Raw genomic sequence first — 119,227 nt, 5'->3', positions numbered from 1 at the left:
AATGTGTTAATGTATTATCAGGAGGTTCAGTCTGTCTTTGTAAACTCAGGTTTTGGTCTCTTCTGTCACTTCTCCCAGGTGATTTCGTTCCATCTTTATTGGTTGGCCTGTTAAAGTATTTGCACCCCAAACTGTCACATTCCTATCTGCATTCCTCTAACTCGCTGACCTTTGGTGACCTTCCAGGGCGCCTCCCTTCCCAGTGTCCGTCCAGCTGCCGCTTGTCAGTAACCACTGTCACTCCTGATAAATATAGACGTCTAAGGAAAGATCTCTGCCACGAGGTCAGTGACATTTCTTAGAGTCAGATGTATCGTTCTTAAGAAACCTTCACAAGCCTCAAGTTCCTGGGTAGTTGATCAAATATTATAGCTGAGATACACAGAAAGAAGTTCTAAGTATGCTAATGGAAAACTTTAACTAAGCGCTTTATTTTATTAAAACAACGCTGAAGTTAATATTTTTCGAAAGTGACTAAAAGAGGATATCTATGATGAAAGATCAGGGATGATACTGAGGATTATAAAGATGAAGATGATAAAGGTGAACAAACTGAAAAATACAAAAATGAGGACGAGGAGGAAGATGATAATGTGACAGTATTTAGGAACATCATAATGCTGCTTTTACTACTAATAATAAAAATGAAGAAAAAGAAGAAGATGATGGTGTTTGTTCATAACTTTTCTTCTCATTGATACGTAACTGAAGGACTTTAAAATAAACCTTAGGAAAATATAAATGTGATTAAAGTTTAAGTTGGTTAATACGACAGCATGTTGTAGATTATAGAAAAGAGGAACAACTTTCTGCCTAAAAGATTTGATTAATGTCAGCAATTTCAGAAAAGGACATTTCTGAGTTTGAAATGTTGAACATTTGCTTGTAAAAATAAGAAAATGTTCAGATTAATCTCAGAAATCTTTGGAGAATTTTAAATTCTCCATACTCAAAAATATCCAAGTTTTTCTTCTGCCTCAACAATTTCTGAGTTTTTAAAATACAATTTCTGAGATTAATCTCGAAATTTCGGAACATTTTTTCCTGGCAACTTTTCAAACTCAGAAATTTCCTTTGGTGAGTTTTTTCAGCAATTTTCTAGAAAACCTTTTGAACAATTGCCAGTTAATCTAAAAATTTCTGAGATTAAACTCAAATTTCCGGAAATTTTCCAGCAAATTTTCAAACTCAGCAGCTCGGAATTTTCTCACTTTTTTTCTAGAAAGTTTTTAAGGTTAACCTCAAAAATTCTGTTTTTTTAAAAACTTTTTTCTACTTTTAAAACTCCAAATTTCCACGTTTTTACGAAGATTTTTTGCCCGAAATTTACATTACTTGGAGAATTACTCCAAATAGTGATAGTATCGCAAATGAGAAGACATTTTTTAAGCGTGTAGTTCTCTGCATTATCGAGATTCAACAGCAGAGGGCGCAATTGTTCCATTTAATTGTCATGTTTTGAATCTCAGCGGCTCGAATAAAGCAGCGGAAACGTCTCAAGTACTTCATACTGCGCAGTTAGAGACAGAAACCCACAGCTTGGTGGAAGGTAAAAGTTCAGATAATGGGCATCCCCGGTCGGTTCGGTGGAGCCTTGTTCCTTTAAGATCCAGCATCTTCACGAGAAGCAGGAAAGATGACAGGAAGCCGTTAAGTTGCACAAAGAAACAGGAAACACAATTAATTAACTAATAAAATAAAGTTTTTAATCTGCTTACTATTCAAAATTATTGTTTATTACGATAGATAGATAGATAGATAGATAGATAGATAGATAGATAGATAGATAAAGAACCAAACCTTCTCATTTTTCCATTTAAAAACATTTTATTTATTTATATTTTATTCATTTATATTTATTTTTTTTCTCTATGTTGCCATTTAAAACAAGCAGACAAGACAGTAAACAAAACAAATAAACTTTATTTATTGTTTTTAAAAAATAAATGTTTTTTTAAAAAAGACATTTCTTCATGCGAGAGTCTATTTAATGATTTGTAAACCTTAACATTTTAAGGATTTTCTTTGCTGGCTATCAGAGGTTGGGTAACTAGTTATATTTACTTGAATAACTTTTGAAAAAATGTACTTTTAGGAGTATTTTTACTACCCCATACTTTTTATTTGAGTAACAATATGTTGAAGTAGTGCTAATCTTACTTGAGTACTCACCTCTGAAATTCACCACAGTTTAAATTTCTATCTGGTGTTTATTATTAGCATTTCTTTAATTTTGAATTTGTCCATTTGCCCTATTTAATCAACTTTCAGTTTACATTTTAAAACTTAATTTGCCATTTCTACGTGCATGTCTTGGGTTGCTAGGTAACGGCGCAGTTGAACGTGACCAGAGGGGGGCAGAGTAATCAAAAATACTCAAGAGTAGCAATACTTCAACATATTTTCACTAAAGTAAAAGTAAAATGTAGCCATCCAAGAAATCACTCAAGTAAGAGTAAAAAAAATATTTAGTATAAAAATCTGCTCAAGTACTGAGTAACTGATAAAATTATCAATCATTAATTAATATTTAAAAATTACATAATCAGACAGACCAAAATATAAAGTTAAGTGGAAATTTTGGAATTTTAATACACAAAATGACTCTAATTCATATAACTAACAAAAATAACAAATTCAAGCATAATAATTTTTTCCAAATCCGTTTATTTCAATGAAAAACTTATGAAACTTTTATAGAAGCTCTCTGAGTCTGGTTAATGTTTGGTTAAAACACTAACAGAACTTTTACTAAAGTAAGAATGGATATACTTCATATATATATATATATATATATATATATATATATATATATATATATATATATATATATTGGAGGGGGGGGGAGGGAAACAATATATAATCCCCCCCAAAAAAAGTTACTCAAGTAAATGTAACTGAGTAAATGTAAGTAGTTTCCACCCAACTCTGCCATTGACTGATAAACGTGAAAACCTGCCTGTAAAATAATGGAAATGCTCCGTACCGGAAGTGGCTGTGGCGCCGCCCGCGTGCGGCTTGACGCAGCGTCGGTTCGGAGCCGTCGTCGCTCCAGCAGCTCAGGCAGGGAGGGGATGGGTCCAGGCTGGTAACCGGGCTGGAACAGGGATAACCTGCATCCTCCCGTCTCTCCTCGGATGCTCTGATGGAGTGAACCGGCCGGATATGCGCTTTTATTTCCCGTCTCCGTCGATCATGGAAACGGTAAGCCGCGCAAACAGCTGTTCGGATTTGTAGCGGCGCGTTTCCAGCTGTTTTTATGGGTGGGGGGGTGAAGAGGAGAGGATGAGGAGAAGGAGGGGGAAGCAGCAGCAGCACTGGGGTGTTGATGGGAAATATCCACCTTAATACTGGATTAAACGCAACCGTTTTGCGCCACTTGTGTTAATCGCAGCCACAGATTTTAATCCAGAGGTGTGACATCTTTTGGTGTAATCTCGTTAATTAGGCCTGCATCATTTACTGGATGATTGGCACCTCCCACCATGATGTGATAGCGGCGTTAGGCTACCTTGCACGGAAATGTACGATCTCTGTTCCCCAAGACAGCGTTTCATTCTCCCTCCCAGCAACACAAACATCACAGGCCTGCTGAATGTTTCCACAAATGGGTGCCGGAAACGTTAACAAAAGAATAAAAATATAAATAAAAATCCCCCGGTGACACAATTTATGATGACACCCCATTTTCATTCCCTCCACATGAATGTTAACAGCTGCGCCGCATATTTCTACCGTAACCTACACAGGCCTGACAGTTATTATTCTGTCTTTTCATCATACGCATTTATCATTACCATTATGAGATATAGACGGCTCTGATATGCACTATGGTTGAATCAGTAGTGTGAGGGGGAAAAGGAGGCAATGTGTGCTTTTATTTTTTAGTATGAGAGTAATGGATGGATCAGAGGAAAGATTAAATAAAAGTTAGTCTATTGGTTATACCCACTTATCCAATGCAGTATGTTACTTTTAAGCATAAAAAATGTTTACATATTTGTTGAAACTGCCACTATGTGGTGACAGTATAGTAGATAAACTGTGACAAAACCCAACTCCTGTGCCTTCTCCCAGTACTCCCAGTACTAACTGAAAACAACCAGTCAGAGCCAGAAGGAGGGTCTTAGCGCTTTCTGTCAAAATCTATAGTACAGTGCAGATAGCATATGCTAAAGCTAGGTATGACCATATATGAAGGTGGATAAAGATAAGTTATTGACTGACAGCGCTAAGACCCGCCTCCTGGCTCTGATTGGTTGTTTCTGGTTGGTGCGGTGAGTTACTTCAGACAGAGGAGATCGATCTTTTCACAGATTATCTGTCTCAAACAAACTGTCACGACATGGTGACAGTTTTAACAAATAAAAAACAAATATTTTATAAAAATTTCCTATGGCATCTTTAAGGAAAACGGTGCATAACCTCTGGGGTCATTGGGTCAAAGTTGGGGTGCATCACGGACAGGTCACCAGTTTATCACACAGCGTCACAAAGACACAAACATAACAAACAACTATTGGTCTTAAATGAATGTATAAACTGCTACTTTGCTAACTTTGGTACTATGCTAAAGCTAGCTCGAACCAGCTCTTTTTTTGTCTTTTCTATAACAACAAATCTGTTACTTGCTACAATATGTTCTTTATTGCAACCTGCAGAGGTTGCAATAAGTTATTATGGCTGAGTAATTGTTGGATTAATGTTTTATAATTTAAGTTAAGAGTTTTTACAAATTAACTGGATTGGCCACTCTAGTCAAACTTCCACGTTATTTAAATTGTACTTTGGGGGGAAGTTAGCGTACCGGGAAAATAAATATTTCTTCATTGATAGTCACTACACTGCAAAACACACAAATATTACCAAGTATTCTTGGTCTAGTTTATTTTTAGACTTTTCTAACCTTCTGTGGTGGCTGGCTGTGCTGCAGTGCTAGCTGTAAGCTTAAAAAAAAATCACGATTAAGTGTTTCTATCAGCCTCTATGCCAGTTCAACATTTTTTTGTTAGCATCTTCTTTTTATGTAAAAATCAAAGTTAAGTCGTTTTTTAAACTAACTTTTGAAGCAATTACAATTATAAACATCTGCTTTTCTATCCTGTTGCACTAGCCAGCTGTGCTAACAGCTAACAATGCTAATGCTATCTTAGGGATTTAGTGGTGGCAGTTTTTTCCTTCTCTACAAGAACTAATGACAGTTCTGATTGTCTTTTCACGTAAAAACCAATGAAACTATTGAACCAATCCTTGATAATTTCCCGCAGCATCTATCCATATCCTCTGCTGCTAATGTTAGCGTCAACGTAAACAGGAAGAGGTAGCAACTCAGTTTAAGCTGTTTTATTTTTTATCTTTCTGTCATCATCTATATGCATCAAAGAAAACTGTAGTTCCATTGGCAGATTATTATAACAAGACATTTTTCCCATATTATAAGTAAATTAATTTGCCAGTGGAAAAAGTACATTTTCATCACCATTAATGAATTATTTATTTAGTACAAGCTTCTATATGTTACTGAAGAGATACTTGTAAGTTGGTTTTGTCTTATTTAAAGTGTACAAAGATATTTGCACTAGAAACTAGACAAAGTATACTTGCTAAGATTTTGTGTTTTTGCAGTGATATTGATTAGACAATCAGACGTTTTATTTATTTATATTGATCTAGTGATCATTACGATATGTTATCAATTCATTGTCCACCCCCTTTTTTGTATTGTTTAAAAAATAGCCTTGTGATTTCTTCTTCTTTCAGGTTCATCTGGCAACCCACTAAACCTTGGAGCCAAGAGGTCAGAGGTCGCTCACTAAAAACCCACATCTGTCCCTTTCATTCCTGCACCCCACTCTACCCTGTTCCCCAGTACCTAATCCACCTCGTCTTCCTCACAACTTCCCCTGACAGAATCCCTCCTTACAAGAACCAGCAGCCGTACTTTTCATGACGAGGAAGAAGCTCCTCAGCAGACCGTCCTAGTCCCCCCCTGTGATAACTCCTCAGGCCTCACCATGATGTGCGAGGTGATGCCCACCATCTCAGAGGACGGCCGTGGAGGCGGCGGTGGCGGCGGCTCGTCCTCGCCAGCGGGGAGCGCAGGTGGGATGGGAGGCTATGGAAGCCGAGATCCTCGCAGTGGCAGCGGCGGTGGAGGAGGAGGTGGAGGAGGAGGAAGTGATGAAGGGGGAAGCTCTGGTAACTTGGAGTCGCTGATGGTGAACATGCTGACGGAGCGGGAGAGGCTGCTGGAGAGCCTGAGGGAGACGCAGGACAGCCTGGGGACGGCACACCTTCGCCTGCGAGAGCTGGGCCACGAGAAGGAGTCCCTGCAGAGGCAGCTGTCCATCGCCCTACCGCAGGTAGAAATACAACTTTAACTGGTGGGACGCCCCGGCTGGCAGCATGCATACATCCCAGACAATACAGTACAGTGTTGAGGGAAAGTATTTACCAACTTACAGAGCTCTTAAAGTGGAAAAATTAACATTTTGCCCGTTTTTGTACTTCCTTTTTGGTCTCTATTGCTTTTAAAAACAACCCAAGGGAAAAAAAAAAAACAGCCATTTTTTTGGGAATAAGTTCATGTTTTGAAATGCAGCCATTTTCACAGGTGAATGTAAATGTTCACCTGGAAGGCGTGGCCTGCAGCAGATTATTTGAATTTAAAGTGACAAGACATCATAAACCAACTCATTCTGGGCTCATTAGGCTAAAATCTCCTTATCTAAGAATGATTTTGTGTAAAAATAGTACCTGATAGACCTATCATAACCTGTTCAAGGACAAACTGCCTGTGCCACTCTTGATGTCCACAGCTGCTCTTTGGAGACATTTTGGCCCACTCTTTGCAGAATCTTTTGAATTTAGTCACATTTGATCATGAACTGTCTCTTCAACGCAAAAACACAAATCTCACCAAGTATTTTCAGTCTAGCTTCTAGTGCAAAAGCTCATTTAAAATAAAGTATTAATATTACTGTGATAGAAGAGATGAAAAGTTTATATCTTATCCAGTTGAGACGATGCTCACAGTTTGAATTTGCAGTTTTAGCTAACAGAATAATGCCTGCATGCAAAATCAAAACAAAGTCTCAGCTCTAATTGAAGGTAGACAGTTAGTGGCCTGGTGCTGAATTATTGATGCATCAACCTGTAATCAGGATGTTATTGTTGCAGCTGGTCCAGGTGGCGCTGGGTCGGTCCGGTACAAACAGTTAAACTGCAACAGCATGGTCACAGAATTCATCAGTTTTATTTCTTTTAGACCAGATAATAGAAAATTGTCAAAAATAATCGTTTAGTAATGTTTTGTTTTTGTTTGTACAGAAAATGGCAAAGGATAAAAGTGGAAACTATTATTTTAAGCTAAAAAGGTTTTAGTTTTATATTCCTCCTCTGATTTTCAGTATTTTCCCTTTAAATTTGTTACAAATCAGAATTTTATCTTATATCCAAAATATTAGTTAATCAAACAAATGTGAGTAGTTTAAAAGCGATTGCTGTGTTGAAGTCAAAATAAGACAGCACAGTTCTTAAGAGAAGCTGTGGACCCATCTAGAATTTTGGGCTTTGCACAGAATATTTTACTTTGTATAATATTTGTAACTCATAAATCTATTTGAATCTTTTGTTTCACAACAAACAGAAATCTAGAAAGGTAGTAATAACAAAATAAAAAATATAATTACATTTTTTTAGTATAAAAATACCTTTTAAGATACTTAAAATAAGTACATATAGTCACTTGAAAACTGTATACAGCATTGTGATTTTAGTAAGCTGTTAAATGTTACAGCATTTGATAAACTTTCAAATAAATAATATAAACTGAAAATATTTTTTAAATAAAAAAAATTCTTGGATTATTCAAAGCAATAAAATAATGTTAAAATAAAAAAATAAAATAAAAGAAGAATGAATAGAATCATTAAATATTATTAGTTTTGAAAAATTTATAACTTAATGTCGGACTTTCAAAATAAAAGATAAATGCATATATTTAGGCTGTTTTTAAATAAAAATAAACCGAAATAAAATATATTTAAACTTTACTAACTTTATGAAGATCTTCTACATGATTCTCAATAATAAACTGAGATTCAGTTGAATTATTTGTTTTAGAATCTTAATTCCTATGGATGAGATAAAATGTAATTAAAATAAAAAATAAGTATTCTGCTCATCCTGAAATCACTTCCTTCCTTTTATATAATAATCTAACAGCACATCAAATTTTTCAGATGTTTCAATAACAAACTGGGACCACCCAGAACCTTAAGATGGAGAGAAAATGCTGCCAATATTATGCTACATTCCAGAACTAATCAGGTTGTAGCTGCAGTGGATCCAGAAGGACTCTGTCTCTATTTTCAGGCAGGAGTCTGGTGCCTCAGGCTGCGATGATTCCTCCTTGTTGTTTGCACCTTTTTCAGGGTCTTTTTTCCTCCTTTGTCGCTCCGACTGAATGATCAAAATAACTGCTGGTGCCGAGGTGCTGCAACGCAGAGTGACCGGACATGAAAGGGCCATATTACCTCAGAACGAGCAGATCAATATGCACAAACACACACACACACATGCAGATGGAAGAAAACATGGATTAGTGTAATACACAGATGAGTTCACAGAGTTTGTCTGCCAAGACTGGAAAACAAAACCAAAAAGAGAATATATCTTAAAGATAAGAAGCAAAATGAAATTCACACGGCAAAGTTGTTAAATCATACCAAATAATTTTGATCTATTTTCTACTGTAAATACCTTAGTACACTTGAAATAAGATAAAACTAACTTACAAGAAGCCTTTTAGCAAGTTATAGGGGCGTACTAGCTGCACTGGCAGATTGTTTCATTTATAACATGGAAAAATGTTTTGTTATACATATTTGGTCAGAAGTTTACTCAAGTTCTGAGTAAGCAATCAAATGTATTTGATATTTTAAAATTACATCATCAGATGAACCAAAATATAAAGTTAAGTGGAAATTTTGGGATTTTAAAGACAAAAATTACAATAGCAACAAAAAAAGAACAAAATCAGGCAAAATAAATATTTTCCAAATCAGTTTCTTTCAATATAAAACTTACTACCCAACTCCTTACCTCCCAGACTATACAGTGCAGTTCTGAGGAAAAATATTTTCCCTCATACAGAGCTCTTACAGTGGAAAAAAATGCACATTTTTATACTTCCAGTCACTGCTGCTTCTAAAAACAACCCAAGCACTTAAAAAACCCCACCCAGCTGTTTTTGCCAATAAGTTCATGTTATTTGGTGTCTGGAAAATGAGCTGTTTCAAACATGTACAAAATGTAACGTCACAAATCAGCAAACCTGTTACCTAGCAACCACAGCAGAGTTCCGTCCATCACCTAGCAACCCCAGTGGAACTCCGTTTCTGAACAGTTTTTTCAATTAAAAACTTGTGAGACTTTAACAAAAGCTGCAGGTGTGTATCTGTGTGGTGAATGTTTGGTTAAAACATGTTTGGTTTTCATTAAGTATATAGAAAATCCAGAAATTTTACTCATAATAAAACTACTCAAGTAAAACTTGTAAAAATACTCCTAAAAGTAAATATTTTCAAGAAAGTTACTCAAGTAAATGTCACTACATTAGTTACTACCCAATTCTGGTTTTAGTTAACTATAATAACCTTGGTGGGATTAAAATGTATGGAAGTTGTTTGTGAAGAAAAAGAAAGCGACAGGAGAAGGGAGGAAAGTGTCTCACTCCTTCTTTCCCATGGATTAATCCCAGTGTTATGACATCCTCTGGGCCCAGAACATGCTATCTGCACACAGTGATTTCCTCCCTTCTTTTCAAATGCTTGCCTTCCTCTCATTCCTCTCGTGTCTCTCAGCCCAGCCACGTCGCCTGTACATGCTGTACTTTTTTAATGCATTTTGGCTGAAATGCAGGCGCCTCAGAAAGAAGAGTCTGAGGCGCCGGTTTGCTGTGTGTGGGGTAAAGTGATCACTGCTAACACGTGGAGCGAAGACATCAGCAGCAGCAGCAGCAGTGGCGACATGCATGCATCAGTGCCCTTTAATGGCTCGTTTGCATAAGTGAAAACACGCATGAGTTGATGATGCACACGTGTTCGAGGATGTCCTGTGTGTGTCATGAGTGTGTCACGCCATGGTCGCGTGCGAGTCAGAAAAAACCCTCAAAAACATAAATTTAATGACAGGAAAAATCTAAGAGAGGCAGAGATGAACGTGGTAAACACTGATAAGCAACACCACAAATAGGATTTCAATTATGGCTATTGTAAGCAATAGTTTTGATTATTCTGACAATTAATTAATTGCATAAAAAAATTCCCCTTTCTCTAGTAGCTACTTGAACTACAAAAGGAAATATATGAACGAGTTCCTTTTTTAATGAGAAAACATTTTAGCGCTTAAAAAAACAATACAATTCAAACATTTTATGAAGCAAACTGACCTATTCCTTAGAATCTTCCTTAAATTTTATAGTATTCTCATTCTTTAAGCATTAATGGGAATCTCCTTGATGGCTTCGAGACTCTAAACAGCAACTTGTTTTGCTTATATTTCACTCCTCCAACTCTCTTTATGATTAAATTAAATAATCATTTTATATTTTAGCTCTTCAAGATATGAATATGATGTAAATCCATATAATATCTCTTAAATGGAATCACCTTTTCTCTTCTAGTTGAACTAAGTATATTTTGAATAATGACTCAATGAGTACTGGGTCGAACTTTCAATTAGCAGTTAGCAGATGGTTTTAAAAAATAATTTTCTCTCCTCTTCATACTAAACAATAAGGTTGTATTTATATTTTGCTTGTTTTTTTGCATAAGAAACATTTTTGAAAAGGTAATTTGACTGTAATCTGATAAAGTCACACTCCACCAACAGCTGAGCTGAGACAGACATACCAAGCTAATGCTAATGCGCTAACTTTAATTCAAAGTTAGCACAAAACACTAAAACCGTGGAGCACCATTTTAAGTATGACGCGATTTAAATACCTTTAGATATTGTATTTATGTCTGTATCGTGTTCTCTACTGTCCTGTTTTATTTTGTTCCTGTTTGAAATAACGTTATTGGGAGAAAAATACAGAGACCTTGAGGAGAGGAAACAGGAACTGCTGCGTAGTCGGTTTTCACCCCCTTCAAAATAAGAGCACGATTATGAACGTCTGACGTCTTGAAGGATTCCTAACAGACAAAAACCAAAACTTCAACACAGATCTATTACAAAACGGGCAAGTAAATTAGCGTTTTAAAATTAATCTGGAATAATTAATTTAGGCACTTGATGTTTTTAAAGTTACCTAAAGTGCTATGAAAAATTAGCTCTACTAAAAGCGGATAAGCAGAAGTGTTCCCAAATAAATAAATAAAACACTACCGTTGCTGGAGCTGTTTTTACATTCAGGGTTTCAAACATCTAAAAATTCACATTCAGAGTTGAACACTTCAAGGAATATTCACAGCAAAATGATAATTTTATTTTAAGTTTTTTTCTGAAGTTGTAGAGGTGCTGATGTCTGTTGATCTAATAAGATTACAGTTATGAGAAATATTGGAAGAAAAGTATAAAGTAGTAAAAAATACTATACCCAGTACGCTAATTGGGAGTAAATAACATAACGACATAACATAATTCGCTGTGGTGGGGACCAGTTGGAAACTTCACAGTGAACTGGTCTGATTTCCATTATTTTTACGGATTGTTTTAAACTCCATGTTTGTAATGATAAGTAAAAGAGGCAGCTGAGCTTACGGTGCAATTAAACCAATTTGAGGATCAAAACGTGCAATAAACCCGGTGGTAATATTTAATATGAAGGGCCGGTTTAACGCGCCTGGACTCGTTGAACCTCAGCGCATCTCACACTGTACTCTGCCAGCCTCAGGAAGCTGGTTTCCACAGAATGGCTTCATAGATATTTAAAGCTCAAGCTGCTGGTCTGATAATGAAATCAAGATTTATCAAACTATCAAACATTTACTGAGAAAACATTGAGCTGATTCCAAGGCAAAAACGCCAGACATCTGGGACATCAGTAAGGGAAGCTGATGGATGGATGGATGGATGGATGGTTTGTTTGTTTGTTTGTTTGTTTGTTTGTTTGTTTGTTTGTTTGTTTGTTTGTTTGTTTGTTTGTTTGTTGGTTGGTTGGTTGGATACATCGATGTATGGATGGATGGCTCAATGGATGTATGGATGGATGGCTCAATGGATGGATGGATGGATGGATCAATGGATGGATGGACCAATGGATGGATGCATCTCTAAGTTGTCATCATGCCACATCAGTAATTTTTATGGTTTTCCATAGAGAATCGTGCAGTGGTTCACTGGAGCATGCTAGTTGCAGTGACCATTGCAGTGTGCTGAGTGTGTTATCTTTAGCGTGTGTGGGTGTGTGCATGTGTGTGTGTGATCAGCATGCAGCAGTCGGTCAATACTAACAACCTCTTCCAACCTTTCAGGAGTTTGCGGTTCTGACCAAAGAGCTGAACCTTTGCCGGGAACAGCTGCTAGAGAGGGAAGAGGAGATAGCCGAGCTGAAGGCGGAGCGAAACAACACACGGGTCAGCGCTCCTCTGTGCCTCCTCACGCTCACATCACTGACTCTGCATGCTGTAATCACTCCAGACAGCTTTACAGTGTGCAAACCTTAAACTTCCAGCTGCTCCTCGAACATCTGGAGTGCCTGGTGGCCCGCCACGAGCGCAGCCTGAGGATGACTGTGGTGAAGAGGCTGACCCAGTCTCAGACCGGCGTCTCCAGCGAGGTGGAAGTCCTCAAAGCCCTCAAGTCGTTGTTCGAGCACCACAAAGCGCTGGATGAGAAGGTGCGGGAACGGCTACGGGTGGCGCTGGAGCGCGTGTCGGTCCTAGAAGAAGAGCTGCAGTCTTCTTCCCAAGAGGTGATCACACCGTTCATCCAGCCTGACGGATGTTTGGAGTTCCACCTTTAATCAGTGCTTGTAATTGTTTCAGGTCGTGTCTTTGAGGGAACAAGTGAAGCGAAGGCAGCAAGGACTAGACAACGGCAAAGAGGTGAAGTGATGGTTTCTTTAGATTTGGACCTGCAGAATAAGCATTCACACCAGATCCTTTGGTTCACTTTAATCAAACTCCAGTCCAATTAGCTAAAAAGTCCAGTTTGTTTGGGGAACTGTGAACATGCAACACGCAAAGTGACCTCTGGTCCACATATAAACCTTGGTTTGGATGAACTCTGGTGTGGTTTGAATGCATATGTGAACGCCAAGCAGACCGGAGACCGCTCCAAAAACAGGAAGTGGACTACAGCGCAGGGCATTCTGGGTAAATACAACCAAAACAAAGGTGCGAGTCTAGCGCTAGCAGAAGGAATGGCTCGGAGTCTTTTACCAAAGACAAATCGCTAAAATCTGATGCTACTCCATTTTTGTTTACATTTTGTGAAGAAGGAAGTTGCGCTCAGTGTCTTTTTCAAAGGTTTTTGTGTCATTTTCTCGAGTAGTTTGTGGTATAGCGCCACCACAGGCGATTAGAGGAACAGCTTTTTCTAAGGATTTGGATAATTTGAAACAGTGTAGTGTGAAATCATTCCACAGCAGCTGAAAAAGTAACAAATGTTGCAATTTTGTTCCCCAATCGAACCAAATCGCTGGACTAACAGGTGTTAATTTCTATTATTACACTATTGCTGTGTTCCAGTAATCCCAACTTCCCAATCAGTAAAATCAACTGGAACACCTCCTAAGTCAAATTTTCCTCTTGGAAACCTGGAGCAACTCTGACAGTTACGAATTGGGAGATGGACTTCGCGTTTCAACATGGCCGCCCCTCGCCATCACCAGTACTAAGATGTGGTGAAAAACATGTTTATTTTAAGACACTCTTTCAAAAGTCCATATAAAATAAATGTTACATGAAGCACCTGCAAGTCTAAACTACGTTTATGGAAAGTAAAGATTAAAATGATGTTTGTAAGAGCTACCGATGGCGCCATGTTGAAATCCAGCTCTTGTAACTGGAATGTAGCATAAAATCCCATAAATACGAGAACTGACATAACAAATATTTTGGTTCTTGTTGGGACTGAAACTGACACATATCAACCAGAAGCAAAGCTGCTTTTCCACTCGTCAGTAAAACATATAAATTGTCTAAAATGCTGCATAATTCTTTCTTCACTATGCAGCTGGAGCGCCGATCAGGAGGCTCCTGATTGCCAGAAGCTGTTGCAGCTTTTGTAACAGTCTGCTGCGTATTCCTGAATGTTTTTTCAGTGCCATATGGCTTCCAGCCATCAGTGTCATTCAGTGAGGAGGAAGTTATGCACCATCTTCTATTTTTATGAGCTTAGTCGGAGAGTTCAAGCTTCAATCAGTGAGAGTGTGTTGTGTGTTTTTTATTTATTTTTCTCTATATCCACCTGAACTAGTCTTTTCTAAGGAAGACTGAATGAGACAAAAATGCATTGAAGTAAGCTAAAGTAGCACCACAAGGCAAAATATCAACATTTGACAGATGAAGACGGTTTTCAAACACCAAAAAAAGTATTCTTGGCTAATAAGTTTTTCAAACACGCTTTGTTTCCATCAATTGTCACGTAAGTTTTGATTGAACTGTTAAAATTTTGCAAAAAAGCCCCTGGATTGTAGCAAATCAAAGTATAATTTGATGCTACGTAAGACTGTAATAAACAAGATGCAGAAGTTGCAAACTACAACAGACCACAAATCTCAGATAAAGGTTTTGTGCCTCTGGTAAGGCACTGATGGGGCACCATCGTTTCTTTACTACGTCAGAAATGTTTCCAACTTCCCATTGTCTATTTTTTGGAAAATCCAAAAACCACCTCAAGCGAGCATCAAAATATTTTTTCTAATTTGAGGAGATTATTTAGAAGTTTGCTGTTTCCATCAACCTTTTCTGGTGCAATACTTCAAAATGCGTTAAATAAACATTGATGAAAACATGGATACAAACGAGTAAAACCAGAGATAAGCTGAGTTTTCATTGACCATACAGCTGCACAATTTGATACTTAGAAAATAAATTTGCTTGATGGAAACACGGCAGTTTTGGAAAAATTTGTTTTTCAATTTAAAAAAACTATTTCTCAAAAATGTCCTTACCTTCTCGCTGATTGACTGGAACCTACATGTGAAACCAATTGTATCCCATGACAAAAAATCAAATGCAGTTGTTTTTTGGCAGTAATTTAATGTTTTTTAGTGTCTGGAAAATGAGCCGTTTTAGTCACACAAGTTGGGTACTGCGGGGTTACCTAGCAACCCCAGCCAAGGCCTGTGTGTTACCTAGCAACCAAGACGGAACTCCAGCATAGTTGGGCAGCTACTGTAGGCTCTGTACAATGGCTGCTGGAAAACACAAATGCTTTGGTTTCAGAAACCACTTGTTGCATTCTTGCTGTTTGTGCCAGAGGCTCCACTTATGCTTTTCAAAGATGTTTGGTTGTATAATTGCGTATCTGTTTGCAGCCTTTTTCAGGAATGAATGTAAACGTTGAGTTGGGGGGCGTGGCCAGCAGCAGCTTATTTGCATTTAAAGTGACAAGACATTATAAACCAACTCACTCTGAACTGATTAGACTAAAATCGTATCATCTAAGAGTGATTTTGTGTTACAAATGTAAAAAACATGTTACATATAGAACATGGACCAATTCTAACCTGTTCAAGGAAGCATAATAATTTCAGTAAAAAAAAAAAATCTGGATTTTTTAAGCTTAAAACTCTCATATTTGTTCCATTATCTTATTTTGCATTAATTACAACATTTTTCCAATTTATATTATTTACAAACATTGATTCTTTAATGTTTGTAACTTCCACTCAAAACTCAAAACTTCCATCCATCCGTTGTCTTCTGCTTAGCTTATTATCTGTCCGTTCCATCCCATCATCCCTAACGAACAACCAAAACCTTTTAATCAGAAATGTAACAACAGCACAGAAAATGTTATGTATTTATCTGTAATTAAAATAAAATAAACAAAATGGTCTCACGCCGATTGCCAGACTAAACGCATGCTGGCCCCACAGTGTCTGCTCGGAAAAGTGGAGGCTGTTAAGGAAATCTGGCCGATGATCAGTGAGATCCAAACACATAAAACACTTTCTAAAGCACAAGCTGACGTTAGCAGCAGCTCACAAACTCACTGAAAGATTAAAACTACAAGCTTCAAGTAAAAAGTTAACAGAAAAGATCAGACTCTGGATTAGGACTAAAACGATTAATTTAAAAAATAATTATCTTCCACTAATTTAGTAATCAATTAATCGTTAAGTGGATTGTACTCAGAAAAGGCAATTTGCTTAAACATCAAAGTCAGAGCAGTAACTAAGTAAAAAAATATATACATTTTGTATTTAAAATAAAAAAACTCTAAATATGTTTACAGAAAACTCCTCAGGTCAGACAGTTTTAGTTTCACTTGGTTCAAAGAATAAATAAGTAAATAAAATATTCTGTAAGTGATTTTTTTTATCTGATTATTTATCAGTTAATACAAAAAATTATGAACAAATCAGCATTACATTGTGTTAAGTCAAGAATAAAGGGCTGAACTTTTCACATCTTGATGATGTCATTTTTTAAAGCTGCAGATTAGTTGAAAAATGTATTTAATTATTTGTTTATTCGCATCATTTAATGTATTTCTAATGGTGCATATTTTTTTAATGCATTTTATGAATGTATAAAATAGGCTCAAGTGGTTAAATGAAAAAAATCCCAAATGTGCCAATTTTTAAAATGATTACTTGATTAATTAATCATCAGAACAATACAAAAATAATTGTTAGTGTGGATTCATTAAAGTAAATGTTAAATTTTTTTGTGGAAAAATACCACAGAGTTTAACATTTTTAATAAATGAGATAACTAGCTATGTTTTTTGCCTAAATTTTCTCTGAGCATTTATAAATGCTTCATTTATTTAAAAACATAATTTTATTTTTTATCTACCATCCAATAAGAAATATTAAACTTAACTGTTTTCTTTTAAATCATTAGCTAAAAGTTCCTTTCAATATTTGAATTTCTTTTGTGTTTTTATTATTTAATTTTACAGTGTTAGATATTTTTAATGGATTTGGTATACTTTTTGTGTCTATTTTTCTATTGTAATTTATTTTATTAATGTGAAGCACTTTGTAAGATTTGTTTTAAAAAGTGCTGTAAAAATAAAGTGTTATTTTTATTATATACGCCAAATATTAACTTCTTATTACATCAGAGATTAATTTCATCTCAGACGAATCATCCCAATCCTTGTGGAGTTGAAATTGATCCCTAATCAGAGTTTATTTGTGCTGATCAAAACGTCGTGATCGCTCTGTCAGCTGATGTGGATGTTTCCCCCCCAGCGCCTTCCCAACGGACCGGCGTCCATCTTGGATGACGCCGACATCGACCGGCAGAGAGAGGGCGAGATCGAGCGGCAGAGATCGGAGCTGGGGCAGCTGAAGGAGAGGCTGGCTCTCATGTGCAGACAGGTACCAAAAACAAAAACAGTCAAGATCCACTGACTTAGAATTGATAGGATCAAATCTACAAGGATATTTAGCTGTTTAGGAGACGATGTGAACGGTTGTTGTTCACATCTCACACTGTAAAAACACAAAATCGTGTTTTTTTTCCCTATTGCCAGTATCTTAGTTCGCTTGAAATAATACAAGACTTACAAGTAACTTTTCAGTTTTAAGCTTGTTTTAAGTGAATAATTCATTAATATTGATGGAAATATACTAGCTATAAGTGAAATAATCTGCCAGTGAAACATTTTATCATCGTTATTAAAGATTTACTGACTTAAAACAAACTCCTGCAGATTCCTGAAAACTTTTTTATTATTCGTTGGTTTTTTGTCTGTCTTTTCTCTTTTTTAATTATTTTACTTTCTTTTTGGGTTATTTGGTTGTTGTTTTTTTCCTTTTTTGAGTTTTTCGCTCCCCCCTCAATTTTATATTTGTGTTATTATTTTAAAAATGGAAACTTATTTTCTCTTTTGTCATTTATTTGTTGTAAATGTGCTGCATAAATAAACTTTAACTTGGCTTCTAATCTTTTTAGCTTTGTTTCTTTTATTGGTTGTTTATTCTGATGTTTTTCATTGTTTATCTCTATTTTAATTTTTGTTATTTTTTTTACTGTCACTGTTCTTTAATTGGATGTCTCTTTTCTCTTTTCTTTTTCCTATATTTTTAGATTTAATTCTTGCATTGGTTTTTTTTTTCCATCTTTTTTCTACTTTTTTATTGGTAAAGTTTTAGCTTATTTTAAATCAATAACTTTTTTTTTTTAAATCAATAACTCGATCCATAGGCAGATTGTTACATTTTTCCATGTTTTAAGTGAAATAATCTGCTGATGGAACTATTACTTTTTGAAGAATTTTAGAATTAAACAAGCTTCTATATCTTGCTAAAGATATGTTATTAACTAACTTTAAGTTAGTTTTGTCTTATTTCAAGAGTATCAAGAAATTAGACAAAAATTACTAACATTTAGTGTTTTTTGCAGTGTAGGACAATAAAAGAGATTTGAGAGCCTCTGTATCTGGATTAAGTTGCGTCAGTTTCTATTTAAGTCAAATTGTAAATAATAATGTGAGCTTTTCATGTCAGGTTGGTGAGATCGAGGAGCAGCTGACGTCGGCCAGGAGGGAGCTGGCCCGATCCGAGGAGGCCAACCAGAAGCTGCAGCGGGACCTGAAGGAGGTGAGGAGAGTTTTAACATCTTGCTACGCTAACGAAGCCTCTGGCAGCAGACCGGGTCCAGACTGGAACCCGAAGAACCTCCCCCCCTTAAACAGAATAAGCTGTGAAAAGTGAACCAAGTGTTATGGGATGAGAGGCAGGCGAGTCAAGTTTCACAACCGCTTCCCTCCACTTCCTGCTCTTTAATCTAATGACATCAGAGCCGCAAGATGCTGGAATCTGTCAGCAGCAACTTTCATTTGTCAACTAGCTGCAGATCAACAACTTTTAAACATTCTTATCTTCCCAGATGCTTTTTCAAAGGAAAGAAACACGAGGATTATATACTTCAAATGCATAAATCCAAGCACAAATGGAAATTCAATCTGGAGAGACTCACACAGAGAAGAAAATAGCAGTTAAAAAGATTTAATGGTACAATTCTTTGGCGCTCGGACCCGGCAGAAGACCGTGAGCCGAGGATCGCCGTGAGCAGGCGGTCTGCTCGGCGAGCTCGGGATAGTCTTCCCCCCGGGACCGAAACTGGTGGTGGAGCGGAGCTTGGAGAGGAAGAGCACAAGGGATCCTGGACGACGACCCTCATGGTGAAGGTGGAGAAGGGGAGGAGGTGGGTCGAAGCACGGCTGACGAGCAGGAAGACCCCAGGGTAGCTCGGACTTTTGAAGGTGTCTTTGGACGATGATTGGCTGGAGCGGCGTGAAGCTCCGGTCCGGATTGGCTGCGGTCGGGCGTAGTGATTAGATGATGTGGTGAAGCTGGTCGAGTCTCCCAGTTTGAATTTTCGCCAAGGCTCCATTTCAATCTGGAGAGACTCACACAGAGAAGAAAATAGCAGTTAAAAAGATTTAATGGTACAATTCTTTGGCGCTCGGACCCGGCAGAAGACCGTGAGCCGAGGATCGCCGTGAGCAGGCGGTCTGCTCGGCGAGCTCGGGATAGTCTTCCCCCCAAAAGAGGGAGCCGGGCCGAGGCCTGGCTGGCCTGCAGTCGGATGACTGATAGGCGCACCACGTTGGTTGGGGCCTGCAGTCTGACGAGACTGATAGGCGTCGGTTGGGCCTGCAGTCTGACGAGACTGATAGGCGTCGGTTGGGCCTGCAGTCTGACGAGACTGATAGGCGTCGGTTGGGCCTGCAGTCTGGCGAGACTGATAGGCGTCGGTTGGGCCTGCAGTCTGGCGAGACTGATAGGCGTCGGTTGGGCCTGCAGTCTGGCGAGACTGATAGGCGTCGGTTGGGCCTGCAGTCTGGCGAGACTGATAGGCGTCGGTTGGGCCTGCAGTCTGGCGAGACTGATAGGCGTCGGTTGGGCCTGCAGTCTGGCGAGACTGATAGGCGTCGGTTGGGCCTGCAGTCTGGCGAGACTGATAGGCGTCGGTTGGGCCTGCAGTCTGGCGAGACTGATAGGCGTCGGTTGGGCCTGCAGTCTGGCGAGACTGATAGGCGTCGGTTGGGCCTGCAGTCTGGCGAGACTGATAGGCGTCGGTTGGGCCTGCAGTCTGGCGAGACTGATAGGCGTCAGTCGGGGCCTGCAGTCGGCGAGACTGATAGGCGACGGTAGGGCCTGCAGCTTGGCGAGACTGATAGGTGTCGGTCGGGCCTGCAATCTGACAGGACTGATAGGCGTCGGTAGGGTCTGCAGTCTGACAAGATTGATAGGCGTCGGTAGGGCCTGCAGTCTGCCGAAACTGATAGGCGTCAGTCGGGCCTGCAGCCTGACGAGACTGATAGGCGTGGGTCGGGGCCTGCAGTCTGCCGAACTGATAGGCGTCAGTCAGGGCCTGCAGTCTGACGAGACTGATAGGCGATAGGGCCCGCACGCTGGCGGGACTGATGGCGAAGCAGCGTGATGGACTGCGAGGCCAAGCCGGCAGGGCTGAGGGCCTGTTGGGCCCTGCTAGCTTCCCTAGGTGTGAAATAAATGTTAGAGGTGACTGTAGCGGCCTCTCAGAATGGACAGCCAGATGCAGGGAGTTCCGAACGGGTGCAGTTTAATCTTGACCTTTCTTGTCAGACACCGTGAAAACTGTAGCATAAATAAAGGATACATAACGTATAAATAAACATGAATGTTCACAAAACACAATTGCGCACATTCCTACCTCATTCTGCTTTCCAAGAGTGCTATTTTACAATTTTTCTTTTTCTTCAGGCTCTAACGCTGACTCTGCGTGGTTAGCGAAACAGGAAGTGCCTAACACAAAATATGCAAAGAAGAAATCTACCGTTCTTCAAAATAAAGCACAAATCAACCACTAAGTGTCGCTGTGGGACCAATGAACAAAAGAAGAATTTCACCATTTAGTAGCCATTTACGGTGACTAGGGCTCCACCACCAGTAATTTGGAGAGATGCTCACCTGCAGACATTGCATGTGGAGCTTTGAGCACAGCTGAAAGATTTGGTAGGATATAGGATGAGAAGGCCGGGGATGACCAGCGGCCGAGCTGAAGGAGAGAAGCTGAAGGGACGCCTGACGATGGCAATGTGGCAACGCCTACTCTACAAGAATGGCCCGAGAAGTGGCGAGGGGGAGGATCTCAGCTGAGATCAGTCTGAGGTGGCAGATGAAACGGCAGCGGTTGTAGTGGTCAGGGAAGAATTTAGTATCGAGTTAGATAGTCTCTAACTGATTGAATACTTTAGATGCAGTGTGAATTCACTCCGTACCTGAAATCCATAGAAGGCTAGGAGGAAAGCGCATGAGTGGAGCTCTGATGTAGGGGACGAAGGCGCCGGATTGGTGTGCAGTGATAAGATTCCCAAGTGATGGGAATGAGATGGGTTTCCAGCTATCAGGATTAGAGGAGCTATGCTTAGAAATCCCTTGAGAAGAAATTCACAGCGGGGTTCGACTAGACTAGATGACCAGACTAGACTAGATGATGTGGTAGGTTGCTAAAGCTTAGCGTGAAAGTTGCTTCCAGCGAGCAGACTGCGGATGTAGGAAAGAACTGAAGAAGGGAAGCTGTAAGAATGCTTTGCACGGAGGCAGATGTGGGAGTTATAACTGGACCTGGAGGGACAGACTGGCTGCCTGTGATCTGCTGTAATATGATTAAGTTGTACGGATATACGAATCCTGCTTAACTAATTAATTATTTAATGCAACTACGGATGAATGTGTGGATGTAATTCTCGAAATCCTGGAGTGTTTTTATCTTATGCTGGGGGCAATGAGACGAAGTTGGATCGCTAAATAATAGGGGCCTGTAAATCCCCCAAAAGCTCTTTAGAGAACGCAAGGAAAGGGTAGAACAAGTCAGGATTCCTACTGCGCGGTAGACTAGAGCACGTACACGAGACAGAGAGTCGACGTCGGGCCGGAGTTTAGTTTCCTGCCAATGAGGATCGCCATACGTCCTGCTCCAATGGCTGGTAGCGACCGACAGAAAGGGAGTACCGAAACGCTTTTAGGTAATCGGCCACATAACAGGGAAGTTAGATCTTCGTGAGCCATATTGCCAGCGACGGTCCGGCTTGGTGGTAAGCAGTCGGATTATTGGGGAACGGGAGGCTTGTTTTATACGAGCGAGCTTTGTGGTCGGCTACGACTAGCTCCAGCGGTAATTACTGACCATCCATTTACCAGAAGAACATTGGCTGGGTTTATCCCGTCGCGTGTATCGAACTGACGGCTGTACAGATGACGCTGACCACCTAGCGCGCATGTCTGCGTACCAACTGTGTGTATGCCTCCTTGATATGGGTCGGAACCAATGGATGACGAGGAAAGAAAGCTGTCAGAGCGAGCGGCGATGTGAACTATGAATCACTTGAAAGAGGACTCGTGAAGTTCGTATCGCTGTGCAGGTGAAGCTGACTGTTCGAGGGTGGAGGTTAAGATTGACGACTGGAAAGTACGCAGATGAGATCCGGTCTGGCTGCAATGAAGCTGCAAAATTAGAGAGCCTACGAGCGGCTTCTGACGATCAGACTACTCGGGTGCGACATTGGCCCGACTGAGGGGGAAGGAGAACCATCCTCCCCGCTTTGTGCACCAGGAGCGGCCCCGTGATTAATGGTGCTGCTAAGGTGTGTGTGCGTGACTGTTTCTCCCCGTGTATGTCGGCTGCCTGGTTGGCTTGTGTTCCTGATTGCTCAACTGAGATCGTCAAGCCATCTACGGTCAATGGCTGGGATTGCGGTTGTTGTGGATGCTGGACCTACTAATGAAGCCATTCGTGTGTTCCTGCAGCATTGTTACGTTTCCACCTGGTTCACCAGATGATAAGCGTGGATCTAGGTAGGCTGCGTCTCTGCTCTCGGGTAATCTACCTGCTGGGTCCATAGTTAAGGTATTTTCTCTTTCGGACACCTGATGACTGCACCATTTTGGAGCTGCAGCGCTCGGACGCTCTGCCATCTGTGTGGATGGGCTGCTTGCATGGATCTGGAGTAGAAGGGGCAGCACGGCTTTTTTTTTTTTTTTTTTTTTCCCAGAAAAGAGAAATTGTAAATAAAAGATTGCCCATAACTCCGTTTGTTTTCAGGTGCGTTTTATATGGAACTTTAGGCGGATCCCCTCTACTAGTCATGAAAAGCTTAAAGAAAATGGTGCTGCGATTAGGAAACCAGCGGCAGCTGGGGCGGAGGCCAGAATGTGCTGAAATGCAAACTGGAACTACTGACAGAATTTGGAGCGAGCTTAGCAACAGAGGGAAGAGAGGGCTACGGCGGCCTGAGCGGGAACTAACGGAACGAGCTAGTCGCGACCCTGGAAATGCCAAGACTGACCGGCGATAGGAGGCGTGGTAAACGTGAGTTAAAGGCACTGGTACTCTGTCAGAGACGTAAAGCGAAGGGAAAATGAACGAGTCAGGAGCAGGTACGTCTTACCTAGACGACGCCCAATGGGCGCAGATGAAGCTGCGGGTTGATGAGGCTGACAAGCCAGCTGCGAGCCGAGATAGGTGGAGGTGAGCGTAGCGGTCTGATGCGACGTCCTCTCGGAGGTGAACTGGGAGAGACGATCGGGCAACGGATCGAGTCCATGGTGGGACGAGCAGGAAGAGCCGACGTGCGTCGGTGCAGCCACGGCGGATCGTGGAGACAACCAGCGCTTGCTGCGGGGGACAGCGCCAATGAGCCGCAGCAGCCTATGGTGAGCCGGAGCGGGGAACCGGGCAGATAGCGGAGGACTGCGACGTCAACGAGGGGAGGACGGAAAATTCCGGCTCGTCGTCGCCGATGGAGGCCGAAGGAAGGCGTGATGAGGGCGGTTAGATTGGTGAGGAGTGGCGGGGAGTCGACAGGAGCGCAGCCGGCCGGTGAGGGACACTCCCTGGATCTGGGCGGACGGAAGGCAGCTGAAACTTGTTGACTGAATGACGAGAGGTAGGAGAAGCGTTCATGTAGGTTCGAAGCACGGCTGACGAGCAGGAAGACCCCAGGGTAGCTTGGACGTTTGAAGGTGTCTTTGGACGATGATTGGCTGGAGCGGCGTGAAGCTCCGGTCCGGATTGGCTGCGGTCGGGCGTAGTGATTAGATGATGTGGTGAAGCTGGTCGAGTCTCCCAGTTTGAATTTTCGCCAAGGCTCCATTTTAGAGAAAGGTTTAGTGGAAGGTAGACAACCAGCCTCTCTATTGGATACCTCAAATTCAAAGTCAGGATGGGAAGAAAAATTAAAGTAAAACATTATAATGATTTATATAATAAAAAGTGACATATTTCAAATGTATAAAGCCAAGAATAAATAGAAAGTTTAGTGGAGGGTAGATAACCAGTTTCTGTGTATGGGATGCTTGAAATGCAAAGACAGGACATCTGAAGAAAAACAGAAGTAAAACATACGTTTTTGAAGTATTAAGATATTAAGTATTATTTACTGATATGTTTTTTTTAAAGGGACATATTTCTAGTGTATTAATAGAAGGTTTAGTGGAAGGAAAAACACACAACGGAAAGTGGTTGAAAGTCATACGATATACATTTATTTCTCTCCACTTCCTGCTCTTTTATCTTCTTAAATCGGCTCCATAAGGAGTGTCAGCAGCAAGTCTAGTCTAAATCCTCGTTTTTATTTCTCCAGGCACTTTGTCAAAGGGAAGACATGGAGGAGAGAATCACCACGTTGGAGCGCAGGTTTGTGTTTTTTTAATGTTTTATTTCTGTGAACTGTTGGAGCGCTCTGACTCCTCCGGCTGCCATCTTGCTGCGGCCTGCAGGTACCTGAGCGCCCAGCGGGAGGCGACGTCTCTCCACGACATAAAAGACAAGCTGGAGAACGAGTTGGCCAGCAAGGAGTCTCTGCACAGACAGGTGGGGAAAGCCTCTTCCTGCGGCCGCCGCCCCGGGGCAACCGCCGCTCTGAGCTTCTGCCCGTTTCTCCGCAGAGCGAAGAGAAGAACCGGCAGCTGCAGGAGCGTCTGGACGACGCCAAGCAGAAGCTGCAGCAGACGCTGCAGCGGGCCGAGACGCTGCCGGAGATTGAGGCGCAGCTGGCGCAGAGAGTGGCCGCGCTCAACAAGGTGTGTGCAAACAAAACCATCGGTCTGGTATCGATCGATTATCCTGATGATTGATCCATTAAAAAAAAAAAAAAAAACATTCGGCAGGCTTCTTAACCCTTTATGTACAATTAGAAAATACATGAAAAGATGCCCATAAAAATATAATTAATTTCCTTTTTTGAAATAAGAAACTGAACATTTTATTGCGTAAAATGCAAAACCCACGAAAGATTAGAGCCAATAAAATAAAATCTGAAAAATGTCAGAATTCTGAGAAAAAATTCAGAATTCTGAATAATTCCTTAATGTTGATGAAACATTTGTGGTTATAAGTGAAATAATCTGCCAGCAGAACAAGACGTGGCTGAAAGGCAAAGACAAGATATGGGAAGAAAATTTGATTATTGTGACAAAAAAATAAATGTAAGATTTAAGAATATTTAGATATATTTTATAAAAAGAGGCAAATTCCAAGTGTATACATCCAAGCAAAAATAGAAAGTTTAAATTAATCTCATGATGATTAACACCAACCAGATAATTTTATTGTGGTAGTTTAAAGCTCTTTAGATTCCTGTGAACTCAGTTTCATTCGCCGTAGTTTCGCCTGGCGTGTTCAGGCAGGACGGCTTTCGTGGCAGCATCGTATTAAGTTCCCCGCTAAGCAGCAGGCAAACAGACTCCCTCCCGCCACGCTGTCATCTGCACAGGCATGTAACCAATTAGCAGACTCGGTCCTTTGTGATAATTTGTTTAAGTGTTGCAACATGGCCGCCGCTCTCACCCGTCTTCCTCTGCGATCATTCAGGCGGAGGAGCGTCATGGCAACTTTGAGGAGCGGCTGCGACAGATGGAGGCACAACTGGAGGAGAAGAACCAGGAGCTACAGAGAGTGAGTCACGTTCTCTCTCTTTTTTCCCCCGTTTTTTTTGCGATACAAAGGCGTGCTGATTTTCAAAAGATGGAAATCTTTGTCCTGAGTGTTAAACTCTCCTCCCACCTTCTCCGTGTTTTTCCCCAGGCGAGGCAGAGGGAGCGGATGAACGACGAACACAACAAGCGTCTCTCTGACACCGTGGACAAGCTGCTGTCTGAGTCCAACGAGAGGCTGCAGCTCCACCTGAAGGAGAGGATGGCCGCTCTGGAGGAGAAGGTGGCGGCCATCTTTAATCAGGATGAAACACAGGAAATGACAAGAAATAAAGACAGGATGGATGGACGGATGGTGGATGGATGGGTGGATGGATGGATGGATGGTTGATGGATGGATGGATGATTTGATGGGTGGTTGGATGGATGGATGAATGAAGGATGGATGGATGGTTGATGGATGGATGAATGAAGGATGGATGGATGGGTGGATGGATGGATGGATGGATGGATGGAGGATGAATAATGGATGGATGGATGATTTGATGGGTGGTTGGATGGATGGATGGATGGAGGATGAATGGATGAATAATGGATGGATGGATGATTTGATGGGTGGTTGGATGGATGGATGGATGGAGGATGAATGGATGGATGGATGATGAATGGATGAATAATGGATGGATGGATGATTTGATGAGTGGATGGATGGATGAATGATGGATGGATGATTTGATGGATGTATTTAAAACAATTAAATTAGATTTCAGGTTTTTCCATGTTTATTTTTCATATTTTTTAAATAATTTTAGTACATTTTAAACCAATCAGCAGGATAAAGACACCATTGTTTCTCCATATTTCCCCTAATTAAGCTCGATGTTCCTCTCATTGTTTCAACATCCATTCTGCTTTGTAGCCGTGTAAATTCCCGTTGATGAAGAGTTAAAACCTTCCTTACAGAACGCCCTTTCGGAGGAACTGTCCAACATGAAGAAGCTCCAAGACGATCTGCTAGCAAACAAGGTGCGACTCCTGCAGGCAGCCTTCCTGTTCCTGTCTGCACACTCGCTCTTCCTTTGAACCGACTGTCGTTTTTCACTTCCAGGATCAGCTGATTGCAGAGCTGGAGCGTCTTCAGCTGGAGGTGGACCAGCTCAGAGCCCGACCCGGAGGCTCCTACTCCAGGTCCGTTCGCCGCAAACAGAAAGTCTGTCACACAATAAAACAAAGATGAAGTTTTTATCTGTCTACATGGAAGCTTTTAAATCAGCTGTATGAAACACACGATGGCGTGTTAGAGCCACTGTACAGAGAAATAAAAAGGAGTACATTTCCTCTGGAAAAATACAAAAATTTTCTGGAAACTACAAGGAAATTTCAGAGTTTGAAAAGCGGAAAATTTGGCAGAAAAAATTGGAAACTTTGAGATTAATCCTGAAATTTTCTTGAAAAGGCTTGGAAATTTCTGGGTTTGAAAAGTAAAAAATTTGCAAGAAAAACTCAGATTAGTAACAGAAATTTTCTAGAGACAATAGGAACATTTCTGAATTAGAAAAGTTGAAAATTCATTAAACAAAATTCAGAAATTTTGGGATTAATCTCAGAAATTTTCTAGAAAAAACGGGAAATTTTTTTGAGTTTGAAAAGTCAACAAAATTGCAAAAAAAAAAAAAAACTGCGTAATTTTAAGATTAAACAGAAACTTTTAGTGAAAACTTGGAAATTTCTGAGTTCAGAAAGTTTTCTAGAAAGTACTGAGAACCTTTGACATTAAACTCAGAGATTTTTTTTTTAAAACTTGAAAATCTTTGATTCTCAAAAGTCAAAAATTTGAGAGAAAAAACGTTGAAACTTCTAGATTAAGTTTAGAAATCTAATAGAAAAAACATTGAAATTTCTGAGTTTGAAAAGTCGTGAGTTCTTCATCAGTTGGAGCATCTTCCTCCAAAACTTTCAAATCGCTAAAATCACTGATAACTTCTTCCGCTTCTGTGTTTTCCGCCACAGTTGTTTACACTTCGACTTACCCTCATTACATCACAAAATGGCGCCGCGGCTTTACACTCTGCAATGCGATGGAATTTATCGTAATTTGTGATAAATATTTATCATTAAATCTTTTGTGTACACAGATTGAAAGTAGTTCATGTTTTGTAAACAATGTCTCGTTTTTTTGTGTGTGTGTTAGACTCTTTAAATCCTGCCTGCCTATAACATGCTAAACTTTAGCGTCTCCTGTGCCGATAAATCACTCACTAAACGCTGTCAGCGCTCACGTAAACTGCCATGATATATGTTTCACGCTCACTGCATAGACACCTGAATTACCCAACATGTATACCTGTCACTTTTACCATCTGTCAGAGCCTCCTGTCGACAGCGTTCACCAGGTGTCTTCCAGTTACACCGAGCTTCAGATTTTACCTCCTTTCTCCCACTTTTAAATGCCCTCCCACGAAACATTCCTCAACTTGTTTGTTTTTGTTAAACTGTCACAGACGAGTTACCACAAAAACCTCATCCACCACGAGGATAATTGGCCTTTTAATCTTATCTGGAGATATCTTTCCTTTGTCTTCCCTGCAGCCGCTCTCTGCCAGGCAGCGCCTTGGAGCTGAGGTATTCCCATGGAGGCGGGTCGCTCCCGACCGGCTCCACGACTCACCTGGATTCCTTCGGTAATGCCTCCGTCGGGGGGGTGGGCAGACGGAGCCACAGGGCCCGCTGGAGCACCGCCCATGAGGACTCAAGCAAGGTGCGAATAATTCAAACCTTTACTGTTTTTATTCCTCAATATGTCTTCTTAAGGAAATAAAATGGCTTTTTTATTTATTAGAGCTCCAGAAAAGGAGCAACTACTGGAAAACAGTGTAGCTGCACTGCAAAAATATAAAATCTTAGTAATCTAGTGCAAATAAGTCAAAACTAAAATGTCTTGTTATAAGTGAAATAATTTTCCAGATGAACTTGTACTTTTCTTTGATCAATATTAAAAAATTACTTATTTAAAACAAGCTCCTGTTTCTTGATGAAAAGTTATTTGTAAGTTAGTTTTTTGTAATTTCAGATTTACTAAGATATTTGCACTGAAAAGTAAACAAAAGTACAAGTATTCAGAGATTTTAGCTGTTCTGCTTTGCTAAATATAATTTTAAATAAAATATCATTTTTCTATTTATAAGAGCTCAACAAAAGGGGCAACATTTGTAAAACAATGTAGTTTTGCAAAAATACAAAATCTTTCCAAGTTTCTAGTGCAAATATCTTAATATAGTTGGAATAACAGTAAACTAAATTAGAAGTAACTTTTCAGCAAAATATATGAGCTTGTTTTAAGTAAATAATTCCCTAATAGTGATGAAAGAGTAAACGTTTCACTTGTAACGTGGAAAAAATATCTTGCTATAAGTTTGATAATCTTAAAGGAACTAGTTATTTTTCTTATCAATATCACGAAATCATTGACTTAAAATAAGCGGCTATTTCTTGCTGAAAAGTTACTTTGAAGTTAGTTTTGTCTTATTCCATACGTATTAAGGTATTTCCACAAAAAGTAAAACAAAAAAACAAATAACTCTGAGATTTTGACTGTTTCTTTTCTAAATACAATTTTTTAAAAGAAATTAAATGTCACTTTTTATTTATAAGAGCTCCAGAAGAGGTGCAACTGTTGGGAAAACAATCGTATCAAACCAATAAAGCAAATGCATTTATTAAACGATTTTAGGTTTTAAACTTTTCCCACACTCAGTTAATTTACCAGTTTAGTCAAAAATATCACAAATAAATTACAGAAACGATGAAATGAAGACGTCCTCAAATGATCTGCTTTGGGTTTCGATGTCCTCGATATTTTTTCAGCAGTCGCTGGAAACGTGTCCCTTTTGTTGCACAGTTGTTTGTAGGCGACCTGCTCTTCCTGCTCCACAGCAGGCCTACGGGTTAATAAAGCTGTCAAACGTAATGACATCAACGGCTGACAGGAGCAGTGAATCAGGCAAATTAAATTTAACAAGTTGCAATTAGGATAATCAAGGAGCTACTGTAACAAAATCTGAGAATGTTTTTTATTCTCACCACAGCTGAATACACAATTTGTTTCTTAACGGTCATTTGCTTTCTCTTGTCGAATTCAGAAATTCAGATTTCTGCTTTGTTCCTGAACGCAGCGTCACTGGAAGAAGCTGGTCAAGTTTCTCGCAGTCAAGATTCACAAAAACAGTTTATAAGATTAAATCTTCTACACTTCTGAGTTAATAACGAAGGGAATAATATATATATTTTTAAATTTGTTAATTTAATGTATACTACCCTGAAAATTTATTTTCTAATTATTGAGAAAGTGGCAGATTTTTTCTTCTTCCTGCTTTTCACTTGTGTATAGTAAGATTTAAAAGTGTATGTTTTTTGGTGTTGAATCCTGATGCATATAGTGGCGTAGTTATCAGTTGCTATGGCAACCAGTCTGAGTGCAGCATAGCCAACGCAGGGAGCAGGAAAAAACACGAATACAAGTGGTATGGAGTTATTCTTCAATGTTTTTGTGCGACATTTTTCCCTTTGCTGTGTGAAAATCCCTTCATGGCGCCTTAAAGTATCGTCTTTCTGCCCTCCACCGTTGTGTGCAGCAACATTTTTTGATGTAAACATTAACACGCAAAGGGTCTATAAAAAAAAAACGTATAAGAAATAAACGAACAGTTCTCAGTCTGGTGGGGGCGCAAGTAAAGCCTGGTGGCCTGCCAGGATAATAATACAGTTGGGGAATTAAAAGTTGTACTTTTATTCTTGAATTGTGGAAAACAGAAATGAGTCCAGACCCTGAAAACAGTTCTTTGTGTCACAAAGGCTCTGGTTTGCCTTTCTCTCCGCAGTACCCAGACTGGGAGAGCGGGGCTTTGCTGGGAACCGGGTACGAGCAGAGCCTGGACGTGGGCTGCTGCTCCGATGACGAGGACGACGGGGAGCCTCGATTCGAGCTGCTTTCCCCCAGCGGACAGACAGACGTGCAGACCCTGGCCATCATGCTGCAGAAACAGCTGGAGGCCATCAATAAGGAGATCAAGTATGAAAGAGGGAGGGAAGCAGGGAGGCAATAATTCAGGAAATCCCTCCCCACAAACTGCAGCCTGACCCACATCATCACCTACCTGGAAACACACCATCAGCTCTCTGATACGGCATCAGGGGAGAAATAAACACAGAGATTAAATTTTACGGTTCTTAAAACCGATTCATGAACATGTTGATATTTAAGGGGTCAACAGATAAATCTGAGCTGTAATAAAATGTCTGAGGTAGAAAAAGCAACTGGCCTTCTTCCTTTTTATGTATTTTTTATCTTCGTTGACCTTTAACCTACTTTGAAAAACACATGATTTTGATGCTGTTGTTGTAACATTTGCACATAATCCAGGAAAGTTGCTCCAATTCCTCATGAGCTAAAACAGTCTGGCCAATATAAATATCAATTATTCACACACATATATAAAGAAAACATTTATTTACACAATTGAAAGAGTAAAACTCTGAAATCTAAACTATTACTATCTTTGCAGTTCACTGTTTGGGAATATTTACAATAAGAATCCAATTGAAACAACAAAACTGGATTTAAATTTCAAGCAAATACAAAACAAACAAAACTTGATAAATAGTCTGATTTGAGAATGTTCTTAACTTTCAATGTGATTGTGTTTTATTACACTATTAAATATTAGGTATATATTTCATATATATTGAATTTTATGTCATATGTATATATGACATAAAACTATACATTGATGAAATATTAGACTCTGTGCCTCTTTTCGTTTCCACTGCTTCACTCAAAGGTCTTGTGATAAGATTAATCTATTATTGATCATCTAACATAATACATAATTCAACAGAAAATCAAGACTGTTTGGTTATTCAATGCCTCTAGTAAAGTCAAAAATATTTCATGAACAATGAATTCCTGCCTGTTTTTGGCTGATTGCGCTAAAAGCTAATGGAGGAATTGCTAAAGTATAAAAATGGAGTTTGTTTTGTTTTGTTTTGTTTTGTTTTGTTTGAACCAGGCTGATCCAGGAGGAGAAGGAGAACACAGAGCTGCGAGCTGAGGAAATCGAGAGCCGGGTCAGCGTGGCGTTGGACAGCCCGCCCACACATCCCTCCTCTTTGGGCAGAGACGGCACTGGACGGGGCTTCATCCCGTCATCCATCACGTCCTCCACCCTGGCCTCCCCGTCTCCCCCCAGCTCTGGACACTCCACCCCTCGCCTACCTCACTCCCCGGCCCGCGAAACCGATAGACAGGTACCAGTAACCGGTCCTGGAATGCAAAACCTCCAGTCAGTGTTTAACATTTTTACTTTACTTCCCTGTTTATGCAAAATAGCTCGTCCAGAAAGGGAGTCGTCCAGTAAAGCCGATAAATGTAGGAAACACAAAAATAGGATCTTTTAAAGGGGACCTCTTATGCAAAATTCACTTTTGCACATTTTTAGACTTCCAATTTGCTCCTTTTCTTTTTTTAAAATCAGTCCAAGCACTTAAAAAGACCACCAAGTCACGTTTTTGGGAAATAAGTTAATATTTTTTGGTATCTGGAAAATGAGCCGTTTCAAAAACCTCCCGGTTGTTAAGTCACATTAAGAGTTGGGTCATTTTTAAGTACATTCACTTGAGCAACTTTTAGAAAAAATATACTTTTTGGAGTATTTTTACTACTATGTACTTTTTACTTTTACTTGAGTGATTTTATTATAAATTATTGCAAGTATCTGGATACTGGACTGAGTTACTTCACTGAAGCTGAAAATTGAAAGAAATTCATTTAGAATTTTGTTATGAATAATTTTTTACTCCTTTTTACTTTTAATTGAGTAAAAACATGTTGAGTTACTTGAGTACAATTTTTGGTTACTCTTTCCACTTCTTGTCACATTCGGCTAGCATTCCACCGCTACCTAGCAACCCCAGCCGAGCCCAGCCCCGCTACCTAGCAACCCCAGCCGAGCCCAGCCCCGTTACCTAGCAACCCAAGCGGAACTCCAGCAGAACGCCCGCTGGTTTAACTGCTGCTTGCGCTACTGGAGAAGACAAGTGTGTTTGGTTGTTGACTTACCATTCAGAAACCGCTCTGGAAAAAGTGGTTAATCATCAATAACTTTATTTTACCAAATTTATGGAACGTTAAGTAGTTTGGTTTTACAGGGGATGAAATATGTAGGTGTGTCATAAAAGCAAAAATCTAAAATCTTTCGGGGTAATTGCTTTTAATACGTTGAGACTTTTAAAATTGAGATAACATTTCACGTTCCAGAACAACAAAGAGGACGATCGATCTCTTGCTCTCCTCGACTCCACGCCTCCTCCGACTCCTCGCGCGCTGCGATTGGACAGAATGAACCTCACCCACCCGGGCGCCATGCTCGACGACCCCCGGGAGTTTCGCAGGTAACGTCGACAATTCACAACATTCAGCTTTTGTGGTTAAATTTTTTTTTCTATGGAGCTAAACTCTGGCCATAAGATTTGTCCACCTCTTTTGGTTTTTTTGAAACCGAAAAAAAAAAAAATGTATTTAGAACTGGAAAAAAATTTGTTGACAATGAAACTCAAAAAAAAAAAAATTGTAACCGACAAAAGGTTTTGGATCTGGAAAATAATTTTGAAACTGAAAAGTTTTGAAACAAGAAAAAAAGGGAAACTTGACAAAAGTGTTGAATTCTGAAAAATAAGTTTGAAATTGAAAAAAAGTTTTGAAACCAAAAAATATTTCTAAAATTGAAAAAAAAAGTTTTGAAATGGAAAAATACTTATGAAATTGAGAAAAAGTTGTGAATCTTAAAAAAATTCAAAAGTAATTTTCAAATTCAAGGTTTATCTTTTTTAAGTTTAATTTTATTAAACTTTATGGCCGTAATTTACCTCCATATTTTTGTATTTACTGATTTTTTATTTTTTTTCTCCATTTCCCAGCCTTTCTGCAGACGGCAGCAGCTCCAACAGCAGCCAGGATTCTCTCCACAAGTCCAGCAAGAAGAAGAGCATCAAGTCTTCCATCGGTCGGCTTTTTGGGAAGAAGGAGAAAGGAAGGTTGGGCCAACCTGGGCGTGAGGAGTCTGCCTCTCTTGGTAAACAATAATAGTGTTTCCTCCTTCCACGGTTTTCTGTTTTTGAGTCGAGTTGATCTTTCTATGTCTCTCCCAGCGTCTACGCCCTCTGAAGACCTCGGATCTGGAGACGCAATGGGGATAAACAAGACAGGAACTCTTGGTCCGGCAGATAAAGACCGTCGCAGCAAAAAGAAGTTAGTGAATCTTGTGGTGTTTTAAAGGGGACCTATTATGCAAAATTTACATTTTGCACGTTTTTATACTTTCATTTTGGTTTTTACTGCTTCAGCTCAAGCACTTAAAAAAACAAACACCCAGCGGTTTTATGTTAATTTTGCAATAAGTTAGTGTTTTTTTATTGTCTGGAAAACGAGTCGTTTCAAAAACTTTTCAATAAGTCGCATTCCAGGAGCACTACGCTGTTACCTAGCAACCCCGGCGGAGTTCCGTCTGTCACCTAGCAACCCATACAGGGCTCCAGCACGTTTGGTCAGTTGGTTTTACTGTCAAAGTGTTTTGTTGTTGACTTACCATCCGGAAACTACTTGCTGCATTCTTGGTTGTTGTGCAGGAGGCTCCACTTCTGCTTTTCAAAGATGTACAGTTATATAATTGTGCTGATTTGGATTTAAAGTGACAAGAGTCCCTAAAACAGCTAAAATGTCATTATCTTAAGAATTATTTTGTGCCAAAAATGTCATCAACGTTTTGTGTTTCCATAGACTATCCTGACCTGTTCAAGGAACCATAATAGGTCACTTTTAATTATTTGCTTTATCTGGTTTTCAGTTTTCAATTAACCCTTCTTGTCTGTTTGTCAGACATGAACTTCTGGAAGAAGCTTGTCGCCAAGGACTTCCGTTTGCATCTTGGGATGGACCGACTGTTGTGTCTTGGTTAGAGGTATGTCATACTCAAATTCTAATAAATTCATGGATTATTAAGCACAATTTTATGTCTAATTGTGTCACTTCCTTCCAGCTGTGGGTCGGTATGCCCGCCTGGTACGTTGCAGCGTGTCGCGCTAACGTAAAGAGCGGCGCCATCATGGCCAACCTGTCAGACACAGAGATCCAGCGGGAGATCGGCATCAGTAACCCGCTCCACCGCCTCAAACTGCGCCTGGCCATCCAGGAGATGGTGTCCCTCACCAGCCCGTCTGCCCCAGCCAGCACTCGCTCAGTAAGGCTTCACTTTGGTTTTAATATCTGCTTTTATCTTTGGGAGTGCACCGTCACTAAAGGTTGATGTCGGCAGGTACAACCCTTATGTTCGCTGTGAAAACACAAAATCTTGCCAAGTATTTTTGTCTGGTGCAAACATCTTAGCACACTTGAAATAAGAAAAAAATAACTTAAAAGTAACTTTTTAGCACTATACAGTATGGAGCTAAATTGAGGCCAAAAAGTTTGTTTAATTTTTTTTAAACTGAAAAAGAACATATTTAAAATGAAAAAATATATTTTTAAATTGAAAATGTGTTGAAACTGGAAAAAAAATAATTTGACAAAAATGTTTAGAAACTGAAAATAACTTTGAAACAAGAAAAGATTTGGATCTGAAAAAATAATTTAGAAACTGAAAATTTCAGTTTCAAACCACTGACATTTTTTGAAATGGAAAGAATTAAAAAGAAAATCCTTAATTTTTAAAAAATTATGTGAGAAGCAACTTTGAAACTGAAAAAGCAAGTAGTGAAGCTATAAATACAACTTTTGGAACGTAAAAAAAAAAAGAAGCTAATTTTCAGTTTCAAGTTTGTTTTTTTTTTTAAATCAGTTTCAGTTATGAAACAAACTTTATGGCCCAAATTTTGCTCCTTATTTTAGGAACTAAATTTTAAATCAATAATTTCTTAATATTGATGAAAAAGAAAAAAATCTACTTCCACTGGCAGATTATTTGATTTATAACAAGTCAGTTTTCCTATGTTCTAAGTGAAATAATCTGCCAGTAGAACTGGAGTATTTTCATCAATATGATGGGATTATTGACTTAAACAAGCTCCCGTATCTTGCTGAAAACAGTCTTGTGAGTTAGCTTTGTCTTATTTCAAGAACACTAAGATATTTGCAGTAGAAACTAAACCAAAATTACTTGGTAAGATTTTGTGTTTTGCAGTGTTTCTCACATTGTTCCTTTTGCTTTATACACTTTTTGTTTGTAATACTTTGTTTTGGTTCTCATTGTATGAGCTAACCTTAGCAATCTTGTAAAAACTTTTTCTGAGTTTTCTTAGTAGGGAGTTGGTTCTTTTTGCTCTGTCCAACATGCAGCTTAGTGTTGCTGTTCATACTTGGTGCTAACACGAAGGCTTAGCGATCCAATAACAAGTTGACAGCTGCAGCTATGTGTGTTCACACTTTGTGTTGAAATGCATCCCCACATGCTCAGTTACCAAGTCTTCATGTAAATAAATATGCAGCCTGCGTCATACGGCAAGCACATAGCATGTTTTTGCTACAAAAACACATTCCTTTGTCCGAATGCTGACATATAATTCATTTTAGATTCTTATGAGTCACATTTACTGCAGAGAATTAAAAATACTTCAATGAGTTTGTGCAAAAGAAGAGAAGTAAATGATCGTACAATAATAATCAATAATAATTTTCCCCACATGCTCAGTTACCAAGTCTTCATGTAAATAAATATGTTTTCCATACAATTATTTTCTCAAAAATAAAAACATATCCCATACATGTATTGTTTGATATTGTTATGAAAAAATTGACTGAAAAATGTGCATTTTTACATTTGGGATGTTTTTTTTTTTTTTTTAACTATAGTAGGGTTTGGCTAACCCTCTTTACTTTTTCTGTACTTAAACAGCATAAAAGTTAAGTTCATCACAGACTATGCATTAAAGCATGCATAATCACTGTAGGAGACAATTCAGACTCATTAAAAACTGTAAAACCCTCTAATGTGTCACAAATAGGGATTTTTAAGGCGCATGCTAATCTTAGCATTGTTAGCAGCTAACTGTTAGCATGTCGTAGTATCCTCACAGAGCTTACAAACTGTTTGAAACTTGTCTGTCACCATTTTACCCACTCAAAACTAAACCTAAACATTTTTAGTTAAACAAATAAAGTACCGGTAATGATTTTATTTTTTGTAGGGACGGGAATGTAGATCCAAAAATTCCCACTTTGAACATCCTTGATCTAAAGCTACGCCTGAAAGTACCAGAACAGCACCCCGAATTTTCTGTCAAATTTCAAACTACTCCCTGCCTCAGTTTATATTCCTGTATACATTCAGCTGCTGAATTAAAACACAGTTTTGGATTTGTGTGCGTTGTTTTGTTTAAGAATATCAGCTTGATATGACTTTCCTCAGGCGGCAGAAATATTAGCTTCATATCTGTGAAAAATGCCTTCTGTAAACAGTTCTGTTAAACTCTGCTGCTGCCAAATGTCTTGGGAAAGTTTTGAAGATAGGAGTTTTTCTGGAGCTGGAAGTTTTTATTAACTCTTCCCTGGAATAACCTGGATTACCAGAATCCTCAGTAATGAAATGCTTGCTGTCCTGGACGCCGTGTCCTCAACCCGTCCAGGTCGAGTTCACACTTGTATGTATCCATGTTGACGAGTGACCAGATACAGCAGGACACCAGATCTGACCAACCCGAAGGCTACGAATATAAAAATCTTTCCAAGGTGTGACAGATCTGCCTCTGGCTAACCTTGCATGCACACAACAGGAAACACTACAAAAACAGAAAACCTTTTGTTTAGTTTATAGTGAAAATATTTTATTGCACTCTAAATAAGACGAAACTAACTTAGAAAATTCCAAGTTATTTCTAGAAAGTTTCTGGAAATAATTAGAATTTTTTTGCTGTTGTTTTATTTGACAGAAATTTACTCCTCTTCTTTAATTTCTTGAACTCAGAAAATTTCCAAAAATAAAAAGAATTTCACTTGTGAAACTCAAAAATGTCCAGGTTTTTCAAAAAAAAAAAATTCTGACCTTTGTCTTGCATATGTTTCTCTTTTTGAGTTCAGAAATGTTCAAGATTTTTGTGGAAAAGTTCTTAGATTGATGTCAAAATTTCTGAGTTTTTTCTTGCATATCTTCCAACGGTGGATGATAACGCTGAATTTTTCAAAGTTGATTTTTTTTTCTAGAAAAAATTGAAAGTTTTTTTTTTCTAGAAAATTTCTCAACTTAATCTCAAATTTTATCATCATTTTTTGAGTTTTCAAACTCAGAAATTTTCTAGAAAATTTCAAAGATAGCTCTAAAATGTTCTGAGTTTTTTTGATGGGAATGTGCTCTTCTTTTATCCAAAATGTGAACATTTTTGAATTATGAAACTCAAAAATGTCTAAGTTTGTCTAGAAAACTTCTGAGCTTATTCTTGCAAATTTTCAACTTTTGGAGCTCAGAAATATAAAAAAAAAATCTAGAAAATTTCTTAACTTAATCTCAAAATTTCTGTTTTGTCCAGCTGTCTTAGACAAAACAGCTAAGACAGCTGTTTTCCAAGTTTCTTTTTGAAACTTGGAAATTTACAAGTTTTTCTAGAAAATTTCTGAGATTAATCTCAAAATTTGCTAAGTTTTTCGACAGAAATGTATGTTTTATATCTATATTAGCCCTAATACAGCGTCATTCTTCTTTCTATCGGATGTTTTTGTTTTAAAGAAGATTCCAGAAGAAACTTGAACTTTCTCCCTGATTGCTGTGGAATTTGCCGCTGTTGCCTGGCTGGGTTTGTCTTGGCTCCTGCTGTTTGCTTATTTTGATTGAAACGTTGGGAAACAATCATTCAAAGGATTTCACTCGACACCCTGAACAGATACTATCAGTTCAAAGAAACCGGTTGAACGTTTTGTTCCTGTAGGACGCCTTGCTGCTTGATTGATGGCTCCTGTAGGGAAATCTTTCACCTCCGATGCTCGAGGCATAAAAGGCAATCTGTGTTTTGTTTTTAAACCTCTCAGAATAAACGTCTGTGCTTACATTTTTTGCAGTCCACCAGCAACGTGTGGATGACCCACGCAGAGATGGAGTCCCTGAACGCCACCACCAAGCCTCCGGTTAGTGGTGCCGTTTCCCGTCAGATTCCCTTTTTATGGTCAGGATTTGTGCATAATCGTCTGGTCTGGTCTGAATCACGTTGATGAGTCTCCCCCCTTCTTTCTCTGTATTTGTCCCTCTCTCCGTCTGTCTCCTCTGTGGGCCCAGGCCATAGTGTTGAGCATCTCCCTGTTTCTACGTGAACTGCTTCAAACTAATTACCCGTTCACTAACACACTGTTCCTCACTTTTGTCCTCTTTTCCTGCTGCTGCTGCTGCTGCTGCTGTGACCTCTCCCTCTTTTGCTTCTCCTCATTCATCCCTCCATCCGTCCACACCGCTTCTTCCCTTCCCTTCCCCCCACCACTCCACTCGCTCCGTCTTCCTCTCTTTCTGCCTTGTCTTTTCTCTGGGTGTTGCAGGAACTGAAGGAGTTCAGCTGGGATCAGGTGAGGATCACATTTTTTCATATATATATTTTTTATTTTACTAACAAAACGCGCCGATTATTTTGTCAGTTCCTTCATCTGCAGTGAGTCATGAGCGCTCAGACGTAAAATGTAAAGCTGAGTGTGATTCAGCGTCGATCATCTGCGCTTGTCCCCCTCCAGATTCTGGCCTACGGCGACATGAATCATGAGTGGGTGGGCAACGACTGGCTGCCCAGCCTGGGCCTGCCCCAGTACCGCAGCTACTTCATGGAGTCGCTGGTGGACGCCCGCATGCTGGACCACCTGACCAAGAAGGAGCTGAGGGGACAGCTGAAGATGGTGGACAGCTTCCACAGGTACGGCGCGCCGCCAACACTGTAAAAAACTGACTGCTGTTTCTTACTTAAAACATGTTTGCAGGTTTGTTGGTTCAAGATTTTTTGGGTTTCATTAAATGAACTGAATTCAGAGTTTTGATCTCAGAAGATTAAAGTCAGAATTCTGACTGAAAGTCAAAATTCTGAGAAAAAATTCCGAATTCTGAAATTAAAGTCAGAATTCCGAGAACAAATAGTAAAAATTCTGATAAGAAAAGTCAAAATTCTCAGAAAAAGGTTCGAATTCTGATAAAAAAAGAGTAAAGTTTCTGAAATTACAGTTAGAATTTTTAGAAAAAGAAAATTCTTTAAAAAAAAAACCTCAGAATGCTGAGAAAAACAGTAAAAATTTCTGACTTAAAGTCAAAATTCTGAAATTTAAGTTAGAACTTTGAGAAAAAAGTCAGAATTATGAGTTTAGTGAAAATGTTGATATTACAGGCATTCTAGAAACAAAGTTCTGGAATCTTTTTATGTTAGAAAAATGCAATTTGTTTTAACGTGTTGAAATTCATGTAATTTATTAGTAAAAAAATTACCACTTTAAATTTCCCAAACTTTTATGTTTTAATGCTTTAGGCTTATAGCTCATCTGTTTTTGCTTTTTTGTTGCACCTTTTGAACTGAGTTTCTGAAGAAACTGAACTTATGAATCACTGTAATTTATAAGTTTGAAGTTATTTTTACTCAGAAACTGAGGGCGTTTTTCAGGGGAATCTTCCCGTTGTTGCGACAGTGACGACTCGGCGTGGCGTCAGATCAAGGCTCTGTGCTGAAAGCCTCAAGTGCTTCACAGATTAAAAGCGAAGCCCCCAGTTTCCTGCTTGTACCTGTTAAACTCTCCTGCTCTTTTGACCTTGCCCAGGGTCAGTTTGCATTACGGCATCATGTGCCTAAAGCGCCTGAATTACGACCGAAAAGAGCTGGAGAGGAGGAGAGAGGACAGCGTCCACCAGAACAAAGGTAATCTCCTCTTTTTAATCACCTTACTTCACCATTTCTGCTAAAATCCTAACAGACTAAAGCAATATTGTCTTTCCTAAAGCATTTATTAATAATTCCAGTATAACACAGTTGCTTATTCTTATATTACTCATATTAAAGCTTTATATTTGCAGTTAATTTATTAAATGCAGAATAAATGTAGATTGATCAGATCCAAACCGATACGAGTGGCCGGGTCACGCTAGAGAGCCAGAAACTTTGATTATTTATTAGCTTCTATTTTAGAAACAGGCCTATCAGGATAATTTTATGACTTTATTGGTGATCAGACTCTGCTCTTCCTGTCCAGATGTGATGGTGTGGTCCAATGAGCGCGTGATGTGCTGGGTCCAGAGCATCGGCCTGAAGGAGTACGCAGACAACCTCAGAGAGAGCGGCGTCCACGGCGCTCTGCTGGCTCTGGACGACACCTTTGACTACACCGACCTGGCCCTCCTGCTGCAGATCCCCAACCAGAACACACAGGTGATGCATTTACTGACCTAAACTACCAGAACCAAACATGGAGCAGCAGCGTTCAGCTTCTATGCACCGCAAATCTGGAACAAACTTCCAGGAAACTGCAAAACAGCCAAAACCCTGAGTTCCCTTAAATCTAGACTAAAACCCACCTGAGCGGCTTTTGAACCATAAAAAATGAAGCATTCATGTTTTATGTGTATTTCAAATGATGGCATTTGAAACATAATATTTATTGCTTCTTTCATAATTGGTTACTGTACAATGTTTTTATGATGTTTTCACTTTGAAAAGTGCTATACAAATAAATTTGGCTTCAAATTAAGGTAGTAGTTTAGGTATGCTGAACGTGTCCTATAGGTAACCCATAGCAACCCCAACAGGTACTGTAAACGGACTGTCAGTTTCCTGCTTCCCATCATCCAAAAAGATCTAAAATCTGATTGGTTAAAATCCAGTTGGTTGTTTGCAGGAATCTCAGATGCATATAGCGCCTTCACAAATTTTAATTTAAAGTTGAGTCATGAAAAGTATTTAAAAGACTTTTGTCACTTCTCTCCCGCAGGCCAGACAGATTCTGGAGCAGGAGTACAACTCCCTGATCTCCATGGGAACGGAGAGACGACCCGATGAGGTCAGAATACTTGGCTTTTTGAAAACGTCAGTGTTAGCGTCTTTATTTCACTTGTTGGGTGTTTCTCTGGGCAGGATGGAACGAAGACGTTCACCCGCTCGCCCTCCTGGAGGAAGATGTTCAGGGAGAAGGACCTCCGGGGCGTGACCTCCGACTCCGCTGAGACGCTGCCCGCTAACTTCCGTGCCTCAGCCATCTCCACGCCCTCCGTCACCCTGAGAAAGGTTCAGAGTGACGGTGAGCCCGACCTTTCACCTCCGGAGCTCTCACGTTTAACTCCTTCACTGCAAAAATCTCACCAAGTGTTTTGGGTCTCGGTAAACTTGAAATAAGACAAAACTGACTGACATGTAACTTTTCAACAAGAAGTAACAAGAAATTGTTTTAGGTCAATAATTCCTTAATATTGATTAAAAATGTGTCACTTGTAACATTTTCCTTTGTGCTTTGTAAGATATTGTGTTTTTACAGTGTAAAACTGAGCTGGTAATGATGCTAATGCTAGGCTAACTGAGGCTAGTTGAGGTGCTGATATCTAACTTTTCATTCTTAGAGCCAAAAACAATATTTTTTTTGTCCAGTTTCAAAACCTTTTCAGTTTCACAACCTTTTCCAGTTACTACTGTGTTTGTCAATTTCAGTTTCAAAAAAACTTTTTGAACAAACTATATGGCTTCAATTTAACTCCGTACTTTATCTTTCTGAATAGTTGCTTGTAAGTTAGTTTTGTCTTATGTCAAGTGTACTAAGATATTTTCACTAGAAAGTAGGCAAATAATGCTTTGTAAGATTTTGTGTTTTTGCAGTGTAAAACAGACTCAGTTAGCTAAAGGTAAGCTAACACGCTAACTTCAATTCTGAGTTTACTTTTAGCTAACCTTTAGTTAGCTAGAAGTAGTTGAGTCAGCTAAAGCTAAGCTAACTGAGTCTAGTTAAAGTTCTGATCTATAACTTTTCCAAAAACAAAATTTCCCCCGAGTATCTAATTTTTTTTCACTTTCAAACCATTTTTCAGTTTCAAATAACATTTTTTGAACCAACTTTATGGCCTCAATTTAGTTCCATACCATATCTTGTTACTTGTAAGTCAGTTTTGTCTTATGTCCAGCACACTAAGATATTTGCATTAGAAAGTAGACAAATAATACGTGGTAATGTTTTGTGGTTTTGCGTTGTTTCGCTGCTACTTTAAAAAGTTTTGCTCACGCGATGAGCATGTCAGGAATTAGGGCAAAAGGTGCAGTCACTAAAATATACAACCTGCTTTTATGTTACTCTACTATTAGCTTACTTCAGGAATTTGTTTCCTCCTTTAGCGGAGGAACCGACAATAACAAGGTGCAGGCTCTTTAAAGTACAGAGGAATGCTATAATCCCTTTAATACCTCCAGAAAGGTCACTGCTGTTACGTTAATGACGTTGTGTTTCTGTCTCCTGGTTTCCAAAGCAGCTAGCTCTGGTGCCCGGGGTGAATCTGCCTCAGTGAGGACGTACTCCTGTTGAGTCGCTGAGGTGAGAACATGTCAATTAAACGGCCTGACAGGGTTCCTCCTGCGTGTGGCCGCTGGTTTCTGTGCTGATGGCTTCCACATGTGTCGAGCGTTTGAACTCATCGTTTGATGCATTTTGTTTGCTGTAGCTGACCTGTCTGGGAATTTTAGTACATTCCCCCGAGGTCTTCAGTTTACCGTTGTGGTTGGGGGTTTCCATAAACTCCTCGTGGGGCTTGAGTGTCAATAATGATTTGGGATTTTAATCATTTCTTTTTAGCTTTCTTTTTCCAGGTTTATATTACAGTAATGCATAAACGTAAATACTTGAATTGGTTGTTAACCCAAAAACACTGAACATAAACATTAGTTCTGCTAATGCTGAAGCGCTACACCAACACTGTATTTAGCAGAAGCTAATGCTAATGCGCTAACTTCATTCAACTGAAAGTTTACAAAACAACTTTAGCGCTTTAGAATTGATCTGGAAAAATTTATTGTGGGAGAACAAAGTGCAGCAAATTACTAGGCTAAAACTTAGCTCTGCTGTTAGCGGATTAGAGGACGGCCTGAGTTTGAATTTATTGTTGATTTTCTGTAATCTACAGAGGATCAAATACTTTTTACTTTTTTTGTGTAAACATAGATTGAAGTAGTGCTGCTTTTACTTTAGTGCAGTTTAGTGCGGTCACATTCAACTAGCACTGCGCCATTGCCTAGCAACCCCAGTTGAGCCCAGCCCTGTTACCTAGCAACCCAAGCAGAGTTCCAGTACATTTGGTTAGTTGGTTTTACCGCTGTATGCTCTGCTGGAAAAACAAGTGCTTTATTTGTCTTTAAAATGCCAAAATTTTCAAGTAACTTTATATTTTGGTCAACCTGATAATGCGATTTGAAAATATTAAATGATTTAGCATTTTCTCAGTACTCGAGTCGCTTTTTTACCAAATGCTTTTTCACTCTTGAGTAATTTCTTGGACGGCTACTTTGAGCTTTTACTTGAGTAAAAACATGTTGAAGTAGTGCTACTCTCACTTGAGTACAATTTTTGGGTACTCTGCCCACCTGTGGTCACATTCGACTAGCATTCCGCAGTTACCTAGCAACCCCCGTTACCTAGCAACCCAAGCGGATCTCCAGCACGTTTGGTTAGCTAGTTTAACCGCTGTATGTGCTGCTGGAAGTGTTTTGTTGTTGATTTACCATCCAGAAGCCACTACTTTAATCTTTCTAATGCGTCTGCTTGTATGTGTGTTAATAATACGTTAAAATGAAAGATACAGAGAACAATAATAACGAGTAAAGGTGTTTTTCTTTTTTCTCCTCAGGGCGCTGGCTGGATTGGGACTACAGGACCCTCTCACTCATCCACAAAGAACGAAGCAATGACTCTACCAATTAACCTAAACGCAAACCTGGCCGTTCTGCAATAACAGTAGCAAAGGAAAATAGGGGGAAAATGACATGAAGAATGTATAAACTTGTTCTCAGATTTAGTGGGTTGAATCGGACCGGCTGTTTTCTCTCTCCGTCTAAGTGTCCGCCGCCGTTTATCATCTTACAGTCTCAAACATCAGAACGTCTGCTCGACACCAAGGGCCAGGCCAGAACCTGAACTCATTGTTTAGTTCGGATCTAGAGGGTGTTAAAGCTGAAAAGAGATTCTGGGAGACAGACAGATGTGTCGGAAACGACACCGGCGCTCCTTTATTTCCGCTGGTGTCCGGTTTCCGCCGGCGCAGCCCCTTTTTGTTGGCCTCCCTGATCCCCACCAGGATCGGGTGGTGTGGTAAAACACGGCTGAATTCAACCACCATTTATGTCCGACCACATCAGAGATCCATTGTCTGTTGGCACCTTGAAGGCGGATAGTGATCTCTTTTGAAAGGGGCATCAAAGGAGAGAATTTGGTGGAGCAAACTTTGTCACCAGAAGCTTTTATGACCCTTAAATTGATTTATGTTGGTTATTCAGACTAACATAGATCAGCCTTTCACTCTAGTGGCAAAATCTTAAACTGAAAAATTATATTTAAGTACATTTATTGAAAAGAGGCAGCGTTTCTGCTGCAGCACTTATTTACTACATCAGAGTATCAGAGCCAAGCTAAGAATTTTTTTTTACAAAAATAAAGTTGTGTGAGTAGAAAGTAGAAATAATATTAGAAGAATGTCATAATACTATCAGAATAAAGTTGCAGTAATGTGAGATTAAAGTCTTAATTTTGTGGTAAGTCATAGTGTAGAATAAAGTTGTAAAATTACCATTATTAAGTCGTAGTTATACAAGAATAAAGCCATAATATTTTGAGAATAAAGTTGTAATATTTTGAGAACAGTCAATACATCAGCATCAGATTATTATCAGTAGCACCTGATGTATTTACAACTTTATTCTCGTAATATTTTGACTTTTCTCAAAGTATTACGACTTTATTCTGATGTTTTAACAGATTAAGTATTTCCTTATTCGTAAAACCAAAATGCAGGTGTTTTTTGGCAATAAAATAATTCTTTTTGGTGCCTTGAAAATGAGCCGTTTCAGAAACGTCACACTTTGCCGTTACCTAGCTGAGCTTCAGCATGATTAGTCAGCCGGTTTTACCTCTAGTTGTGCTATACAACGGCTGCTGGAATAGACAAGTGTTTTGTTGTTGACTTACCATTTAGAAATAACTTCCTGCATTCTGTTGGTTGCGCAGGAGGCTCCACTTCTGCTTTTCAAAGATCTACAGATGTATAATTGTGCATCTGTTTGCAGCCATTTTCAGGTGAGAGTGTAAACATTGAGTTGGGGGCTACAGCCAGCAGCAGCTTATTCGGACTCTCCTTTTTTTCTTTGCTTGTGTTTTGGAACTACTGATTTAGATTAAAGCTATGCTATGCTAGCTAGACAGTAGCCTCCAGTTTTACCCAGCAAGAACCGAGACTCCCACCAAGTCACTATAAAGTTTCCACTGATAGTTTTTTATGAGGACGGAGCTGACAGAGAGACAAAAACAGCTGATCCAAGAGGATGGAAAGCAAAAATAAATGTAAAATGTGAACAGAAGTTGGTCATTCTACTGCACACACAAGCCATAACAGGAAGGAAAAGCTGTCTGTGGAGGAGAGAGGGCAGCCTGAGGAAGCCCAGAAAACAAAACCTTTAGCCTCTGTGTTTACGATGCATGTCCAATAACGACAATGACCTAAAAAAAAAACAACTTTTTTTGGTAGTGAAGATGATATGAGGTGTCATTAAAAAATATATATCTGTATGATAAACCTACAGGGTGGGTTTGGGGCGGCTGGGCGGAGCATCTGGGGGGGCAGGAAACAAATTTGTAAGATGTGTGTATTTTTTTCAGTTGTATTTTATTATTTTTTTTACGATAACTATTTATTTTCTTCAGGTATGTATTGGATAAACGTATGTACATGTTCGGTTTCGTTCTTTGCTTCGTTTGGACGAGTTTTAAGAGTAAATATGAAAACATTGAGAATTGTCATTCAAATACGCTAAATGTGTACATTTTGAGGAACAAATTGTGCAACGATTTAACAGATTTCCATGATTCCAGTGGTAGTAATAAGATGAAAATATCTGAAAAATAAAGAATATTAATAATAATAATGACAATGATGATGATGAAAATGGTGATGTAAAAGCAAAAATAAATAAAGCAATCCAGGTGGATTTGCTGATAATCATGCAGTTCTTTGTTTTTATTGGTCTGTTTTGTTTGTTCTCTGTTTTTAGGACTATAAATGATACATTAATAGCACAAAGCCAGGTTTTAGATTATTATTTCTCCATTACTTTATAAAAAATATTTAATTTGGTATCTTTGTTACGTAATAACAGAAAGAGTCCAGCTGAAATTCCAGTGTGAAAAGCTTCATTAGCTGCATTTCCACTTACATTAAAATTTCACAAATAGGAATTATAAAAATAAATTTGCATAATGGAAAAGCCAAACAAAACAAAAAATCCCATATTTGAATAAGAACGGTATTTTGCTAGGATGAGGTGATTTTGCTGCTTGCAATGACTTAGATAGAAAAAAGGAGTAAATTTCTCCAAAAAGACTTATAATTAATTTCTCAGACATTTTCTTGAAAAAATCTATTCCTAAGTTTAGGAATAGTTCCTAAAACTATAGGAACATAAAAACTCAGAAATTTTGAGATTAATTTAACGTATTTTCTAGATATAAAACTTTTCTGAGCTGGTCAATGTTTTTACTTTTAGAAATTTTCTGGGCTTCAAATCTAAAAAATGTCAGAAATTTCCTAGAAAAAAAACAAAACCCATTGACATTTCTGAAATTAACCTCAAAATCTTTGCCTCAGTTTTTTTTTTTACTAATTTTTTCTCATTCATTCATTCATTCATTCATGTTTTTCTACCTTATTAAGCCGTCATATTTTTCGGCTGTATGTATTTCGCAAAATTGCAATAGTAGCACGTTTTTTTCCGCATCATGCAAGTCACATGATCAACAACCGGATGTTGCAACCGGGGGAAAAGACTCGGGCAGGAAGTGGCAGGAGGATGTTTTTTAATGACTCACTGAGTGAACGAACTTTTTCACGTGCGTGATTTTAATTCTTCTTACTTAATGGAAAATATCACAATTGCTAAATTGTGATATTTTAGGCCACTTCTGATTTGTTGCGACTGACTGCTACTGGAGATCCTTCCTGGTCAAATCTCTGGAAATCCTTAGATGATTTGAGATGCATTTAATTTCCTTTTGGAGTAAATAAAGTATTTTTTGAAATGATTTGAATTATCTCTGCAATAAAAAAATGGATAAATAAGTTTATTATAATACCTTTTTTAGCTTTACCTGCTTTGAAAATAAACAAAATCTTAACGACACGAACAAAGTAGTCTGATTTTTGCAGAGAAAGCACTTTAAAAAGAAAAAATATATATAGAAAAATGATAATATATGCAAAGAAGCACTAAAAATAAAACAAATGCATTGAAAGCTAATTTAAAAAATGCATTAAAAGGTGCTCAAAAATACTAAAATACAAATGTCTTTAATTATCATATCATGTAATCAGATCTTCTTTAGGTGTCACATAATTTACAACCCAGATCCTGTAAAATTCACCCACAGCTGTAAGAGTTTGGAGCAGTGAAATTAAATCTCAGTAGGTGGCGCTCTTTGCTTTTACAAGGCGAGTGACCCAAAGGCTGGAATCATCATCAGACACCGGAGAGAGCTACTACTGCATGAAGACGTCTTCTATAAATACACACGGCGATACAGAAAAGGTATACTGGTGTCGTGTTGTAGACACAGCAGGAAATATATTAATATCAAAGACATGCTTACATACTAGGCAAAAATAACTTAGGTTATGAAAGATAAATCATACAAAAACAGTACTTCTTGGTGTAAAATCTCTATACACAGAGGTGAGTAGTAACTACTTACATTTATTTGAAAAATATACTTTTACTTGAGTAATATATTTTACAAAGTTTTGCTGTTCTTGAGCTAATTTCACTGAATTGTTTTTCTAATTATCTGTCTGCTGAACCATTTGGCACTGGAAGCATTTCACCCTGTTCCAACAAAGTACATTTGACAGTATTAGTTTTATAGTTTTTTTATTTGGAAAAATGCTTCATCTGCTGCCTCAATCTGTTATTCTGTAATCATGATATTTGTATGTATTAATTTTTTCACTTTAGTCTTTAAAACACCAGAATTTGGACACAACGTCACATTTATTCATTCTAAATCAGATGATCTGTTTAGTCAGTCTTGAGTAATTTTTTGTAGTTTTTACTTTTACTTGAGGAAAAATGTGTTGAATTTAGAGATGCATGTTATCAATTAATGAGTTGATAAGCAGCCATTTTGTTAAAACCCTGAGTTTTCTGGCTGTCTTTCCATAACATGAAGGGCTAAATTTGTCATAATATGCTGAATAAAAAAAAAAACAAAACAAAAAAACCCCAATTTTTTTTAAACTTTAGGAGTTTGTCAAATGTTTATATTTCTAAACAGAACCGCATAAAGTGCATCTTGCATGACTTTGTTTGGACCGCTTCTCTTTCCCATTCTGGTATGGCGCTGCCATCTTTGTTTCTGTATTAACTGGCTCGCTTAAGCATGACCAGCAGCGCCCTCTGCTGGATTGCAGCCAAACTACAACACTGACTTAATCAATTTGAACTAATTTTATTAATTGTTTGCATCCCTTGTTGAAGTCGGGCTACTCTTACTTGAGTACAACATTTGTGTTCTCTACTACAGCGGCGTATGAGGGTCATTCTCTTTAAGGATAAAAGGAGTAAATTTCTGCCAAGTAAACTCAAATTTTTAGGTTAATCTAAAAAGAATTTCTAGAAAAAACGGAAATTTCTGAGATTGAAAAAAAGTCGAAAATATTTGACTTTTGGAAAGACTTTGTGTAGAAAATTAGTTGAGACCTCAAAATACGATTTATTTTCTCATATTTTTGACTTCAAACTCGTAAATTACTTCTTTTTTCTAATTCTAATTCTAAATGTCCTTGTTTTTTGTATAAGATTTCTGAGATCTCAACATTTTTGGTTTTCTTGTAAATTTTTGACTTTTCTAACTCAGAAATTTCTCATTCTTTTCTAGAAAATTTCTCAGAGAGACGTCTATATAACAGTTTCCCTAAAATCATTTAGCATTGAGGTCTTCTTGTTTTTTGTAAAAGTCATAAAATGGGGGAAGGAGACAGGACGTCCAAACGTGTCTTCCTTCCTTGCGTTAGACTCTCCTGCGCCTCGTCATCACGTCCTTCCCCTGATTGGTTCTGGACAGCAGCACGCAGACGCAGGACGAGTCTCAAAATTGCAGCTTAATTTCTTTTGCCAATTTTTAACTTTTCAATCTCAGAAATGTATCATTTTTGTCTAGAAAATTTCTCAGATCTCAAAATTGGATTTTTTTTCTTTCTCACAAATTTCCGACTGCTTAAACTAAGAAACTTCCATCTTTTTTTCTAGAAAATTCGATGGAAATTATGAAATTTCCTTCTTTTCTGGAAAATTTTAGAAGGCGTTTAAACAAAATTTCTTGCAAATGTTCAACTTGTTGATGCTCAGAGTTTTCTCAATATTTCCACAAATGTTATTCTTTTTTAATTGCTCCTAACATGCCGTCGTTCTCTACCCACCTCTGTCTATATAACAATTTCCCTAAAATCATTTAGCATTGAGGTCTTCTTGTTTTTTGTAAAAGTCATAAAATGGGGGAAGGAGACAGGACGTCCAAACGTGTCTTCCTTCCTTGCGTTAGACTCTCCTGCGCCTCGTCATCACGTCCTTCCCCTGATTGGTTCTGGACAGCAGCACGCAGACGCAGGACGAGTCTATCCGGATCCACCGCCATCCCATCTTGTTCTTGGCGTCCTTGGAGAGCGCGCGGACGTACGACTGCTTCTCTCTGCACTCGCTCCGCCATTGTTTTTTATCCACGCCGAGGCAGCTGGCCCCGGCCACGCCGGCCGCCGCGGACCTCGCGCCCGCTCCCCGCGTCCTGCTCGAGCCGCTCTGCCCGTCGGGCCGGCGGCACCGCGTCTCGTAAAAGTACTGCTTGAGCGCGCCCGTCATTGTCTGGATCTGCGGGACGATGGTGACCCGCTCGCCGTGCGAGTCGATGGCGGTGGTTTTGTTGTTGACCCACGTGCTTTCTGACTCGCACACGGACTTCTCCCCCCTGTGGGTATCCATCAGGTGTGAACGTTTGTCCCGTTTCACCGGGCGGTACGCCTCGTCGGCCGGGCCCTTGTTGTAGTCCGCCCATGTCGGAGTCGGCGTGGTCCGGTCGGCGGCGCGATCCCCGTGACCCTCTACGTCTCCGTCGCTGTCGTCCTCCAGTAGCCCGTTCTCCAACATCAGCAGAAGCGGCGGATGCTCCGGCGGCGAAGGCGAGGGCGAGAACAGGACGCGGGGATGTGCGTCCAGAAACATTTCATCTATTTCCAGACCCAACCCGACATCTACGGCGGGGCTGTCCTCGGCTGCGCCTGTCCTAAAATGGCGCGGTATGGGGTCCGAGTCGCCATCTTTCCTACTGGCTTTGGAGTCCTTTGGTAGCGAGTTTTCCTGGGAAATTTCCTCGGTCCTGAGCGGTTCTGCTTCTTCTTCTTCTGCGGGAACGTCCGGACTGCTGAACGGTTCGTAGGTTATCCAGTTCTCCTCTTCTGAGGTGGAGGTCTGTTTACGATCCTCGCTGGGCTGCGCGGTCGCGGGGTTGTGAGGGAAGGGCAGGGCCGAGGCGATCACCATGGCAACCAGGGGAAGCCAGTGCATCACTCCCAGGACGTATCAGCTGACAAGGAGAAGAGAGACGGCGTTAATTCATATTTCAATTAAAATTTCAGCTTTCAGACCCCCTGCGCCCCCCCCAAAAAACAACTGATAAAAAAATAAACATGTTAGAGCCGAATGTTTACAAACCAAATGTCACAAAGTTCACAAGTTTTGATATAAATGTAGGACAAAAACGATAACTGCCCATTACGAAGACAACGTTCATATTTTACACAGCCTGCCCAAGCGTTTTTGTGGCCCTGGGCAGATTTTCATTTTGGGCCCTTCATAATAGATAAAAAAAATAATTAGATATAACATCTTAGAACTTAATTTTTACAAACCAAATGTCACAAACTTCACCTGAGACAATATCAGTGTCTTTGTTTCTGAAAATGTGCTCCAAAAATTTTATGTATTATTATTATTATAACTTTAAGAATTTGTGGACAGGGATGAACAAAGCCTTTTTGGGGCCCTAAGCAGATTTCATTTGGGCCCCCCACACCAACATGTTCATACCAGATGATTTATCATTCCCAGGCTTCTGTCATCATTATTTGTATTTAGCTTACATTATACCAGTGTTATGACTGATGATTTTAACCTTACAGTAGCAGGAAACTAAAAAACTTAAATAATTTTGAAATGCTGAATGGTATTTAAGTGTGCCATATTATTTTAAGTATTTTAAACTTTGGGCTGGACGATATGGCTGAGACACGTATCCTGACATAAGCATTTCATATCAATCTACCGATAACTATTGATTCGTTTTTGTTTTAAATGTCTGAAATACTGTAAAAACTGGTGGCGGGATCTTTCTTGTTTTATCCTCAGTTTTCACTCCACTCCGTTGTTTTTTATTTTTATTTTTTAAGAACAACGAGGAATGCTGGCGAAACCTGAAACTGCTGCTTTGCAATTTAGTGAACAAGTTGTTGCTAGGCAACAAAAGAGTGAGTGAGTTGCTAGGTAACCAAAGGTTGGCAACTATAAATAATAATAATATAGAAATAGTTTTTCCATGTGTAATACCATTTAGTTTGTATTATTTAATGTTGTTTTGAATATAAATATTTTATTATGCTAGCTTGATGCTCTTTGGGGCCCCCTAGTGGCGTGGGGGCCTTAAGCAGTCATTTAACTCACATATACTTTGGGCCGGCTCTGGCAGCTTTGACGGTGAAACAGTGAGGCCCAATTAGGGTGTAAAACGAGTGTTTTTACTGGCGGCTCTCAGCTTTATGACTGAAGAGCTTCAGCTGCTGACGTATGGCTTTAAAATCTTGGCAGAACTTGTGGAAAAACAGGACCAAGAACAGAGAGATCGCACTTTTCTTCATGTGGAGCCCAGGAGGGGAATGCTGGAGATTCTGCTGAATGAGGAACTGACCTTCAAATGGAGACGCTGACAATCTGGTATGTGCTCAACTCAGACTCGTTAAATCAATGGAAGAGAACCAGAGAGAATAAATTAGAGTTTGACTAATTCAGAGCTGTTACTTTTTACCCTGAAAATCTAAAGTTTCCTGTTTAAAGGTGACCTATTATACTTCCTTGAACGGATTAGTTTAGATCTACGGTCTATACAAAGCATGTTCATTACATTTAGCTTGGTTCAAAATTAGCAGTGTTAGGGCCTCTAGTCATTTTACATCCAAATAATTTGCTGCTGGCTCAGTGTTTACACTCGCGTGTAAAAATGGCTTCAAACAAATAAAAAATTATACAACAGTACATCTCTGAGAAGCAGAAGTGGAGCCTCCTGCACAACCAACAAGAATGCAGTGAGTGTTTTGTGGATGGTAAGTCAACAATGAAATACTTCTCTTTTCCAGCAGCCATTATGCAGCGCATACACAGATGAAACTAGCTGACCAAACGTGCTGGAGCTCAGTTTGAGTTGCTAGGTGACGGGCAGAGCTCCGCTGCGGTTGCTAGGTAACGGCTGTCACTGATACTTTGTGACGTTACATTCTGAAGTTTTTTGAAACGGCTCACCTCAATGCAGAAGCAGTAGAGATCCAAATGGAAGTACAAAACGTGAATTTCTTACAAAAATTGTTAGATTTTTTTACAAGGATTTATGTGACATATACCCTTAGACGAACAAAATTGCCTTTCACACCAAATTCAAAACTTAAGAAGGTAAGTTAGTATTTTATGCTTTATGAGGACAGAAAGAAAGGAAACTTTTCTCTCTCTATGATCTAGGCGTTGCTTTTTTTTGTGCAATTATTCCTTCTGGTTTTTTGATGCTGTGCAGCTGGAGGGATTTTTACTCCTACTTTTTTACTTTAGGATTATTGTTATGATGCGTAACTGTGGCAACAAGGTGCCTTTTTTGTTTGTTTTGTTCAGGAGGATCTGATTAGCACCTTCAAAGCTCAAATAATACTTGAACTACGACCCCAAACCCCAGAGGAGTTGAAAAAGAAATTCAAACCACTTCATCCACCCATCACAACGGGTCAGGATCGTATCCCAGACTTCATCTCTGTAACCTGACAGAGATTTAACGAGGCGCAGCAAAAGCAAATGAGGATGAGCAGAGCTTCACAACAACTGATGCTGTCATACAGGACATTTTGCAATGAAATATCATCTCTGCTACCTGTTGTTGAGCTGCTAGCATGTCATGACTGTAATGAGACTGTCTTCAGTCAGAGGTCTCTCCAGAATGGTTACAAGACTGACTGCTACTGGAGATCTCTCCTCTTTGAAGATGCTTGAATGATATGACTTGAACTTTGTTTGCCCTTTTCAATTGCCCTAAATGGAATTATTTTTTAAATAAAAAAATACAAAAATAAGTTGTTTTTTAAACTTTACTACTAAAATATTAACACAGTAGTCTGTTTTCTTAAGAATTTGTTTTAAGAAGAAGGCATACAGATTTCCTTTTTTTCCTATTTTCTTGGTCATATTTGTGTCTTGTGGTTGGGGGCTGCACAGGAACATTTCAAGGGCCACAAAGTGGCCCCCAGACCACACTTTGGACACCCTTTGACTTAAAGTAACACTCTAAAGAAAATATAAATAAATTCCTTAACAGCAATGATGCAAAAAACACAAATTTTAAGCATTTTTGGTAAAGTTTCTAGTGTAAATACCTTTGTACACTTAAAAAAGGGCAAAACTAACTTATAGGTAACTTTCCAGTTAGAAATAAGACTTTAAGTTAATAATTATTTAATATTGATGAAAAAATACTAGATGTAAGTGAAATAATCTGCCGGTGGAACTAGTGGTTTTTGTTTTAATGAATATTAAGCAATTATTTGCTCATATATTGCTGAACAGTTACTTGTAAGTTAGTTTTGTCTTATTTTAAGTTGATTGAGATATTTGCACTAGAAACTAGACCAAAAATACAAAAATGTTATTTGTTTTTTGCCTTGCTGCTGAACAGAAATTTTGTCCCAGTCTTCTTTAAAAGTATTTTTGGTCTAGTAAATAACTTTTCAGCAAGAAATAGAATCTTGTTTTGAGTCAATAATCGCTTAATATTGATTAAAATAAAAAAGTACTTGTTCCAATAGCAGATTATTTCACTTAGCAAGAACTTTTCATCAATATTAAGGAATTACTCACTTATAAAAAGCTAAATCTTGCTGAAAAGTTACTTGTAAGCTGGTTTGTATCATTTTTCAAGTGTCTGAAGATATTTGAAGTATAAAAATACTTGGTAAAATGTAATGTTTTTCCAGTAAACATGAAAAATACAAAACTGACTTATTTCTGTGTTTTGGCATTGTTTTACCTGAAAGCTGAACTTGTGAGCACAAGGTGGAGGTTTTATTGACATAAAATCTGAAAAATGCTGCTTCTTTTTGCCAGTAGCTCTTGTAAGACTAACAGGATTTTAGTTGTAACTCAAACACCAGATCACACGACGCCTAAACCTCAAGTATCCTTGCTGAACTCAGCCGCAGGGCGATTCTGTTCTACTCTGGAACGTCAAACGACTGATTCATTAGGCTGAATGAGCTTCCGTTATTGAGAGATGGCAACATTAAATATCCTGCATGCCATAACCTGCATCATTTCAGCTGTAACTGTTATTACAAACGGAGCCAGTACCGACTCCCAGGGCGCTCCCAGGAGCTGTGATAACGGTTACACAGCCATTGAAAAATGTAAACATTTCCCGGGACGGAGACGGACGCTTTCAGCCGTCCGTGAGTCTGTGTGGATGAAATGAAGCGCAGCGAGGCGGGAAGGCATGATTCATCCGCATTTCAACACGAGGTTGCCCTCTGACTAACACGACAAATATTCCAGTCACCCCCGTCTTTGTGGCAGCCACAGCGGGCTTTCATTCACACTGCAAAAACACGAAATCAAACCAAGTGTGTTTAATTTAGAATGCTAATATCTTAGTACACTGGAAATAAGAGAAAACTAACTTACAGGTGACTTTTTAGTAAGATAGGAGGTTTATTTAAGTCAATAATTACTTAATATTGATAAAGAACTAGTTCCACTGTATTTCACTTACAAGTGAAATAATATTTTTATTATCAACATTGAGGGATTATTAACTTAAAACAAGCAACTATATCTTGTTGAAAAGTTACTTGTAAATTAGTTTTGTCTCATTTCATGTGTACTAAAATATTTGCACTAGAAACTAGACCAAAAACACTTTGTAAGATTTTTTTTCATTGCAGTGTAGTTAAAATAAACAGTCAATAAAAACAGATAAAACAAAATTGACTTATTTGTTCTACTGGTACACTGCAAAAACACAAATCCTAAAGTGGTTTTGGTTTTCTTTCTAGTAAACTTGAAATAAGACAAAACTAACTTATAAGTAAGTTTTCATCAAGATGACTTGTTTTAAGCCAATATTTCCCTAATTTTGATTAAAATTGGCAGATTATTTAACTTAACAAAACATTTCCCCATAACTGAAATAATCTGGCAGTCTTAAGGAAGTCTTGACTTAAAACAAACTCCTATATGTGGCTAAAAAGCTACATATATGCTTGTTTTTTCTTATTTCAAGTATAAGACATTTGTAGTAGAAACTAGACCAAAAATACCTACTAAAAGTTTGTATTTTTGCAGTGTAGTAAATAAAGTCCAGGAACAAGTTGGCTTGAAATCTTTAAGACAGAACTGACTTAAAAGTAACTTTTTTCTAGCAAGATATGAGCTTGTTTTAAGGCAAATATTACTTAATATTGATAAAGTTCTAGTTTTATTGATAAATTATTTCTCTTTATAACTTTGCAAAAATGTCTTGTTATAAGTGGAATAATCTGCCAGAGGAACTGCTATGTTTTAAATGAATGTTTTACTGAAACAAAGCTCCTGTTTCTTGCTGAAAAGTTACTTGTAAGTTAGTTTTCTCTTATTGAAACTGAACTATATTTGCACTAGAATCTAGATAAAACTACTACTTTCTGTTTTTGCAGTGCATCTGCCTACGCAGCACCGATTTGGTTGTTTGCGAGAAGAAAGAGCTGAAACTGTCGGAATGACGGGAATGTCAGCGATGCATGACTGGAGCGCCGATCGTAGTTTCCTCGGGCTGCGGGGAGCCGGGCGCTAAGCTCAGGTGGACGCGAGATAAAAAGTGAGGGAGTTGCTGTGACGACTGATGGACGTATCGTCAGCCGCGCCCCGGACACAATGCGTGTGGCAGCAGGGGAAGGGACCAGGTTCCCTCGGGTGCTCCGAACATAAATCACATCAAGCCAGCAACCGATCCATCCAGTCTGCCAAATGTCACTTTTAATGAAGGGAAAATTTGCATATAAGCTACAAATGTTGACAGATCTCTAAACGGTGGAGAAGCGTGCCAGTTGGGTGGCGCTGAGCCAGGATTCCAGCATTTTCCGACTATTAATTACTCGGCTTTGCAGGTTTTGATTATAGAAAATTTACTAATTGGGTTTTTGTTATTGATATGATCCACAAACATAGCCAGCCCAAGATATATGCGAGTTAAGCGGCTCCTTAAGGCCTTCACACAACTAGGGGCCCTTCAACAGCATCAAGCAAGCATGAATAATCAGATTAATTGTGATAAGTTGGACTATTTAAATAATCGTCAACTAATTAAGTAACGAGGTTCTAGAAAGCAAAAAACTGATGGCAGAACAACATATTTAGAGCAAACGTTAAGCCAAAACTGTACAAATACAAAAATATCAAGTTTGAGATAAAAAAAAAAAAACAACTTATTTTTCTGCAAATATGTTCCACCCAGAAGTCTTCAAATGGCATAATTATGGCTAAAGGAATGCTGTGTTATTGCATTTCAGGCGATGAAATGTTTATTTAAAAAAGCGTAGCATCTAGTGTTGACATGTTGGTATGAGGGGCCCAAATGAAAATCTGTTGAAGGCCCCACAAAGGCTTTGGCCGGCCCTGGACCTTATGAACATCGCCTTCCAGCTGGGCAGTGACTGTTTTGTTCTACATTTATATCCAGAATCGTGATGTTTGTGACGTTAGATTTGTAAAAATTGACCTCTGAGATGTTTTTTTGTTGTAAATCTATGTGTGAATGTCTGTAATCAGTTCTGTTCTGTCGAACCGGGTCAGTACTTTGTCTCAACCAGACAGTGAAATGTCAAACAATTACAAATTAATTCAGATGGAAAACGAATGCCAACGTCAATTTAAAGTTCTGCAACATATTCCTAATTGAATTTAGGTCTGGACTTTGACTAGGCCATTCCAATATATAAATATGCTTTGGTAGATTTGCTTGTTTGTGAACCTCCACCTCAGTCTTTAAAGTTTTGCATCCTATTACTGGTTTCCATCAACTTCTATCAAGGACTGGATTCCCACAGCATTATTCTGCCACTACTATGTTCCTTAATAACTATTCTGGAAATTCAAGCACTAAAATGTTTTTTTTTAGTTGTATGTTACAGAAACCATGAATCGCACTGCAAAAACTCAAATCTTACCCAGATTTTGGTCTAATCTTTAGAGCAGATATCTTAGTACATTTGAAATAAGACAAAACTGACTTAGGAGTAACTTTCTTATATCTTAGCAAGATATAAGAGCTTATTTAAAATCAATAATTCTTAATATTGATTAAAAAAAAATACTAGTTCTACTTGGAAATGAATTCAGTTACAACAAGACACTTTTCCCATGTTGCCAATGAAATGATCTGCTAGTGGAACTACCAATATTAACAAATTATTTACTTAAAACAAGCTTTTATATCTTGCTGAAAAGTTACTTCCAAGTTAGTTTTGGAATAGTTTTTGCAGTGCAAAACTGGCTGAATTTGGCTCAAATCAAAACTGGAAGATGATTCTTTAAAGAACAGGTTGATTTTCTATGAATAAAATTATTTTTCTTGTCAAATATCCAGTTAAAAAAAATTTAAAGGATCTAAAAAAAGACAGTAAAATGATCAATTTCTATTTTTGATTGTGTTTATCAGCAAATTTTGATCAAAAACTCAGGTTTAATGTGACAAATCAAAGGTAGATGTTGATATTTGAGCTTTAATTGTTGTTTATTTGACAAAATGTATATTTTTTATGTTCTAAATAACAGAATTGTGAGTAAGAACTCTAGAAGAATCGCTGCTTTCTTACTTATCCAGACCTGAGAAACCATCCTAAGCTCAGTATTTCTCAGACTGTTGAAAGCAGACAGGCAGGCTTTTTCCCCTGTAAGTGTTGTTTTTGTAAAAACGCGGCGGCACTTCATCGCCGCGCTCCATTTGCTACAATGACGCGCATCATTTAGCCGCGGCGCTAACCGTCGACCACGACGCTCCTCCACCCCTTCTGGCTCAGACCCAACCGATCTGCATAAAGATCCTGACCTCCATGTTTGATTTTCTTTGAAATGAAGAGAAGAAGAGGGGAAAAAAACCCTGAATCAAACATGAAACCCATAAACAGACCCAACTATGACCTTAACCAGAATTCATTTCAGTGATCTTATTGTTTGCGTTAGCGCAGACGATGACTGCAGATTAATTAGACGTCTTGCATGGAAATGCTCAGAAACAGAAGAAGTTTGGACATTCGTGCTTCTTTTAACTCTTTAACTGCCTTTAGTGTGAGTAAATACCATAAAAATGTGTCAAAATATCAACTTTTTCCCTCCTTATGTACACTGAAAAATGAAAATACTTTTAATCAAAATTTTTTTGTCAAACTTCCTTTGTTTACCGTTATCACTTAATATATTTACTTGGTCAAACTTAATTTGATTATTTCTATAAGCGTAATCCAACAAAATTTCAACAAATTTACCAGATTTTTCTATTTTTTGAACAAATATTTGAAGGAGAGATGTATTTAGACACATTTAGATAAAACATTTTACATTTTGATTCATTTGAATAACAATTTCTTCGTTACAATAGAAAACAAATAAAAGTGAAACAAAAAACAAACATCTAGCAGGATGTTGCAAAATTATTCACAAATCGTAACAGATCTTAATGTGGTTTACTTATATTCACTGTAAAAACACAAAATCGTACCAAGTATTTTTGGTCTAGTTTCTTGTCCAAATATCTTAATGCACTTAAAAAAGTAAAAACTAACTAAAAAGTAACTTTTCACCAAGATATAGGATCTTGTTTTAATTCTTTAATATTGATTAAAAGTTACTTGTAAATTAGTTTTGTCTTATTTCTTATTTGCACTAGAAACTAGATTAAAATACTTGGTAAGACTTTGTGTTTTTGCAGTGCAGAAAGCTTTAAAGTTGTGCACTAATAAAAATGTGAAACATTTATTTTGCAGAGCCGCCCAGTAGTTGCAGCTCAGTCAGAATGTATGGAGATCATTTATAAACCTGAACTTTCTGGTGTTGCCACAGATTCTGATCTGGGCTTTGACTAGGCCATTCTAATGCATGCTCATGGTTCGACTTAACCCACTCTGTATGTTGCAGGGTGAAACTCGAGGTACTTTCAGGTTCGCCTGATCTGTGTCTTCCCCACAGCATGATGCTGCTGGCTGTTTTTCCTGCCGCTGTGAATCTCTGCAGCTCCTCCAGAGTTACAAAATACATTCAACTTCATGGAGAAACATGGGAAACATGAGCTGAACTGAATATTTTTACGTAAATGGTGGTGCTTTATGGCGAGCAGACGCCACAAAGCAGCTCCGCGCCTGGCGGAGGCTGCTGCTCGTTAGCGTGTTTGCAGAGTAGTCGCCCTCCTCCGGCGTGGCGAACGTCAGCCTGGCGGCCCCGTAACGCGCTCTGCGTGCTCAGAGTTGCGACTGCACCCCGTCCTGCGCTAATCAGGACTCTTTGAAGTTGTGCAACTCGAGGAGCTGCAGGAAACTGAAGCAGATCCCTCTTAAAAACTAGAGGCAAAAATGTTTTCTCCCACTCAATGAATGCATCAAAGCTAAGAAATCCCACATCTTTTGAGCCATAAATGCATCACCAGCAGGATGGATTTTCTTTTACTTTCCTTTAAGCTTAAAAAGCCCATAAAGGTGAAGAGCAAATACTTCTTTCATGCATAAACAAATAACATCCAGCGATTAATTTTTCTGGATTCTCTCTTGCTAATAATCTTAATTTCTCTTTTATGGGTTAAAAATCTGTAATAAAATCATTACAGTCTCTTTATTAAGCTTTTTATTTGCTTTTTGAGTTTTCCTGTTCTGATAATTTAACCTTTTGCTCCAATAAAACTGAACTTTAATTCACCAGAAGAGATGAACAGGTTTTTAAATTTAAGAACCTTTACACTAAAAGCTAATTGATCTGATTGAGGAGATGCTGAGTTTGTCTGGTTTTAATCCTGAAAAGTTCTGGTTTTTAAATCTTTGGAAAATGGGTGACCTTTTGTTAAAGAAGTCGAACTTTCCACCAAATCAGAAACTTTCTCTAATCTCTAAAAAGGCAGAAGGTTATTTGTTTTGAATGTTTGGTTTGCATCCAAAAGATTTTATGTTTTGGATCAACTTTTGCAACCTCTAATGCCAATTTAAACACATTCCACATGATTTTTGTCTCACTTACCAGGTTTTTTTCATTCTATTTTTGCACATATTTGTTCAGAAACTCAATAAAAATCAGACGGGTGCAACTTCTGCATGTTTCTAATTTAGTGACATGGGGGGAAAAACCCATCCAGGTTAATGTTCGGCGTCCCGCCGTGCAAACACCCAATTAATTCAAACTTTATGATCGTTTCAAGCCATGCAAAGACCCCCAACTATAAGAGAAAAACTTTCTCCTTGCGCTGTTCGCACTTGCATTTTTTCGCTAAAAAGTGGAATGCCACCCACAGCGCCAGCTCGGCCCATTATCTCGCTGACAAGCCGGAGTTTAGACATCAACACGGCGTTGTGTGTGTGTGATCTACCTGCGGGTCGGGACCGTGACTCGGTAGCTCTCACCTCACCTGAGTGACTGCCAAAGAAAACAAAATGCGCAGCAGCCTAAAAGGCGCAAGACGGCCAAGATAAATGCAAAAACAATGAAGTGGGAGAAGTACCGCAACAAAAACACAGCAGGAGAATAATGCTACAAAGCTTGCATGTCTCCGCATGTCTGAACATGAGGAAAATAGATTAATTAAAGTTTATGGAGCTAAATGTGTTTATTTTTATAGCAGTTTGCATTAGTTCAAAACATTTATTCATGTAAATAATAGTAGTAACAATAAGGAGGATTTATATATGTACCGTTTAGGTGAGATCCGGACCCCGCGTCCTTCCAGCTGACACCACATTGATTATAGAGTCCTGTCGCCAGTTGCTCAACTGGTTTCTTTAAAAAAAATACTCAAAAATCACTTTCACTTGGAAACACTGGATACAAAGTCAAACATTTCTTTCTCCTTTTGGTAATCCGTGACATCGCATGCGTGCAAAGAGAGGAGCCCACTTGGAAGAATGGAATAAATAAAAGTAGCGCAGCTTGAGGAACTATTTTTTAAAAACTCCTGTTCTCCAGGGAGCGCTTCCAATGAAAGGAGGGGGAAAATGCAACGTGGGAAGTTTTAAAAATGGAAGTGAGCCTCGAAATATTCCCATATGTTGGTCCGCCGTGGAGGGCGCTTTCTCGGAAAGTGTGTTTCAGTTCAAATAGGTGAGCGAGTGGAGCTGGGGAAGAAGTTCGGCTAATGTTTTATGGCTCTGAGCTTCGCCTGAAACCCACGCTACAAGCTAGCGTAAGCTACCAACAACACTTCCGGTTTGGAACTTCTGAATAAAACTCTTTTCAGAGCGGCGCCTGTGTTTGGAGCGACGGAGTGCTTTTATTTTGAAGCTCAAATAGGACACTTCCGGTGTTATATGCTAACTTGACTCAACCTTTTTTTTGGGAGGGGGAAGACGGTGTTAAACGAGAAACACTTGCAGAAGTCATACAACAAATGTAAACTGTAATATTAACATAAACACATGCGGTCAGAAGTTTACATACACCAATCACGGAAGTTATTCATTAGAAGCTTGCGTTTGACGTCTTTATCTAAAGAGTAAATCAAGTATATTATTTACTAATTCAAATATTTCTCATATCAAGAATTGGCTGCAAAAGTTACATTTTATTGTGGATTTTCTCAAGTGGTGCTCAAAGTTTTACAGTTTTCAAAGTGTGGCCCATTTGTGGACCGATTTTGTGCGGACCCTGATTGTAATTCAAGAATGATCAAAAAGTTAGTTTTGACACAACAGACATGTATTTATTGGAATTGGTGTGTTTACATTAAGCAAATTAATTTTTGTAATTCCAATTTGTGCATTTTCTGGTCAACAGAAACACACAGGAACCTGACTGGATGCATGAGTTGCTCTTAAGGTGGAAAAATTTTGATTTACACTCTGAAGTTCTTTCTAAACAACAAAATATTCCATAATCATTCATTTAAACAACTATAAAAAGCAAAGTTATTAAAATCTACATTTTGTCATAATCTAGAGGGATTCTCCAACTGTCAACCTCAGATGAAAGGAAATTGGTTGGGATGTTTCAGGACTTTTTGAAACAAAAACAAACAAAATCAACAGGGGTGTATGTATAATTTTGACCCAGAGTCAATTAAATTAAATTCATTATAAGTTGAGACCTTTGCATGTATTTTTGTAAATTCATTAAAACACAAGATAAGTGTATGTAAACTTCTGACTTAAACTGTAATACAAAACAGAAACAATCAAGGCTTTTTATGCTAAACGCTATAGATTTTTACAATATTAATGTGCATTTGTCATTTTTTTCTGCTCACTTTATCTCAAACTGCAATAGAAACCAACGAGGTTTTGGCCTGCAGCCAGAAATGTTTCAGTTTTATATGATCTTGTATTTGAGTTACTTATTGCAAACAGGCTGTAGCAAAGTTGGAAGCCCGAACTCATTAAGGTTCCCATCTGCAAGCGCAAGGAGCTGCAACATGATTCCTTTTGGCACAAGCCAACCGGAGGATGTAACCTTCAGTTCAATGCCAAATAACAGTCTGCGTGGAGATTGCTTCCTGGTTGCTTCTGCCAGATTTTCAGTATCACAACATGTGGCAAACATGACTGATTCTGGCTTTTACAAATCAAACAAAGGTGCACATGTGAGAAAAAATTAACATGAGAGAAACATAATTTAGACCTTTAAAATTTTTTCCTTTAAATCCTTATTTCTGGTTGCAACAGGGGTGTACTTAAGACTTCTGAGGCCCGGGGCCCTTACTGCCCCCCTCTTCCTAATTCATGAGTTACTTTAATAAAATATGTCAGAATAACTGCATTTTTAAACCACTATGTGATAATCCATCTTAGATCATAGTTATAAATTGTGCATCTCCACAAGTGTGGAACATGCTTTTTAAAAATGTTTTTCATTATTGTGATGTAAACAAATTAAATGCATGTATCAAGATTAAGTGAATAAACAGAAACAAAACGAAATGTGTGGGGGGAAAAAATCATAAACAGAGCGCAGTGGGGTCCATTAGGTAGTACAAAATGGGGTTTTGTTGATATGGTGGAAAAGGAAAGTAAAAAAATACATAAAGTTCTTGATTACATTACTGATAATAATAATAAAAACAACTAAATTAATGATAATAGTTAGGACATGCTTACGGATCATGTGTACCAACCTCCCTTTGGATTCTTTCACACTTTCGTATTTCTGCTATTTCTTTCAATCAGTTCTCTGCAGTTTAATAGATGTTATTTTAAAAGAAGAAAATAAATCACAATGCTCTAAATGAGCAAGGAAGTGGCAGCATTATACTGTGTGGCTTTTATAATGAAGAAATCAACAGGTGCATGAACTATTTAGTCAAATATTAATACAGCAATTAAAAGAAGATTTTTTTGAGTATAAGTCAACAGGTGGATGTGTTCCTTGTTACCATGACAACAAGGTAATCACTGTTGCATTAACATTTTTGTGAGTAGATTTTTATTTAAAAGTCGCAGTTTTGTCCTAATTTATTTCATTTATCCTTGAATTGTGCGCTGTGCATATTTCAGCTTCTCAAGCTGCAGTTTCTTTTCAATATTTTAGATTTCCTTTCTGAAAAATCCACAACTACAGGAGAATTTCTTTACTGAATTACTGAACCGGCAATGGGTGAGGGCCCTCTGTATCAAAACAACTTCACCGGTAAAAAAATTATCAGATAAACTGTCGAAAAGCTGCGGCAGATCAACTGAAATATGCAAAACTGAGATTTCCATGTTCCTAATTCAGAAAGAAATGTCACTTAGCGAGATCATAATAACGTCTGGTCTGGATCCAGACGGTAGCAGCATAAAGTCAGTTGGTTGTTAAACAAAAATACTTATTGGCACTGCAGGCAAAGTTTTGTTTTTTTCCAATGCATTACGTTGCAACGGATTTTGAACAGACTGTTGTCCTGCGTTTGAGTTTCATTCTTGGGTGTTTTTCCTTCTGCTGCTTGGCTCAGCCACCTGTGGCCGTGCAGATTTCTAGAGGCGCTGGTTTCATGGTTAAGTGCTGCAGTGCTATGTGATTTGGCAGAGGCTGCAGCACAAACAGGCGTGTATTTTCTTGCAGCGCAGGTGGGATGAGCACGGACATCTTGGCCTTATGCAAAATTCATATTGTGACTGTTTTTATACGTCCATTTGGGTTTCAGCTGCTTCTAAAAACAGTCCAAACGATTAAAAAAGAACAAAAACAACAGCCAGCCAGTTTTTGCCAATAAATTTTTTTTTTTTGGAGATCTTTTTCAAAAACATTATAATGTAACAGTCCAGCAGGCACTGTGCCATTTACCTAGCAACCCCAGCAGAGTTCCATCCGTTACCTAGCAACCTAAGCTGAGCTACAGTTTGTTTGGTCAGCTGGTTTTACCGTTGTATGCTCTGTACAATGGCTGCTGAAAACTTGCTAACTTGGCTGACTAAGCCTTTCCAGATTGATGCTAAGAAACTATTTCTTCTCGAAGATCATTGCTGAGGTCTTTCCGCACCTTTTTAAGTTTTGTTTTGGTGTGAAACGTACTTTTGTTAATGTAAGGATTTATTTTCACATAAATTGTTTTGCGATTGTCTTTAAAGCAGACATGTTATGTATAATTCACATTTTACATGGTTGGTTTGGGTCTCAACTGAAAAACAGCCCAAGCGGTTAAAAAATGACCCAGCTGTTGACAGCCGGTTAATGTTTTGGTTGGTGTCTGGAAAATTAGCTGTTTCAAAATCCTCCTGATTAAGTCTCATTCAACTGGCACTGCTCTGTTGCCTAGCAACTCCAGCCAAGCTTAGCCTGTCACTTAGCAACCTGTGACAGGCTTAGAGGTCAGGCTAGTGGTTTTACCACTAAACACGCTGTACAATGGCTGCTGGAAAAGGCAAGTGTTTTTTTGTTGACTTACCAACCAGAAAACATTTGATGCATTCTTGTTAAATCCTCAACAACAATTTTCATTTTAACCTTTGTTTGTTTGTAGCAAGAAAAATTAATGTGACTTGTACCAACCAAATAAATTAAATTAAACTTGTTGGTTGTGCAGGAGGATCCACTTCTGCTTTTCAATGATGTACAGTTGTGTAATTGTGCAACCTTTTTGCAGCCATTTTCATGTGTGAACGAAACATCATGGCTTAAGGGTGATTTTGTTTTTTTTGCAAAAAGTTAAAAACATTTTTTTTATATAGTTAATAGACCTATCATAACTTGTTCAAGGAAGTTTAACAGATCACCTTTAAAGGTAAATGTCTGGAAACGGGAGCAGCTGGCTGGCTGCTCCGTACACCGACGGGTCTCTGGGGGAAAGGAGACGCAGCGGAGGTCCGTGGAGGGACAAACGGGCCGGCAGACAGTTCAGCGGGTCCTCGGCGCAGCACATACCAGACAAGAGTTCAGTGCCATTGACCTGCGAGAATGGCCACTGAGCCTCCCCACCTTGAATGGCCTTGTTGAAAAGGAGAGCCATAAACTGGATGATGAGCACAAAGTGGAAGAAACTCTGCCTCCCCCTGTTTTTTCTGTCACTCTCTCACATGCTATCTCTTTCTTTCCTTTACCAATTGGTGGTTTCTGTCTCACTGAACCCCTTTTCCCTTGAATGTTTAAAAAGATGAAAGGATAAGGGAAAGAATGGAGACAAAAGAGCGTTGGGTTGAGTTACCGCCGTGCCCCTGAGAGACTGCTCATGAAAGAGTTTAGGGATGAGAGAGATAGGGACCAGAGAGGAGACGGGTTGGGGAGGGGGGTCATGAAAAGAGGGTTTTCAAGCTGCTAAAACGGGTTATTCTGTATAGAGAGACAGACTAAAGTGCAGTCTTCACTCAGGGAACGAGACATTTAACACTGCCAGTGCCCTCAAATGGAAGCAACCGTTGATATGCTCACACTTATTGTCTGATTACGCAAGCACAGACTCTCTCTTTCTGTTTGTTTTCTCCACACAGTAGCAGCTCCCAAGTCATTTTACTGAGAATCGTTCACGAGTTCGTCTTCACCACAAACACAAACACGTCTGTGCGCACACGCATACACTCCCTGGAGTCTCCCGTTCGGTATTCCTACCTCTCGGCGTTTACCGCCAGTCACTTGAAAACCTTGCAGTCCTCCACCCTTACTCTCTATCTCCTTCCCTGCCTCAACTTGTCCAATACGTACTTAGATATTTCCACCTCTGGGTGCATGAGTGAAAGTCTGAGTGGGAGCCACAAAAAGCAGGAGAAAGTTGTGGGCCAGAGTGCCGGTCAGTCAGGAATGATTGTTTTCTTTGGCGGTTGCCCTTTTGCTCCCTTAAGCCTCTTAAAGTTTTTCAGAAAACAAGTTTTACATCTTGGTGTCCCAGTTAAAGTTTTTCTAAATCATAAAGTCTTTATTGTTCATCCGACATTAAGTCGGATGGAAGTAAATCAGGAGACGGGTTTTGGTGTGAAATGTGATTTTCAACCCTTAAACCAGAGAAAAAAACCTTCTGAAGATGGTAAGACATGTTTTTGACTGGAGATTTAGTGTAACTAACGTTTTAGCTTTCACCACTATATACACATATCTATGTGTTTTCTGCTAGCATGTGTCTTCTTTTCTTTATCTCATTGTTGTTTTTGTACAACTGAAGTTAAATTTAAATCATTTTAGAACCTGATCATATTAATTATGACCTAAGATGTAAAACATTTCAGCTCATAGTATGATTAGCAATCACTTTTCAGTATTTCACTTGACTGATTGCACTTGAGTAACTCCATTGACTGTCTTCAAATGCCTTTCATTGCTCCGTGAGAAAACACCCACAAGCATTTCGAAGTTTCCAGATGTCACTTGTGCGCCCATCGGCCCCTCTGATGAAATCTTTCCCACACATACTGCCATCAGCCATCAAAATATTGCGTTTGCCACGGACATCTTCCTTCATTTGAAACTCGGATCCGAGCGTAATTGGAAGGTAGCTATTATGGCAATTATTGGAAATAGCTGAGCTGTGTTGTGAGAGTGAACAGTCTGCCTGTCCAAAACTGAGCCGGACCTCCATCCTCTCCCAGGTTCGTCAGTGTCAGATGTTTATCATCTCTTCTTTCATTGATTAGTTTCACTTTTTCATTGCTTTTAATTATTTCCCAAAATTCGTCCACCACTTTCAACTCCAGTGCCACCATTACCACATGCACACTGAGATATAGCTGCATGTGTTTCCAATTTCAGGCGTAATGCTGCTCTCCGCGCAATCTGACCCAATTAGGCAGAGCCTCCTGGAAATGCCCCAGTCGCCAGCCCTGGTGGCAACAGGGTAAAAGGTCAAAGGTGAGGCCGTTCATCGAGGTGGGCTGGGGCAGGGGGCGTCTCTGATGACTGCATCACCTCCTGTCTGCTGCCAAACTTCGTGGGTCGGTGTGGCAGAGACAGGCTCTGCACATGTGTAGGATATGTACAGTAAACAAATAGTGGGAGTACTCAAACACTTAAGTAAAAGTACAAATAAACAGACAAGAATGTACTCTAGTAAAAGTACTATATTAACATTTTTACCTGAGTAAAAGAAGGTACTTGCTTTTATTGAAACTAAAATTGCCAGAATGTATTGAAACCCATTAACATCAGTTTAAATATTAATAAATTTCTGCATTTGCATTTGATAAGTACTTAGAATTAAATAATATTGAACATGTTTTCACACTAATCAGTCCCTCCAACTCAATGGTTTCACTCGCACATGAAAATGGCTGGAAACAGATACGCAATCATACAACCGTATATTCATCTTTGAAAAGCAGAAGTGGAGCCTCCAGCACAATCAATAAGTGTTTTTCTTGTTGACTTCTTTATGGTAAGTCAACAAGAAAACACTTGTCTTTCCAGCAGCTATTGTACAGCACATACAGTGGTAAAACAAGCTGACCAAACATACTGGAGCTCAACTTATTTCATAGTTAACTCATAAATATAGCATCTGTTTAATTTCAATTCCTCCATCATTATTTCTTTAAATTTCACCAAAAAACAAAACTAGCGTCTAAGTGACGGACAGAACTCTGCTGGGGTTGCTAGGTGACGGACGGAACTCTGCCGGGGTTGCTAGGTGACGATGGAGTGCCTGCTGATTTGCGACATTACATGCTGAAGACTTTTGAGACAACTTATTTTCCAGACATCAAACAACATGAACTCATTGCTAAAAAAACCCCAAAAAAACAACTGCTGATTGTTCTTTTGAAAGCACGTGGGATGCTTTTACAAGAATAGAAACGTGCAAAATATGAATTTTGCATAACAGGTTCCCTGTAAGTAAAGTACAGATATATGAAAAATTTACTTATGTACCGTGACAAAGTACTTTGCTACATCCCACCACTGGAAAACGGAAACCTGGCCTGAAATACAACTTCACCGGTTCATAAAGTGCGAGGCCAAGCAACACTCACTAAAGGTGAAATGCGCAGCCATGTTGACACGCTGCTGCTCTGACAAACAAACAACACATGTGCCTACACGTCTTTCCTGCTCGAAACTGAAATTAGTGTAAGGAATGTTCACCTTCAAAGGAGCGAGGGAATCTGAGCATCAGAGCTGCCCAGCCCTCGTTACAGAGGACTTAATTCTGTTTTATGTTCAATTAAAAACTCGTTGCAGTTCTGTCCCATTCAAAATCAGTTTAGATTTTGGGTGACATGCGATGTGTTTTGTTTTGTTTTGTTTGTTTATTTTTTGAATAATAATGTTTTAAATATTCAATATTCCAACTCCTTATCATTTACATTTATTACATGTGTAATCCGTACATATAAAAGCTAAACGCGTATTTAATAGTTAACCCATAAATACAGAATGTGTTTAATTTTAATAGCAGTGGATGAACAATTTAAAATTCAAAAAGACTTTATTGATCCCGAAGGGAAATTAAATATTTATTAACTTGTATTAATTCAGATTCGTCATCATTATTTCTCTGAATTTTACCAAGAAACAAAACCAGCATCAATAATTTACTAATAATGTTATATGTTATATCCAGCAATTATCATATTCTTACATAATAATCTGAACACTGCAAAAACACAAGATGTATTTTTTTGTCTAGTTTCTAATGCAATTATCTTTGTACACTTGAAATACAACAAAACTAACTAAATAAGTAACTTTTCGGCAAAACATAGCAGCTTGTTTAAAGTAAATATTTAATATTCAATAGAAAGTATTTGTTTCCACTGGTAGATAATTTCTTATTATAAGTCAAATTACAACATCTGTCCTCTATTAACCCTTTAACGACGTGTTTTTTTTAACCAGCGTTGCACTGAGCAGTAGCTCATATAATGAGCTCAGCAGTTCCACCAGGTGTTTGCTAATTGCTGCTGGCTAGTCTGAAGGAGCAGTCGCTTGGAAACTGCAGCTCTGAGGAGGAGCTTCATCCTCGAGGGCGGCGCTAGGCCCACCCAGACGTTTTAGCTGAATATCCATGGAGATTAAAGGATTTCTCAAACATGCATGAAAGAATTAAAGCAACACTGCAGCTCTGTTTTTGGAGAGAGAATAACATAATTTAAAGCACAAAAAAGTTAATTTTACATAAGACCACTCCTTACATTTTACAAAAAGTGAGTTAATGTTTTCTAAATATCTGACCTTTCGGATGTTCAGTCATTTATAAAATGGCTTCAGACGGATTCTGCACGTCTTGTTTACATCATCTGCCTCTCCTCTTACAGCTCCTCTCTCTTTCTCTCTCAATCCCTCCTCCTCATCTCCTTATCGCTCGTTCCTTGGTGTCCTGTTGCCTGCCTCGGTCCACCTACAGCGGCTGCACTCCTCATTAGACATGCAGCCTAAATACTGAATGCTCTATTTACAGTTACGCCTTTCATGTCGCCAGCACGCTCCACACCTTCCGCTGTCTTTCTGGTTTTTTAAAACTCATCCTCCCCTCGGCGCCCTCACCTCCTCGTCCATAAGTCGCATATTTGTCCCTTTTTCTTGCCAGGGGGGTTAAAATGTTACACATTGTAAACTTTACTCACTGTACAACACCAGCTGTATTGGATTTCAGTGGCAGACTTTGTGTTTGAACTACTCTGGCAATTAGTAGAGGATTGCCTTACAGAGCACCTACTTCCACAAAGCAGGGCCCGGCCCGGTTGTACAAGCTGTTTTGCCCCTCTCCATCTGTCAGTCCTGTGGGACCGAGGGAGACGCAGGATGTGTGCGCCGCAGTAATGTTTGAACTCTGTTTTTGTTTGGACTGTTAGTAATAAAGAAATAGGCAAATAAGAAGAGCATTGGTTCTGAAGATGTGATGTCTTCACTCGACATTGGGGATCGTTTCTATTTTTAAGATAATATTTTGTCATAATTACACATATTTTTAGGGAGCTTCATACCAGCTCCGTTTAGTCCGCTTTAATCGAACTCTGGTTGGTTTGCCTATAAAGTGCAGTTTATTGTAGGAAGTTTGAATGTGTAATCGAACTCCAATGTAGACCAATAAACAAACTGGTTCAACTACAAACCTCGGCCTCAGTTCGGTTGAAGTGAACTCTGGTGCAGTTTGAAACCATATGTGAACACCAAGTGGACTGGAGACCGCTCCAAAAGCAGGAAGTGGACTACAGCACAGGGCATTCTGGGTAAATACAACCAAAACAAAGATGCGAGTAGAGCTAGCGGGAGAAATGACTCGTGATCTTTTACCAATTTAGTTAAATTCAACTAAAAATATTTTCTTAATCCCAAGGGAAATTAAATACCACAGACAAGAGAAATCTTACAAATGCTAAAATCTGACGCAACTCCATTTTTGTTTACAGTTCATGAAGAAATGTAAACATGTGACATTTTTCCCATGTTACACTAATACTTCGATTAATACTTTTTCTTTATCTATATTAAGGAATTATTGACTCAAAAAATAATTTATCTTTATTTATCTTTCTGAAAAGTTAGTTGTTAGTTTGATCTTATTTCAAGTGTAATAAGATATTTGCACTAGAAACTACCAAAAATACTTAGTAAAATTTTGTGTTTTTGCAGTGTACTAAATAAATGATTGATAGCTGCATCTACTTTCCAAATGTTTGTGTTTAAAATGTCTGCCTCTAACACGGCTCCAAATAGAAATTAACGGTAATTTAAAGAAGCCCAGTTTTAGTACGTTAAAAAAAAAACCTAAACTCTGGTTACGTCAAAAACAGAACTTTTGATGTTTTATGTTTCACTGTTTGTTTGTAGATGTTGTCAACATTATGATGTGCTATTTTAAATGATTATCACTTCAATCTTTTAGAGGTACTTTTTAAAAGCCCATCTAGGAACAAGTGCTGCAAATTAGCTGCTGCTATTGCACTGACGCAAACATGGGACTGCTGCTTTGTTCAGTTTGTCTGTGTCGATGTGTGTCTGTCCCTATCAAATAAACTTACAAAATATATAATTGTAGACTTCTTATTGATACTAAACTCAAAATAAAAACACCTGACAAATATGTGGTTGGTTTTGTTCAAAAACCTGTATTTTTCCTTGTCTTTAAAGCTTCTTCCTGTTTACATTTCACCACCTGGAACTAGGAAAAGTTTACTTTTAATGGTGCGCAGATGATCGCTCAATCGAGAAACTTTTTGCTAATCACAATTTAATGAAGTGAGGCTCTGGACTTCGATTGGACCATGTCAGTAAATTTAATCTGTAATTTTTCAAACATTATTTTGCAGATTTGATTTCTTTAAATCTATCCAATCTGAAAAGCAGTTGTTGTGTTTCTGAAATATTTCTAAGTATCACACGACGGTAAACCTGCTGGAACATTCAAGCTCGGAAAATCAGAGTGGTTTTTAATGTGCTCTGCATGATTAGATGTTTAGGCGTCTTTACTCTTCCATAGATGATAATCTACAGCACCCAGTTTCTAAAGTCTGGCTTACACTACAAAAACAAACACATAAACCACCAAGTATTTCTGGTTTACTTTCTAGTGCAAACATCTTTGTTTAGCTTTATTTCAAGTCTACTAACTTGCAAGTAACTTTTCAGAAAGAGAGAGGAATTTTTTTAAAGTAAATAATTCCTTCATATTGATTAAAAGGAACCATTTTTACTGGCAGATTATTTCACTTATAAAAATACTTTTCCCCTTGTTATAAATAAATAATTTGTAATGGAACTAGAACTTTCTCATCAATATTAAGGAATTGTTTTTAACTTATCTTGATGAAGAATTACTTGTAAGTTAGTTTTGTCTTATTTCAAGCCTAATAACATACTGTATTTGCACTAGAAAAATACTTGGTAAGATTTTGTGTTTTTGCTAGTTTTATTCCTCCTCTTTCAGTGTAAATTAACTACACTGCAAAAACACAAACATTTTACTTATTGTTTAGTTTCTAGTGCAAATATTTCAGTAAACTAATGCCAAATTAGTTTTGTCTATTTGAAATAAGACATATGCTTAAAGGTTTCTTGAAAGGCAGTTTTGTATTTTTTCTAGTGTACTAAGATATTTTTACAAGAAAAACTGGGTAAGATTTTATGTTTTTACAGTGTAGTTATGTACAAACCATATTCTTATTAATGAGTTTGTATTTGCACAATCTGAGTCTTGTTTTTAAGAAAAAAATGTTTCTCTGTAAATAAGTAAAGATTTCTGATGTTCTGAACATCTTACTGACCCAAATATTTAGCAAATGTGTTGAGTCTTCTTTACTATAATTAGCATGAGCTCAGCAACCAGTGATGACAAGCCCCCACTTTAGGGAGGCTCAAATCACACACCAGTGTTTTAAGAAATGCTTTTTTAACTCTGCCTATTATAAATACATTCTCTTAAATATAGATTCTTCTATCTGCCACCGCAGCAAGTAAACAGGCTGGTTCGAAAGTGTCGGGAATGTTACGTTGTTATACAGCATCTCATGTGACAGTTGAGACGTTACACTCATAAATCACTCCGGGCTCAGCCGTTAAGCTCGGTAAGAAGAAGCGTTCTTTATGATCAGCGTCTCTGTGGGAAGAAAACTCCTCCTGTTTTTTATTGGTTTGTTTCTAACTCTGCGTACCGCTGCAGTGTCGCGGTTGGAGGATGAATGCGAGAACGGAGAACGTGCAGCACACTCCGGCTCCACCCTGGGGCCTCCAACCTTTTCCAGGCCTCATGATTGACACTGATATCTGTCACAGTGCACCTTACAAGGCGGAAGCTGCTGGTCGGATTTCAACAGGAGTCATAGCTCCCTCTTGTGGAAGGGAGGATACTGACAGCACCTTTTTTCAAAGTTGATCTTTTATGCTTCCTTAAACAGATTAGCATAAGTCTGTGGGCTAAACAAAACATGTTTATTACACATTTAACAAAAAATCATTCCTAGATAATGAGATTTTAGTCTGGTAAGTTCACAATGAGCATTTTAGGGCGTCCTGTCTCTTTAAATGCAAATAAGCTACTGTTGGCCAAGAAAACAGGTGATCGAACAAAAAAATGTTTATCATGTTTATCAAAGTAAATATATTAAGATGATCAAGTTGTTCAGTTAAAAACATGAATAAATTTCAATTAAATTTAACAAATTAATGAATATGTGGCTGCACAGTGGCGCAGTTGGTAGCACTGTTGCCTTGCAGCAAGAAGGTCCTGGGTTCGATTCCCGGCCGGGGTCTTTCTGCATGGAGTTTGCATGTTTTCCCTGTGCATGCGTGGGTTCTCTCCGGGTACTCCGGCTTCCTCCCACAGTCCAAAAACATGACTGTTAGGTTAATTGGTCTATCTAAATTCTCCCTAGGGGTGTGTGTTGTGTGTGAATGGTTGTTTGTCCTGTATGTCTCTGTGTTGCCCTGCGACAGACTGGCGACCTGTCCAGGGTGAACCCCGCCTCCCGCCTGGAACGTAGCTGGAGATGGGCACCAGCAACCCTCCCGACCCCATTAGGGACAAGGGTGAACAGAAAATGGATGGATGGATGGATGGATGAATATGTTTAAGTTGGAGCTCCTTTCTCTTTTTTTAGTGCATTCTGTGTCTTTTCTTTGTATTTGTAAACAAAACATTTTTTTCAACTTTTAAAAATACCTCTATTACGACTCTACTGGCAAGACGTGATCGTCGCCTCCTCTCTGTAGCTCAGATTATTTGTAAAATGAGGAAAAAGAAAAGAAAAAAAGAAGTGAGTCGACAAACGGAGCGGAAAGGAGGGAGGGGAGCCACAAGCTGTCGTATTAATCTGCACATTTTCTCAGATGACGCAAAGACTGTGGCTTTGCCTCCTGTCGCCTCTTCATCGGCACATCGCTGCGCTCTGCGTCGCTCCCGATGCCTCGCTCCAGTCGGATGGGAGACACTAACGCACCACAGGTAAGCCTGCTCACCTTTTCCCTGACTCATAAATTCAAAAACAACTTTATTAATCATGTCCTCCATGCTTCTACACTGCAAAAACACAAAATCTCACCAAGTATTTTTGTCTAGTGTCAACTGCAAATATTTTAGTACACTTGAAATATGACAAAATTAACTTACAGGTAATGTTTCAGCAAGAAATATGAACTCCTTAATATTGATTATTTTTTGGTTAATATTTTTAAAATAAGCTTCTGTATTTTGCTGAAAATTTACTTCTAAGTTAGTTTTGTCTTATTTCAAGCATACTAAGATATTAGCAGTAAAAATTAGACAAATAGTTGGTAACATTTGGAGTTTTTGCAGTGTAAGCCCTGTAAAATGTACCAACAAATGAGGTTTATACTGCAAAACACACAATATTACTAAGTATTCAAGTGCAAATATCTTAAGACACTTTAAATAAGACAAAACCAAATTACAAGCAAAATATAGGACCTGGTCTTGAGTAAATTATGTATTAATACTGATTAACACTCACTGAAGTTCCACTGGAACAAACTCAGAAAAGTGAAAGTTTTATTTCTAGAAAATTTATAAGATTCATTTTTATATGTCTTTTTTTTTACTTTTGGAGGTCATATATTTCAAAGAAAATTTCTGAGCTTAATCTCAAAATTTTTGACTTTTTAGGTTAAAAAAATTCCTCCTTTTTTATTTTTATCCACAATAATAATAATATGGTGTCTATAAAAGTAACTTACAAGTAACTTTTCAGCTTTATATTGGAGTTTGTTTTAAGTCAATAATTCCTTTATATTGATTTTAAAAAGTATTTATTCCATTGGCAGGTTACTGAACGTATAACACATTTTTCTCATGTTATAAGTGAATCTTCCAGTGAAACTAATATTCTTTTTTTATCAATATAAAGGAATACTTGATTTAAAATGAGCTGCTATATCTTGTTACTTGCTTTGTCTTTCTTCAAACTTAACAAAGATATTTAGACTAGAAACTAGACCAAAAATATTTAGTAATATTTTGTGTTTTTGCAGTGTATAGAGGAATAATGAAGAAGAATTTACTTTACGGAGGCAATAAGCTGTGTGAAATTCAGTTTTGTTGGATTGGGAAGAGCAGATCAAAGTGATAAAAATGGGGGAAATGAGGGAGTTTATTAATAGCAGGGCTTTACGGGGTGAAGAGAGCAGATGTGATAGACAGTCTGTGCTTAAGGAGTTCAAACAACAGATTAATACACTGCGATTATCATCCGGCCGAGGGCATGAGAGTGTGTGTTGGTGTGTATCTGACATGTGTCCACTGAACACAATCATGCACATGCGTGGATTTTATCTCACTCACACACACACACACACACGCCCACACACACACACACACGGCAGCTCCAATCTAAAATCTGAACAAAATCCTGGAGGTACCTGAAGCCTAAATGATTCAGGTCTTCAACATAAAACACTTAAAAACACATAAATAAATAAACTATTTTACGGATTTCTGGTTCCACAAAGTAAAAACCTTGCACACACGGAAGAATATCAACTACTATCTTTTTTTTTTTTATTTCTATTGTCGGATTACTTCAATCCAAAATAGGAAATAATTCCTTAATATATTGATGAAAACGTAATAGCTCCACTGACAGATTATTTCACTTATAAAAAGTACTTTTTCACTAATATTAAGGAATTATTTAAGCACAAGAACCTGCCCCCATCTACCCGCAAAAAGGAGGGCAAAAAGCTGCTCGCCAATGATGATTAGCAATGGTTTTAGCTGCTAAGTTGTCAATTTAACGAGCTAAATCTTAATAGTATGTCTGCTATGTAAAAAAAAAAAAAAAAAAAAAAGGCGCCATGCTTTGCTACTAATTGTTGACACTGTGACAACTAAATAAAAAGGTCAGGAAAAGTTTTAACTAAGAAAAAAATATTGAGGGAAATGGAAGTAGCTCAGTTATGCTAGCTTGACTTTGACAACATCAGCATGTAGGTGTGCTGTGGAATTTGGTGTTTTGGTTCAGATGAAATATTAAAAAAGACAAACTGCACACAAACAGATCAGTAGATTGTGTTTAAATTAGCTAATCAAACACCACAGTATTACATTAGCTAATAGCAGCGGTAGCTAATCCACCACAGTGATCACTTATTAATAATCACAAAATAAACATCAAGCCTAAAAAGATAAATCCATAACAGACTGAATGTTCTGTTCTTTGTGTGGGAAATGTTTTTATGGTGCTGAGTCCTAAAAAAAATATAGTGGCTTTGTTGTCGGTTGTTATGGCAACGAGTCTGAATGTAATGTAGCCGACACGGAGAGCTAGGAAAAAGGTGGTTTTGAGTTGTTCCTCAACAGTTTATCTGCGCTACTTTTCCCTTTGCTGTGCTGCACTAAACTAATCATACCAACATCTCCAGGTTTCATTTTGTTAATGGCGTTGTTCCACCGTGGCAGCGCGGCTACAGACAGCAAGTGAAAGAATCGTCTTTTCGTGTTTCAGTGTTGTGCGCAAAACCTCCAGATGAAAACAATAACATGCTGGGACTCCATATCTTACTGAAAGGTTACTTTCAAGTTAGTTTAGTCTTATTCCTACTATTCACATTAAAACTAGACCAAAAATGCGTGTTAAGATTTTGTTTTTGCAGTGTATCAGTAAATATTTATAACGCTGATTAAATAGATTTGTCAAGAATTGGTGGTGAAAGGCGGTGAGGGAAATGCAGCAGACCCAGATGAGATGAAATGATGGTATTTAATGATGAACAATCCACAAAAAAACAGTCCAAAAGGCCAGGCAGCACTGCTGAGTGGGAGACCGGGGCTCAACACAGGTAGCGACTCGCTACACGAATGGACAAGAATGCACTGACAAGGACCCGACAGAGACGCAGAGACACAGGTGACATTAAATATACAGGAGGTCATCAGGGAACGAGACACACCTGGGAACAATCAAGGGGAAGCCAGGACAACATGGAGACTCCGAGACGCAGAAAACTCAAATCCTGACAAGATTAGCTCTTTTTAAGCAGAAAAAGTGAAAAATAATCCAACAGGCAACCAAAAGAGATTACAATGAATTTATCAGAAAATCTTCTATAAGTAAGATCTTATTGGTCAGTTAAAGACAACATTTGCACTTTGAAGCAAATATTTCCTGCAAAGCATAGGGCTGAATAAATGGTTCATATGAACTCAGTCATAGACTGTCGCTGTCATTCAGGTCAGGCTCAAATGGGCCTGCACTTGTTTTAACCCTTTATGGGGTAAATTAGAGCCACCTGTTCCTGTGCACATTTTATTTGGGATTATTCAAAATGGATTCATATCAAATTGAGCAAATTTCCCTTCAGTAACACCCAGCAACCAAGGTTGTTATTGTTAACTAAAACTATTTATTAGCCTTTTAAACTGATGTGTGAACACAAGCAGTTTATGTCAGTTTGTCAACAAACTACGGCACTCCATACTCTGCTCGTCCACAAAATGGCGGCGGCAAAAGTTGGAGGAAAACGCCAGAATCGGTCGGTTATTGAAGACTCAATACCCAATCAATGTAAACATAATCATAATACAATACTTTGTGAATTCTGCACCTAAAATTTAACCAATGTATGGAAAAACTAAAACTACTACCCTAACTAATACAAACTGAACAATATTTAACTCATAATAACTAATAAAAAGTAGCTAACAAGCTCTAAAAACTAATTTAAACAAACTGAATTAGACAAACAAAAAGTCACAACAAAATAATACACAACACTACAAAAACACTAAATCTTACCAAATATTTTTAGTGTAGTTTCTAGTACAAATATCTCAGTACATTTGAAATAAGACAAAACCAACTTACATGTAACTTTTCAGTACAATATATTGGCGTGTTTTAAGTAAATAATTCCTCAATATTGATTAAAAAACAGTAATATTTCCATTGGCTGATTATTTCACTAATAAGCCAATTTTCTGATATTGTAACTGAAATAATCTGCCAGTGGCACCAGAACTGGGTTGCTAGGTGATAGGTTGGGTTGCTAGGTGATAGGCTGGGTTGCTAGGTAACGGCGCCAGTGGAATGTTTACTTTTTCACCAATATTAAGGAATTATTTACTTAAAACAAACTCATATATCTCACTTGTAAGTTAGTTTTGTCTCATTTCAACTGTACTAAGACATTTGAAACAGAAATTGGACCAAAAATACTTGCTAAGATTTTGTGTTTTTGCTGTGCTATAATGAAAACCCCAGAACTATTCAATCCCTGGTTGGACCGGAGCCGCCGCTGTCTGTTTAATTTCTTACTAAACTTGAAGTAAGTCAAAACTAATTTACCAAACTAAGTCATCAGCAAGATATAGGAGTTTGTTTTAAGTCAATAATTTCTTAAAATTGGTGGAAAAGTACTAGTTCCACTGGCAGATTATTTCACTTATAACAAGACATTTTCCTCACAATATTAGTGGGGAAAATATTGATGAAAAACCATCTATATTAAGTTCCTTGTAAGTTAGTTTTGTCTTATTTCAAGTGTACTACGATATTTGCATTAGGAACTGGACCATTCTTGGTCAAATTTAGTGATTTTACAGTGTATAAAAATAGAAAACATGAAAAAATAAAGTGCTTTATAAATTGATGAGGCACAATTTTATAATATTAATAAAAAACATTCTAGTTTTAGTGGAAGATTTTTTGACTTATGGGAAAAATATCCCATGAAATCTGCCAGTGGAACTAGTACTCTTTTAAAATCAATATTAAGGAATTATTGACTTAAAACAAGGTCAAATATCATGATGAAAAGTTACATGAAAGTTAGTTTTGTCTTTTTTTTAATTACAAATTTATATTGGATAGAAACTAAACCAAAGAAATGTAGTAAGATTTTGTGTTTTTGCAGTGTTTAAGATAAATCCTAAATTTCCATCATCATACTTGTTAAGCATATCTGGATGATTTATTTCCTAATTTTCACGTTTAAACTGACAGAAACAAATTGTCCTTCAGTCTTGTTTGACTTGCAGAGCGTCGCTGCAGCCGCCGTCCTCCTCTCGCTCTGTTAAACGGGTTTTGGCAGCGGGGCGGGGCGGGGGATTACCTCTCGATCCTTTTCGATCCAAAGCTCACACCAAACAATCAACCGCTGGAAAATAATCCTCTGAGACGCACAGACACTCGAACACGCCCGTAGCTGGGGATGAACGCAGATGTCTCGGCAATCATTTACACAGAATCTGCACTTCAAGGCACCTCGTTTTGTAACTGTAATTTATCAAAACTTTGAGCTTTGTCTCAGTTTTTGTGGTTAAACCAGCCGCGTTTCAGAAGGTGTTAAAAGAGGGATAACAGCACAAGAGATTAGTTTGAATAAAATCAGTTATCAAGGGATAAATTCAGAGGTTTAGAAGCAAGCTGATCCTGTATATTTCTCAGATTAAGATTTATTACAGATCAATCAAGGATTATCCCAGAAACAAACCCTCTGAGCTTATAATTGACACAGTAAAGAATAAATGTACAATTATGCTAAAAGACTTCAAACAAAATAATTACTAATGAAACAAAACTAAATACATTTCTGCTCTTAAAATTTACTAATTCACTGCAAAAACACACATATTAATTATAACCCAGATTAAGGCCCATCTTTAAACTCTTGTTAAACTTAATAATATTGTGTTTCTTCCCTTTTCTGTTCTAAAAACTCCCCTTCTTTGTGTTAGTGTGGTATATTCTTTGTTTTGATCTATTTCTGGATCCTTTGACTTCAAATACTGCAAAAACTCAAAATCTTACCAAGTATTTTTGGTCTAGTTTCTGGTACAAAAATATTAGTACACTTTAAATAAGACAAAGCTAACTTTCATGTAACTTTTTATTAAGATACTGTATATAAGCTTTTTTTTAAGTCAATAATTCCTTAACACTGATTTTAAAAAAGTACTAGTTCCACTGACAGGTTACTTTACTTTTAACAAGACATTTTCCTATGTAATAAGTGAAATAATCTGCCAGCGGAACTAGAACTGGGTTGCTAGGTAACGGACTGGGCGTAGCTGGTGTTGCTAGGTAACGGTGGCAGTGGAACTCATACTTTTTCATCAATATAAATGAATTATTTACCTTAAACAAGCTTCTATATCTTGCTGAAAACTTACTTGTAAGTTAGTTTTGTATTATTTCAAGTGTACTAAGATAGAAAGTATAACAATAATAGTACGATTTTGTTGTTTACGCCTGTACTGTCTGTTTTATTTTGTTCCTGTATTTATTTATTTTTTCTAAACTAAAGTTATTAGAAAAAAAGACAGGGAGAGAGAACACAAAGACAGGGAACTGAACTGCTCCTTAAATCTTCTTCACCTCTTCAGAATAAAAGCATGAATATAAACGTCTAATTTCTTGAAGAATTCTTAACCAAAACTTCAACACGGATGTCAAATTTTAATCAACTGAGAGTTTACAAAACAGCCGAAAAAATTAGCAATTTAGAGTTTATTTAGTGAGCTAAACTGTTTCAAGGTTAGCTAAAACGCTAAGTGAAACATTAGCTTCGCTATTAGCGCATTAGCAGACGTGAGCCCAGGACTGTTTGTAGATAAAACTAACTCCAGGCTCTTTTTACATTAAAGGTTTCAAATATGTGATCTTTCTATTGAATCAAAAAGTTTTAACATATAAATCAATGTTCAAAGTATTATTTCAGAAGCTTCTCTGAATTTCTGAATGAGTAGGATGATTCGAATAAAGACACTCAGACAAACCGCACCGGGTCCAAAACTTAAAAACCTCCGTACTCTGAATATGAGGTACATCAACATAAAGAGTACTGTGGCAAAACCTAAGAGTTTAATGAGGTGAAAGGTCAAGCCTGAATTATCCCAATTTACAATCTAATGAAGGTGCAAATTTAAAATTCTCTCCTAATTCTTGCCATATCCCCTGTTTTAAAGTAAATTGTATAAAATCTTACAAAAATGTTTCTACGTTGGTTTTCACTACAACCAAAGCGTTTGTGCTGCAGTATTTAAAAAAAATTTTTTTTGGTTGCTGTTTTATCTTCATATGACAGGTTTATTTGTTTACACCCACCAATAAAATGTTTTACACTTTTCTCCTTTTTTCCAGAGCTTTAAATATCAGAAAATATTCCCAAATCTCCTTCAAGGAATCAAATTTTCCCTCCTTCGAAGCGACAAACCTTTTGTTCTCCAGCCTGAGTTATAATACCTGTCATGTTTGGAGAAAATCCAGGATTTACTTTAAGCTGCTTGACCTATCTGAACCCAGCGAATTGAATTTCTGTGTTATTAGGAATCCTAAGATGTAATGCGATATAACAGGCTCGTCGGTTCTGTTCATATAAATTCTGACTTTTCTGGCAAGATTTTAGAGACGTAAGAAGTCGAGCCAAAAGGACGAGCCGATTCCTCGATTATTGTTTTTCCACATTTAGAGGCAGCTTTGTGAGACGGCGTATTAGGGCTGTTTAGATAGAAAACAGGAGCAAATTTCTGCAAAAAATTCTTAAATGTACTAGAAACAATGTGGAAATGTGAAAGGTTAAAATGTTTGACTTTTGAAACTCATTTCTGAGATTAATGTCAAAATTTCTCTTTTAGCTCATTTTTGAATTTTCAAACTAACATATTTTATTGTTTTTCTTTTGTGTGTGTGTGTGTGTGTGTGTGTGTGTGTGTGTGTGTGTGTGTGTGTGTGTGTGTGTGGTTTTAATTTCTGAGATTTAATCTCAAAATTAATTTTTTTAGCAGGAGTTTTGAAATTTTTTTCTGGAAAAATTCAGATTAATCTAAAAAATTTGTTTGTTTTTTTTAAAGCAAATTTTTGATTTTTCAAGAACAGAAATTTCGTTGTTTCTCTAGAAAATTCATAAGATTCATCTAAAAATATATGATTTTATTTTCCCAGCAAATTTTCAACTTTTCAAACACAGAAATTTCCAGAATCTTTCTGAGATTATTCTGCAAATTTCTGATTTTTGTTTCTAGAAAATTTGTAACTTTTACAACACAGAAATTTTAAAAAGAAAATTCTGAAATTAAGCAAAAAAATTTTGGTGGAAATTTACTACTATTTTTAATATATATATATATATAATGGCTCTAATATGCCATTGCAGCTTTGAGAGTTTCTGCAGCAGAAGGAAAATGTTGACATGTTGGCACCTGCCCTGTTTTTGAAACAGTGTCAGATTTATTGTTGCAATTAGAAGGCAACACTGCAAAATTTCATCAAGTATTCTTGGTCTAGTTTCTAGTGCAAATATCTTAGTTTCGCCTTGTTTCAAGTGTGCTAACTGTGAAGTATTTTTTCAGGAAGATACAGGAAGTAGTTTTAAGTCAATAATTCCTTAATAATGATGATAAAGTTCTAGTTGATTTCACTTCTAGCATGGGAAAAATGTTTTGTTGAGTGAAATAATCTGCTAATAGAAATAGTACTATTTACCTAAAGCAAGAGTCCATACCATCTAGAAAAGTTACTTGTAAATTAGTTTTGTTTTATTTCAAGTGTCGTAAGATATTGACATTAGAAACTAGATGATAAATTCTTGGTAATGTTTGGTGTTTTTACAGCCTCGATTCTGGTTTCATCGCCTTTCTACTTTAGTTTTTTTATCCCCCCATCCAAATCCGTCCGGCTCTAACTACCTCGTTCCTAAATGATTTTCCCGATAATGGACCTTTCCGCTTCAGATTGGTGTAAATACGACCATGTGGCCAGCTGACATCACCAAACAGTGTTCATACTAAGAATGATGTAAAGATTGGAAAGAGGATTTGCGATGACTACAACAGAGTTTCCCGCCCTCCCCCCCTGCTTTCTCATAACTCCATTCATCGAGGATTACATCTCTCTCCACTGAAACTTGGCAGGACACTAAAACACACCGTTTCAGTTCAGTACTCGGTCTGGCAGACAATATAGTGGCGCTGAGATGATGAAGGCGTGGAGATGAAACCCTGAAGGAAAACAAAACAGTAGGTGACCTTAGATTACTGCGTCGCTTGTTCGTCATTCGCTAACATGATGGATTGTAAATAATGACAACAAAACACAGCAGATTAATGCTAACGCAGGTTGTAGGTTTTGGGTTTTGTCGTGACGATACATTCAGTTTTTAGATTTGTTTTTACCTGGTTGTGTTTTTTTGGTTTGTGGAAATTAATTATTGCCCAGATTGCCAAACCTAATCGCAGCCGATTCTGTTCCAGGATGACGACACATTCCAGTCCATTTGTGTGTAGGTCAGTCGCAACAAGCAATAAATAAGTTAATTAATTAATCGCATGTTGAATTAAAATTAGCTCAATAATTTTCATTTGCAGGATTTATCGTTTTTCTCTTTTCTCTCTTTTTCTACAAAAATCTGAATGACAAAATTCTTCAGTCTGGTGCTTTGGTCTAATTTATTGAAGGATCATTTTATTTACAGAAACTTTATTATTCATTTTATTTGTTATTTCTGATGTTATGGTACCATCACAAATGTGTGTAAAACTTTGTCAATATTTCACTAATGTTGACCAAAAAAATTTTTTTAATTGCGGTGTTTCCATTAAATAAGAAACACAATTAAAATTACACATGAATAAGTTGTTCATGTCATCAATCATTAAAAAACATGCTGCACCATCATCCTCCAACTACTTCCTGTTGTCTTCTTCTTCGTCGTTTCTGCCAGAGGCAACATCTGGTTGTTGGTCATGTGACATTTGTGATGGGGGGAGAGGGGGGAAAGTGTTTCCAGTGCAGTTTTGCGAAATACACCAATCTCAAAATGGCTGAAATAAAATTAATGTGTTTTCAATAAGCACATTTATTTTCAAAATGACAAGTTGCACATTTATATGGTCAATGGAGAACCATAAGATATCTGTTGTTTTACAGCAAAGCATTCTGGGTACATCATAAACATAATTTGCTACACGGGTGGAGAACGAGAGGAGAGGAATAATTAATCCAGAAAAATTAATTTAGGAGAAGCAAAGTGTGATAGGTGATTTCAAAGTTAGCAAATATGCTAAAGCGCTAAACCTAAAATTAGCTCCTCTATTAGCATATTAGCATTAGCAGAAGTGAGTCAATATTCCCAAGTGATGTAATTTAGTAAATATTCAAACCCAAACAGCACCATCTGTCTGACCATTTAGTCAAAAGATGGTTGGAGAACAATATATCTAATTGATTAATTTTGTTCAAAACATTCTTTTTTTGTCTTTCTACCTTAACCATCAGTTTTGGTTATTATCTAATACTTGCATGGTGGATCATATTCCCGCAGGCTCAGCTTTTTATGTTGACATGACGCAAAGAAATCAAACAGTCGCCCCTTAAATAAATCATTCCTTTGATTCAAATAACTGTCAGAAGAAAGCCTTTATTTTTATTTGGCTGCAGTTTTTCCTTGAAGCCTCACTGTACGTTGTTTGCACAGCAGTATTTACCTCTAATTATCTGCAGATTTCCTGACATGAGAATGCAATCATCCCTCCTAAAACAAAGTGTAGACCAACTATTTTAAACCTTACGTGCCTAAAGCAAAGGTTTAAACAGAAATATGTGGCTCAACTCCAATCTCCCCAGGATACGTTGCCTCTTGTGAGTGGGAATGGAGAAAGATTCCCTTGAATCTGAAGTCAAAATGTCAGGTTTAGTCAAAATGAGCTTCCTTGTACTTTTGAACATCCCAAAACTTCCTGAAGGGGCTACGGATCCTTTCTAGCTTGGTTATTCCAGGGGGATCAGCTGGGGAAAGGAGTATCTTGGTAACTTGCCTTAAATGTGATCTACTTCGCTTCCTTGAACAGGCAAGGATAGGTCTATTATCTATAAAAACGTGTTACTTGATTTTGCACAAAATCATTCTCAGATAATGAGACTTCGGTCTGCTCGGTTCAGAATGAGCTATTTTAGGGTCTCTGTCACTTTAAATCCAAATAAGCTGCTGCTGGTCACGCCCCCCAACTCAACGTTCACACTCGCACATCAAATTGGCTACAGACAGACACGCAGTTATACCACCATACATCTTTGAAAAGCAGAAGTGGAGCCTCCTGCACAACCAACAACAATGTAGCAAGTGGTTTCTGGATGGTAAGTCAAGAACAAAACCCTTGTCTTTTCCAGGTAACCAAACATCCTGGAATTATGATTGGGTTGCTAGGTAAGTGGTTGCTAGGTAACAGTGCAGTGCCCATCGAATGTGACATTACATTTGGGAGGATTATGGAATGGCTCATTTTCCAGACACCAAACAAATACTAACCTAACGGCAGAAAATGACTGGGTGTTTCTTTTAAGCGCCTAGGTTTTTATTTAGAAGCAGTAGACACCAAAATGGAAACATAGATGGGTGCAAAAATTAATTTTGCACAATAGGTTCCCTTTAAATTTACTTTTATTTTGTTGATGAAGAGAAGTCCTTGTTAACTTCAAATTTTGCACAATTTGCACTTCAATTTGGCTCTCAACTGCTTCTAAAAACAACGCAAGCTGTTTTTGGTACAATGGCTGCTGTAGGTGACATACCATCCAGGAACCCATTGCTGCATTCTTGTTGGTTGTGCGGGAGGCTCCACTTCTGCTTTTCAGAGATGTACGGTTGTTGAATTGTGCATCGGTTTGCAGCCATTTTCAAGTGCGAGTGTAAACCTCGAGTTTTCCAGCAGAAGCTTATTTGGATTTAAAGTGACATGACACCCTAAACTAGCTCATTCTGAAACTGAACAAACTAAAGTCTCATTATCTAAGAAATGTAAAAAATTTAATGAATGGGTTTTGCACAAACCTTTCCTAACATGTCCAAGGAAGCATATAAGGTCACCTTTAAGCCTCGTCCTTGATGTAGGCAGGGTGCCTGCCTAGCTCAGGTTAAAACTCTGAGCTGGTTTCACAGCCTGAGAATTGAAAGATCTTAATTAATTTGAGCATCAGAGTTCCAATATATGAGCATTTATGTGTTTGAATAGATAAAATAACAGAAAAGTATCTTTATCTTCTATGTCTGTGACACCGCATGAAATAAATGGGACACGTCTCCACTGATGTTACAGGCAGAAAACATGGCCGCCTCACATTTACCAGTAAGTCACTTATAAGAGGAGTCGGCATCTGGATACAGTTTGTGGTGAGCAATAGCTGCCAAATTTGCCAACATAAGTCACAAAGAGTTGAGATCTGGATACAATAACTCCACATAAAACATTATACAGACCACTTTAAGCCATATTTATTGAAACAACTCTTTTGTTTCTTTATAATCTTGTATATCTTACATATAAAATGCTAAATTCCTCGTTTTTCTCAATGCAGAAGCAGCAAAGACTTTAATGTTTTATATTGGCTCCCACAGTGTCTGTGATTTAGATTCCATGTTGGAACATAATAAAGTTCTCACACAGCAGGTGAGGATGCCGTTGACGTGTAAACTGCATGCTAAGTATTGTGAACTGTCATTATGAATTATTTCATCCTCAAAGCATTTTGATTGCCAGAAATAGATTCAAAGTTGTTTAGTCGAGTGGGTCCAGGCCCAGAAATACTTTAAGTATGACAGATAAGTCAGGCTCACTCATCTCAACACCATGAGCTAAAAGCAGTTACCCTAAAGTACTCTTCTGGTAGATACCCAACATTTACCCTGTGGTACCCTGCAGATACAAGGCAGTAAAGTTTTAGCTCGAACAGAAGGTTCTTGTTCTTTAAATACTCTGTATACACAATGGAGATACTGCATAGGTTTTCAGTAGTAAAGTGGAACGTTATTGATATAGCATCTTTCAAGACAAAGGTCACAACGTGAATAAAAGAAAAACGAAAAAAGTTAAACACACAAATTACATACAGAAGATTAAGCAAAAGCAACGCATAAAACATGGATTTTTACTTGAATTTTCAAAAAAGTAATTTAATTTAAGTTTATTTGATAGGTACAGACACAAATCAATATAGGCAAACTGAACACAACAGTAGTCCCATGTTTGCATCAAAGTACCGATAGCACAAGCTAATTTGCAAGGGAGTTGCTGTGTAAAAGTCACATTTTGCATGTTTTTGTAAGTTTTTTTTAAGCCAAAGTGCTTTAACACACTGACGTTTTTTGGTAATAAGTTAATACTTTTCGGTGTCTGTGAATTGAAACCTTTCAAAAACCTCCAGAATGTAATGTCACAATTCAGCAGGCACAGTGCCGTCACCTAGCAACGCCAGCAGAATTCCGCCCGTCACCTAGCAACGCCAGCAGAATTCCGCCCGTCACCTAGCAACCTAAGTGGAGCTCCAGCTTGTAAAGGCAGCCATTTTCCTGTGCGAAGGCAAAAGGGGTACGGGAAGAAGTGTGCTTATTTTAATTTAAATTGATAAGATGCCCTAAAACATCTCATTCTGAAATGATCAGACTAAAATCTCATTATCTAAGAATAATTTTAAATAAAATTAATACGGTTTTTAGCATTATTTGACAAGCTAATGCTACTTACTATAAGATTGAAGTGTGAGGATCTTTGTTAAAAGTAAACCCAACTCTCTCAATCTCTCCACAGGCAGGATGACAAACCAGCCGACAACCAACCAGTCCAACACAAAAAAGGACAAGGAGAAAGAGGAAACCGCTAGAGATGACAACACGGACCTTGCATATAAAGACGCCGGCCACTGCAGCCGTAGCACCCACAACCTGCTGCTGGGACTCACTGTTCTTGGTATGAACCCACTTTAAAGCTCAGGCTACTTCACTGTGTTATTGTGGAAACAACAAGTTTCAGCTTTTACTTCCCAAACCGCCTGCTGAGTGGCTAGTTTGTTGTCTTTTCCTTTAAATCATGTTTTGCAGCAAATCTTGCTTAACGCAAATCAAGATGTACAAACCCCACGATCATTTTCCCACAAGATTTGTGTCGGCTTGTTGTTGTCTTTAGTCTGCTTTTGTAAACACTTAGCTATGTTTCGCCATAGCTGCATTCTTGTAGGAAAAAAAGGTCCATGCAGAGCTTGAGAAGTGTGTTATTTTTTGTCTGTAATTTGTCACCAAGATTTAAACTCAGATATGAAGTCGTTTACATTACGGTAGATGGCTCTCATTAGTCAGAGTTCTCTTACATCTCAGATGTAAAACAACTGGCCGGTGACTCCACTCAGAGCCTGTAAACTACATGGAAAATCTTGTTTTTTTTCTACTTCTTCAGCTAAACAGGTGTTGAAATGTTTTTAATTCCTAATTTTTGACTCGGTTGAACATGTGAACAAACATAACTTTCTCTAAGGACTTCTGTTGAAAACTAAATGGTGTATTCAATCACAAAAACCTATTTTTAGAAACTTTCAACATTCATATTAGTCCCACTTCTGGAAAACTTTAACTACTTCTTGCTTTCAAACAACAGAAAATGACTAAGGAGTGTTTATGATTCCTCAGGTGTTGTCATGGGAGCGGTGTTTGGGATGCTGCTGCGCTACATGAAGGTGAAAGATATGGCCGCCCTCACCATGGTCTCCTTTCCTGGAGAAATCCTCATGAGGATGCTGAAGATGCTCATCCTGCCTCTAATCATCTCCAGCCTTATCACAGGTCAGCTAAATCTACTAAAGCAAAAAAATTGGCTTCAATTAGGCTATTTGAACTTTAGAGGTTGATATATTCTTACAGTAAAATGATTAAAATGTTCTTATGACGTAAACCAACCAAACAAAAAATAACATCAGACACAGATAACATGTTATTTATCTAAAACAAATTCATTTTCAAGGCAAAGAAATCTATTAGAGAACCCATCTGACAAAATTTCATCAAATTTTATTCAACTGAAAGTTTACAAAACAGCGTATCAAATTAGCACAATTCATCTAGAGGAAGCTGATCATGCTAAGTGTTTTCAAAGTTAGCAAAAACGCTAACACACCAAGCAAAAACATAGCTCTTGTACATTAGCAGATTAGCTAAAGTGTGCTAAACGCTAAGGTGCTAAACAAGACACTAGCTATGCTGTTAGTACATTAGTGAATATATATACCAGTGAAGCAAAAAGAAGAGGCTTTAGTCTGCTTTTGTAAACAGTCTGGTATATTTCTTCACTTCTTTTCCCAAGTATACTTTTTCACGTGTCTGTGCTTCTGTTGATAAAATAAAACACACCCCACGCACATTTCTATAAATACCTTCACCACACCCAGAGTGAATAATGGAAGTGTTTACCTTGCTAGCAGAGCTTGTAATCCCTTTACTCGGCGACTGGAGGGAAACTCTGGGGATGAATCAGGATGTTTCCGTCATAGTAAACTTTAGTCACAGAGGTGCAGTTTTAGAATTGCATTATATGCTGAATTAAAGTGTTCAATACAACCAGGCATTACAGTGGCTAATGCTAGTTAGCATACATGTTTCACAGGTGAGATAAAGTGGTAGCCATATGCTTTAAATCTTTATAATTTCTATAAAATGTAACATTTTTGACACAGATAGGGATAAATCTTTGCCCTACTTCTTGTTTTTTTAACAAAGTAGGACAATTGTTTCATAAACGCTGACTTTAGGGTTAGCTTGGGTTTTCCATGTTACATCACTACCATAAGCTTCAGGGTGGAGATAACGTGAGATTGCATTTACTGCTTGGTGGGTGACCAGAACTGAGCTCGTATTCAGGCTCATTTGCCTAATTAGGTTCTTAAGAAACCAAGTTTCTTAAAATTAAATGTACCATAGCAAAACAGCTAATTAGCAACAGATGCTAGCAAGGTTAAAAGGCTTAAAATTAACCTTTTGTAATGAGAGCACGGTTAAAAAACCAATAAACTCTTTGAAACCTTAGAGGAAAAAGTGTTTGTTTACTTTTTAGGTTACAAAATATTTCAAGTGGTAGAAATTTCCCCTAAAACAATCCAACCATGGCTAAGTAATTTATTTGTCCTGGAATATTTGAGTCATGTTTTAGAGACATGGTACCATTTTCAAAGTCTTCTTGAGTAGTTATTTAGCAATGCTTTTAAACACGTCCAAGTATCTGTTGGTGCAACAACTGGAAACTTACAACCAATGATTGATGGACAGTTGAGGCAGAGCTAAAAGTTTCATTTGGTCCCTTGTTTGGTCAGATTAGCCGTTTACTCTCTCAACACACCTTTGGGATTCCCTCAGCACCTTCTTCAGGCTTCACAGAGTTTACCATGTGGAGTGGCTAAAATCTGACGCCACTCTATTTTTGTTTACATTTCATGAAGAAGGAAGTGGCCGTCTGCGTCTTCTTCAGAGGTCTCTGTGTCATTTCCTTCAGTGGTTCTTGGTGCAGCGCCCCCATAGGCGAGGAGGGGAACAGTTGGCGCTGAAAAAACAATATCTTTAAGTATTTTTGGTCTAGTTTCTAAAACAAATCTCTTAGTACACTTGAAATAAGACAAAACTACCTTAAAAGTTAATAATTCCTTAATATTGATGAAAAACTATTTTCGCTGGAAGATAATTTCACTTATAACAAAACATTTTCCCCATAAGAGAAATAATGTCAGTGAAACTAAAACGTTGTCATCAATATTGAGGAATTATTTACTTTAAAAAAAACTCTTATTTCCTACTGATGAGTTACTTGTAAATTAGTTTTGTCTTATTACAATTGTACTAAGAGATTTATTTTAGAAACTAGACCAAAAATGCTTGGTAAGATTTTGTGTATTTGCAGTGTGCTCAGGTTTGGATCATTTGGCTCAGTTCAGTGTAAAATAAATCCACAACTGAAAATGAAACAAATGTTCCAATTTTGGTCCCCTATCAGGTGTGAAAACACCTTTAGATAGGAGCTTTTTTAAAAATAAAACCAGATAAAATGAAGAGTTATCTTCAATCATTTTAAATCCACTGGCTGTGACCTCCAGGTCTCGCCGGTCTTGACGCTCGCTCCAGTGGAAGGATGGGAAGCAGAGCCATGGTGTACTACATGTCCACCACTGTAATCGCCGCCATCCTGGGAGTCATCCTGGTTCTGGGAATCCACCCGGGAAACCCCAAACTGCGGGGCAGCGCCACGTCCACATCCACAAAAAACCAGGAGGTCAGCAGCCTGGACGCCTTCCTGGACCTGATCAGAAACCTCTTTCCTGAGAACCTGGTGCAGGCCTGCTTCCAACAGGTACCCCTGTTAAAACATGTTTGTTTTCATTCAGTGGGTAGAAAATTCAGAAATCTTACTCAGATAAGAGTAGCAATATTTCATAATAAAATTACTCAAGTAAAAGTAAAAAGTACAGCACAGTAAAAACATTCCTAAAAGTACTTTTATTTTAAGGTTACTCAAGTAAATGTAATTGAGTAAATGTAACTAGTTACTACTAAACTCTGATGACGAGGCAATGAGAAAAAGTGCGGCTTGATTGCAAAAATAGACTATATTCTTTAAGGTTGCAGAGCTGCTTCTGAATAAACTATAAAACTTTTTTAGACTAAAATAAAGACTTTAAATAGGCCATGATTTCCAGCACAATATTTGGAGAAAACAACAGAAAAACACCCTCCACCATCTGTCAAGCACGGTAGTGGAGGGGTGGTCCTTTGGTCGGGACGTGGGAGTATTCTAGAGTCAAATGTGAGTTTGGTGCAAACTGGGTCATCAACAGAGCAAAGTCCAGACCTCAAGCTGATTTAAATCTGTGGAGTGACCTTATGAGAGGCAAACCTCAATGAACTGAAGCATAAGCTTCGACTTGCAAGCATAAGCGATGCAAGTCGTGTTCTCTCTTTTTTTATAAACCGTAGTAGTTTTCTCTTTTAAAATGCGCTCTGCCACATCTGCACTTACCTCAGTGAGGAATCTGCTGGCGAAAGCTGCCAAATCAAACCTCCTTATTCTGTTTTTTTTCCCATGGTAATCCATCCGTCGTCTTTCATTTCTCCCCCAAATACCGCTCCTTACATTTCTGTTTTACTGCTCCTTTTGTGTGTAAGCATCAGGGATTCATTAGTCATAAAAAGGCTGAATGTCTAAGTGGGAAGAAATCTTCTTTCCCCTTTCAGCCTTTTTGACTCTTTTATGTCTCTTTGTTGTCTTTTATGTTAGAAGCTCTTGTTCTCCATTTGCCTTCTCTTTAAAGGTGACCTATTATGCTTCCTTGAACACGTTCGGATTGGTCTATGTTCATTACTTTTCTTTTTGCATACAGCCATTCTTAGATAATGAGATTTTATTCAGTTTAGTTTTAGGGCTTCTTGTCATTTTAAACATGAAAATGGCTGCAAACAGATGGGCTATTATTCAACTGTACATCTTTGAAAAGCAGAAGTGGAGCCTCCTGCACAACCAAAAAGAATGCAGCAAGTGGTTTCCATGGCTACATTCACACTTGCAGCCTGAAGTGACACAAATCCACCTTTATGCGATCTTTAACTCACCTTTCCATGACAGTCTGAACAACACAGATCAGATTTTTACAAATGCGACCCAGAACGTAGCCTAGAGTCAACAACAACAACACCAAAAAACCTGGTCTTTTCCAGCAGGCATTATGCAGCGCACACAACGGTAAAATCAGCTGAACAAACATGCTGGAGCTCCGCTGGGGTTGCTAGGTAACAGGGCGGCGTTCTGCTGGGGTTGCTAGGTAACAGGGCGGCATGCCGCTGGGGTTGCTAGGTAACAGGGCGGCATTCTGCTGGGGTTGCTAGGTGAAGCTCAGTTCCTGCTGATTTGTGACAGTACAAAAAACTTAATCTTATCAAATATTTTTGGTTTCCAGTGCAAATATCTTAGTGCAGTAGAAAGAAGACAAAACTAACTTACAAGTAACTTTTCAGCAAGATATGAGAGGTTGTTAAAATGAATAATTCCTTACTATTGATAAAAAATATTACTTATTCCATTGGCAGATTATTTTACTTATAACAAGAATTTTTTCCATGTTATAAGTGAAGTAATCTGCCAATGGAAAAAGTACCTTTTTGAATTACTGACTCATATTTCTTGTTGAAAAGTTACTTGTTAATTAGTTTTGTCTCATTTCAAGTATACTAAGATATTTGCACTAGAAGCTAGACCAAAATACTTTTTGCAGAGTATATTCAGAAGATTTTTGAAAATGGTAATTGCCCAGACACCAAAAATCATTAAATGATTGCCAAAATGCCAAAATGGAAGCACAAAAATTTGCAAAACGTAAATTTTGCATAAAAATGTAAAGTTAAAGTTAATTCTTCAGCTGCTGAGATGTTAAGAAACCTTTTGTGAGTCTGAAATCCTCGTGTAGGTGCAGACGGTGTTGAAACAAGTGACGGTCACGGCACCGAACCAAACCGAGCCGGTGGTGGTGAACAGGAAAAAACTGGAATACAAATGGGGCATGAATGTTCTTGGTGAGTTCATAGCTAACTCACCAGTCTGCGTGCGTCTGCTCGTGTTTGTTTTGGCAGTAAACTAACTCCTCTGTTTGCTCTTCAAGGCTTGATCGGCTTCTTCATCACCTTTGGGATCTGCATGGGCAGGATGGGCGAGCGTGGGAGAATCATGTGCGACTTCTTCAACATCCTGAATGAAATCATCATGACGATGGTTTCCATGATCATGTGGTCAGTATCTGCTTGCAGACACGTGTCTCTGGTTTTGCTCTCGAACGCCGACGGCGGCATTGCTCTGATGTTGGGAAGATGCCACACAGAAGGTCAGCGGCTGGCGGTGACTAATGTTTACAGGAGACAAATTGTGGGAACATAAAGACTGAAAAGGAAAGGAAGTTGGAGAGATTATGTTCACTGCAAAACACAAAATCCTACCAAGTAACTACTAACTTATAAGTAACTTTTCAACTTGTTTTACGTCGGTAATTCCTTAATATTGGTTAAAAAGTATAATTCCACTGGCAGATTATTTAACTTATAACATGGAAAAATGTCTTGCTATATGTGAATTAATCTGCCAGTGAAACAAGAACATTTTTATCAATATTAATGAATTGTTGAGTTAAAACAAAGAAATTATTGAGTTAAAACAAACAAATTATTGAGTTAAAACAAACAAATTATTGAGTTAAAACAAACAAATTATTGAGTTAAAACAAGCCTCCATATCTTGCTAAAAAGTTACTTGTAAGCAAAAGTGGGTAAAAATGTCACAGTAGCAAAACTTAGACATTTTTACTCAAGTAAAAGTAAAAGGTAACCAACCAAGAAATTATTCAATAAGAGTAAAAAAGTATTTGGTAAAAAGTCTATTCAAGTCCTGAGTTATTGATCAAAACATCAGTTATTTAAAATTAAAAAATTACATCGTCTGACAAACCAAAATGCAAAGCTATGTGAGATTTTTGGTATTTTAAAGATCAAAACAAAAATAATTCATATAATTGGCATAATTCAAAAAAGTTTTCCAATCAATTTTCTTTAACAGAAGCTGGTTTTAACAGAAACTCCAGGTGTGTGTCTGTCTGGTGAATTTCTGGTTAAAACATTTTTGTTTTTCATTCAGTGGATAGAAAATACAGAAACTTTACTCAAGTAAGAGTAAAAATACTTTATGATAAAGTTATTCAAGTAAAAGTAAGAAGTACAGTTTAGTAAAAATAATCCTAAAAATAAACTTACTAGAAGGCTGACTTTGTAACTGTCTTTATGTGACTTTGAAGGTTCAGGTCAGAGGTCATCACGACACCCAGATTTCAGGCTTGATCACAAGTTTGTAGCTGTAATATTTAGTCTAAAGTAGATTTCTCTCTTTTAGATCCAAAGATTATAACTTCAGTTTTAAGCAATAATTTACCTAAAAGAAGCTTTTATATGGTGCTGAAAAGTAACTTGAAAATTAATTTAGTCTCATTTCAAGAGTATTAAGATATTTGCGGTAGAAACGAAACAGAAATGCTTGGTAAGATTTTGTGTTTTTGCAGCAGAGCGTGTTGGTGAGGGACACGGACAGATGGAAGGAGTTAGGGTCTGGAGTCTGTGGTATGCTGGGGAGTAGCAGGAGCCATGTAGCGGACTCCCTGGGGAACCGGGGTGGAGAATCTCCAAAATGAAATGGATCCACAAGCGGGCAGAGGAGCAGCTTGGCGGCGGGGAATAAAAGGAGAGGAGTTGTTGAGAGATGCGTGTGAAAGCAGGACTTCAGAGCAGAAAACAGGAGTTGAGGCTTTGCAGGACTCCGGATAAGTCGCGCAGAAATAGACGATGAAGTGGCACTTAGAGGAGGGATGGGAAAGGAAACGAGGAGACGGCAGAGAAACTGCAGCTCTCACTGTAAAAACACAAAATCTCTCTGGTGCTTGAACTTGTAGGATCAGATTAAGTTAACTTTTGCTTACATATAAGTTGTAAGAACTTAAATTTTGTCCGTATTTGCAAGAAATAAACATGTTTTTCAAATAATTAAATAGGAAGTGAGTTCAGAAACCAGATACCTACAGCTTTTTCTTGGGTTAATTTTGGTTTTGGAACTTAAAAAGCCAAAACCAAATGTCAAAAACTTTTTGACATTTAACACATTTAACAACAAATCTTACCAAGTCATTTCAGCTTAGTTTCTGGTGGGTGAGATCTAAGGACACTAGAAATAAAACAAAACTAATTGTCAAGTTGCACCACATATAGGAGTTTGATTTAAGTAAATAATTCCTTAAAACTGATGAAAAGGTTCCAGTTCAGCTGGCAGATTATTTCATGCAGCTGGTACTTTTTTAAAGTTAACCTTAAGGAATTATTTACTTGAAACGAGCCTCTATATTGTGCTGAAAAGTTACTTGTAAGTTAGTTTTGTCTTATTTAAAATGTCTTAAGATATTTGCACTATAAACTAGACCAAAAATACTAGATAAAATTTTGTGATTTTGCAGTGTTGAACGATATTTGATGTTATAACATTTGAACACTGAAAAAACACCAAATCTTACCAACCATTATTAAAATTGATGGAAAAAGGTCTGGTTCCACTGGAACAAACTCAGAAATGTTGATGTTGTTTTGAAGAAAAAGTTTTTCTAGAAATTTTCTGAGCTTAATCTCAAAATTAAGCTCCACATTTTGCCTGAAATGTACTCCTCCTTTTTTTCCTATCTACAGTCATTGTACAAAAACTAACTAAGAAATAATTTTCAGCAAGATATAGTAGATTGTTTAGAGTAAATAATTCCTTAAAATTGGTGAAAAACTTCTAGGTCTATTGACGGATTATTTCATTATAACATAGGAAAAATGTTTTGTTATAAATGAAATAATCTGCCAATGTTGCTGGTTTTGTTTTTTTTAAACCAACATTAATGAATTGTTGACTTATTTCAAGTGTACTAAGATACTTGGACTAGAAATACTTGAGATCTGGTGTTGTTGTACTAGTTTTATTGTTATAAGTGAAATAATCTGCCAGTGAAACTAATATTTGCTTTACCAATATTAATAAAATATTGATATAAAACAAGCTCTGATATCTTGCTAAAAAGTTAGTTTTTGAACAACTTAGAGTTATTGTAGATAAAAAAAGGTGGAAATTTCTGCCAAAAAACTGAAAAATTAGTTTGAAAAACCTTCGAAATGGCCTCCAAACCGACATTAAAATTTCTGAATACTTTTCATCAATATTAAGGATTTATTTAGTTAAAACAAGTTCTTATGTCTTACATATTTGTAGTAGAAACCAGACTAGAAATACTTTTGTGTTTTTACAGTGCATATGCAGCTGGACTCCAAAGGAAACAGTGTCCTGTTCGCATCACTCACTCAGTGTAAACATTTTAGTCAGGGCGAGCCAAACACAGACTCCACTGTAAACACAAGGGAAAAAAACGCATCCATCCAGCCGGATGCTCCAATAAACAGCAACTGTCCGGGATTTCAGCGCGCTGCGCAGCTGACCTGCAGCTGCAGGCCGCCGCTCCGATTGGCTCAGCCGCAGGGGGCGGGGCTTAAAGGCGAGCTTCGCTGTAAACCGGATCTCCCAGAAGAGCGGTCTGGATTTATGAATGGGAACAACTGTGCTGCAACGCGTGAAACCAGAGATCCCAGTATGTGTCAGAGGAAATGCTCCACTGGGGCTGAAATGATCTGATCGCAGGAATTATTTTTAATTTTACAGGTGGAATTATTATAGGAATAAAATCGGGAAAATGTTGATTTCAAAGCACAAAATTTGCGTATAGCTACCTGATTATAAATTGGAGAGGAAAATAAAGTTTTTTAATAAAATCATAGTTGAAAAAAACATCATTTAGTAGAGGTGCTTTGCACAAAACAGATGGATGGATGACAGTTGGATGATATTTGGATGATGGTTGGATGATGGTTGGACGTTGGTTGTATGGTTTGATGTTGGATGAATGGACAATTGGATGAGCAGTTCGTTGGATGATGGTTGGATGACATTAATCCCTCCTTCCTGGTTCCTCAGGTATTCCCCCGTCGGCATCGCCTCTCTGATTGCTGGTAAAATTGCCGCCATCGGCGACCTTGAGATGGTTGCTAGGCAACTAGGGATGTACATGGTGACCGTCATCGTGGGCCTGGTGATCCACGGCGGCCTCATCCTGCCCGCCATCTTCTTTGGCATCACCAGAAAAAGCCCATTTACTTTCTACTCCGGCATCTTCCAGGCCTGGATCACAGCTTTGGGGACCGCCAGCAGGTACGACCTTTACCTTTAAAACGACCTTTACCTTTAAACCGACCTTCACATTTAAAACGACCTTTACCTTTAAACCGACCTTCACATTTAAAACGACCTTTACCTTTAAACCGACCTTCACATTTAAAACGACCTTCACATTTAAAACGACCTTCACATTTAAAACGACCTTCACCTTTAAAACGACCTTTACCTTTAAAACGACCTTCACCTTTAAAACGACCTTCATATTAAAAGCGACTTTTTATGATACAAACTTCCAACCAAAAGTTGCTGTCTGATCTCATCTTTGATTTGGCTTCAGTCTTAAACTCACTGTCTACACAACCACAGTACACTCTAAAAAACTTTTCATGCTGTCTGTTGGTAAAACTTAAAATAAAAGCATTTTTTCAGCTGAAGAACATTAAGTTGTCTACATGTACACATTTCACAATGAAAAAACACCTCAACCTAACATGAGTTTGAATGTTATTTGTTTGCATTGCTTAAGGAAAAAATAAATTACAACCACCAGAAAAAAGCAAGAGAAACAGAACAGAAATCTGAGGTTGGTGACATGACCTGGTCACAGGTTTCTTGTTTTATAGTGTTTTATTAATACAGTCAGAGGTAGGTAGAGGATCCAAACATAGTTCTCAAGTAAAACTACATAAATAAGTAAAAACTTATTTTTACTCAAGTGAAAGAAAAAGTCCAAAAAAAGTATTTGGTAAAATATTTCACTGAATGACTGATCAAAACATAAATCGTTTAATATTTTTTTAAATCACATCATCAGGCAGATCAAAATATAATGTATGTGTGAAGTTTGGTATTTTAAGGACCAAAATGAAAATAATTTATATAAATAATGTAACTACAAATTCAGGCTGACCAAACCAGGTTGAGTTCTGTTTGGGTTGCTAGGTAACGGGCGGAACTCTGATGTGGTTGCTAGGTAACGGGCAGCGCCTACAGATCTGTTACAATCCGTAAGGGTGTTTTTTTTTAGTTTTTTTTTTTTTTTTTAAGTGCTTGGGTTGCTTTTAGAGGCAGTAGAGTGGAAATCATTGACTCAGTTTTTCAAGTTGAGCCAACACACCATGTATTGTATTTTAGAGTGCATCACTACGTGTGAGCGCCAGCTGTCAGACAGATCCCAGGTTGTAAACGTCTAAGCCTCCGGCTCTGGGCTGGAAATCTGCTGGAACCAAATGTCATTCTGGCACATCAGCCGGGTTTTAGTGAAAATCGGGTAATCCTATCAGCGTTTTCTCTAATTATGTTATGAGCAGAGCTGAGCAGGGCCAGGAATCAGACTCCTTTAATTCACGTACTGAGGGATTGAAACAGTGGCCGGCAGCAGCTGTCAGGAAGAGGCTGTCACCCGGCTCAAGTTTCTGCCGCCTTTTATTCATCTTTACCCCTTCACCTTTCCTCCACACGTCTGCGCTTATGTCTCCCACCACCTGTCTGCATATTTTATGACTCTTTGCTTCTCTTCTTTGGAAATTGGCGCTAAATTTGTATTTTGTTTTGGTGTTTTTTCAGTGCGGGGACGCTACCGGTCACTTTCCGCTGCCTGGAGGAAAACCTGAAGATTGACAAGCGGGTGACTCGCTTCGTGCTGCCCATAGGCGCCACCATCAACATGGACGGCACGGCGCTGTACGAGGCGGTGGCCGCCATCTTCATCGCCCAGATGAACGACATCACACTGGACGGCGGACAGATCGTCACCGTCAGGTAGGCATGAAAGAGGAAGCGCTTCTGCTCAGGTTATATGAACCCAATCAAATCACTCTAACTGGATGCGTAATGACAAAAACAAAAATCCAAAATATTGGTTTTGTTCAAAAATTTAACTGACAGTCTGGGCAAGTGAACACTAACCAGAGATTTATTCACATGAACCTAGTTCTAGATTTTAAATATTTGATAAAAGATGTTTCTAAAGGATTTTGTCAAAATGAAAAATCAATAGCTGTGTTTTTGTTGACCTTTAAATTGCGAAAATTTGACTTACAAAATAAATTTGCTTAATGGAAACAGCAATTTTGGAAAAAAAAAAATTGATGCTGCGCCAGGATCAGGTAGTTTTTTGGCTGTTTTGAAATGATTGTATTTCACAAAACTGCTATAGAAAATCTTTTCCGCCTCAAGCGAGTCGCACAATCAATAATCAAATATCAACACTAAAAGAAGAAAAACAAGAAGTGGAAAAAGTTTGTTCTTTTTAATGACTTCTTGCATGAACAGACTTTAATTTTAATCTCATTTCTTATGTAATGGAAACGCCACAATTGTGTTTTTTTTTTCTTTTTTGCAATAGTGGAGTACTGACAATTTTTATGCAGACAAGTGATGGAAATGTAGCTATTCCTGCACAAAATCTTCTGCTTTATTTTGTAAGAAAATGTAAAAAATTACCAACAATGTTGGAAAATGATACAAAGAAAACTTAGTCAGACTGGAAACTAAAGGAGGGCGGATCAATCCAAAATATCAATAATCGCCGCAGATGAAAATGTAACAAATATGGCAATTTTGGTCCCGATCAAATCAAATCTACTGAACTATCAGCTGGATCTAAATAAAATAAAAATGTATTACAGGTGGAGGTTTTCCTTCCAGCAGGAAGTAGATTAATGTCTCAGAGTTAAATGTAGTTTTGACTCATTGTGGCACCACAAGGTTTTTATTTTACAAATATAAATATTTGAGAACACGATTCATTTTCCTTACACTTTGTGTTGGTTTCTCTCTCTCAATAAAACACATTGAGGTTTGTGGCTGTTATTGTAACAAAAGCAATTTAAAGGGGATAAAAACTTTAGTATAAACAATAACTTAGATCCTTTAAGAAGTTTTTGTTGGTCACAGCTTCTTTCAGCAACATTACAAGCTGAAAACTGGATTTAAGTGTTTGCACAACATGTCACATCAGGTTTTATGTGATTCTTGTTACATATATTTGACTGAAATCTTGTTTTTAAGTCTCTTCTTTAGGTTTTTCTGTATGGATTTTTCCTGCATGTTAAGAATATATCAGATTTGTGGCCATTATTAATGTGTTGGGTCAAAAACAACCCTGTTGAACCCAAAAGTCTTTAATTTAAGACGGTATAAACAGCCTGTCTTTGCTCTTCTTGTTAAATTTTTTGCTTTAAGGTATAAAATCTGCTGCCAAACTCCATGTCTTTCCAGGAATATATATTATTTTTTAGCTGTTTCATTGAGTGTTGCTTCCAGAAAGCAATAATTCACCTTTTACAACCAGTTTACACCACATTTGGCTTGCTGCGCTGACCTGAGAAAGTGGCCAGGGTTTCACTTTGTTCTTATTTTTTTCTTTTCACAAATTATTTCACTTTTATGCTAAAGTAGAACCATCATTACCCAATTTGAACATCTCACTTCTAGCTTTTAATCTCACTTGTAATTCAGTCAGAACCATTTTGGTCAGAAAGATAATTCCTAATGCGTGTAGCTACAGAGGGACGCTGAAGGGACTGGCCTGCCGCACAGAACAGATCGCCATCGGTGGTAACAGACAGCGCAGGATTAGCTGAGACAGCTTTAAATAGGAGGTTTGGCTGAAGCTTTGAAAGTAGAGAGCACTCTGCGAATTTTACCAGTTAAGTGAAGCCGTTTTCCTCTCACACACAAACAGACGGCGGTTTTTACCAGCTTTGTCAGAAAACTTGTCCTGGCAGCTTTTACAGTTTGCACTTTGTCGGATATTTCTCGTAGATGTTCGCTTGGATCCAGGCCACCTGTAAAATGTTTCTGCCTCTAACAGCAATAAAATCAGAATTAAGTTTATGGATAAATGGCCAGATCTCATCGTAACTCAAACTAAATGAAGTTCCAATTCAGAAATATTTCACTTATACTGCAGAGAAATTAAATGTTGTCCTAAATCATTTCGTCTGAGTCGCTGTGGGCAGGAAGGATCTCCAGTAGCAGTCAGTCTTGCAATCTGAGGAGGCCTCTGACTGAACACTAAACTGTGTCTTCACATCGGTTCCTCAAATACACTGGAAAATTTTAAAAGCTGTGTGAAAACTCATTTTTTATCTTAAACAGCAGGAGTTCTGATTACTGAAACTGTTTGGTTTCCTACTGAAGTTTCTCCAGAAACGTTAGAAATGAACTTCTGGGAAAGTCAGAATTTCCTGGAATTCTTTACAACTATAAGCAGAATTTAAAGTCAGAATTCAAAAAAAATAAATCTGAATCTTGAAAAAAATAAGAATAAAAATTCAGAGAAAAAAACTTCAGAAATCTCAGAAATCTTCTTTTCTCATTTTTCAGTGGCACTAACCCTCTTCCATACATTTATAATAATGCAAGTACACCCTCTCAAAGATTAATACACTTTGGTTAAAAATTTAATTATCCAAAATAGTGACTAATTATTTCACTTATGGAGAAAATGTTTTGCTGTCAGTGAAATAATCTAATGAAACCAGCACTTTTTCATCAGTAGAAATATTAACTGAAAACAAACTCCTCCTGCTGTAAAGTTACTGGTAAGTCCATTTTACTCTATTTCAAGTTTTTAAAGATATTGACCAAAAAAAACTTGGTAAGATTTTGATTTTTTGCAGTGTGTTATTTATTGTGACAGGCTTAGTTCTGGGTTTTGTTTTTTTTACTTTATGTGTTTATTTTAAATGTATAGCACCAACGTGTTGCGTTTTTTTCCAGTATTAATTATAAATACAAGCACCCGGAACAAACATGTCCTAACATATTCTTCATTAATTCATTCTGATAAGACTGTCAGCTGTTTTTCTCTGAGTTTCTTTGTGATTTCTGTGAAAATCCTCCTGACAAACAAATTTTTCTGCTGCAACCAGAAACAGAATTGCTCAGGAAACATTGTGGATAAAGCTGTAAACGCAAACAGCTGGAGATTTAGCTTTACATGAGAGCTAAACGCAACACTACCAGGGTTGTAAATTATATGAATTGCATAGTTTTACTACTAAAATGAATCTTTCGCTGCTTTTTGTTTACATGTATGGTTCTGTTCAGACCCTAAAACAAAAATATAACCAGATAAAACTCATTAATACTCATTAACTCATTAATAAATCTCACAGTAGCAACATTAATAAAGTGTCAAAGTTTGTTTAGAAAAGTAAATTAGCTCGGATATTCCCAGTGCATTCTGCATGAAACATTAAGTTTGCTTATGAATATGCATTCAGTCGAACCAAATCTAAACAAAACACAAGGCGCTTTTTGGTAGAGTTGCATGACTAAAGCAGATTATTATGATATATGGAAGAGAGTGGTGGAGTAAAAATCTAAAATGAATGCAGTAAAGAAGCAATCAGACATTTTTTCCCATGTCTGAGGTTTCGGCTGAACATTAAGTCTTAATTGGAACCAGTCTGCTTGGACGGGACTCAGCTTGTTATGGATGCGGGTTGCAAATAATGCCCAGCACTTTGAAATTGTTTATTGTATTTTTTCTTTTTTCCAACGATGTCTGTTCGCCACTAAATTCCACAACGTAATTTTTGAAACGTGCTGGAAAGCATTTTCATCTGCTCTGAAATATTCCCCGCATGCTGCCGGCGGTTGGAGACGAACGGAGACGCGACTCGGATTTCTGACGGTTTGTGGTGAAAGAGAAGAAAACCGACAACAACGGATCATCATAAATAAATTATTACTGTTATTGTAACGGAGAACGGATCAGATTCTGTAGAGAGGAAACAATCCTGGAGGAAGAGAAGTTTGGTTTGGTTTTCATGTGACGTCACTAATTTAGCAAAAATAAAGTTAATCTGAGTAAAAAGGGCAGCAGCATCCTGTGGGATTCTGATAAAGACGAAAATAATCCACCCGTCCGTTCGTTCATCCATCAATCTGTTCGTCCATCTGTCTATCCAGCCATCCGTTTGTCCATTCATCCATTAACTTTTTTTATTTATTTGTCTTTTTTTTTAAAAACGATCTGTTTTCCAGTTGTTATCAAATATTGTAAAAAGTATGTAGAACAAAATCAGATTATTTGTTTTAATGTTGCAAGTTATTTACATAAAATTTACAGTACGTATAAAGTGAATTTTCCTCATCCAGTAGCATTCAGCGTCTTTATGGGCTCTTTAAGGTTAATGAAGTAATGTCTAATGCGGATTAATGGCCACCATTAAACCATCTGAACTTGCTGAGTCAGGGTTTGAGGCTCTCCAGAACGCTCTGACTGGCTGTTGCGTTTACTGTACCATTAATCTGCTCTGTTAAATGTTTTCTGACAGCTTCATTCACTAATGTTGTTGGAAATTCTTCACAGGAACGTTCGCTCAGCGTTTTCTTTTCAGTTCATACGTTCTGACGTGATGCTGAGTTTACAGGAAAGCTTCGAGGCAGAATAAAAATTAGGTGGTGCTTGAGGCCACAGTCTGTCTTTGTGAACAAACGGAGTTCATGTTAGGTGACAAACCAATTTTAAGGTGACCTATTGTTCTTCCTTGAACATTTTGGATTAGTTTACAGGGATGCAAAACATGTTTTTGCACAAAATCATTCTTACAGAATGAAAGTTTCACCCCCCAACTCAATGTTTACACTTGCACATGAAAATGGCTGAAAACAGATGCACAATTATACAAAGAATGTATTTGAAAAGCATTAGTAGAGCCTCCTGCACAACAAACAAGGATGCAGCAAGTGGTTTCTGGAAGCCAACAACAATACACTTGTTTTTTCCAGCTGCCATTGTACAGCGGTAAAACCAGCTGACCAAATGTGTTGGAGCTCCACTTGGGTTGCTCGGTAACAAGTGCAACTCTGTTGTGGTTGCTAGGTAACGGGGCAGTGCATTACATTTGGTTTTTGAAACGGCTCATTTCCTAGATACCAAAAAACATACAGTAACTTTACTGCCAAAAACAGCTTTTTTGGAAGTGGCAGAAGAAAATGGCTACAAACAGATGGGCAATTATACAACTGTCCATCTTTGAAAAGCATTGGTAGAGTCTCCTGCATAACCAACAACAATGCAGGAAGCGGTTTCTGGATGGTAGGTCAACAACAAAACAGTCATACTGCGATAAAACCAGCAGACCAAACATGCTGGAGATTAAGATACTTACTGTGTCGTTTATCGTTTATTGTGATCAATATCTAAGAATTTAGATTTATTGTTGTCATAATACACTCCAGAAATTGTCTTGTTTTGTCAGAATTCATTTAACGATTTTCTTCACCGCCTGTTCAATGAGTGTCAATGAATTTGAAAGTATGATCAAACGCAGTCACTGTGTGCAGCTTAGTGACACAAATTACTCTCCTTTATGTGTCTGTTCTCCCAAGGAAGTTAATAATTATACACTTTGAGATATCAAGATATGAAAGGCTTTCTAAATAAAATCTAATTATTGTTACTATAATGGATTTGTTTTAAAGAGTAGTGTTGGTGTTTGTGGGTCTACAGTTGCTGTACCGTTCTGTCACATCTACCTCAAATAGAAGTCAGAAATATTTATTATCGTCAATTTTATTATCACAAAAGTACCACAAAATATTATAATAAAACTGTAAGTCCATATCACCCACCAGTAGCTGGAGTTCACTTCGGTTGCTAGGTGACGGGCGGAACTCTGGTGGGGTTGCTAGGTAACGGCGCACTGCCCATGGAATGTGACTTAATAATCGGGATTTTTGAAACGGTTAATTTTCCAGGCATCAAAAAGCATCAAGTTGTTGCCAGAAACTGCCTGGTTGTTTTCTCTGAGTGTTTAGGCTGTTTTTAGAAGCAGTAGATCCAAATGAAGGTACAAAAACATGTAAAATGTGGATGTTTCCACAATAGGTTCCCTTTAAACACATAGTGTTCTCTTAGTCAGGCGACCATATGTTTCTTTTTGCAGAGTTTAAAATGTTCTTTTAAATTCTGGCAGTATGACGGCCACCCTGGCCAGCGTTGGAGCCGCCAGTATTCCCAGTGCCGGACTGGTGACCATGCTGCTGATCCTGACCGCCGTGGGCCTGCCCACTCAGGACATCAGTCTGCTGATCGCCGTCGACTGGCTGCTGTGAGTAAAGGAGTCTGGTGAGCAGGGAATGAAAATATCAAATCATCTGCAGTTATTGGCTCCGCTCAGAGACATTTGTTAGTAAGTTCTGGGTTTTTTTTGTTGTTGTTGTTTTGTGCAGTCGTGTAAACTGGCAAGACTAAATTTTAACAAACATTGGATTCAATGCGGAGGACAAAAAGCAATGTTTTTCTGCAAGACGTTTGGGTCAGAGGTCTGAGTAACATTCAATAAAGTTCCCACAATCCACTGCTGGAACTTTGACCCTTTTCTCCTGACAGGGAACCGTTTGTGAAGTCACACAATAATCAACCAATAATTTGGTTTCTCTAGCCTGTAATAGAGAAAACAATGTTTTCATTACTCAAAGTCAAATGTTAGAGTTCCAAGCTAAATATTTAATTTGACAGCTAAACTTGTAATTTACTAATTATTTAGCCTTCAAACAAAAAATGTAGTTAATACTCTAAATATTTAGTTTGTAACGTAAATATCTAAGTGTAAGGTAAATATTTAGTCTATATACTATAAACTATTTTTATTTGAAAGTTAAATATTTAGTTTGCAAACAAACTATATAGCTCCAGGTTAAATATTTAGCTTTATAACTTAATATTTAATTTGAAAGTTAAATATTTAATTTGTAAGCTAAATATTTAGTATTAAATTTTAATATTTAGTTACAACAACTAAATGTGTAATTTGAAAGTTAAATATTTTGTTTACAAACTAAACATTTAGTTTTCAAATTAAATATGTAGTTAGAACTATTTAATTTTGAACTAAATATTAGAATTAATTATTTAGAAATATTTATTTGGGTTGAAATATTTAAAACTAGGTGGTTTAATTTGGAAAACACAATTTTCAAATTAAATATTTCATTAGAAAGCTAAACCTTTTATTTGAAAGTTAAATATTTAGTTTGCAAACAAACTATTTAGCTCCAAATTAAATTTTTAGGTTTATAACTAAATATTTAATTTGAAAGTTAAATATAAAGTTTGTAAATTGAATATTTAATTTGTAAATATTTATCTCTAAATTAAAAATTTAGTTTGGAACTCAAACTAAATTCATACGTTTATAAATATATAAATAACATGGTGAAAATCTGACTTTGAAGCATGAACCCCTACATTTCTTCTCCTCCATAAGCTAAATAAATCAAATTATTGCTGTTAGTTTTTTACTGTGCATCTTTTCAAGCGGCTCCCTGTGAGACGGATCTGGTCAAACTGACTCAGGTTTTCTGTCTAACTTTCTCACACACACCTTTTGAGACTTTGACCTATTTTTGTCCAAGCTTTTACCTGATGGTTGGTGATGATGTTTCAATATTTCCACACAGTGCTCTGTCATCATGATGTCATCGTTTTAAAGAAAATAATGATGCTGCCACCCCCGTTCTTCAAAGTCAGGGTGTGGTTATCACGCATTTCCCACTACATTTTCCATTATTATTATTTCCAAAACGTTAACAGTAAAATTTTAAATGCTTCTGACTTTTTAATAATCCTTTTAGGGTCACGGCTTCTTCCTCTTTGAGTGGCATTTCAGCTCATGTAAATACATATTTCACTGTGTATATAATGATTCTTTTACCAGTTTTATCTAGTCTCAAATTGATTTTGCTTTATTCAGGGGGCTAACATGGCTACGAAACAAAGCCTTGTTAAATAAACTTTTATTCTTTCTGACCTAAAATAGAAAATGTTTAGTCTGATTTAATGTAAGACAGAGAAAAAAACGGTTATGTGCCTTTTTGTAGTGTGAGTAAATTTCTGGTTTAAGCTTTATGTTTGATATGGGTTGTGTGAACTAGTTATGAGTAGTCAGTATCTTTCCTGAGGCAGACAGTAAAACCAGGGAGATTATTTTGGAGATCAGTGGCGTTTACAGACATTTTGGGGGTTAGAAAAAACAAATTGATATTTTAAGTGCACTTTAAGATTATTTAAATGACTAAATTATTATAAATTGATGAAAATGTAATATGTAAGATATTCTTGTATTTTTTTTTATTATTGCACCAAAAAACTATTTTTGAGATTCAGAAATTGTTTTAGAAAAAACAAGAAAATTTCTTAGTCAAAAATGTGTTTTAGAAAAACCTCAGAGATTTTGAGATTCATCTTTCCAAGTTTCAAAAGTAGAAAATTTTGACTTTTGAAAGTAAGAAATTTCCACAATTTTTCTAAAATTCTCTGAGGTTAATCTCAACAGAAATTCTGTCTTGTAACAGTATTTCAAAAGTGTTACAAGAATAAAATCGTAATAATATGACTTTATTCATAATTTTAGGACTTTATTCTCATAATTTTTTTTTTTTATTATTATTTTCTTAGCGTGGCCCCAATTCTCGATTGTCAAAATGTTTTTGTCAGGCAAAATTACAAAAATGTGCGGCACCAGTAATACAGGCATTTAAATCCAGAAATGCTCATTTGGGCCACATATAAATACATAGTAAAAACAAAATTTGAAAAGGGCACTTTTTCTCTCCAGAGGAATAGGTGCACGCGCTCTAGCACCCCCTAGTGTCTAACTGTGTACATCTCTGTTGGCAAACCCATGATTCCACTTCCTGGTTGCTTCTGTCCACTCAGTGACCGAATGCGAACCTCCATCAACGTGGTTGGGGATTCGTTTGGCGCCGGGATCGTGGATCATTTATCGAGGGCCGAGCTGGCGGAGCTCGATGCAGTGGAAATGCTCCCGACAGAGGAGGAGCTGGACTTCATTCCTCCGCCGCCGATCCTCACCGAAATGGACCTGGCCGACCCGCTGAAGCCGCCAGAACTGCCGCCTCGCTCCCCTCGCCCCCCGAAGATGAACCATCACAGCAACGTTCTGTCCCAGTCCCAATCCGCCACTTACTCACCTTCCTGCTCCATCCGATCTCCGTCACCTCACTCCGTTCGCTCTCCCTCCCCGCGCTCCGTTTGCTCCCATTCCCCTCGGCCTTTCCGCACTCATTCGCCTCGCCTCCTCTGCAGGACGGAGCCTGGCTACTCCGCCCTGCCCAGCCACGACAACCAGGTATCCCCCAACACTGAGACATGACTTTTACCATGTTAGGGACTCCATAGACAGAAAATACAATAAAAAAGAGGAGGAACTTCCACCAAAATACTCAGAAAGTTTGGGCTTAATACCAGAAATTAAAAAAAGAAAGAACATTTCTGAGTGTGAAAAGTTGAAAATTTGCTGAAAAAGATATTGAAATTTTGAGATTGACCTCAGAAAATTTCTAGAAAAACTTTGAGATTTCTGAGATTTTTAAAAGTCAAAAATTTTCTAGAGAAAACTTAAATCTCAGAAATTTTCTAGAAAGCATAAGAAAATTTCTGAGCTTGAAAATGTACACCAAAAACTACAAAATGTTGACATGTTGACATAAAACATGCTCTAGAAAAATTTTTTATTTCAGCTTGAGAAGTAAAAAAAATTCTAGAAAAAACTCAAATCCCTCAGAAATTTTTTGATTAATCTCATAAATTTGTTCGAAAAATGGGAAGATTTCCAAGCTGGAAAATTTGCAAAAAGAAAAAAAAAAAAACTTTTTTTGACTTTGAGAGTAATCTTAGAAATTTTTGAGAGAATTTTTTTTTTGCAATTTTTGAGTCAAAAGCTGTTCTTGTTTTTACTTTTGAAAATGAAAATTTTCTATTTTTTTCTCAAAAATTAAAGTTTTTTTTCTAGCAGACTTTTGAAGCTCAGAAATTTTCTATTTTTTTTCTAGAAAATCTCTTAAGATTTTTTTGCAGAAATTGACTCCTCTCTTTCTTTTCTTTTCTACATAAAATTGTCCTAATACTCCGTTGTAAATTTACATTCACCAAAGAATGCTCTGATGTGTTTCTCTCTGCTTTTAGATTTCAACGTTACCGCGCGGCTACAGAGAGAGGAATTGGGATCGGGATAGGGATCGGGATCGGGATCGGGGGCGCGACAGGATCCGGGACAGAGAACGGGAACGGGAACGCCTGCGGCCAGAGAGCGAAACCGAGGAGGAAGAGGACAGAGAGCGAGTTCTGGGCGAAGTGAGCGACGGCGAGGAGAGCGACGACACCGCGTACGATCGGCGCTGCGCCATCTCACCGAGCGATTTACCGTGACGTCAGCTTAGTCTGTTTGTTTTGGTTTTACGACACATTTCCACTTTCAGCATCAAAACCTAGAAAAGTCCAGTAGAGACCACGCAGAAACTCACACAAGCTGCGTTTCCATGACGAATGGCCACAAAACGTTGACATTCCACCGTCATCACTTCGTTCCTTTCTTTCCTCCGTTGCTTCCTAAATAGTAAATTTGCTAGAAAACACTAGGAAAGTTTATGAGTTTCAAAAAGCCAAAATTTTTACTTTTGAAACTCAGAAAATTTCCAAGATTTTTCTAGATAATTTCAGAGATTTCTAGAAAAAAATTCTAGAATTTTTTTCTTCCTTCCTACATCATAAATTTTCTAGAAAAAAAATGTGGACATTTTCAAAAGTACTTTTTTTCCCCTCAAATTTCTGAAATGTTTTAGTTTTTTCCCCTCCATTTCCTCCGTTGTCATAAATTTGCTAGAAAATAACTTGGAAATTTTCTGAGTTTCAAACGTCAAAAACCTTTTGAGAGTTTAAGTCTCATCTTTCTCAAAAAGTTGAAAATTAAATTTTTTGAGAAAGTTTCATTCTCAAAAATTTCTGAAGCTAAACTGAAAATTTATTAGATTTTCAAGAATTTCTTCCTTCCGTTTTTCCTTCCTTCTTTCATTCATTCCTTCCTAAACCAGACACATTTTTAAATGTAGTTTATTTTATTAAATCTTATTTATTTAATAAATTAAAACAGTAAAAAATATCTGAACCTGTTCTGAAAAGTTTTTCTTTCCTTCAGTTTCCAGCTGCAAACGTTTCTGCTTATCAACTACTTATTGATCTGATTACAATCCGATTTCAGTTTCTTTAAATTTCTTTGCCAGAATGCTGAAAATGTCCATTTTAAAGCATAAAACGATGAATCCGTCCAGCAGATGTTATTTTTTTACACTTCTTCGCCTTCCTCAATCTTTCTCTTCCTTGGTAATATTGCTCAAATCATGTGAGGTTTGTACATTTATTTGTTGTGGTTTGTGTGCGATGCTGTTTTAATGTTGTACGTTTAAATCTGTTGGTATTTTATTCTGATTTTGTCATTTAATTTCTATATGTCGACCCCCATCCTTCACCGCTAAAGTCCTAAATCAGATTCACATCACCAGGTTCTGTGAATATTGTAATAAAACCTTATAGATTTATTTAAAGTAACTGTGATTCGTTTGTTTTATTTAAAAGAAAACATCTTGTGCAATCTGCCGAAGGATTTGCTGTCAGAAAGGGGTCAGAAAAATCCCAGAGACAAAGATATTACAGGATGAACAAAAACGGAGGCAAACTACGCACGTCACACAACACACAGCGATCCGAGTGCGTTTAATCCGCTCAAAGAAGAGCCAGAGACGGGCGAGGGGACGCGGAGGGCGGCAGATGGCCACAAAGACGTCAATCGTTTTCATTCTTCCCAGACAGCATAAGGCCAGGCAGCGCTGACGCTGCTGCTGCAGCCGGGGAATCTGAATCTGTTTTCCTGTTTATATATATATATATATACAGTATATATCTATATATACTTATATATATGTATATATATACATATAAGTATATATATATAAGTATATAATGAAGAAACGTACATTTTTACTAAGTATATTTGGTCTAATTTTTAGTTCAAACATCTTGGTACAGTTAAAACAAGAAAAAATTAAAATGTTTGAACCCTGATTTTAGCCGACAGGTTTTCTGTCATTGAGGGAAATGTGTGTGTGTGTGTGTGTGTGTGTGTGTAAACATTTAGGAAGGCTTGTGCCTTTGGGTTTGAATATATTAAATATTTTAAACACCCGACACTGACCGGAGCAGCTGTTGACCTCTGGGTCACCATGTCGGATCTCCGTGGTTTTTGACTTCAAAATAAGCTGAGCGATTATTAGAAAACTCATACCATAACTACAAACTTTACTGCCTTTGTTTGGGTTTGTAGTGCTACTCTGATATAAAGCGTTGTATATTTGTAATGTGGAAGTAAAATTATCCATAGTTTTATAAATAAATGTTCATTTAAAAACTGCAGATACACAAAATCTTACCATTTTTGGTCTAGTTTCTGGCACAAATACCTTAGTATACTTGAAATAAAACAAAACTAACTTACAAGTAACTTTTCAGCAAAATATAGGCGTTAGTAACTCATTAATATTTATTTAAAGTACTAGTTCTACTGGCAAAGTTTATATAACTTGTGGAACAAAACATTTTGGTCATAAAATAGTTTTAATAAACCTTTAGCCATCACATCAAAGATTGGAGAAACAGAAAACCTAATCCGCCATGCCCCTGATCACTTAATTAATGAGAGAAGTTAAAATTAATCACAATATTTCTGAATATAATAATCATTTACAGATTTATGCTACAAACTAGCTGAAGAATACTCTAACTGCTTGAAGAAAAACTAGAAACAAAACAACTCGGGAGCATTTACAATGGAAAACAGGAAGTTAACAGAACTGTGCACAAGAGAAAACGGACTGTCAAAATAAACAGGAAGTCAAATTAACACAAGAAACGTCAAAATACAGAATCAAAACAACAGAAATCAAAAACATGATGGAAAAAACAGAACCAAACTCCTTCTGATCATGATATTTTGGGAAATTTTGGACCAAAATCATGAATCAGAATCAACTTTATTCACCAACTGTATTCATGCAGACAAGAAACTTGACTTACTTTCCACTTTGCAGCTTCTGCTTTCCGTGCAGGGAAGCACGGAGGCGGAAACATCCTGGTTTGGATGGTTTTTTCATGGTTTCACTGCAGTGAGGAGCCCAGAACACTGAGTCACGGACGGGTCTTCCAGCGTGACAAACACCCAAAACAAACAGTCACAGCGACGAAGGAGTGGCAGAAGAAGAACCAGCTGGTGTCAGGTTCTGGCCCGACCGGTCTACACACATCAACCCTGCAGAGGAAAAAGTTACGTTTCCCAAATACCTGAAGGATTCAGAGAGTTTCAGTGAAAACGAAGGGACTGCACTGTAAAAACACAAAATCATACCAAGTATTTTGGTCGAGTTTCTAGTGCAAATGTTTTATTACACTTAGAATAAGACAAAACTAAATAATAATAAATAAATAGTAACTTTTCAGCAAGATATAGAAGATTGTTTTAAGTTAATAATTCCTTAATATTGATGAACAAATATTAATTATTTCAATTATAACAAGATGCCCTGCGACAGACTGGCGACCTGTCCAGGGTGTACCCCGCCTCTCGCCCGGAACGTAGCTGGAGATGGGCACCAGCAACCCTCCCGACCCCATTAGGGACAAGGGTGAACAGGAAGTGGATGGATGGATGGAATTATAACAAGACATCTGCCCATGTTATAAGTAAACATGGGAAAAACTTCTACTTTTCATCAGTAGTCAAGAATTATTTACTTAAAATAGTCTCCTTTGAAAAGCAAAAACTAATGTATAAATGTACATTAGTTTTTGTTTTTTCTGTCAAAATGAAGGCACTGCACTGCAAAAACACAAAATCTTACCAAGTATTTTCTAGGGCCTCTACTATGTCAATAATTCCTTAATATTAATGAAAAAGTACAGATTATTTAACTTCTAATAAGATATTTTACCCCATGTTATAAGTGAAATAATCTGCTGGTGGAACCAGAACTTTTATCAACTTTCTGTTATTATTAACTTAAATAAGCTCCTATTTTTTGTTGAAAAGTTACTTCTAAGTTAAATATGTCTTATTTTAAATGTAATAAAATATTTGCACTAGAAACTGGGCGAAATATTTTTGTCTTGTTTCTACTGAAAATATTGTGATATGCTTAAAATAAGACAAAACTAACATACAAGTAACTTTTTAGAAAGATATACCAGCTTGTTTTAAGTCAATAATTCCTTAATATTTATGAAAAACTAATAGCAGAGTGGAACTATTACATTTCATGAAAATTAAAGAATTGTTGACTTAAAGTAAGCTCCTATTTCTTGCTGAAAGCTACTTATAAGTTAGTTTTGTTTTATTTAAAGTGTATTAAGGTATTTGCATGTTAAACTAGTCTAAAATTACTTGGTAATATTTTGTGTTTTTGCAGTGTAGCTTCAGTTTCAGGTAATATCCGGTAAAAATAATCACCTGTGTTCTACAGTGAAAGTTGTAAAACTTTAATCTTTACTTAAATCTTTTTGATCATGTGGTATAAATGAGTAATATCATGTTAAGATGACAGATTTTCTTTTAAATGTTAGGTCATAAATCAAAGGCAGTGAAAGCAGGAAGCCTCTGTTTTATGACAGTCTGACCTCTAGAGGTCGAAAACTTCCTCACACGAACCTGACTCATAAAATAATGAGATTTCCCAACACTAAGAACCGGAAAAAAATCAGGAGCAGAATCACCGTCATCCATTGTGTGTCTGCGTTTAAACGCCTCGAGGCGTTTAGAAAATAAAAGAAAAAGCTTTTTTCATTTTCATGATCATCACATTCTCCGGGAGTCGCTGCACAGCGAGTCATGTGGAAGGCATGCAGAGATAAAACATGATCTTTTCTAAGTAAGGAAGGACGAACATGTATATATGGAAACATCTGCAGACAACATGGCGTCCACACAACCTAATAAATCACACATATTCCTTTAAAGACCTACAGTCAGGTAAAGGAACATTTTTTAGAGCATTTATTCTGACTGAATAATATAAAAAGAAGAATATTGCAAGCATTCTTGTTCTACGATTTAGTGAAACATTTTAATACATTTGAAATAGGATAAAGCTAACTTCTAAGTAAGTTTTCAGCAAGAATTAAACAAGTAAATAATTCCTTAAGACTGATTTTAAAAAAGTACTAGCAGATTATTTCACTGATTACATTTTCCCCTTGTTATGAGAAAAAGTAATTTTTGGACGATTACTTTTTACTTTTTACTTGATTTTGGTTAATTTACTTATTTTGTACGACACAGAATTAGAGCCACGCTAGAAAAAACAATTATGAGAAGAAAATTGAAATATTTTATTTGCAGTGTTCTTGAATATGACAAATAAACATAGCATTTTTCAAACTTTATTTGAATAATATGAATAAATGTTTTATTGTTTTGAAGAACAATAATTTAAAATAATTGTCTTCATTTATTTTAAATTCGTAAAATAAATTAAATTTTATGATTTGAATTTTATAATTCTCGTAATTTTATTTTATTTTTTAGTATGTTCCTAATACTTTTGTAACCATTTACTTTTACTTGATTTTGCCTGATTTTGTTGTTTTGTATTATTAAGAGTATTAGAGCCATGCAAAGACAAAAATTTTCCAGAATAAAGTCATTATAACGTTATGCTTGTAATTTGATGACTATTTTCTTGCAGTGTGTCCCTAATGCTTGGTAATCTTGCAATTATGTTATACCAAAATTTCCACTTAGCTAAATGTTTTGGTCTGTCTGATTATGTAATTTTTAAATCTTAAATGATTGATAATTTGATACTCTTGCATAAGAGTATCAAATTATCTACCTTTTACTTTTACTTGAGTAAAAACATGTTGAAGTAGCGCTAGTCTCTCTCTGGGTGTAATTTTTGGCTGCTCTGCCCTTTGTGGTGGGGATTAAAAAGTACGGTGGCTGTTTCTGTCGTCAGATTCTGATCCAGCTCGAACACGTCCAGACCTCTCTGACCTCAGATCGGCTTCTTCCCGTCTCTCTCTCTCTCTGATTCTGGATCAGTTCCTTGTCACAGAATCTGGCTTTGGACCCGCTGAGTTCACAACCGCCAGCCGATGATCGATGTCTTTGTTGTTCGCTAGTTTGAGATTACCGCGCCACATTTCTGCCAAACCTGTGACAAAATACAACGTCAACACCTGTTAGCACAGTTAGCCGATGCTAACAGTTAGCCGATGTTAACATTTAGCCGATGCTAACATTTAGCCGATGCTAGAGCCTCACTGATATACTGTCATATTAATTCATATAATAGCACTTTAAAATAACAAAGTACTGCACAATAAATAAATAATATGATGATTGAATCGGCCAAGATGCTAAAACTGAAATGTTGTATTGAAAACACAAAATAAAGGGAAACAAATCAATTAAATATTAGATTATTGTTGAAGTGGTTAAACAATGTGGGGAGTTGTTAGTAAAGTCATGATGAAGTGATCTGGGATATTTAGTAATATAAAAAAATCATTCATTCATTTATAAATATCAACATTTCAAATTAAATATTTAACAAGCTACATATTTAGTTCAAAAGCTAAATATTTAAACTTAATATTTAGGTTGTAGACTAAATACAAATGAAATATGTTAGTTTGTCATAATTAAATACAAATATGTCACCAGCGCATATTTGGTTTTAATGACATATATAAACATATTTAAATATGTAAATATTTTAATAGGTTAATATGGATTTAAAAGCTAATAGTTACAACCAACTAGGTAGTTCTTAAACTAAATATTTAGTTTGGACCAAAATATTTAGCTTACTCAGTAAATATTTTGTTTGTAAACTAAATATTTAGTTAAGCTAAATACGTAGTTTTATACTTGCTAAATATTTAGCAAAAAGCTAAACGTTTAGTTAGACGCTGAATATGTAGCTCTGGGCATGGTGGAGAATCTGTGATGCTGTGGGCCTTGTTGTTCTCCAGAACCTTGTTGAAGTTCATGCCATCATGAACTCTATTAGCCTGCAAGAAAACTGAAAAACGGATCTCAAAAAGATCTTTAAGAGGCACAACCACTTAAAGAAATGGTTTACCAGACACAAAATCAACCTTCTTTATGAATTCAATCCAAAAAGAGGATAATGAGCCGATTTAAAAAGATTGTGTAAAGCTGTCTCTCTCTCTAATCTTATGAAATGTTGCAGAGAACGACAGTTCTAAAGGTAAAGGAGGGGCTGAAGCAACAACAGATTTTCTTTTAAATGTTGGATTTTTCCGTGTTTCATTTTGCCTCTGCCAGGAAAGTCTGATTTATTTTAACATTTTTAAAGGTGGAGAACATTGTCATAGCTTTGCAGTAACCGGAGAAACAACAAACAGGAAACAAAACAAAGTTTACTTCTAGACTTTGCAAAATGTTATCACACAAAACCCTGAGCAACGAGAATCAAGGTAACCGGCTGAATGTGTGTTCAAATTCATCCTTAGAGGTGACATTTCTTTGAACAGTTTAGGAAAGGTCTACACAAAACATGTTCATTATATCTTTTGCACAAAATTATTCTTTGACAATCAGATTTTAGTCTGATTATTTTCAGCTTCTTTAAGAAGGGGCTCCCTGTTTTAGGGCGTCTTGTCACTTTAAATCCAATCAACGTTTATA

The 119,227-nt window shown here is 37.6% G+C and overlaps 3 protein-coding genes and 1 long non-coding RNA gene across 9 annotated transcripts; 3 read left to right on the top strand and 1 right to left on the bottom strand.

The window, feature by feature from the left end:
- The first annotated feature begins 3,024 nt into the window (after window positions 1–3,024).
- ppfia3 (PTPRF interacting protein alpha 3) lies at window positions 3,025–47,290 on the top strand. Of its 3 annotated transcripts, XM_028042233.1 has the most exons (32): window positions 3,026–3,204; window positions 5,761–5,797; window positions 5,911–6,362; window positions 12,483–12,584; window positions 12,683–12,922; window positions 12,996–13,055; window positions 17,384–17,512; window positions 18,644–18,736; window positions 24,769–24,821; window positions 24,905–24,998; window positions 25,073–25,207; window positions 25,998–26,081; window positions 26,211–26,342; window positions 27,023–27,085; window positions 27,168–27,247; window positions 28,649–28,817; window positions 30,937–31,127; window positions 32,125–32,362; window positions 33,372–33,505; window positions 34,031–34,185; window positions 34,262–34,361; window positions 34,989–35,070; window positions 35,149–35,349; window positions 39,153–39,218; window positions 39,621–39,647; window positions 39,810–39,985; window positions 40,872–40,969; window positions 41,301–41,476; window positions 42,036–42,104; window positions 42,179–42,341; window positions 43,552–43,616; window positions 44,923–47,290. In XM_028042233.1, exons 3-31 carry the CDS (start codon window positions 6,015–6,017, stop codon window positions 43,605–43,607), a joined length of 3,714 nt encoding a protein of 1,237 aa, XP_027898034.1. In that variant the 5' UTR covers window positions 3,026–3,204; window positions 5,761–5,797; window positions 5,911–6,014; the 3' UTR covers window positions 43,608–43,616; window positions 44,923–47,290. The 3 variants fall into 3 exon arrangements, with proteins under 3 accessions (XP_027898036.1, XP_027898034.1, XP_027898035.1); XM_028042234.1 differs by having other exon boundaries at window positions 5,761–6,362; window positions 43,555–43,616; XM_028042235.1 differs by lacking the exons at window positions 40,872–40,969; window positions 41,301–41,476; window positions 42,036–42,104; ... (1 more) ...; window positions 43,552–43,616; window positions 44,923–47,290 and having other exon boundaries at window positions 3,025–3,204; window positions 5,761–6,362; window positions 39,367–39,647; window positions 39,810–39,935.
- A 2,994-nt stretch (window positions 47,291–50,284) lies between these two features.
- ntf4 (neurotrophin 4) lies at window positions 50,285–63,014 on the bottom strand. 3 transcript variants are annotated; one of them, XM_028042230.1, is made up of 3 exons: window positions 62,545–63,014; window positions 50,900–51,908; window positions 50,285–50,372 (listed from the first exon to the last, which is right to left on the bottom strand). In XM_028042230.1, exons 2-3 carry the CDS (start codon window positions 51,887–51,889, stop codon window positions 50,343–50,345), a joined length of 1,020 nt encoding a protein of 339 aa, XP_027898031.1. In that variant the 5' UTR covers window positions 51,890–51,908; window positions 62,545–63,014; the 3' UTR covers window positions 50,285–50,342. The 3 variants fall into 3 exon arrangements, with proteins under 3 accessions (XP_027898031.1, XP_027898033.1, XP_027898030.1); XM_028042232.1 differs by lacking the exon at window positions 50,285–50,372 and adding an exon at window positions 62,223–62,298 and having other exon boundaries at window positions 50,492–51,908; XM_028042229.1 differs by lacking the exon at window positions 50,285–50,372 and having other exon boundaries at window positions 50,492–51,908; window positions 62,545–63,013.
- On the top strand, window positions 52,940–54,718 carry LOC114159950 (uncharacterized). Its single transcript, XR_003598690.1, has 2 exons — window positions 52,940–53,311; window positions 54,254–54,718. It is a non-coding gene; the product is annotated as an uncharacterized LOC114159950 (long non-coding RNA).
- Window positions 63,015–75,969: 12,955 nt separating the features above from the next.
- slc1a9 (solute carrier family 1 member 9) lies at window positions 75,970–112,221 on the top strand. Of its 2 annotated transcripts, XM_028041334.1 has the most exons (11): window positions 75,970–76,118; window positions 89,706–89,864; window positions 90,578–90,730; window positions 93,025–93,278; window positions 95,386–95,491; window positions 95,578–95,704; window positions 99,507–99,740; window positions 101,274–101,468; window positions 107,645–107,779; window positions 110,389–110,821; window positions 111,658–111,900. In XM_028041334.1, exons 2-11 carry the CDS (start codon window positions 89,711–89,713, stop codon window positions 111,898–111,900), a joined length of 2,034 nt encoding a protein of 677 aa, XP_027897135.1. In that variant the 5' UTR covers window positions 75,970–76,118; window positions 89,706–89,710. The 2 variants fall into 2 exon arrangements, with proteins under 2 accessions (XP_027897135.1, XP_027897136.1); XM_028041335.1 differs by lacking the exon at window positions 75,970–76,118 and having other exon boundaries at window positions 89,711–89,864; window positions 111,658–112,221.
- Window positions 112,222–119,227: the final 7,006 nt, after the last annotated feature.

The sequence above is a fragment of the Xiphophorus couchianus genome, chromosome 16 (assembly GCF_001444195.1).
Source record: "Xiphophorus couchianus chromosome 16, X_couchianus-1.0, whole genome shotgun sequence".
NCBI lineage: Eukaryota > Metazoa > Chordata > Actinopteri > Cyprinodontiformes > Poeciliidae > Xiphophorus > Xiphophorus couchianus.
The sequence above is the reverse complement of the archived record's forward strand: the minus strand, read 5'-3'. Positions and strand labels throughout refer to the sequence as shown.

What these genes read in the sequence shown, in the direction of transcription:
- ppfia3 (XM_028042233.1), top strand. Translation starts at nt 6,015, where the DNA reads ATGATGTGCGAGGTGATGCCCACCATCTCAGAGGACGGCCGTGGAGGC. An exon ending in TGTCCATCGCCCTACCGCAG is followed by an intron (nt 6,363 to 12,482) that starts GTAGAAATACAA and finishes CCAACCTTTCAG; the next exon opens with GAGTTTGCGGTTCTGACCAA. An exon ending in CTGTTGTGTCTTGGTTAGAG is followed by an intron (nt 35,071 to 35,148) that starts GTATGTCATACT and finishes ACTTCCTTCCAG; the next exon opens with CTGTGGGTCGGTATGCCCGC.
- ntf4 (XM_028042230.1), bottom strand. Translation starts at nt 51,889, where the DNA reads ATGCACTGGCTTCCCCTGGTTGCCATGGTGATCGCCTCGGCCCTGCCC. An exon ending in CCAGAACCAATCAGGGGAAG is followed by an intron (nt 50,373 to 50,899) that starts GACGTGATGACG and finishes AATCAGGGGAAG; the next exon opens with GACGTGATGACGAGGCGCAG.
- slc1a9 (XM_028041335.1), top strand. Translation starts at nt 89,711, where the DNA reads ATGACAAACCAGCCGACAACCAACCAGTCCAACACAAAAAAGGACAAG. An exon ending in GGACAGATCGTCACCGTCAG is followed by an intron (nt 101,469 to 107,644) that starts GTAGGCATGAAA and finishes AAATTCTGGCAG; the next exon opens with TATGACGGCCACCCTGGCCA. An exon ending in ATCGCCGTCGACTGGCTGCT is followed by an intron (nt 107,780 to 110,388) that starts GTGAGTAAAGGA and finishes CTGTCCACTCAG; the next exon opens with TGACCGAATGCGAACCTCCA.